The 119,673-nt window shown below is 41.7% G+C and overlaps 5 protein-coding genes and 1 pseudogene across 5 annotated transcripts; all 6 read left to right on the top strand.

Annotated features, from left to right (window-relative positions):
• Positions 1–2,278: 2,278 nt before the first annotated feature.
• On the top strand, positions 2,279–20,518 carry LOC110519879 (zinc finger protein 260). Its single transcript, XM_036948298.1, is given in 5 exon segments — positions 2,279–2,291; positions 2,825–2,872; positions 5,331–6,354; positions 19,503–20,457; positions 20,459–20,518. Coding segments are annotated over 5 exon segments (2,100 nt in total).
• Positions 20,519–28,355: 7,837 nt separating this feature from the next.
• LOC118940072 (zinc finger protein 664-like) lies at positions 28,356–30,327 on the top strand. The gene is made up of 2 exons (XM_036948296.1): positions 28,356–28,394; positions 28,813–30,327. Exons 1-2 carry the CDS (start codon positions 28,356–28,358, stop codon positions 30,202–30,204), a joined length of 1,431 nt encoding a protein of 476 aa, XP_036804191.1. The 3' UTR covers positions 30,205–30,327.
• Positions 30,328–42,412: 12,085 nt separating this feature from the next.
• Positions 42,413–60,976, top strand: LOC118940241 (annotated as a pseudogene).
• A 12,592-nt stretch (positions 60,977–73,568) lies between these two features.
• On the top strand, positions 73,569–80,269 carry LOC118940243 (gastrula zinc finger protein XlCGF49.1-like). Its single transcript, XM_036948733.1, has 2 exons — positions 73,569–73,841; positions 79,303–80,269. The coding sequence occupies exons 1-2, from the start codon at positions 73,736–73,738 to the stop codon at positions 80,016–80,018; spliced, it is 822 nt and encodes a 273-aa protein (XP_036804628.1). The 5' UTR covers positions 73,569–73,735; the 3' UTR covers positions 80,019–80,269.
• Positions 80,270–96,035: 15,766 nt separating this feature from the next.
• On the top strand, positions 96,036–97,796 carry LOC118940236 (zinc finger protein 135-like). Its single transcript, XM_036948723.1, has one exon. The coding sequence runs from the start codon at positions 96,249–96,251 to the stop codon at positions 97,542–97,544; it is 1,296 nt and encodes a 431-aa protein (XP_036804618.1). The 5' UTR covers positions 96,036–96,248; the 3' UTR covers positions 97,545–97,796.
• A 7,842-nt stretch (positions 97,797–105,638) lies between these two features.
• LOC118940071 (gastrula zinc finger protein XlCGF17.1-like) lies at positions 105,639–114,387 on the top strand. The gene is made up of 3 exons (XM_036948295.1): positions 105,639–105,687; positions 109,834–109,881; positions 112,341–114,387. The coding sequence occupies exons 1-3, from the start codon at positions 105,639–105,641 to the stop codon at positions 113,357–113,359; spliced, it is 1,116 nt and encodes a 371-aa protein (XP_036804190.1). The 3' UTR covers positions 113,360–114,387.
• The last annotated feature ends 5,286 nt before the right edge of the window (positions 114,388–119,673 follow it).

Raw genomic sequence — 119,673 nt, 5'->3', positions numbered from 1 at the left:
TCCAACCTATCAGAGCTCTTGCAGCATGAACTGACATGATGTCCAACCAATGAAAGGATCAGATAATGTATCTAGTACTGAAAGCATAAGCTACAGCTAGCTAGCACTGCAGTGCATAACATGTGGTGAGTAGTTGACTAAAAGAGAGAAAAATACAATAGTTGAACAGTTTTGAACAAATTATTTTATTCCAAAATGAAGGAGAAGCGAGAGAGAGATATTTCGTCATTTATTTTCCACTTTCAGTTTCACTTACTTAGCTAGCAAATGCAGCTATCTAGTTTAGTCTACTCAAACACTTGGCTCAAACAGAGGGATGCTATGTTAGCTAGCTGGCTATGACTATCCAACACAACACTGGAACTCTTCCAAGTCAAGGCAAGCTTTTGGTTTTACTAATTTATTGCCACTGGGACCCGCCAAGGTAAGTGTTAAACTGCTTACTGACTGTACACTGTGACGTTACTGCATAATTGTAGCAGGTTTACTAACGAGTTAGTTCTATTAGCTCTGTTGACTATGATGTTACTTTAGCTAATATGGTGACAACAATGTAAGCTGTGTGTTTCAGTTATGAAATGGTTTGGCTTGGAAAGGTTTTTTCGCCTGGTCACATACAGCTGATGTGTTGTGCATTGAAGTACAGAAACAAAGGGAGAAGGTGATAAGAGGAGAGCACATAGATGCAAGAAGGAATATAACGTGGCTGTAATGAAAGTGAACTGTGTTTATGCATGATCAGGGGTGTTTTCATTCCGCCGATTCTGTTGACAAACATTTCTTAAATGGAACAAAACGGGGATAAACATACCTGAATTTGTCCAGTGATATCTCTATTTCAGCTAGATGCAGGCGAGAGTGTGCAAGGCAGTATTGAATGTGTCACTGTCTGTTAACCTGTCTCCCCCCTTCATCTACACGGATTGAAGTGGATTTAACTAGTGACATCAGTAAGGGATCATAGCTTTAGCCTGGATTCACCTAGTCTTTCTAAGTCATGGAAGGAGCAGCTGTTCTTAATGTTTTGTCTACCCAGTGTATAGCACTACAGATAATCAAGTGCTATTTGCATGTGATGCATTTGTTCTGTTGTTTACAGGATGATTTGTATCTTATAGAGCGTGGCTTTAAGGGAATAGTATGGTCACATGTAGATAAAAAAGAATGTGAAAAATTAACAGAGAAAATGTATATCAACACACTACCTATTCATATAAGTATTTATTCATCATCTACATATTCATATTAAGCTTCTACGTCTGTGTACAGGAACGTATTATTTGGAAGAGAAAATGTATCAGCTTATTGTTAAATTATTATGACGTTCTTTCCAATACAAAAAGTGTAGTAACTATTGTTTCCAAACTGCGTTACCGACTCCAGCCAGCAGATGGCGACGAGCGTCTTTCAGTTGACTCTTCTTGCGTGACGTATAACGGACTGGACGGACGCTTCTTCAGGAACAACAAGGCGCCAACTCTTTCAACCACCTCGATAGCTTGCTAGACAACATAAAAACTGAAAGATTGACGTTTTAGACCATGTTAATGTACATTAGCTAATCTCAGTGTTTTCAACAAGTTTCGGTTGACGTATCAACTGGTTCAATTTGCAAACGTGTTAAAGATTGATACTGAGCCTAGCACTAGGCTAGACGCTAATGCTAGCTAGCTAGATAACATCCCTGACCATGAGCTCACTAAACTACTCCTCCCTTGCTAATGAAGAGGGGGTCTGCTGTTTGGAGAAAGAATCTTTCAGAATGAAAAAGGAGGAAGAGGAGGCTGTTATAGTGAAAGAAGAGAAAGAACCGTTTAGAGAGGAAGAGGATGCTGTCTCAATAAAGGTGAAGGAGGAAGACGTTTTGGGGGTGAAAGAGGAAGAGACCGAATATGAGATTAACACCAGTGAGTACTGTCTTTAACAGGGACACAAACTATGCCGTTGTTGAACTAATGTGTGGTTTTAAAGTGGCATTCTACTGAAGTTCTACACTTGAATATGTTGTTCAGTACTGTAGGAATTGTTAAAGGGTCAATCTGCCATTGGTTCATATATTTTAGGGACTTTTCAATTAGATGTATTGAATTTTCCATGTGGTCTATATTGAAGTTCCCCTCATCTAATATAACAGGCTTTTAAAATTCTATATTGGTGCATATTTTCTACTTAAAATAACAAAGGGATGCAAAAGCCACCCATTTTGTGGAACGACCCTTTTACATTTGCATCACAAACACTATTTTAGGAAATCATGATGAAAGTGGCCATTTTAGACATGCATGCCTCTTGTAACTCTATGATTGCAATAGATGGTCATAAGTTTACGATCTGTTTGATGTCCTCGTTCACACAGAAGAGAGACATGACTATGGTGGATCCTCTGGGGAGCCTCAACAACATCCTGATGCTGACGAGGAAGAGAAGAGTCTCTCCAGATCAGAACACCAGATGGTACAGCTTGGTCTGGCCAGCTTGCTCTCTCTGGGTCTGGGATGGGTTTCTGTAAAACACTTCATGTCAACAGTGGCATCAGCAGGTCTAGCATACAGCTTGGTCTGGTCTAGCATACAGCTTGGTCTGGTCTAGCATACAGCTTGATCTCTCTGGGTCTGGGCTGGGTTTCTGTAAATCACTTCATGACATCAGCATCCATAATGATGTGCGTCCGTGTCCCCTCTTTATGGTTACCAGGACAACGCTAGCCCTTCCTCCCTCCCGGAGTCCCTGTATCGTGCCTCTCCTGGTAGCACCTTACTGCTGGGTAGGAAGAGGTTGTCTGTGCTGCTGGTGGACTGCAGGAAAACAACAGGGCTGAGTGGAACTGTGAGAGGAGGAGCAGAGAAGAAAGGAGCAGATTTGACACATCAAAGTAAGTGCTGTAGTTTAGTTTGAACAAATACAATAGATCTGTTACCAGGAAGATAGACTGGTATCTGCTACCAGGATAACCAGCAGAGTTCTGTTAGTTGACAGGTATATGGATGTTATGAATATAACACTGAGAAAGGATTCTGCCAATGAAAAGAGAGAAACCAATTGACCATATAAAACCTTGATGAAAGTTAGCTTCGGAGAGAAGGTTTTAATGATCAAGAGAAAGTTTCAAGATGATCCAATGTAAGGTGCTTGTTTTACAAAAACTTTTCCTTAAAACATTATGGATGTTACATTGCCTGTCGCAGTCAACGCCCCTATCTTTACAAGACTGTAGAACAGGCAAACTAAACTCAAGACTTTGGTCATTAATTAACTAGTACTGAAGAAAAGCTGTGATCAGGCTGCCCACTCAAGCAAAAGCTTCGAACTGTAACCAGTGCCGGCAACCTTGTTCAGGTTATCAATCAACCTACCAGGGTAGTGACAAACAGTAGAGGAATGAAATCATCAACATGGTTTGATCATATCTTTACTAATGCTGCAGAAATGGGGTTTAAAGCAGCTATGAAAGTTATATACAGTATATCACAAAAGTGAGTACACCCCTCACATTTTTGTAAATATTTAGGTATATCTTTTCATGTGACAACACTGAAGAAATGACACTTTTCTACAATGTAAAGTAGTGAGTGTACAGCTTGTATAACAGTGTACATTTGCTGTCCCCTCAAAATAACTCCACACACAGCCATTAATGTCTAAACCGCTGGCAACAAAAGTGAGTACACCCCTAAGTGAAAATGTCCAAAATGGGCCCAATTAGCCATTTTCCCTCCCCGGTGTCATGTGACTCGTTAGTGTTACAAGGGCTCAGGTGTGACTGGGGAGCAGGTGTGTTAAATTTGGTGTCATCGCTCTCACACTCCCTCATACTGACTGGTCACTGGAAGTTCAACATGGCACCTCATGGCAGAGGTCTCTCTGAGGATCTGAGAAAAATTATTGTTGCTCTACATAAAGATGGCCTGGGCTATAAGAAGATTGCCAAGACCCTGAAACTGAGCTGCAGCACGGTGGCCAAGACCATACGGCGGTTTTACTGGACAGGTTCCACTCAGAACAGGCCTCGCCATGGTCGACCAAAGAAGTTGAGTGCACGTGCTCAGCGTCATATCCAGAGGTTGTGTTTGGGAAATAGACATATGAGTGCTGCCAGCATTGCTGCAGAGGTTGAAGGGGTGGTGGGTCAGCCTGTCAGTGCTCAGACCATACGCCGTACATCAATGCATCAAATTGGTCTGCATGGCTGTCGTGCCAGAAGGAAGCCTCTTCTAAAGATGATGCACAAGAAAGCCCGCAAACAGTTTGCTGAAGACAAGCAGACTAAGGACATGGATTACTGAACCATGTCCTCTGGTCTGATGAGACCAAGAAACTTATTTGGTTCAGATGGTGTCAAGCGTGTGTGGCGGCAACCAGGTGAGGAGTACAAAGACAAGTGTGTCTTGCCTACAGTCAAGCGTGGTGGTGGGAGTGTCATGGTCTGGTGCTGCATGAGTGCTGCCGGTACTGGGGAGCTACAGTTCATTGAGGGAAGCATGAATGCCAAGATGTACTGTGACATACATACAACATGATAACGACCCCAAACACACCTCCAAGACGACCACTGTCTTGCTAAAGAAGCTGAGGGTAAAGGTGATGGACTGGCCAAACATGTCTCTAGACCTAAACCCTATTGAGCATCTGTGGGGCATCCTCAAATGGAAGGTGGAGGAGTGCAAGGTCTCTAACATCCACCAGCTCCGTGATGTCGTCATGGAGGAGTGGAAGAGGACTCCAGTGGCAACCTGTGAAGCTCTGGTGAACTCCATGCCCAAGAGGGTTAAGGCAGTGATGCAGAAAATGATGGTGGGTGGCCACACAAAATATTGACACTTTGGGCCCAATTTGGACATTCTCACTTTTGTTGCCAGCAGTTTAGACATTAATGTGTGTTAAGTTATTTTGAGGGGACAGCAAATTTACACTGTTAAACAAGCTGTACACTCACTAATTTACATTGTTGCAAAGTGTCATTTCTTCAGTGTTGTCACATGAAAAGATATACTCAAATATTTACAAAAATGTGAGGGGTGTACTCACTTTTGTGATATACTGTATTTAGAACCACCTGCTTGATAGGAATCCAGCAACGTCTGTGTCTTGAGTGTCATAGAATTGTCTGTTTTTTGTGTTCTGACTTGTAAAACAGGATGAATAAAATAAGTAATGTAAACATAGCAGTAATTACCAGGAAGCTCTACATTTGTTTTAAAATCACACTAAGATTGTTAAAACTGGCCTCAGGTTATTGAGAGATCTGATTAGGATTTACTCTCGTAGCAAGGTTGTTTTATCATGTGGTTTCATTCAGGTCCCTATTTTTTTTAAACACTTGTCTTTGGCAGGAGAAAGACCAGACTCAGAGGAACCAGAGCCAGGGACGTCCAAACCAGCAAGACGACACCAGTGCTCCCACTGTGGAAAGGGTTGTAACCGGTTATGGGACGTGAAACAACATGAGAAAATACACACAGGGGAGAAGACTTACCACTGCTCCCAGTGTGGAAAGAGTTTTAACCAGAAAGCACACCTGAAAGCTCATGAGAGAATACACACAGGGGAGAAGCCTTACCACTGCTCCCAGTGTGGAAAGTGTTTCAACCGGCCAGGGCATCTGAAACTGCACGAGAGAATACACACAGGGGAGAAGCCTTATCACTGCTCCCGGTGTGGAAATAGTTTTAACGATTTAGGGAAACTGAAACGACATGAGAGAATACACACATGGAAGAAGCCTTATCACTGCTCCCAGTGTGGAAAGAGTTTTATTGGTTTAGGGAAACTGAAACGACATGAGAGAATACACACAGGGGAGAAGCCTTACCACTGCTCCCAGTGTGGAAAGGGTTTTAATGAGAAATCAAACCTGAAAGTTCACGAGAGAATACACACAGGGGAGAAGCCTTGCCACTGCTCCCAGTGTGGAAAGAGTTTTAACAATTTAGGGAACCTAAAACAACATGAGAGAATACACACAGGGGAGAGGCCTTACCACTGCTCCCAGTGTGGAAAGTGTTTCAACCGGCCAGGGCATCTGAAACTGCACGAGAGAATACACACAGGGGAGAAGCCTTATCACTGCTCCCGGTGTGGAAATAGTTTTAACGATTTAGGGAAACTGAAACGACATGAGAGAATACACACAGGGAAGAAGCCTTATCACTGCTCCCAGTGTGGAAAGAGTTTTATCGGTTTAGGGAAACTGAAACGACATGAGAGAATACACACAGGGGAGAAGCCTTACCACTGCTCCCAGTGTGGAAAGGGTTTTAATGAGAAATCAAACCTGAAAGTTCACGAGAGAATACACACAGGGGAGAAGCCTTACCACTGCTCCCAGTGTGGAAAGAGTTTTAACAATTTAGGGACCCTGAAACAACGAGAGAATACACACAGGGGAGAAGCCTTATCACTGCTCCCAGTGTGGAAAGAGTTTTAACAATTTAGGGAACCTGAAACATCATGAGAAAATACACACAGGTGAGAAGCCTTTCCACTCCTCCCAGCGTGCAAAGCTTTTGCCCATTTAGGAAGCCTGAGAGAACACATGAGACTGCACACAGAGGAGAATGCTTACAAAAGGCCAGACTGTGAGAAAACATATTACTCATAACAGTCACTTAAACGTCTTTAGAGAATCCACACAGGAGAGAGAAATGACTTCTCTTAGCGTGTATATTGATATTTCACATCACATTGACTTAAAATTCATCAGAGAACACACACAGTGCTCCCGTTGTCTTATATTGTACACTGACAATGTGTTTACCTGTTTTTACCATATTAAATTGTTTCTTCCAATTATTGATAAACATGTACCTGTTAAGAAACTGACTGTTAGAACTGTTAAGGCTCCATGGATTGATGAGGAATTTAAAAACTGTATGGTCATTGGTAAAAATAGAAAAGAGTCGAGGTCCTGGAAAGAGTTTTAACCAGAAAGGACACCTGAACCAACAGGGGAAAATACACACAGGGGAGAAGCCTTAACACTGCTTAACACTGCGATTTGGTTGGGTTGTGTATCGGAGGACGCATGACTTTGACCTTCGTCTTTCCCGAGCCCGTACGGGAGTTGTAGCGATGAGACAAGATTGTAGCTACTAACAATTAGATACCACGATATTGGGGAGAAAAAGGGAGGTAAAATTAAACATTTAAAAAATTAAAACACATGAGACTGCACACAGGGGAGAAGCTTTACCACTGCTCCCAGTGTGCAAAGTGTTTGCCCATTTAGGAAGCCTGAAAGAATACATGAGAAGGCTTACAAAATACTCAGACTGTGGGAAAACATATTACTCATCACAGTCACTTCAACGTCATAAGAGAATCCACACAAAAGAGAAGAATTACTTGTAATATTGATATTTCACATCACATTGACTTAAAATGAATCAGAGAACATACACAGTGCTCCTGTTGTCTTATATTGTTGACTAAGAATGTGTTTACTTGTTTTTACCAGATGAAAGTGAATTGTACAAAGTATACTTAAACATATAGTTGTTTGTTTCTATTAGAAAACATGAATTGAATATGGAGAATGTCAGTTTGAATATAGAGTAGATCAGATTCCATGTGTTTAAATGGTCCTTTTTTAAACTCTGATTGTGTGTTTATCTGGGTGTGTCATTCCTCCAGCACTACAGATAATCAAGTGATATTTGGATGTGATGCATTAGTTCCATTGTTGACATTTGCATTGTTGCCCACTGATGATTTAATGAAATGAAAATGTTCAGACTCTGTAATGGAAAATGTTAGTTGTTTGTGTGTCCACAAAACTGAGTATGTGACTAACCTTGTGAAATGTATTATAAGCTCCTGTTCTTGGGAGTATCATCCTGTGTTGCAAACCAATTTGCACCTGTGTCCTTGTATGAATAAAGTCCCGCCCAGGAATAGGAAACTATAAAGATATGTGCTCATCACCCAATGCTTCAGGAATTCAGACTGTCTACACTGCGCTGTGTAACTCTGTTATTCTCTCTGAGCTCAGAAATAAAGAATCTTGGTTTGACTTGGACTCCAGCAGATCCTTATTTTATAATATCCACCACAACTCTCCCACGGATTGCTGTTTCATCATTGTCTCAATGAAGAGTTCTTTGTTTTACTTTCCTGGGGGCATTTACAAACCTCCCACTGGTTGAATAAACGTTGTTACCCGATTGATGAGATTATTATTGGTGAGAGCAATTTTTTTATTTGTCAAATGGCAACCAAGCATCTGTCATCATGTCACCAGAATAAGACCCTCAAAATGTATTGGAATGGAGCATCGAGCTCATCACGTGCAGTTTCACCCACCTGTGAAGTTCATAACTTATTTCATCTGTAGCCTAATAAACGACATGGGTTCCCGAATCGTAGTGGGAGAACCACACAAGATATCATCATGTGACTCCAATTTAACTAAGATGTGATGGTTGTTATATAAATATTTGCGCATCAAAGAGTTTCCACAGCCATTTCTCCCTTAGACATTTTTACTGACACAAAAAGACAAACAAATTGTCAAATGAAGTAACAAAATGTCGCCATTTATTAAAGTGTACAGGCATATCCTGTTTCTGTCAGCCCGGTCATTACTTTTGAATTGGTTGGATCAATATCCACCTTCATGATGTGGATGAAGCCTGATTTGGAATGTCTGAGTAGTTCTATATGATGTCATAATTCACCCCTCTGATAATCAAGTGATATTTGGAATGTCTGAGTAGTTCTATCTGATGTCATAATACACCCCTCTGATTGTGATACATTTGCTCCTTTGTTTCCATGTCAGTTGGTTTCCCACTCTGATGATGTATATCTGACAGAGGGGCTTTAAATGAATAGTATGGTGACATCTTAGTGGGGCTTGAAATAAATAGGATTATTAATCATAAAATCCTATAGCAACAATACACTGCAGCTTTGACATCAAGAAGAGAATGGGCTGATGGGTGGTGGTGCTACTCTATAGGTAAGGCTGTCCAATATGAATGTTCAATACACACAATAGGTTGACTGGGGAGGTGATGTACCACAGTCAAAGTCCTGCCATAAGAGCTAAGAGACTAATATTTGTGGTTAGGTTGATCAGTAGCCAGTTATTCTCAAACCAGTTACAAAAAAAATTGACTTCTTTTTAAATTGTATATCTTAGTTGTTCCATAGAAAGTATCTGTGAGGGGGAAAATTGTGTTTATACGCTAACATCCAAGCTAAAATCGACTTATAGAATTTGACCAATTTTACTAGGATTTTATCAACATCGAAATGACATCAAAGCAAAAAATTCTAAACCACTACCAGAGTCAAATAAATACTAAGGGCATGACATTCCAAATACTGTTCTGGTTCATAATATACTTCAGATTCCAATTTATTTTAAAAGTATTATTTAGAGTATTGAAATCTAAAAGACCTCCTTGTTCTTGGGTATTAGTGAGAATATCTTTCCGTAGATAGTGCGCGCTAAGTGGCGTTTCGATTGGTGACGTCACTTGCTCTGACACCTTGAAGTAGTGGTTCCCCTTGAAGTAGTGGTTCCCGCTTTTGTGGAGCGATGGGTAACGATGTTTCGTGGGTGACTGATGTTGATGCGTGCAGAGGGTCCCTGGTTCGCGCCCGGGTATGGGCGAGGGGACAGATTAAAGTTATACATACTGTTACACAGTATCAATGTAACACATTTGCTAATTTAACAAGCAAATGACGTTTAAATGAACCAGTAGATAGCGTTTTGAATATAATTATGTTTACCTAAGAGTAAATACACAAGATTGGTCTAAAGAGCTTCAATGTTTTGGTTTTAGGTTTGCTCGCAAAGCACAGCGTGTTTCAATCAGAAGCCTTTTGTCGCTGTTGAAGAAGTCCTCCTGTCACGTCCACTAGATTATACGTCACGCAAGAAGCATCACCTGAAAAACTCATATCGCCATCTGCTGACTGGAGTGGGTAACGCAGTTTGGAAAAAAATGATTTACAATGTTCAGTCTGGCAAACAATGTCATAAGAAGTCATTACATTTTTGTTCTGACTTGCGCTGCAAACTGTGGGACCTTATATAGACAGGTGTGTGCCTTTCCAAATCATGTCCAATCAACTGAATTTACCACAGGTGGACTCCAATCAAGTTGTAGAAACATCTCAAGGATGATCAATGGAAACAAGATGCACCTGAGCTCAATTTCAATTTTCATAGCAAAGGGTCTGAATACTTATGTAAATCAGTTATTTCTGTTTAAAAATACATATACATTTGTAATAATTTCTAAAAACCTGAATACTTTCTAAAGGCACTGTATGTATAAACATATATTTTCCTTTGTTTTCCACTAACCCTGTCACCCCTTCCCTGATTGGAGGAAACTAATGCACAACAACTTTTTGGCTTCTAAGTCCAGCTTATACATACTATGTACATTTTACAGACACAGTGTATTATACAATAGTGTTTTATCATTCAGTTACCCTAAACCTCTCCCATCTATCTCTGAAGACCATCCAGTCCTATCCTTCCATTACCCTAAACCTCTCCCATCTATCTCTGAAGACCATCCAGTCCTATCCTTCAGTTACCCTAAACCTCTCCCATCTATCTCTGAAGACCATCCAGTCCTATCCTTCAGTTACCCTAAACCTCTCCCATCCATCTCTGAAGACCATCCAGTCCTATCCTTCAGTTACCCTAAACCTCTCCCATCTATCTCTGAAGACCATCCAGTCCTATCCTTCAGTTACCCTAAACCTCTCCCATATATCTCTGAAGACCATCCAGTCCTATCCTTCAGTTACCCTAAACCTCTCCCATCTATCTCTGAAGACCATCCAGTCCTATCCTTCAGTTACCCTAAACCTCTCCCATCTATCTCTGAAGACCACCCCGTTTGATTTCTATTTGCCATATATTTTTAACTGTGATGTTTCACAAAAGTTCTTGACCTTTATATTCTCATAGTTGCTGCAGATAGTAAATTAAAAATAAACATGTTTGCTAAAAGTATTATTATATTATTGATCAATTGACTATTATTTTTCAAATCCCCCAGTAGTGCTGTCTGCAGAGTTAGCTCCAGGTAAATGTTGTCATTCCTTGACATGCGACCAAAAACAAGCTACATATGGACAGAACTAAAACAAAAGATCTAATGATTCTGTCTCTTCGCAGCCCAATCTACAGAGGTTCATTGTATCCCCCATATATAGAACATTGTATTGGTTGCAATAATTTTGTATAATAATTCAAATTGAAAAGTTCCAAGTTTTGAATCTTGTGTCATTCATAATGTTCTTTAACCAATGTTGGTCTTTAATGCAGGACTGACAGACACGTTTCTTACTTTTTTCCCCTTTCCACCATTTTTGTGGTAATGCTGCAATTAGTTTGGTTGTAATTTTGGGTAGTGCAGACATTTCCATATATTTTTGTTATCTGCATGTGTGACAACTCCACCAGTCCTATTTATGATATAATTTACAACGTTTAAACCTTTTTTATGTATTACATTTTACTTTGATTTTTTTAATCAATTAGTATATTTGAGGTTAACCACAATTTTTTTTAACCTAAATTCCATTTTCTCCTTTTTGTTTTTCCAGGTTTCTGACATGTCCCTGATTTTCTGGTTAACAACAACATTGGATGTTCTAAGTTCACAACAATACTTAAACCACATCAGGAGACCACTTTTGAAGTCTGAGAAAAATCTAAGACATGTTCATTTTTATGTGTAGATACCCTTTAATTGAAGTGACACCAGCAAGAGCCTTGCTTGGTAAGTGGTGGCTGTAGCACACATGTGATTGCAGAGTTTGCTGAACAAATCACAACTGGATTGATGCTAATATTCATTATATATTCTGCCAGGTAGGAACAGACTGCTTTGTTGTTAACATTTAATTGACAAGGTTTGTGGGAAAGCTTTTTCATCAACCAGAAGATGGTTGTCATTAGCATCATCGCTAACAGCTACACATAGTGGATCATTAGCATCATCGCTAACAGCTACACATAGTGGATCATTAGCATCATCGCTAACAGCTACACATAGTGGATCATTAGCATCATCGCTAACAGCTACACATAGTGGTAGACTGCACTCAGACAGGGGCATTTCCTGGCTGATTAATCTTCAAAAAGTTGAAGGGAAATACAAATCACATAGGCACATTTAATGACAATTTTGAGGCAGAGAGTTCAGAATAACTATATTAAAAAATGAATACAAATTATACCAGGGCACTTTAGAGACTGGAAGGGTAAAGGGGCATGTGCTCTACACAGGTAGAGAGACATACCTGTCCATGTTGCCTTTTGCAAAGTGGGCACTGCTTCATGTGGCAACACCACCACTCACCTAAATAGCCCACATGCCGCTGAGTGAGAAGTTTTTTTTATTGTTTTTGGGCAGAATTATGTGAGGTGTTGTTAGTGATGAGCCTCGGTCCATTTAGCTCGGAATATGCCACCCTCGTCAATCTGTCACCTAATCCTGCCTAATGGGCAGGTCAGCCCTGGAGGAAAGTATTGGCTGTAAGAAGTAAGAGAACATAACATCTGGTTGTTTTTAAATGACTTCTTTTGACGTTGCTTTATTTTTGTTCCGATCTGTGTTGCTCACTCCAGTCAGCAGATGGCGATGTGAGTTTTTCAGGTGATGCTTCTTGCGTGACGTATAATCTAGTGGACGGAACAGGAGGCTTCTTCAACAGAGACAAAAGGCTTCCGTTTCAACCAATGCGGTGGTTTGCTAGCGAACATAGATCCGGAGCATTTAAGCTCTTTAGTCTAATCTTGTGTATATTATTCTTAGTGTTTAGAACACAATTCTGTTTACGCATCTACTTGTTAATTTAAACGTAGTTTGCTTCTTAAATTAGCGAATGTGTTAACTTGATACTGCACAAGGCTAATCGCCCGGAGCATGAGGTCACTAAACTAGACGGAGAAAGATCTGGTGAAAGGAGAGGAAGAAGCTTTCAGAATGGAAGAGGAGGCTATCACATTGAAACAAGAGGATGATATTACAGGGAAAGAGGAAGATGGGAAAGAGGTTGTCAGAGTGGAAAATGAGAAGGTAGAATCTTTCAGAATCAAAAAGGATGAAGATCCCGTAACATTGAAGAAGGAGAATATAGTGAAAGAAGAGGAAGAACCTTTCAGAATCAAAAATGAGGAAGATGCCGTAACATTGAAGGAGGAGAATGTAGCGAAAGAAGAGGAAGAACCTTTTGGAGTAAAAGAGGAAGAGGAGGATATCTCAATAAAAGAGGAGGACGACGTTTTAGGAGTGAAAAGGGAGGAGTCAGAATATCCGATTTCCATCCGTGAGTACTGTCTTAAAAACAGGGGCACAAACGATGCAATTGTTGAACTAATGTGGTTTTAAATGGGGGATTCTACTGAAGTTCTACACTTGAATATGTTGTTCAGTACTGCCATTGGTACATATATTTTTTTAAATTAGATGTATTTTATTCTCCATGTGGTCTATATTAAAGCTCACTTCATCTTGTATAACAGGATTCTACAATCCAATTCTGGTGCATCATTTCTACATAAAATATCAAAGGGATGTAAAAGCCACCCATTTCATGGAACGACCCTTTCACACTTGCATCACAAACAGTATTTTTTTTAAAGGCATAAATTTAGGCCCTTTTTAGACATATTAATGGCTCTGGTAAGACCCTGTGATCGCAATAGAAGATCATAGGTTGACTGTCTGTTTGATGTTGTCATTCACACAGGTGAGAGACATGACGATCCTGGATCCTCTGGGGAGCCTCAACAACATCCTGATGCTGACGAGGCAGAGAAGAGTCTCTCCAGATCAGAACACCAGATGGTACAGCTTGGTCTGGTCTAGCATACAGCTTGGTCTATCTGGGTCTGGGCTGGGTTTCTGTAAAGCACATAATGACATGTGTCTGTGTCCCCTCTTTATGGTTACTAGGACAATGCTAGCCCTTCCTCCCTCCCGGAGTCCCCGCGTCGTGCCTCTCCCGGTAGCACCTTACTGCTGGGTATGAAGAGTTTGTCTGTGCTGCTGGTGGACTGCAGGAAAACAATGGGGCTGAGTGGAACTGTGAGAGGAGGAGAAGAGAAGAAAGGATCAGATTTGACTCATCAAAGTAAGTGCTGTAGTTTAGTTTGAACAAATACAATAGATCTGCTTATAGGGAAGTTCATTCAACAAGCACAGCACTTACAAATGACTGACTGGCTGAGAGAAATTGATGATAAAAATGGCTTTACACCCCCTGCTATATTGTGGATAAAGAGTTTTTCTTTGAAAATGTAACCTTTATTTAACTAGGCAAGTCAGTTATAAACAAATTATTTTTTCAATGATGGCCTAGGACTGCCTTGTTCAGGGGCAGAACGACAGAGTTTTACCTTGTCAACTCGGGGATTCGATCCAGCAATCTTTCGGTTAATGGCCTACCGCTCTAACCACTAGGCTACCTGCCGCCCCAGAGCTACCTGTCTAACGGAACACAAAGAGTGTTCTTTAATGGAAGCCTGTACAACAAAATCAAGGTAGAATCAGGAATTCCCCAGGGCAGCTGTTTGGCACCTACTTTTTTCAATCTTTACCAACAACATGCCAATGACATTTGAGTAAAGCCAGTGAGTCTATGTATGCGGATGACTCAACACTGTACCCGTCAGCTACTACAGCGACTGAAATGACTGCAACACTTAACATAGAGCTGCAGTTAGTTTCAGAATGGGTGGCAAGGAATACATATTTCTGATTACCTTAAGTTACATGGCCTACTACGCTAATTCTGTAGCGGTATTGTTAGAGGGGGGTAAATATGAAGATTTTGTTGGGGCGCCAGGCAGGTATTAACCCTAGTTATTAAAGTTAGTTATTACCTATTATAACATTATTATTAAATATTATTAAAACTGAAAGGATGAGAGTAGAATAGATAGAGTAGCGCTTCCAGACACATTCTAAACATGATGGAGACTTAAAGGAGGACTGTAGCATCTAATGATGAAACATTATGCAGTCTTAAAGGAGGACTGTAGCATCTAATGATGAAACATTATGCAGTCTTAAAGGAGGACTGTAGCATCTAATGATGAAACATTATGCAGTCTTAAAGGAGGACTGTAGCATCTAATGATGAAACATTATGGAGTCTTAAAGGAGGACTGTAGCATCTAATGATGAAACATTATGGAGTCTTAAAGGAGGACTGTAGCATCTAATGATGAAACATTATGCAGTCTTAAAGGAGGACTGTAGCATCTAATGATGAAACATTATGCAGTCTTAAAGGAGGACTGTAGCATCTAATGATGAAACATTATGGAGTCTTAAAGGAGGACTGTAGCATCTAATGATGAAACATTATGGAGTCTTAAAGGAGGACTGTAGCATCATGAGGTGGTCACTGGGAATTCATTTCAATTAATTGCCTTTTTAGAAGTTAAGTTGTGGAATTTCTTTCCCTATAACCTGTTTGGGATAGGGGGCAGTATTTTCACGTCCGGATGAAAAGCGTTCCCAAAGTAAACTACCTGCTACTCAGGCCCAGAAGCTAGGATATTTATATAATTGGTAGAGTCGAATAGAGAACACTCTAAGGTTTCTAAAACTGTAAAAATAATGTCTGTGAGTTTAACATAACTTATTTGGCAGGTGAAACCCCGTGGACAAACCATCCAGGAGGAATTTTTTGTTGTTGAGGTGACTCTGTTTTCAAATGGTTTTGTGTGGCACTTGGTTGCAGTTCCTATTGCTTCCACTAGATGTCAACAGTCTTTAGAAATTGGTTGATGTTTTTCTTTAGAGAAATTAAGAAGTACGGTTATTCAGAACGAGGGTCCAGCCTAGTGCTCTCTAATGTTTTGATGCGCGCTCCAGGTCACGCGCTTCACGTTGTTTTTATCCGGTATTGAACACAGTTTATCCCGTCTTAAATTTTCTCGATTATTTATGTTTTAAAATACCTAAAGTTAGATTAGGAAAGTTGTTTGAAATGTTTGGACAGCGTTTACAGGTAACTTATTAGATATTTTGTAGTCATGCTGGGTGAGTTGGAACCAGTGTTTTTTTTAATCAAATGCACCAAATAAAAGGAAATTTTGGAGATATAACGACGGAATTAATCGAACAAAAGGACCATTTGTGATGTTTATGGGACATATTGGAGTGCCAAAAGAAGAAGCTCTTCAAAGGTAAGGCACAAATTATATCATTATTTCTGAGGTTTGTGTCGCGCCTGGCGGGTTGAAATATGATTGTCGTGTGTTTGTTTGATGGGGTGCTGTCCTCAGATAATCGCATGGTTCGCTTTTGCCGCAAAGCCTTTCTGAAATCTGACACGGTGGCTAGATTAACAAGAAGTTAAGCTTTGCAGTTGTGAATGTATGAAAGTTAAAGTTCAAATAAATAAATATTTTGCACTCTGCAATTTCACCGGATGTTGTCAACGTTCCGCTAGCAGGTTTTAATGTGTTTTAACCTTTTGGAACTACTCCTCCCGTTTCCGGGAGAATTGTCATCAACTACACTAATTAGCATAACGCAACAGACAAAAATTCTTACTAGAAAATATTCATATTCATGAAATCACAAGTGAAATGTAGTGAAACACAGCTTAGCCTTTTGTTAATCACCCTGTCATCTCAGATTTTGAAATTATGCTTTACAGCCAAAGCAAGACAAGCATTTGTGTAAGTTTATCGATAGCCTAGCATAGCATTATGTCCAGCTAGCAGCAGGGAGCTTGGTCACGAAAATCAGAAAAGCAATCCAATTAAATCGTTTACCTTTGAGCTTCGGATGTTTTCACTCGCGAGACTCCCAGTTAGACAGCAAATGTTCATTTTGTTCCATAAAGATTATTTTTTATAGCCAAAATACCTCCGTTTATTCTTCACGTTTTGTTGACAAAAAAACTCAAAATTAGATCCATAATACCGACAGAAACATGGCAAACCTTTTTTATAATCAATCCTCAAGGTGTTTTTCAAATATCTATTTGATAATATATCAACCAGGACAATTGGCTTTTCACGAGGAGCACAATGGCCGCCTTTGTCTATTACGCACAAATCAATCTGAGAGCCACCACCTGACCACTGACGCAATGTTGTCGTTCACGCTCATTTTTCAAAATAAAAACCATGTCTAGTGACTGTAGACACATTAGGGAAGCTATAGAAAAAGGAATCTGGTTGATATCCCTTTCAATGGTCAATAGGGATGCATAGGAACGCATAGCTTTCAAAATGAGAGTCACTTCCTGATTGGATATTTTTCAGGCTTTCGCCTCCAATATCAGTTATGTTATATTCACAGACAATATTTTTACAGTGTTGGAAACTTTTGTGTTTTCTATCCTAGCTGTCAATTATATGCATATTCTAGCACCTGGTCCTGAGAAATAGCCCGTTTGAACGTTATTTTTCCAAAAATGAAAATAGTGCCCCCTAGTTTCAAGAGTTAATGTGCTATAGCAGGTTTGAATGTATTTGAGCCAATCAGTTGTGTTGTGACAAGGTAGGGGGGTATACAGAAGATAGCCCTATTGGGTAAAAGACGAAGTCCATATTATGTCAAGAACAGCTCAAATAAGCAAAGAGAAGCAACAGTCCATCATTACTTTAAGGACCACCACAATAATGGAAGATCCAGAGTTACTTCTGATGCATAAGTTCATTAGAGTTTACCAGCCTTAGAAATTGCAGCCCAAATAAATGCTTCACAAAGTTCAAGTAACAGACACATCTCAACATCATCGGTTCAGAGGAGACTGCGTGAATCAGGCCTTCATGTTCGAATTGCTGCAAGGAAACCACTACTAAAGGACACCAATAAGAAGAAGAGACTTGCTTGGGCCAAGAAACACGAACAATGGACATTAGACCGGTGGATATCTGTCCTTGGGTCTGATGAGTCCAAATGTGAGATTTTTGGATCCGAGCGTCATGTCTTTGTGAGACGAGGAGTAGATTAACAGAAGTCACTCTTAACCAGCATGGCTTCCACAGCATTCTACAGCTATATGCCATCCCATCTGGTTTGGGCTTAGTCCCACTGTCATTTGTTTTTCAACAGGACAATGACCCAACACACCTCCTGGCTGTGTAAGAGCTATTTGACCAAGTAGGAGAGTGATGGAGTGCTGTATCAGATGACCTGGCCTACACAATCCCCCGACACAATCCCCCACATTTCCAGAGATGGAAGTAATTTTTACTGTACTTTTCGGTACCTTTGAATCTAATGTATTGTATCAAGATGGTTTGGGATGAGTTGGATCGCAGAGGTGAAGGGAAAGCGGCCTACAAGTTCTCAGCATATGTGGGAACGCCTACAAGACTGTTGGAAAAGGATTCCATGTGAAGCTGGTTGAGAGAAAGCAAGGGTGGCAACTTTTGAAGAATAAAATATATATTTTATTTTAACACTTGTGGTTACTACATGATTCCATGTGTTTTTTAATAATTTTGATGTCTTTATTATTCTACAATGTAGAAAATAGTCAAAATAAAGAAAAACCCTTGAATGAGTAGGTGAGTCCAACCTTTTGACTGGTACTGTACATAAAATTTCCTAACAGCTCCAGTGGACATTCCTGCAATCAGCATGCCAATTGCCCGCTCCCTCAGAGACCTGTGGCATTGTTGTGTGAACAAACTGCAAATTTTCGGGTTCTCTTTAATTATCCCCACCACAAGGTGCACCTGTGTAATAACCAAGTTGTTCAATCAGCTTCTTGATATGCCACACCTGTCAGGTGGATGGATTATCTTGGCAAAGAATAAATGTTGACTAACAGTGATGCTCATGAAACATCCAACACTTTACATGTTGCGTTTATATTTTTGTTTTTTGTTGTTAATATCAGTTTTAGGAACATTTACCCAAAATATGACATCAGCGATAATCAAAATGTTGAAAATCTGTGAATGTCTAAATAAGAAATTGGTCCATTTAAACAGCAATGTGTCGAACCCTTTCAACAACGGGGAGATGTTACTGATGTGCTTTGTATCTGCGACGTAAAAACAAGTTTTGGACTTCCACACAAAATGACTTCTTTAGTTATTTTATGATTAAGGAAGTGTGTAGGTCACATTCTGTATCATATAGCAATGAAAGTTATATATTTAGAACCACCTGTTCAATTGGAATCCAGCGACGTCTGTGTCTTCAGTGTCCTAGAAGTGTCCAGGTTTTTGTGTTCTGACTTGTAAAACAGGATGAATAAAATAAGTAATGTAAACATAGCAGTAATTACCAGGAAGCTCTACATTTGTTTTAAAATCACACTAAGATTGTTAAAACTGGCCTCGGGTTATTGAGAGATCTGATTTAGGATTTACCCTCGTAGCAAGGTTGTTTTATCATGTGGTTTCATTCGGGTCTCTATTTAAAAATAACACTGTCTTTGGCAGGAGAAAGACCAGACTCAGAGGAACCAGAGCCAGGGACGTCCAAACTAGCAAGACGACACCACTGCTCCCACTGTGGAAAAAATTGTAACCGGTTATGGGACCTGAAACAACATGAGAAAATGCACACAGGGGAGAAGCCTTACCACTGTTCCCAATGTGGAAAGTGTTTCGTCTGTTCGGGGGAGCTGAAACAACATGAGAGAATACACACAGGAGAGAAGCCTTACCACTGCTCCCAATGTGGAAAGAGTTTCAACCAGAAAGCAAACCTGAAAGCTCATGAGAGAATACACACAGGAGAGAAGCCTTACCACTGCTCCCAATGTGGAAGGTGTTTCAACCAGTCGTGGGCGCTGAAACAACACGAGAGAATACACACAGGAGAGAAGCCTTACCACTGTTCCCAATGTGGAAAGTGTTTCGTCTGTTCGGGGGAGCTGAAACAACATGAGAGAATACACACAGGAGAGAAGCCTTACCACTGCTCCCAATGTGGAAAGAGTTTCAACCAGAAAGCAAACCTGAAAGCTCATGAGAGAATACACACAGGAGAGAAGCCTTACCACTGCTCCCAATGTGGAAGGTGTTTCAACCAGTCGTGGGCGCTGAAACAACACGAGAGAATACACACAGGAGAGAAGCCTTACCACTGCTCCCAATGTGGAAAGTGTTTCAACCAGTCGAGGGAGCTGAAACAACATGAGAGAATACACACAGGAGAGAAGCCTTACCACTGCTCCCAATGTGGAAAGTGTTTCAACCAGAGAGTAAACCTGGAAGCTCATGAGAGAATACACACAGGAGAGAAGCCTTACCACTGCTCCCAGTGTGGAAAGAGTTTCAACCGGAAAGCAAACCTGAAAGCTCATGAGAGAATACACACAGGAGAGAAGCCTTACCACTGCTCCCAATGTGGAAAGTGTTTCAACCAGTCGGGGGAGCTGAAACATCATGAGAGAATACACACAGGAGAGAAGCCTTACCACTGCTCCCAATGTGGAAAGTGTCTCAACCGGTCGGGGGAGCTGAAAGAACATGCGAGAATACACACATGAGAGAAGCCTTACCACTGCTCCCAATGTGGAAAGTGTTTCATCCATTCAGGGGATCTGAAACGACATGAGAGAATACACACGGGAGAGAAGCCTTACCACTGCTCCCAATGTGGAAAGTGTTTCAACCAGAGAGGAAACCTGAAAAAGCATGAGAATACACACAGGGTAGAAGCCTTACCACTCCGCCCAGGTTGCAAAGCTTTTGCCCATTTAGGAAGCCTGAAAGAACACATTAGACTGCACACAGCGGAGAAGGCTTAGAAAAGCTCAGACTGTGGGAAAACATATTACTCATAAGTCACTTAAACGTCATTAGAGAATAGAGAAATTACTTCTCTTAGCGTGTATATTGATATTTCACATCACATTGACTTCAAATTCATCAGAGAACATACACAGTGCTCCCGTTGTCTTATATTGTTGACTGACAATATGTTTACCTGTCTTTGCCATATGAAATTAAATGGTACAGGGTATACTCAAACATATATTTGTTTGTTTCTATTAGAAGACATGAAGTGAATATGGAGGCTGTCAGTTTGAATATAAAGAAGATCAGGTTCCTTCTTTTAAACTGTCCTTTTTTTAAACTCTTTGTGTTTATCTGGGTGTGTCATTCCTCCAGCACTACAGATAATCAAGTGATATTTGGATGTGATGCATTAGTTCCATTGTTGACATTTGCATTGTTGGCCCACTGCTGATTTAATGAAATGAAAATGTTCAGACTCTGTAATGGAAAATGTTAATTGTTTGTGTGTCCACATAACTGAGTATGTGACTAACCTTGTGAAACTGTCCTATTATAAGCTCCTGTTCTTGGGAGTATCATTCTGTGTTGCAAACCAATTTGCACCTGTGTCCTTGTATGAATAAAGTCCCGCCCAGGAACAGGAAACTATAAAGATATGTGCTAATCACCCAATGCTTCAGGAATTCAGACTGTCTACACTGTGCTGTGTAACTCTGTTATTCTCTCTGAGCTCAGAAATAAAGAATCTTGGTTTGACTTGGACTCCAGCAGATCCTTATTTTATAATATCCCACAGATCTCCCACAGATTGCTGTTTATCATTGTCTCAAAGAAGAGTTCCTCGTTCCACTTTCCTGGGGGAAAGTAACAGGTAACATTTTGTGTTTCACCCAACTTGCAACCTAAATCCAATGACTGGCAACATTTTGTGTTTCACCCAACTTGCGACCAATATCCAATGACGGGTAACATTTTGTGTTTCACCCAACTTGCGACCTAAATCCAATGACGGGTAACATTTTGTGTATCACCCAACTTGCAACCAATATCCAATGACTGGTGACATTTTGTGTTGATTTCATGTTAAATTCACATTAGTTGACGAATCAAAGAAATGTAAATAGAAACTAGATGTTGAACTGACGTCTGAGCCCAGTGGGCTGGTTTGAATAAGCAGCAGGTGTTGGATTCGTGACAAGTTAACCCACTTTCATAGGCTGTCATTGTAAATAAGAATTTGTTCTGACTTACCTAGATAAAAAAAATAACAAAGGTGAGAATGCTATTCATTGACTACAGCTCCGCTTTCAACACCATAGTGCCCTCAAAGCGCATCTCTAAGCTTAGGAACCTGGTAACTGGATCCTGGACTTCCTGACGGGCCACCCCCAGGTGGTAGGAGTAAGTAACAACACATCTGCCACGCTGATCCTAATCACAGGGGGCCCCTCAGGGGTGCATGCTCAGCCCCCTCCTGTACTCCCTGTTCACTCATGACTGCATGGCCAGACACGACTCCCACACCATCATTAAGTTCGCTGATGACACAACAGTGTCATCAGGCCTGATCACTGACAACAACAAAGCATAGCCTCCACATTGACACTGTACTGGTATCTCCTATATATAGCCTTCACATTGACCCTGTACTGGTACCCCCTGTATATAGCCTCCACATTGACTCTCTACTGGTATCTCCTATATATAGCCTTCACATTGACCCTGTACTGGTACCTCCTATATATAGCCTCCACATTGACTCTACTGGTATCTCCTATATATAGCCTCCACATTGACTCTACTGGTATCTCCTGTATATAGCCTCCACATTGACTCTGTACTGGTACCCCCTGTATATAGCCTCCACATTGACTCTGTACTGGTACCCCTTGTATATAGCCTCCACATTGACTCTGTACTGGTACCCCCTGTATATAGCCTTCACATTGACTCTGTACTGGTACCTCCTGTATGTAGTCTCCACATTGACTCTGTACTGGTATGTCCTGTATATAGCCTCCACATTAACTCTGTACTGGTACCTCCTGTATATAGTCTCCACATTGACTCTGTACTGGTTTAAATAGTAGAGTAGAGAGAGAGAGTAGAGTCCGATTATGATTTTTCAACGCTGATACCGATTATTAGATTAATTGGACAATTTTTTTGTTTGTTTTTCTAATAATGACAATTACAACAATACTGAATGAACACTTATTTAACTTAATATAATACATCAATAAAAATCAATTTAGCCTCAAATAAATTATGAAACATGTTCAATTTGGTTTAAATAATGCAAAAACAAAGTGTCGGAGAAGTAAATAAATGGCAATATGTGCCATGTAAAAAAGCTAACGTTTGAGTTCCTTGCTCAGAAAATGAGAACATATGAAAGCTGGTGGTTCCTTTTAACATGAGACTTCAATATTCCCAGGTTAAGAGGTTTTCGGTTGGAGTTAATATAGTATTTATAGAACTATTTCTCTCTATACCATTTGTATTTCATATACCTTTGACTATTGGATGTTCTTATAGGCACTCTAGTATTGCCTGTGTAACAGTATAGCTTCCGTCCCTCTCCTCGCCCCTACCTGGGCTCGAACCAGGAACACATCGACAACAGCCACACTCGAAGCAGCGTTACCCATTACTCCACAAAAGCCACAGGCCCTTGCAGAGCAAGGGGAATAACTACTCCAAGTCTCAGAGAGAGTGAAGTTTGAAACGCTATTAGCGTGCGCCCGCTAACTAGCTAGCCTTTGGTCATTAATATGGTCGAATACGGAAACTATCATTTTGAAAACAAAATGTTTATTATTTCAGTGAAATACGGAACCGTTCGGTATTTTATCTAAAGGGTGGCAACCCTAAGTCTAAATATACTTGTTACATTGCACAACCTTCAATGTTATGTCATAATTACGTAAAGTCCTGGCAAATTAGTTCTCAATGAGCCAGGCGGCCCAAACTGTTGCATCTACCCTGACTCTGCGTGCAATGAACGCAAGAGAAGTGACACAATTTCACCTGGTTAATATTGCCTGCTAACCTGGATTGCTTCTAGCTAAATATGCAGGTTTAAAAATATATACTTCTGTGTATTGATTTTAAGAAAGGCATTGGTGTTTATGGTTAGGTACACATTGGAGCAACGATACGCACCGCATCGACATGACATGCTAGATAAACTAGTAATATCATCACCCATGTGTAGTTATAACTAGTGATTATGATTGATTGATTGTTTTTATAAGAAGTTTAATGCTAGCTAGCAACTTCTACTACATTCGTGTAATAGGCAGGATCCTCGTGGAGTGTAATGAGGCAGGTGGTTAGAGCGCTGGACGAGTTAACTGTAAGGTTGCAAGTTTGATTCCCCCGAGCTGACAAGGTGAAATTCTAGCGTTCTACCCCTGGACACGGCAGTTAACCCACCGTTCCTAGGCCGTCATTGAAAATAAGAATGTGTTCTTAACTGACTTGCCTAGTTAAATAAAGATTAAATAAAGGTGTAAAAAATAAATAAATTTGTATGCATTTTTTATACAAACTTGAAATCGGCTCTAATTAATCGGTCTACGTCTAATATGAAGTATGTCAGTTTCAATGTTAAGGTCTTTGATTTAATTATATTTTTGAAACTCAGGCTGTGTGTGTTTATCTGCGTCATTCCTTGATCATTCCTTGTGGTCCTGTAGCTCAGTTGGTGGAGTATAGTGCTTGTTAAACCAGGGTAGTGGGTTTGATTCCTGGGACCATCCATATGTTAATTGTTTGCAAACATGACTGCAAATCCCTTTAGATAAAAGTGTCTGCTAAATGGCAGATATATCCACTGATTATACCAAACATTTCGAACACCTTCCTAATATGAAGTTGGACCCTCCTCTTTCTCCCTCAGATTAGCCTCAATTCGTCGGGGCATGGACTCTACAAGGTGTCGAAAGCTTTCCACAGGGATGCTGGCCCATGTTGACTCCAATGCTTCCCACACAAGTTGGCTGGATGTCCTTTGGGTGCAGGGGACGCTCCTCAGAGGAGGAAGGGGACGCTCCTGAGAGGAGGAAGGGGAGCTTCCTCAGAGGAGAAAGGGGAGGCTCCTCAGAGGAGGAAGGGGAGGACCCTCCTCAGTGATTTTCATAAAAATAAAAATGATAAAACATGTAAAAAAGTTTAATCCTTTTTAGATATTAGAAATTACGGTACGTTCTTTCCAATACAAAAGTGTAGTGTAGTGTATTTTTTCCAAACTGCGTTACCCACTCCAGTCAGCAGATGGCGATGAGCGTCTTTCAGGTGATGCTTCTTTCGTGACGTATAATGGACTGGACGGACGCTTCTTCAGGAACAACAACGCGGCTACTCTTTCAACCACCTCGGTAGCTTGCTAGCAAACATAAAAGTGAAAGATTGACGATTTAGACCATCTTAATGTACATTATCTAATCTCAGTGTTTTAAACACAGTTCTGTTGACGTATTAACTGGTTAACTGTAACCTAATTTGCAAACTTGTTAAAGATTGATGCTGAGCCTAGCACTAGGCTAGTCGCTAATGCTAACTAGCTAGCTAACATCCCTTACCATGATTTCATTAAAGTACTCATCCCCTGCTATATAAGAGGAGGTCTGCTGTTTGCAGAAAGAAGCTCTGGCAATGAACATTGAAGAAGAGGATGAGGTTACAGTGAAAGAAGAGAAAGAACCTTTTAGAATGAAAAAGGAGGAAGAGGATGCTGTTATAGTGGAAGAACATTTCCGAATGAAAAAGGAGGAAGAGGAGACTGTTATAGTGAAAGAAGAAGATGCTGTTATAGTGAAAGAACCTTTTAGAATGAAAAAGGAGGAAGAGGAGACTGTTATAGTGAAGGAAGAAGATGCTGTTATAGTGAAAGAACATTTCAGAATGAAAAAGGAGGAAGAGGAGACTGTTATAGTGATAGAAGAGAATGAACCTTTTAGAGAGGAAGAGGATGCTGTCTCAATAAAGGTGAAGGAGGAAGACGTTTTGGGAGTGAAAGAGGAGGAGACAGAATATCCGATTACCATCAGTGAGTACTGTCTTAAAAACAGGGGCACAAACTATGCCGTTGTTGAACTAATGTGTGGTTTTTAAGGGGCATTCTACTGAAGTTCTACACTTGAATATGTTGTTCAGTACTGTAGGAATTGTTAAAGGGTCAATCTGCCATTGGTTCATATATTTTAGGGACTTTTCAATTAGATGTATTGAATTCTCCATGTTGTCTATATTAAAGTTCCCCTCATCTAGTATAACAGGCTTTTAAAATTCAATATTGAAGCATATGTTCTACTTAAAATATCAAAGGGAGTTTACTACTCATTTTGATGTTCTCGTTCACACAGGAGAGAGACATGACTATGGTGGATCCTCTGGGGAGCCTCAACAACATCCTGATGCTGACGAGGCAGAGAAGAGTCTCTCCAGATCAGAACACCAGATGGTACAGCTTGGTCTGGTCTAGCATACAGCTTGGTCTGGTCTAGCATACAGCTTGGTCTGGTCTAGCATACAGCTTGCTCTATCTGGGTCTGGGCTGGGTTTCTGTAAAGCACATAATGACATGTGTCTGTGACCCCTCTTTATGGTTACTAGGACAATGCTAGCCCTTCCGCCCTCCCGGAGTCCCTGTGTCGTGCCTCTCCCGGTAGCACGTTACTGCTGGGTATGAAGAGGTTGTCTGTGCTGCTGGTGGACTGCAGGAAAAAAATGGGGCTGAGTGGAACTGTGAGAGGAGGAGAAGAGAAGAAAGGATCAGATTTGACTCATCAAAGTAAGTGCTGTAGTTTAGTTTGAACAAATACAATAGATCTGCCCACCGGTATCTGTTACCAGGACAACCAGCAGAGTTGTGTTAGTTGACAGGAAGATAGAGTGGATGTTATGAATATCATAACACTGAAAAAGGATTCTGCCAATGAAAAGAGAGAAACCAATTGACCATATAAAACCTTGATGAAAGTTAGCTTTGGAGAGAAGGTTTCAATGATCAAGGTGCTTGTTTTACAAAAACTTTTCCTTAAAACATTATGGATGTTACATTGCCTGTCCCAGTCAACACCCCTCTCTTTACAAGACTGTAAAACAGGCAAACTAAACTCAGGACTTTGGTCATTAATTAACTAATACTGGAGGAAAGCTGGGATCAGGCTGCCTACTCAAGCAAAAGCTTCGAACTGTAACCAGTGCCGGCAACCTTGTTCAGGTTATCAATCAACCTACCAGGGTAGTTACAAACAGTAGAGGAATGAAATCATCAACATGGTTTGATCATATCTTTACTAATGCTGCAGAAATGGGGTTTAAAGCAGCTATGAAAGTTATATACAGTATATCACAAAAGTGAGTACACCCCTCACATTTTTGTAAATATTTAGGTATATCTTTTCATGTGACAACACTGAAGAAATGACACTTTTCTACAATGTAAAGTAGTGAGTGTACAGCTTGTATAACAGTGTACATTTGCTGTCCCCTCAAAATAACTCCACACACAGCCATTAATGTCTAAACCACTGGCAACAAAAGTGAGTACACCCCTAAGTGAAAATGTCCAAAATGGGCCCAATTAGCCATTTTCCCTCCCCGGTGTCATGTGACTCGTTAGTGTTACAAGGGCTCAGGTGTGAATGGGGAGCAGGTGTGTTAAATTTGGTGTCATCGCTCTCACACTCCCTCATACTGACTGGTCACTGGAAGTTCAACATGGCACCTCATGGCAGAGGTCTCTCTGAGGATCTGAGATAAATAATTGTTGCTCTACATAAAGATGGCCTGGGCTATAAGAAGATTGCCAAGACCCTGAAACTGAGCAGCAGCACGGTGGCCAAGACCATACGGCGGTTTTACTGGACAGGTTCCACTCAGAACAGGCCTCGCCATGGTCGACCAAAGAAGTTGAGTGCACGTGCTCAGCGTCATATCCAGAGGTTGTGTTTGGGAAATAGACATATGAGTGCTGCCAGCATTGCTGCAGAGGTTGAAGGGGTGGTGGGTCAGCCTGTCAGTGCTCCGACCATACGCCGTACACTGCATCAAATTGGTCTGCATGGCTGTCGTGCCAGAAGGAAGCCTCTTCTAAAGATGATGCACAAGAAAGCCCGCAAACAGTTTGCTGAAGACAAGCAGACTAAGGACATGGATTACTGAACCATGTCCTCTGGTCTGATAAGACCAAGAAACTTATTTGGTTCAGATGGTGTCAAGCGTGTGTGGCGGCAACCAGGTGAGGAGTACAAAGACAAGTGTTTCTTGCCTACAGTCAAGCGTGGTGGTGGGAGTGTCATGGTCTGGTGCTGCATGAGTGCTGCCGGTACTGGGGAGCTACAGTTCATTGAGGGAAGCATGAATGCCAACATGTACTGTGACATACATACAACATGATAACGACCCCAAACACACCTCCAAGACGACCACTGCCTTGCTAAAGAAGCTGAGGGTAAAGGTGATGGACTGGCCAAACATGTCTCTAGACCTAAACCCTATTGAGCATCTGTGGGGCATCCTCAAATGGAAGGTGGAGGAGTGCAAGGTCTCTAACATCCACCAGCTCCGTGATGTCGTCATGGAGGAGTGGAAGAGGACTCCAGTGGCAACCTGTGAAGCTCTGGTGAACTCCATGCCCAAGAGGGTTAAGGCAGTGATGCAGAAAATGATGGTGGGTGGCCACACAAAATATTGACACTTTGGGCCCAATTTGGACATTCTCACTTTTGTTGCCAGCAGTTTAGACATTAATGTGTGTTAAGTTATTTTGAGGGGACAGCAAATTTACACTGTTAAACAAGCTGTACACTCACTAATTTACATTGTTGCAAAGTGTCATTTCTTCAGTGTTGTCACATGAAAAGATATACTCAAATATTTACAAAAATGTGAGGGGTGTACTCACTTTTGTGATATACTGTATTTAGAACCACCTGCTTGATAGGAATCCAGCAACGTCTGTGTCTTTAGTGTCATAGAATTGTCTGTTTTTTGTGTTCTGACTTGTAAAACAGGATGAATAAAATAAGTAATGTAAACATAGCAGTAATTACCAGGAAGCTCTACATTTGTTTTAAAATCACACTAAGATTGTTAAAACTGGCCTCAGGTTATTGAGAGATCTGATTAGGATTTACTCTCGTAGCAAGGTTGTTTCATCATGTGGTTTCATTCAGGTCCCTATTTTTTTTAAACACTTGTCTTTGGCAGGAGAAAGACCAGACTCACAGGAACCAGAGCCAGGGACGTCCAAACCAGCAAGACGAGACCAGTGCTCCCACTGTGGAAAGGGTTGTAACCGGTTATGGGACGTGAAACAACATGAGAAAATACACACAGGGGAGAAGACTTACCACTGCTCCCAGTGTGGAAAGAGTTTTAACCAGAAAGCACACCTGAAAGCTCATGAGAGAATACACACAGGGGAGAAGCCTTATCACTGCTCCCGGTGTGGAAATAGTTTTAACGATTTAGGGAAACTGAAACGACATGAGAGAATACACACATGGAAGAAGCCTTATCACTGCTCCCAGTGTGGAAAGAGTTTTATTGGTTTAGGGAAACTGAAACGACATGAGAGAATACACACAGGGGAGAAGCCTTATCACTGCTCCCGGTGTGGAAATAGTTTTAACGATTTAGGGAAACTGAAACGACATGAGAGAATACACACATGGAAGAAGCCTTATCACTGCTCCCAGTGTGGAAAGAGTTTTATTGGTTTAGGGAAACTGAAACGACATGAGAGAATACACACAGGGGAGAAGCCTTACCACTGCTCCCAGTGTGGAAAGGGTTTTAATGAGAAATCAAACCTGAAAGTTCACGAGAGAATACACACAGGGGAGAAGCCTTGCCACTGCTCCCATTGTGGAAAGAGTTTTAACAATTTAGGGAACCTAAAACAACATGAGAGAATACACACAGTGGAGAGGCCTTACCACTGCTCCCAGTGTGGAAAGTGTTTCAACCGACCAGGGCATCTGAAACTGCACGAGAGAATACACACAGGGGAGAAGCCTTATCACTTCTCCCGGTGTGGAAATAGTTTTAACGATTTAGGGAAACTGAAACGACATGAGAGAATACACACAGGGAAGAAGCCTTATCACTGCTCCCAGTGTGGAAAGAGTTTTATCGGCTTAGGGAAACTGAAACGACATGAGAGCATACACACAGGGGAGAAGCCTTACCACTGCTCCCAGTGTGGAAAGGGTTTTAATGAGAAATCAAACCTGAAAGTTCACGAGAGAATACACACAGGGGAGAAGCCTTACCACTGCACCCAGTGTGGAAAGAGTTTTAACAATTTAGGGACCCTGAAACAACATGAGAGAATACACACAGGGGAGAAGCCTTATCACTGCTCCCAGTGTGGAAAGAGTTTTAACAATTTAGGGAACCTGAAACATCATGAGAAAATACACACAGGTGAGAAGCCTTTCCACTCCTCCCAGGGTGCAAAGCTTTTGCCCATTTAGGAAGCCTGAGAGAACACATGAGACTGCACACAGAGGAGAATGCTTACAAAAGGCCAGACTGAGAAAACATATTACTCATAACAGTCACTTAAACGTCTTTAGAGAATCCACACAGGAGAGAGAAATGACTTCTCTTAGCGTGTATATTGATATTTCACATCACATTGACTCAAAATTCATCAGAGAACACACACAGTGCTCCCGTTGTCTTATATTGTACACTGACAATGTGTTTACCTGTTTTTACCATATTAAATTGTTTCTTCCAATTATTGATAAACATGTACCTGTTAAGAAACTGACTGTTAGAACTGTTAAGGCTCCATGGATTGATGAGGAATTTAAAAACTGTATGGTCATTGGTAAAAATAGGAAAGAGTTTTAACCAGAAAGGACACCTGAACCAACATGGGAAAATACACACAGGGGAGAAGCCTTAACACTGCTTAACACTGCGATTTGGTTGGGTTGTGTATCGGAGGACGCATGACTTTGACCTTCGTCTTTCCCAAGCCCGTACGGGAGTTGTAGCGATGAGACAAGATTGTAGCTACTAACAATTAGATACCACGATATTGGGGAGAAAAAGGGAGGTAAAATTAAACATTTTAAAAATTAAAACACATGAGACTGCACACAGGGGAGAAGCTTTACCACTGCTCCCAGTGTGCAAAGCGTTTGCCCATTTAGGAAGCCTGAAAGAATACATGAGAAGGCTTACAAAATACTCAGACTGTGGGAAAACATATTACTCATCACAGTCACTTCAATGTCATAAGAGAATCCACACAAAAGAGAAGAATTACTTGTAATATTGATATTTCACATCACATTGACTTAAAATGAATCAGAGAACATACACAGTGCTCCTGTTGTCTTATATTGTTGACTGAGAATGTGTTTACTTGTTTTTACCAGATGAAAGTGAATTGTACAAAGTATACTTAAACATATAGTTGTTTGTTTCTATTAGAAAACATTAAGTGAATATGGAGTCTGTCAGTTTGAAAATAGAGTAAAACAGATTCCATGTGTTTAAATTGTCCTTTTTTAAACTCTGACTGTGTTTATCTGGGTGTGTCATTCCTCCAGCACTACAGATAATCAAGTGATATCTGGATGTGATGCATTAGTTCCATTGTTGACATCTGCATTGTTGGCCCACTGATGATTTAATGAAATGAAAATGTTCAGACTCTGTAATGGAAAATGTTAGTTGTTTGTGTGTCCACATAACTGAGTATGTGACTAACCTTGTGAAACTGTCCTATTATAATCTCCTGTTCTTGGGACTATCATTCTGTGTTGCAAACCAGCTGCACCTGCATCCTTGTATGAATAAAGTCCCGCCCAGGAACAGGAAACTATAAAGATATTTGCTAATCACTCAATACTTCAGGAATTCAGACTGTCTACACTGCGCTGTGTAACTCTGTTATTCTCTCTGAGCTCAGAAATAAAGAATCTTGGTTTGACTTGGACTCCAGCAGATCCTTAGTTTATAATATCCACCACAACTCTCCCAAGGATTGCTGTTTATTATTGTCTCAATGAAGAGTTCCTCTTTCCACTTTCCTGGGGGCATTTACAAGCCTCCCACTGGTTGAATAAACGCTGTTACCCGAATGATGAGATTATTATTTTATTTGTCAAATGGCAACCAAGCATCGATCATCATGTCACCAGAATAAGAACCTCAAAATGTATTGGAAAGGAGCATCAAGCTCATCACGTGCACTTTCACCACCCTGTGAAGTTCATAACTTATTTCATCTGTAGCCTAATAAACTACATGGTTTTTCAAGTCATAGTGGGAGGACCACACAACATATCATGTGACTCCAAGTTAACTAAGATGTGGTTGTTATCATTAAGGAGTTTCCACAGCCATTTCTCGCTTAGACATTTTTACTGACACAAATATACAAACAAATTGTCAAACGGAGTAACAAATAGTCTGCCGGCATTTATAAAAGTGTACAGGCATATCCTGTTTCCATCAGCCCGGTCATTACTTTTGAGATGGTTGGATCAATATCCACCTTCATGATGTGGATGAAGCCTGATTTGGAATGTCTGAGTAGTTCTATATGATGTCATAATACACACCTCTGATAATCAAGTGATATTTGGAATGTCTGAGTAGTTCTATCTGATGTCATAATACACCCCTCTGATAGTGATACATTTGTTCCATTGTTTCCATGTCAGTTGGTTTCCCACTCTGATGATTTATATCTGACAGAGGGGCTTTAAATGAATAGTATGGTGACATCTTAGTGTGTCTTGAAATAGGATTATTAATCATAAACTCCTATAGCAACAATACACTGCAGCTTTGACATCAAGAAGAGAATGGGCAGATGGGTGGTGGTGCTACTCTATAGGTAAGGCTGTTCAATATGAATGTTCAATACACACAATAGGTTGACTGGGGAGGTGATGTACCACAGTCAAACTCCTGCAATAAGAGCTAAGATGCTAATATTTGTGGTTAGGTTGATCAGTAGCCAGTTATTCTCAAACCAGTTACGAAAAAAATAGACTTATTTTTAAATCGTATATCTTAGTTGTTCCATAGAAAGTATCTGTGAGGGGAAAATTGTGTTTATACGCTAACATCCAAGCTAAAATCGCCTGCTTATGGAATTTAGCCAATTTTACTAGGATTTTATCAACATTAAAATTACATCAAAGCAAAAATTCTAAACCAGTTATATTTATTGTTCAGTTACCCTAAACCTCTCCCATCTATCTCTGAAGACCATCCAGTCCTATCCTTCAGTTACCCTAAACCTCTCCCATCTATCTCTGAAGACCATCCAGTCCTATCCTTCAGTTACCCTAAACCTCTCGCATCGATCTCTGAAGACCATCCAGTCATATCCTTCAGTTACCCTAAACCTCTCCCATCTATCTCTGAAGACCATCCAGTCCTATCCTTCAGTTACCCTAAACCTCTCCCATCTATCTCTGAAGACCATCCAGTCCTATCCTTCAGTTACCCTAAACCTCTCGCATCGATCTCTGAAGACCATCCAGTCCTATCCTTCAGTTACCCTAAACCTCTCTCATCTATCTCTGAAGACCACCCCGTTTGATTTCTATTTGCCATATATTTTTAACTGTGCTGTTTCACAAAAGTTCTTGACCTTTATATTCTCATAGTTGCTGCAGATAGTAAATTAAAAATAAACATGTTTGCTAAAAGTATTATTATATTATTGATCAATTGACTATGACTTTTCAAATCCCCCAGTAGTGCTGTCTGCAGAGTTAGCTCCAGGTAAATGTTGCCATTCCTTGACATGCGACCAAAAACAAGCTACATAATTACAGAACTAAAACAAATGATCTAATGATTCTGTCTCTTCGCAGCCCAATCTACAGAGGTTCATTGTATCCCCCATATATAGAACATTGTATTGGTTGCAATAATTTTGTATAATAATTCAAATTGAAAAGTTCCAAGTTTTGAATCTTGCGTCATTCATAATGTTCTTTAACCAATGTTGGTCTTTAATGCAGGACTGACAGACACGTTTCTTACTTTTTTCCCCTTTCCACCATTTTTGTGGTAATGCTGCAATTAGTTTGGTTGTAATTTTGGGTAGTGCAGACATTTCCATATATTTTTGTTATCTGCATGTGTGACAACTCCACCAGTCCTATTTATGATATAATTTACAACGTTTAAACCTTTTTTATGTATTACATTTTACTTTGATTTTTTTAATCAATTAGTATATTTGAGGTTAACCACAATTTTTTTTAACCTAAATTCCATTTTCTCCTTTTTGTTTTTCCAGGTTTCTGACATGTCCCTGATTTTCTGGTTAACAACAACATTGGATGTTCTAAGTTCACAACAATACTTAAACCACATCAGGAGACCACTTTTGAAGTCTGAGAAAAATCTAAGACATGTTCATTTTTATGTGTAGATACCCTTTAATTGAAGTGACACCAGCAAGAGCCTTGCTTGGTAAGTGGTGGCTGTAGCACACATGTGATTGCAGAGTTTGCTGAACAAATCACAACTGGATTGATGCTAATATTCATTATATATTCTGCCAGGTAGGAACAGACTGCTTTGTTGTTAACATTTAATTGACAAGGTTTGTGGGAAAGCTTTTTCATCAACCAGAAGATGGTTGTCATTAGCATCATCGCTAACAGCTACACATAGTGGATCATTAGCATCATCGCTAACAGCTACACATAGTGGATCATTAGCATCATCGCTAACAGCTACACATAGTGGATCATTAGCATCATCGCTAACAGCTACACATAGTGGTAGACTGCACTCAGACAGGGGCATTTCCTGGCTGATTAATCTTCAAAAAGTTGAAGGGAAATACAAATCACATAGGCACATTTAATGACAATTTTGAGGCAGAGAGTTCAGAATAACTATATTAAAAAATGAATACAAATTATACCAGGGCACTTTAGAGACTGGAAGGGTAAAGGGGCATGTGCTCTACACAGGTAGAGAGACATACCTGTCCATGTTGCCTTTTGCAAAGTGGGCACTGCTTCATGTGGCAACACCACCACTCACCTAAATAGCCCACATGCCGCTGAGTGAGAAGTTTTTTTTATTGTTTTTGGGCAGAATTATGTGAGGTGTTGTTAGTGATGAGCCTCGGTCCATTTAGCTCGGAATATGCCACCCTCGTCAATCTGTCACCTAATCCTGCCTAATGGGCAGGTCAGCCCTGGAGGAAAGTATTGGCTGTAAGAAGTAAGAGAACATAACATCTGGTTGTTTTTAAATGACTTCTTTTGACGTTGCTTTATTTTTGTTCCGATCTGTGTTGCTCACTCCAGTCAGCAGATGGCGATGTGAGTTTTTCAGGTGATGCTTCTTGCGTGACGTATAATCTAGTGGACGGAACAGGAGGCTTCTTCAACAGAGACAAAAGGCTTCCGTTTCAACCAATGCGGTGGTTTGCTAGCGAACATAGATCCGGAGCATTTAAGCTCTTTAGTCTAATCTTGTGTATATTATTCTTAGTGTTTAGAACACAATTCTGTTTACGCATCTACTTGTTAATTTAAACGTAGTTTGCTTCTTAAATTAGCGAATGTGTTAACTTGATACTGCACAAGGCTAATCGCCCGGAGCATGAGGTCACTAAACTAGACGGAGAAAGATCTGGTGAAAGGAGAGGAAGAAGCTTTCAGAATGGAAGAGGAGGCTATCACATTGAAACAAGAGGATGATATTACAGGGAAAGAGGAAGATGGGAAAGAGGTTGTCAGAGTGGAAAATGAGGAGGTAGAAGCTTTCAGAATCAAAAAGGATGAAGATCCCGTAACATTGAAGAAAGAGAATATAGTGAAAGAAGAGGAAGAACCTTTCAGAATCAAAAATGAGGAAGATTCCGTAACATTGAAGGAGGAGAATGTAGCGAAAGAAGAGGAAGAACCTTTTGGAGTAAAAGAGGAAGAGGAGGATATCTCAATAAAAGAGGAGGAAGATGTTTTAGGAGTGAAAAAGGAGGAGGAGTCAGAATATCCGATTACCATCCGTGAGTACTGTCTTAAAAACAGGGGCACAAACGATGCAATTGTTGAACTAATGTGGTTTTAAATGGGGGATTCTACTGAAGTTCTACACTTGAATATGTTGTTCAGTACTGCCATTGGTACATATATATTTTTTAAATGAGATGTATTTTATTCTCCATGTGGTCTATATTAAAGCTCACTTCATCTTGTATAACAGGATTCTACAATCCAATTCTGGTGCATAATTTCTACTTAAAATATCAAAGGGATGTAAAAGCCACCCATTTCATGGAACGACCCTTTCACACTTGCATCACAAACAGTATTTTTTTTAAAGGCATAAATTTAGGCCCTTTTTAGACATATTAATGGCTCTGGTAAGACCCTGTGATCGCAATAGAAGATCATAGGTTGACTGTCTGTTTGATGTTGTCATTCACACAGGTGAGAGACATGACGATCCTGGATCCTCTGGGGAGCCTCAACAACATCCTGATGCTGACGAGGCAGAGAAGAGTCTCTCCAGATCAGAACACCAGATGGTACAGCTTGGTCTGGTCTAGCATACAGCTTGGTCTATCTGGGTCTGGGCTGGGTTTCTGTAAAGCACATAATGACATGTGTCTGTGTCCCCTCTTTATGGTTACTAGGACAATGCTAGCCCTTCCTCCCTCCCGGAGTCCCCGCGTCGTGCCTCTCCCGGTAGCACCTTACTGCTGGGTATGAAGAGTTTGTCTGTGCTGCTGGTGGACTGCAGGAAAACAATGGGGCTGAGTGGAACTGTGAGAGGAGGAGAAGAGAAGAAAGGATCAGATTTGACTCATCAAAGTAAGTGCTGTAGTTTAGTTTGAACAAATACAATAGATCTGCCCACCGGTATCTGTTACCAGGATAACCAGCAGAGTTCTGTTAGTTGACAGGAAGATAGACTGGTGTATATGGATATAATGAATATCATAACACTGAAAAAGGATTCTGCCAATGAAAAGAGAGAAACCAATAGACCATATAAAACCTTGATGAAAGGTAGCTTTGGAGAGAAAGTTTCAAGATGATCCAATGTAAGGTGCTTGTTTTACAAAAACTTTTCCTTAAAACATTATGGATGTTACATTGCCTGTCGCAGTCAAACCCCCTATCTTTACTAGACTGTAGAACAGGCAAACTAAACTCAAGACACTGTTAATTAATTAACTAATACTGGAGGAAAGCTGTGATCAGGCTGCCCACTCAAGAGAAAGCTTCAAACTGTAACCAGTGCCGGCAACCTTCAGGTTGTTCAGGTTATCAATCAACCTACCAGGGTAGTTACAAACAGTAGAGGAATGAAATCATCAACATGGTTTGATCATATCTTTACTAATGCTGCAGAAATGGGTTTTAAAGCAGTATCCAGATCCACCAGATGTAGTGATCACAATATAGGAGCCATGTCTAGGAAAACCACAGTTCCAAAGGCTGGGACTAATATTGTGTTTAAGAGGTCATACATTTTTGCTATGTTGTTGATGTAAATAATATTTGTTGGTCCGTGGTGTGTAATGAGGAGCAACCAGACACTGCCCGTGACACATTTGAAACTGCTTATACCAGTTACTAATAAGCATGCACCCATTAAGAAAATGACTGTAAAAACTGTTAAATCCACGTGGATTGATGAGGAATTTTAAAAATGATATGATGAAGAGGGAGGCAAAAGAGATGGCATATAGGTCTGGCTGAATAACTGATTGGCAAACCTATTGCAAATTGAGACATCATTTGACTAAACTGAATAAAAATAAGAAAGTACACAATGAAACAAAGATAAATTACATGAAGAATGATAGTAAAAATCTTTGGAGCATCTTCAATGAAATTTTGGGCAAATAAAATCTACAATGACAAGTCACTGGTGTCTGACAACGTGGATGGAAAATTGAAGATAATAGCGGCCGATATTGCCATTCCTATTTGCCTTGTCTTTATTTTAAGCCTACTAGAAAGTGTGTACCCTCAGGCCTGGAGGGAAGCTAAAGTCATTCCACTACCCAAGAATAGTAAAGCTCCCTTTACTGGCTTAAATAGCTGACCAATCAGCCTGTTACCAACCCTTACAATTTTGGGAAAAAAATATTTGACCAGATACAATGCTGTTTTACATTAAACAAATATAGACTTTTAGCTTATAGGGAAGTTCATTCAACAAGCACAGCACTTGCAAATGACTGTTTGGCTGAGAGAAATTGATGATAAAAATGGCTTTACACCCCCTGCTATATTGTGGATAAAGAGTTTTTCTTTGAAAATGTAACCTTTATTTAACTAGGCAAGTCAGTTATAAACAAATTATTTTTTCAATGATGGCCTAGGACTGCCTTGTTCAGGGGCAGAACGACAGAGTTTTACCTTGTCAACTCGGGGATTCGATCCAGCAATCTTTCGGTTAATGGCCTACCGCTCTAACCACTAGGCTACCTGCCGCCCCAGAGCTACCTGTCTAACGGAACACAAAGAGTGTTCTTTAATGGAAGCCTGTACAACAAAATCAAGGTAGAATCAGGAATTCCCCAGGGCAGCTGTTTGGCACCTACTTTTTTCAATCTTTACCAACAACATGCCAATGACATTTGAGTAAAGCCAGTGAGTCTATGTATGCGGATGACTCAACACTGTACCCGTCAGCTACTACAGCGACTGAAATGACTGCAACACTTAACATAGAGCTGCAGTTAGTTTCAGAATGGGTGGCAAGGAATACATATTTCTGATTACCTTAAGTTACATGGCCTACTACGCTAATTCTGTAGCGGTATTGTTAGAGGGGGGTAAATATGAAGATTTTGTTGGGGCGCCAGGCAGGTATTAACCCTAGTTATTAAAGTTAGTTATTACCTATTATAACATTATTATTAAATATTATTAAAACTGAAAGGATGAGAGTAGAATAGATAGAGTAGCGCTTCCAGACACATTCTAAACATGATGGAGACTTAAAGGAGGACTGTAGCATCTAATGATGAAACATTATGCAGTCTTAAAGGAGGACTGTAGCATCTAATGATGAAACATTATGCAGTCTTAAAGGAGGACTGTAGCATCTAATGATGAAACATTATGCAGTCTTAAAGGAGGACTGTAGCATCTAATGATGAAACATTATGGAGTCTTAAAGGAGGACTGTAGCATCTAATGATGAAACATTATGGAGTCTTAAAGGAGGACTGTAGCATCATGAGGTGGTCACTGGGAATTCATTTCAATTAATTGCCTTTTTAGAAGTTAAGTTGTGGAATTTCTTTCCCTATAACCTGTTTGGGATAGGGGGCAGTATTTTCACGTCCGGATGAAAAGCGTTCCCAAAGTAAACTACCTGCTACTCAGGCCCAGAAGCTAGGATATTTATATAATTGGTAGAGTCGAATAGAGAACACTCTAAGGTTTCTAAAACTGTAAAAATAATGTCTGTGAGTTTAACATAACTTATTTGGCAGGTGAAACCCCGTGGACAAACCATCCAGGAGGAATTTTTTGTTGTTGAGTTGACTCTGTTTTCAAATGGTTTTGTGTGGCACTTGGTTGCAGTTCCTATTGCTTCCACTAGATGTCAACAGTCTTTAGAAATTGGTTGATGTTTTTCTTTAGAGAAATTAAGAAGTACGGTTATTCAGAACGAGGGTCCAGCCTAGTGCTCTCTAATGTTTTGATGCGCGCTCCAGGTCACGCGCTTCACGTTGTTTTTATCCGGTATTGAACACAGTTTATCCCGTCTTAAATTTTCTCGATTATTTATGTTTTAAAATACCTAAAGTTAGATTAGGAAAGTTGTTTGAAATGTTTGGACAGCGTTTACAGGTAACTTATTAGATATTTTGTAGTCATGCTGGGTGAGTTGGAACCAGTGTTTTTTTTAATCAAATGCACCAAATAAAAGGAAATTTTGGAGATATAACGACGGAATTAATCGAACAAAAGGACCATTTGTGATGTTTATGGGACATATTGGAGTGCCAAAAGAAGAAGCTCTTCAAAGGTAAGGCACAAATTATATCATTATTTCTGAGGTTTGTGTCGCGCCTGGCGGGTTGAAATATGATTGTCATGTGTTTGTTTGATGGGGTGCTGTCCTCAGATAATCGCATGGTTCGCTTTTGCCGCAAAGCCTTTCTGAAATCTGACACGGTGGCTAGATTAACAAGAAGTTAAGCTTTGCACTTGTGAATGTATGAAAGTTAAAGTTCAAATAAATAAATATTTTGCACTCTGCAATTTCACCGGATGTTGTCAACGTTCCGCTAGCAGGTTTTAATGTGTTTTAACCTTTTGGAACTACTCCTCCCGTTTCCGGGAGAATTGTCATCAACTACACTAATTAGCATAACGCAACAGACAAAAATTCTTACTAGAAAATATTCATATTCATGAAATCACAAGTGAAATGTAGTGAAACACAGCTTAGCCTTTTGTTAATCACCCTGTCATCTCAGATTTTGAAATTATGCTTTACAGCCAAAGCAAGACAAGCATTTGTGTAAGTTTATCGATAGCCTAGCATAGCATTATGTCCAGCTAGCAGCAGGGAGCTTGGTCACGAAAATCAGAAAAGCAATCCAATTAAATCGTTTACCTTTGAGCTTCGGATGTTTTCACTCGCGAGACTCCCAGTTAGACAGCAAATGTTCATTTTGTTCCATAAAGATTATTTTTTATAGCCAAAATACCTCCGTTTATTCTTCACGTTTTGTTGACAAAAAAACTCAAAATTAGATCCATAATACCGACAGAAACATGGCAAACCTTTTTTATAATCAATCCTCAAGGTGTTTTTCAAATATCTATTTGATAATATATCAACCAGGACAATTGGCTTTTCACGAGGAGCGAGAGGCACAATGGCCGCCTTTGTCTATTACGCACAAATCAATCTGAGAGCCACCACCTGACCACTGACACAATGTTGTCGTTCACGCTCATTTTTCAAAATAAAAACCATGTCTAGTGACTGTAGACACATTAGGGAAGCTATAGAAAAAGGAATCTGGTTGATATCCCTTTCAATGGTCAATAGGGATGCATAGGAACGCAGAGGTTTCAAAATGAGAGTCACTTCCTGATTGGATATTTTTCAGGCTTTCGCCTCCAATATCAGTTATGTTATATTCACAGACAATATTTTTACAGTGTTGGAAACTTTTGTGTTTTCTATCCTAGCTGTCAATTATATGCATATTCTAGCACCTGGTCCTGAGAAATAGCCCGTTTGAACGTTATTTTTCCAAAAATGAAAATAGTGCCCCCTAGTTTCAAGAGTTAATGTGCTATAGCAGGTTTGAATGTATTTGAGCCAATCAGTTGTGTTGTGACAAGGTAGGGGGGTATACAGAAGATAGCCCTATTGGGTAAAAGACGAAGTCCATATTATGTCAAGAACAGCTCAAATAAGCAAAGAGAAGCAACAGTCCATCATTACTTTAAGGACCACCACAATAATGGAAGATCCAGAGTTACTTCTGATGCATAAGTTCATTAGAGTTTACCAGCCTTAGAAATTGCAGCCCAAATAAATGCTTCACAAAGTTCAAGTAACAGACACATCTCAACATCATCGGTTCAGAGGAGACTGCGTGAATCAGGCCTTCATGTTCGAATTGCTGCAAGGAAACCACTACTAAAGGACACCAATAAGAAGAAGAGACTTGCTTGGGCCAAGAAACACGAACAATGGACATTAGACCGGTGGATATCTGTCCTTGGGTCTGATGAGTCCAAATGTGAGATTTTTGGATCCGAGCGTCATGTCTTTGTGAGACGAGGAGTAGATTAACAGAAGTCACTCTTAACCAGCATGGCTTCCACAGCATTCTACAGCTATATGCCATCCCATCTGGTTTGGGCTTAGTCCCACTGTCATTTGTTTTTCAACAGGACAATGACCCAACACACCTCCTGGCTGTGTAAGAGCTATTTGACCAAGTAGGAGAGTGATGGAGTGCTGTATCAGATGACCTGGCCTACACAATCCCCCGACACAATCCCCCACATTTCCAGAGATGGAAGTAATTTTTACTGTACTTTTCGGTACCTTTGAATCTAATGTATTGTATCAAGATGGTTTGGGATGAGTTGGATCGCAGAGGTGAAGGGAAAGCGGCCTACAAGTTCTCAGCATATGTGGGAACGCCTACAAGACTGTTGGAAAAGGATTCCATGTGAAGCTGGTTGAGAGAAAGCAAGGGTGGCAACTTTTGAAGAATAAAATATATATTTTATTTTAACACTTGTGGTTACTACATGATTCCATGTGTTTTTTAATAATTTTGATGTCTTTATTATTCTACAATGTAGAAAATAGTCAAAATAAAGAAAAACCCTTGAATGAGTAGGTGAGTCCAACCTTTTGACTGGTACTGTACATAAAATTTCCTAACAGCTCCAGTGGACATTCCTGCAATCAGCATGCCAATTGCCCTCTCCCTCAGAGACCTGTGGCATTGTTGTGTGAACAAACTGCACATTTTCGGGTTCTCTTTAATTATCCCCACCACAAGGTGCACCTGTGTAATAACCAAGTTGTTCAATCAGCTTCTTGATATGCCACACCTGTCAGGTGGATGGATTATCTTGGCAAAGAATAAATGTTGACTAACAGGGATGCTCATGAAACATCCAACACTTTACATGTTGCGTTTATATTTTTGTTTTTTGTTGTTAATATCAGTTTTAGGAACATTTACCCAAAATATGACATCAGCGATAATCAAAATGTTGAAAATCTGTGAATGTCTAAATAAGAAATTGGTCCATTTAAACAGCAATGTGTCGAACCCTTTCAACAACGGGGAGATGTTACTGATGTGCTTTGTATCTGCGACGTAAAAACAAGTTTTGGACTTCCACACAAAATGACTTCTTTAGTTATTTTATGATTAAGGAAGTGTGTAGGTCACATTCTGTATCATATAGCTATGAAAGTTATATATTTAGAACCACCTGTTCAATTGGAATCCAGCGACGTCTGTGTCTTCAGTGTCCTAGAAGTGTCCAGGTTTTTGTGTTCTGACTTGTAAAACAGGATGAATAAAATAAGTAATGTAAACATAGCAGTAATTACCAGGGAGCTCTACATTTGTTTTAAAATCACACTAAGATTGTTAAAACTGGCCTCGGGTTATTGAGAGATCTGATTTAGGATTTACCCTCGTAGCAAGGTTGTTTTATCATGTGGTTTCATTCGGGTCTCTATTTAAAAATAACACTGTCTTTGGCAGGAGAAAGACCAGACTCAGAGGAGCCAGAGCCAGGGACGTCCAAACTAGCAAGACGACACCACTGCTCCCACTGTGGAAAAAATTGTAACCGGTTATGGGACCTGAAACAACATGAGAAAATGCACACAGGGGAGAAGCCTTACCACTGTTCCCAATGTGGAAAGTGTTTCGTCTGTTCGGGGGAGCTGAAACAACATGAGAGAATACACACAGGAGAGAAGCCTTACCACTGCTCCCAATGTGGAAAGAGTTTCAACCAGAAAGCAAACCTGAAAGTTCATGAGAGAATACACACAGGAGAGAAGCCTTACCACTGCTCCCAATGTGGAAAGAGTTTCAACCAGAAAGCAAACCTGAAAGCTCATGAGAGAATACACACAGGAGAGAAGCCTTACCACTGCTCCCAATGTGGAAAGTGTTTCAACCAGTCGAGGGAGCTGAAACAACATGAGAGAATACACACAGGAGAGAAGCCTTACCACTGCTCCCAATGTGGAAAGTGTTTCAACCAGAGAGTAAACCTGGAAGCTCATGAGAGAATACACACAGGAGAGAAGCCTTACCACTGCTCCCAGTGTGGAAAGAGTTTCAACCGGAAAGCAAACCTGAAAGCTCATGAGAGAATACACACAGGAGAGAAGCCTTACCACTGCTCCCAATGTGGAAAGTGTTTCAACCAGTCGAGGGAGCTGAAACAACATGAGAGAATACACACAGGAGAGAAGCCTTACCACTGCTCCCAATGTGGAAAGTGTTTCAACCAGAGAGTAAACCTGGAAGCTCATGAGAGAATACACACAGGAGAGAAGCCTTACCACTGCTCCCAGTGTGGAAAGAGTTTCAACCGGAAAGCAAACCTGAAAGCTCATGAGAGAATACACACAGGAGAGAAGCCTTACCACTGCTCCCAATGTGGAAAGTGTTTCAACCAGTCGGGGGAGCTGAAACATCATGAGAGAATACACACAGGAGAGAAGCCTTACCACTGCTCCCAATGTGGAAAGTGTTTCAACCGGTCGGGGGAGCTGAAAGAACATGCGAGAATACACACAGGAGAGAAGCCTTACCACTGCTCCCAATGTGGAAAGTGTTTCATCCATTCAGGGGATCTGAAACGACATGAGAGAATACACACGGGAGAGAAGCCTTACCACTGCTCCCAATGTGGAAAGTGTTTCAACCAGAGAGGAAACCTGAAAAAGCATGAGAATACACACAGGGTAGAAGCCTTACCACTCCGCCCAGGTTGCAAAGCTTTTGCCCATTTAGGAAGCCTGAAAGAACACATTAGACTGCACACAGCGGAGAAGGCTTAGAAAAGCTCAGACTGTGGGAAAACATATTACTCATAAGTCACTTAAACGTCATTAGAGAATAGAGAAATTACTTCTCTTAGCGTGTATATTGATATTTCACATCACATTGACTTCAAATTCATCAGAGAACATACACAGTGCTCCCGTTGTCTTATATTGTTGACTGACAATATGTTTACCTGTCTTTGCCATATGAAATTAAATGGTACAGGGTATACTCAAACATATATTTGTTTGTTTTTATTAGAAAACATGAAGTGAATATGGAGTCTGTCAGTTTGAATATAAAGAAGATCAGGTTCCTTCTTTTAAACAGTCCTTTTTTTAAACTCTTTGTGTTTATCTGGGTGTGTCATTCCTCCAGCACTACAGATAATACAGTGATATTTGGATGTGATGCATTAGTTCCATTGTTGACATTTGCATTGTTGGCCCACTGCTGATTTAATGAAATGAAAATGTTCAGACTCTGTAATGGAAAATGTTAATTGTTTGTGTGTCCACATAACTGAGTATGTGACTAACCTTGTGAAACTGTCCTATTATAAGCTCCTGTTCTTGGGAGTATCATTCTGTGTTGCAAACCAATTTGCACCTGTGTCCTTGTATGAATAAAGTCCCGCCCAGGAACAGGAAACTATAAAGATATGTGCTAATCACCCAATGCTTCAGGAATTCAGACTGTCTACACTGTGCTGTGTAACTCTGTTATTCTCTCTGAGCTCAGAAATAAAGAATCTTGGTTTGACTTGGACTCCAGCAGATCCTTATTTTATAATATCCCACAGATCTCCCACAGATTGCTGTTTATCATTGTCTCAAAGAAGAGTTCCTCGTTCCACTTTCCTGGGGGAAAGTAACAGGTAACATTTTGTGTTTCACCCAACTTGCAACCTAAATCCAATGACTGGCAACATTTTGTGTTTCACCCAACTTGCGACCTAAATCCAATGACGGGTAACATTTTGTGTTTCACCCAACTTGCAACCTAAATCCAATGACTGGCAACATTTTGTGTTTCACCCAACTGGCAACCAATATCCAATGACTGGTGACATTTTGTGTTGATTTCATGTTAAATTCACATTAGTTGACGAATCAAAGAAATGTAAATAGAAACTAGATGTTGAACTGACGTCTGAGCCCAGTGGGCTGGTTTGAATAAGCAGCAGGTGTTGGATTCGTGACAAGTTAACCCACTTTCATAGGCTGTCATTGTAAATAAGAATTTGTTCTGACTTACCTAGATAAAAAAAATAACAAAGGTGAGAATGTTATTCATTGACTACAGCTCCGCTTTCAACACCATAGTGCCCTCAAAGCACATCTCTACGCTTAGGAACCTGGTAACTGGATCCTGGACTTCCTGACGGGCCACCCCCAGGTGGTAGGAGTAAGTAACAACACATCTGCCACGCTGATCCTAATCACAGGGGGCCCCTCAGGGGTGCATGCTCAGCCCCCTCCTGTACTCCCTGTTCACTCATGACTGCATGGCCAGACACGACTCCCACACCATCATTAAGTTCGCTGATGACACAACAGTGTCATCAGGCCTGATCACTGACAACAACAAAGCATAGCCTCCACATTGACACTGTACTGGTATCTCCTATATATAGCCTTCACATTGACCCTGTACTGGTACCCCCTGTATATAGCCTCCACATTGACTCTCTACTGGTATCTCCTATATATAGCCTTCACATTGACCCTGTACTGGTACCTCCTATATATAGCCTCCACATTGACTCTACTGGTATCTCCTGTACATAGCCTCCACATTGACTCTGTACTGGTACCTCCTGTATGTAGTCTCCACATTGACTCTGTACTGGTACCTCCTGTATATAGCCTCCACATTGACTCTGTACTGGTATGTCCTGTATATAGCCTCCACATTGACTCTGTACTGGTACCTCCTGTATATAGTCTCCACATTGACTCTGTACTGGTACCTCCTGTATATAGTCTCCACATTGACTCTGTACTGGTACCTCCTGTATATAACCTCCACATTGACTCTGTACTGGTACCTCCTGTATATAGTCTCCACATTGACTCTGTACTGGTACCCCCTGTATATTGCCTCCACATTAACTCTGTACTGGTTTAAATAGTAGAGTAGAGAGAGAGAGTAGAGTTCGACCGATTATGATTTTTCAACGCTGATACCGATTATTAGAGCGATTAATTGGACTATTTTTTTTTTTTTTTCTAATAATGACAATTACAACAATACTGAATGAACACTTATTTAACTTAATATAATACATCAATAAAAATCAATTTAGCCTCAAATAAATTATGAAACGTGTTCAATTTGGTTTAAATAATGCAAAAACAAAGTGTCGGAGAAGTAAATAAATGGCAATATGTGCCATGTAAGAAAGCTAACGTTTGAGTTCCTTGCTCAGAACATGAGAACATATGAAAGCTGGTGGTTCCTTTTAACATGAGACTTCAATATTCCCAGGTTAAGAGGTTTTCGGTTGGAGTTAATATAGTATTTATAGAACTATTTCTCTCTATACCATTTGTATTTCATATACCTTTGACTATTGGATGTTCTTATAGGCACTCTAGTATTGCCTGTGTAACAGTATAGCTTCCGTCCCTCTCCTCGCCCCTACCTGGGCTCGAACCAGGAACACATCGACAACAGCCACACTCGAAGCAGCGTTACCCATTACTCCACAAAAGCCGCAGGCCCTTGCAGAGCAAGGGGAATAACTACTCCAAGTCTCAGAGAGAGTGAAGTTTGAAACACTATTAGCATGCGCCCGCTAACTAGCTAGCCTTTGGTCATTAATATGGTCGAATACGGAAACTATCATTTTGAAAACAAAATGTTTATTATTTCAGTGAAATACGGAACCGTTCGGTATTTTATCTAAAGGGTGGCATCCCTAAGTCTAAATATACTTGTTACATTGCACAACCTTCAATGTTATGTCATAATTACGTGAAGTCCTGGCAAATTAGTTCGCAATGAGCCAGGCGGCCCAAACTGTTGCATCTACCCTGACTCTGCGTGCAATGAACGCAAGAGAAGTGACACAATTTCACCTGGTTAATATCGCCTGCTAACCTGGATTGCTTCTAGCTAAATATGCAGGTTTAAAAATATATACTTCTGTGTATTGATTTTAAGAAAGGCATTGGTGTTTATGGTTAGGTACACATTGGAGCAACGATACGCACCGCATCGACAGGACATGCTAGATAAACTAGTAATATCATCACCCATGTGTAGTTATAACTAGTGATTATGATTGATTGATTGTTTTTATAAGAAGTTTAATGCTAGCTAGCAACTTCTACATTCGTGTAACAGGCAGGATCCTCGTGGAGTGTAATGAGGCAGGTGGTTAGAGCGCTGGACGAGTTAACTGTAAGGTGGCAAGTTTGGATCCCCCGAGCTGACAAGGTGAAATTCTAGCGTTCTACCCCTGGACACGGCAGTTAACCCACCGTTCCTAGGCCGTCATTGAAAATAAGAATGTGTTCTTAACTGACTTGCCTAGTTAAATAAAGATTAAATAAAGGTGTAAAAAAAATTACATTTTGTATACATTTTTTATACAAACTTGAAATCGGCCCTAATTAATCGGTCTACGTCTAATATGAAGTATGTCAGTTTCAATGTTACGGTCTAATGATTTAATTATATTTCTGAAACTCAGGCTGTGTGTTTATCTGCGTCATTCCTTGATCATTCCTTGTGGTCCTGTAGCTCAGTTGGTGGAGTATAGTGCTTGTTAAACCAGGGTAGTGGGTTTGATTCCTGGGACCACCCATATGTAAAGTGTTTGCACACATGACTGCAAATCCCTTTGGATAAAAGTGTCTGCTAAATGGCAGATACATATATCCACTGATTATACCAAACATTTCGAACACCTTCCTAATATGAAGTTGGACCCTCCTCTTTCTCCCTCAGATAAGCCTCAATTCGTCGGGGCATGGACTCTACAAGGTGTCGAAAGCTTTCCACAGGGATGCTGGCCCATGTTGACTCCAATGCTTCCCACACAAGTTGGCTGGATGTCCTTTGGGTGCAGGGGAGGCTCCTCAGAGGAGGAAGGGGACGCTCCTGAGAGGACGAAGGGGAGCTTCCTCAGAGGAGAAATGGGAGGCTCCTCAGAGGAGGAAGTGGAGGCTCCTGAGAGGAGGAAGGGGAGGACCCTCCTCAGTGATTTTCATAAAAATAAAAATGATAAAACATGTAAAAAAGTTTAATCCTTTTTAGATATCTTTCCAATACAAAAGTGTAGTGTAGTGTATTGTTTCCAAACTGCGTTACCCACTCCAGACAGCAGACGGCGATGAGCGTCTTTCAGGTGATGATTCTTCCGTGACGTATAATGGACTGGACGGACGCTTCTTCAGGAACAACAACGCGGCTACTCTTTCAACCACCTCGGTAGCTTGCTAGCCAACATAAAAGTGAAAGATTGACGATTTAGACCATCTTAATGTACATTATCTAATCTCAGTGTTTTAAACACAGTTCTGTTGACGTATTAACTGGTTAACTGTAACCTAATTTGCAAACTTGTTAAAGATTGATGCTGAGCCTAGCACTAGGCTATTCGCTAATGCTAACGAGCTAGCGAACATCCCTGACCATGAGTTCATTAAAGTACTCATCCCCTGCTATAGAAGAGGAGGTCTGCTGTTTGCAGAAAGAAGCTCTGGCAATGAACATTGAAGAAGAGGTTACAGTGAAAGAAGAGAAAGAACCTTTTAGAATGAAAAAGGAGGAAGAGGAGACTGTTATAGTGAAAGAAGAAGATGCTGTTATAGTGAAAGAACCTTTTAGAATGAAAAAGGAGGAAGAGGAGACTGTTATAGTGAAGGAAGAAGATGCTGTTATAGTGAAAGAACATTTCAGAATGAAAAAGGAGGAAGAGGAGGCTGTTATAGTGATAGAAGAGAATGAACCTTTTAGAGAGGAAGAGGATGCTGTCTCAATAACGGTGAAGGAGGAAGACGTTTTGGGAGTGAAAGAGGAGGAGACAGAATATCCGATTACCATCAGTGAGTACTGTCTTAAAAACAGGAGCACAAACTATGCAGTTGTTGAACTAATGTGTGGTTTTAAAGGGGCATTCTACTGAAGTTCTACACTTGAATATGTTGTTCAGTACTGTAGGAATTGTTAAAGGGTCAATCTGCCATTGGTTCATATATTTTAGGGACTTTTCAATTAGATGTATTGCATTCTCCATGTTGTCTATATTAAAGTTCCCCTCATCTAGTATAACAGGCTTTTAAAATTCAATATTGAAGCATATGTTCTACTTAAAATATCAAAGGGAGTTTACTACTCATTTTGATGTTCTCGTTCACACAGGAGAGAGACATGACTATGGTGGATCCTCTGGGGAGCCTCAAGAACATCCTGATGCTGACGAGGCAGAGAAGAGTCTCTCCAGATCAGAACACCAGATGGTACAGCTTGGTCTGGTCTAGCATACAGCTTGGTCTGGTCTAGCATACAGCTTGCTCTATCTGGGTCTGGGCTGGGTTTCTGTAAAGCACATAATGACATGTGTCTGTGTCCCCTCTTTATGGTTACTAGGACAACGCTAGCCCTTCCTCCCTCCCGGAGTCCCCGCGTCGTGCCTCTCCCGGTAGCACCTTACTGCTGGGTATGAAGAGGTTGTCTGTGCTGCTGGTGGACTGCAGGAAAAAAATGGGGCTGAGTGGAACTGTGAGAGGAGGAGAAGAGAAGAAAGGATCAGATTTGACTCATCAAAGTAAGTGCTGTAGTTTAGTTTGAACAAATACAATAGATCTGCCCACTGGTATCTGTTACCAGGATAACCAGCAGAGTTCTGTTAGTTGACAGGAAGATAGACTGGTGTATATGGATGTTATGAATATCATAACACTGAAAAAGGATTCTGCCAATGAAAAGAGAGAAACCAATAGACCATATAAAACCTTGATGAAAGGTAGCTTTGGAGAGAAAGTTTCAAGATGATCCATTGTAAGGTGCTTGTTTTACAAAAACTTTTTCTCAAAACATTATGGATGTTACATTGCCTGTCGCAGTCAACGCCCCTATCTTTAAAAGACTGTAGAACAGGCAAACTAAACTCAAGACACTGTTAATTAATTAACTAATACTGGAGGAAAGCTGTGATCAGGCTGCCCACTCAAACGAAAGCTTCAAACTGTAACCAGTGCCGGCAACCTTGTTCAGGTTATCAATCAACCTACCAGGGTAGTTACAAACAGTAGAGGAATGAAATCATCAACATGGTTTGATCATATCTTTACTAATGCTGCAGAAATGGGTTTTAAAGCACTATCCAGATCCATCAGATGTAGTGATCACAATATAGTAGCCATGTCTAGGAAAACCACCGTTCCAAAGGCTGGGACTAATATTGTGTACCGTAATTTCCGGACTATAAGCCGCTACATTATTCCCAACCTTTGAACCTCGCGGTTTATACAATGACGCGGCTAATTTATGGATTTTTCCCGCTTTCACAAGATTCATGCCGCCAAAAAACTGAGCACCGTCACATAATGTGACGTAAATCGAGCGCGCTCAAACTTCCCATCATTCTGATTACGGTAGTAATTTTTGTCACCCTCATCATGGCAAAGACACAGAGAAATGCATATGATGCAGCTTTCAAGTTGAAGGCGATCGATCTGGCTGTTGGAAAAGGAAATAGAGCTGCTGCACGGGAGCTTGGCCTTAATGAGTCGATGATAAGACGTTGGAAACAGCAGCGTGAGGAACTGACTCAGTGCAAAAAGACAACAAAAGCTTTCAGAGGGAAGAAAAGCAGATGGCCCAAAGTATTTGCAGCCACTCGACATCAGTGTAAATCGTGCATTTAAGGTGGCGCTCCTTGTTCAGTGGGAGGCTTGGATGACAAGTGGGGAGAAATCCTTCACTAAAACGGGCCGCATGCGAAGAGCAACTTATGGTCAAGTCTGCCAGTGGGTCCTGACAGCGTGGAGCATTGTCAAAAAATCCACTATCATCAACGGGTTTCGAAAGGCTGGACTGCTGCGTGTTGAAGGGGCAGCATGAGCTCAGCGGGGTATTTGCCTCCGGATGAAAGTGACGAGAGCGACAATGAAAACGATCCAACATCGGATGAAGAAATTCTGAGGCTATTCATCTCCGACACCGAAGGAGATGACTTCAGTGGTTTCAGTGCACAGGAGGAGGAAGATAGTGACCAAGTTAATTTGTTTCAATGTACCGGTAAGCACCTGCAGCTTATAGACATGTGCGGCTTATTTATGTACAAAATATATTTTTTAATAATTCAGTGGGTGCGGTTTATATTCAAGTGCGCTTAATAGTCCAGCAATTACGGTATAAGAGGTCATACATTTTTTTGTAGTGATTCCTATGTTGTTGATGTAAATAATATTTGTTGGTCCGTGGTGTGTAATGATGAGCAACCAGACACTGCCCTTGACACGTTTGAAACTGCTTATACCAGCTACTAATAAGCAGCACCCATTAACAAAATGACTGTAAAAACTGTTAAATCCACGTGGATTGATGATGAATTTAAAAATGGTATGATGAAGAGGGAGGCAAAAGAGATGGCATATACAGTGCCTTGCGAAAGTATTCGGCCCCCTTGAACTTTGCGACCTTTTGCCACATTTCAGTCTTCAAACATAAAGATATAAAACTGTATTTTTTTGTGAAGAATCAACAACAAGTGGGACACAATCATGAAGTGGAAAAACATTTATTGGATATTTCAAACTTTTTTAACAAATCAAAAACTGAAAAATTGGGCGTGCAAAATTATTCAGCCCCCTTTAGTTAATACTTTGTAGCGCCACCTTTTGCTGCGATTACAGCTGTAAGTCGCTTGGGTTTTGTCTCTATCAGTTTTGCACATCGAGAGACTGAACATTTTTCCCATTCCTCCTTGCAAAACAGCTCGAGCTCAGTGAGGTTGGATGGAGAGCATTTGTGAACAGCAGTTTTCAGTTCTTTCCACAGATTCTCGATTGGATTCAGGTCTGGACTTTGACTTGGCCATTCTAACACCTGGATATGTTTATTTTTGAACCATTCCGTTGTAGATTTTGCTTTATGTTTTGGATCATTGTCTTGTTGGAAGACAAATCTCCGTCCCAGTCTCAGGTCTTTTGCAGACTCCATCAGGTTTTCTTCCAGAATGGTCCTGTATTTGGCTCCATCCATCTTCCCATCAATTTTAACCATCTTCCCTGTCCCTGCTGAAGAAAAGCAGGCCCAAACCATGATGCTGCCACCACCATGTTTGACAGTGGTGATGGTGTGTTCAGCTGTGTTGCTTTTACGCCAAACATAACGTTTTGCATTGTTGCCAAAAAGTTCAATTTTGGTTTCATCTGACCAGAGCACCTTCTTCCACATGTTTGGTGTGTCTCCCAAGTGGCTTGTGGCAAACTTTAAACGACACTTTTTATGGATATCTTTAAGAAATGGCTTTCTTCTTGCCACTCTTCCATAAAGGCCAGATTTGTGCAATATACGACTGATTGTTGTCCTATGGACAGAGTCTCCCACCTCAGCTGTAGATCTCTGCAGTTCATCCAGAGTGATCATGGGCCTCTTGGCTGCATCTCTGATCAGTCTTCTCCTTGTATGAGCTGAAAGTTTAGAGGGACGGCCAGGTCTTGGTAGATTTGCAGTGGTCTGATACTCCTTCCATTTCAATATTATTGCTTGCACAGTGCTCCTTGGGATGTTTAAAGCTTGGGAAATCTTTTTGTATCCAAATCCGGCTTTAAACTTCTTCACAACAATATCTCGGACCTGCCTGGTGTGTTCCTTGTTCTTCATGATGCTCTCTGCGCTTTTAACGGACCTCTGAGACTATCACAGTGCAGGTGCATTTATACAGAGACTTGATTACACACAGGTGGATTGTATTTATCATAATTAGTCATTTAGGTCAACATTGGATCATTCAGAGATCCTCACTGAACTTCTGGAGAGAGTTTGCTGCACTGAAAGTATAGGGGCTGAATAATTTTGCACGCCCAATTTTTCAGTTTTTGATTTGTTAAAAAAGTTTGAAATATCCAATAAATGTCGTTCCACTTCATGATTGTGTCCCACTTGTCATTGATTCTTCACAAAAAAATACAGTTTTATATCTTTATGTTTGAAGCCTGAAATGTGGCAAAAGGTCGCAAAGTTCAAGGGGGCCGAATACTTTCGCAAGGCACTGTAGGTCTGGCTGAATAACTGATTGGCAAACCTATTGCACATTGAGACATCATTTGACTAAACTGAATAAAAAGAAGAAAGTACACAATGAAACAAAGATAAATGACATGAAGAATGATAGTAAAAATCTTTGGAGCATCTTCAATGAAATTTTGCGCAAATAAAATCTACAATGACAAGTCACTGGTGTCTGACAACGTGGATGGAAAATTGAGGATAATAGCGGCCGATATTGCCATTCCTATTTGCCTTGTCTTTATTTTAAGCCTACTAGAAAGTGTGTGCCCTCAGGCCTGGAGGGAAGCTAAAGTCATTCCACTACCCAAGAATAGTAAAGCTCCCTTTACTGGCTTAAATAGCTGACCAATCAGCCTGTTACCAACTCTTACAATTTTGGGAAAAAAATATTTGACCAGATACAATGCTGTTTTACATTAAACAAATATAGACTTTTAGCTTATAGGGAAGTTCATTCAACAAGCACAGCACTTGCAAATGACTGTTTGGCTGAGAGAAATTCATGATAAAAATATTGTTGGGGCTGTTTTGTTAGACTTCGGTTCGGCATTTGACATTATCGATCATAGTCTGCTGCTGAAAAAACGTATGGCTTTACACCCCCTGCTATATTGTGGATAAAGAGTTTTCCTTTTAAAATGTAACCTTTATTTAACTAGGCAAGTCAGTTAAGAACAAATGATTTTTTTCAATGACGGCCTAAGACTGCCTTGTTCAGGGGCAGAACGACAGAGTTTTACCATGTCAGCTCAGTGATTCGATCCAGCAATCTCTCGGTTACTGGCCTACCGCTCTAACCACTAGGCTACCTGCCGCACCAGAGCTACAAAATCAAGTTTGAATCAGGAATTCCCCAGGGCAGCTGTTTGGCACCTACTTTTTTCAATCTTTACCAACAACATGCCAATGACATTTGAGTAAAGCCAGTGAGTCTATGTATGCGGATGACTCAACACCGTACACGTCAGCTACTACAGCGACTGAAATGACTGCAACCCTTAACATAGAGCTGCAGTTAGTTTCAGAATGGGTGTCAAGGAATAAGTTAGTTCTAAATACTTCTGATTACCTTAAAACCTCTTGGTGTTAGGGGGCAGTATTTTCATTTTTGGGAAAAAAACTGTTAGTGGAATTTCTAAATTCCTGTATGTTTTGTAGCCAAAACCAAATTCGCACTCTTTCTATTTCATTAATGAGTTGTAAGTTCATTAATTATGCATGAAGTAGATCGAGACCAGTCTTAAAAGCCAGGTAACAGCGTTTATTTCAAGAGAGTACTAACCACATACACATATTTCCACAGGTTATAAAGTGAAAATGACGTCAGCGTTTTCTAAACGTTCTATCTATTTCACAAGTAGAGGGCCCTCTAGCTCTCGAGCCTTCGCGTTATCAGCACAAAGTCAAGGCCAGTCAGTATAAATCAACATTCTAGACAGTCTGGAGATGGGCCGTTCCTGCCACCTGGAGATTGTACAACTGAATGAACTAAGGAACAGACCTTCATTGTTACTAAACTCCTGACTACATTATATACAATTGGGAATGGGAGCAAAAGAGAAAATTCACATGTACAGTACATTACAGCATTTGGACTAGTCAGTTCTGATTGGAATGTATACATAATTAGTCATTTCAACCATAATTTCCTCTAACAAAAACGTCCCCGTTTTAAACTGGAAATTTTGTCAGGAAAAGATGCTAGAATATGCATATAATTGACAGCTTTGGATAGAAAACACTCTAACGTTTCCAAAACTGGAAGGATATTGTCTGTGAGTATAACAGAACTGATGTTGCAGGCGAAAGCCTGAGAAAAATCCAATCCGGAAGTGCCCCAGGTTTTGAAAGCGCTGCGTTCCAATGACTCCCTATATGGCTTTGAATGTACCATCAACGAGCTTAAGCTTTCTACGTATTCCCCAAGGTGTCTACAGCATTGTGACGTAGTTTTACGTATTTCTGTTGAAGAATAGCCGTATGGGGGCACATTGCGTAAGTGGTCACATGGTGGCTCCGAGAGAGATTCTCGCGTAAAGTGCAGAGGTAGCCATTACTCCAATTGGTCCTAGAGAAAAAGGAATTGTCCCGATGGATATATTATCAAATAGATCTTAGAAAAACACCTTGAGGATTGATTCTAAACAACGTTTGCCATGTTTTTGTCAATATTATGGAGCTAATTTGGAATATTTTTTTGGATTTGTGACCGCAATTTCCGGACGATTTCTCAGACAAACGTGAAGAACAAACGGAGCTATTTCGCCTACAAAAATAATATTTTGGGAAAAAATGAACTTTGGCTGTCTACCTGGGAGTCTCGTGAGTGAAAACATTTGAAGTTCATCAAAGGTAAACGATTTAATTTGATTGCTTTTCTGATTTCCGTGACAAGTTTGCCTGCTGCTAGCAAGGCATAATGCTATGCTAGGCTATGATAAACTTACACAGATGCTTGTCTAGCGTTGGCTGTAAAGCATATTTTGAAAATCTGAGATGACAGGGTGATTAACAAAAGGCTAAGCTGTGTTCCAATATATTTCACTTTTGATTTTCATGAATAGGAAGATTTTCTAGGAAGATTTATGTCCGTTGCGTTATGCTAATTAGTGTCAGATGATGATAACTGTCCCGTTCACGGGCTGGGTGTCACTACAGGTTAAGTTACATGACCTACTATGCTAATTCTGTAGCGGTATTGTTAGAGGGGGCTAAATAAATATTTAGTTGGTGCGCCAGGCAGGTATTAACCCTAGTTATTAAAGTTAGTTATTACCTATTATAACATTATTATTTTTAAAATATTATTAAAACTGAAAGGATGAGAGTAGAATAGATAGAGTAGCGCTTCCAGACACATTCTAAACATGATGGAGACTTAAAGGAGGACTGTAGCATCTAATTATGAAACATTATGGAGTCTTAAAGGAGGACTGTAGCATCTAATGATGAAACATTATGGAGTCTTAAAGGAGGACTGTAGCATCTAATGATGAAACATTATGGAGTCTTAAAGGAGGACTGTAGCATCTAATGATGAAACATTATGGAGTCTTAAAGGAGGGCTGTAGCACCTAATGATGAAACATTATGGAGTCTTAAAGGAGGACTGTAGCATCTAATGATGAAACATTATGGAGTCTTAAAGGAGGACTGTAGCACCTAATGATGAAACATTATGGAGTCTTAAAGGAGGACTGTAGCATCTAATGATGAAACATTATGGAGTCTTAAAGGAGGGCTGTAGCACCTAATGATGAAACATTATGGAGTCTTAAAGGAGGACTGTAAACATCTAATGATGAAACATTATGGAGTCTTAAAGGAGGACTGTAGCATCTAATGATGAAACATTAGGGAGTCTTAAAGGAGGGCTGTAGCACCTAATGATGAAACATTATGGAGTCTTAAAGGAGGACTGTAGCATCTAATGATGAAACATTATGGAGTCTTAAAGGAGGACTGTAAACATCTAATGATGAAACATTATGGAGTCTTAAAGGAGGACTGTAGCATCTAATTTTGAAACATTATGGAGTCTTAAAGGAGGACTGTAGCATCTAATGATGAAACATTATGGAGTCTTAAAGGAGGACTGTAGCATCTAATGATGAAACATTATGGAGTCTTAAAGGAGGACTGTAGCATCTAATGATGAAACATTATGGAGTCTTAAAGGAGGACTGTAGCATCTAATGATGAAACATTATGGAGTCTTAAAGGAGGACTGTAGCATCTAATGATGAAACATTATGGAGTCTTAAAGGAGGGCTGTAGCACCTAATGATGAAACATTATGGAGTCTTAAAGGAGGACTGTAGCATCTAATGATGAAACATTATGGAGTCTTAAAGGAGGACTGTAGCATCTAATGATGAAACATTATGGAGTCTTAAGCTTTAATTTGTGGTATTGCACTTATGAAAGTTAAATATTTCTAATAAAAAATCTGTATTTTGCACTCTGCAATTTTACCGGATGTTGTCGAAATGTTCCACTAGCGGAATCCCTAGCCATAACAGGTTTTAATGTGTTTGAGCCAATCAGTTGTGTTGTGACAAGGTAGGGGTGGTATACAGAAGATAGCCCTATTGGGTAAAAGACAAAGTCCATATTATGTCAAGAACAGCTCAAATAAGCAAAGAGAAACAACAGTCCATCATTACTTTAAGGACCACCACAAGAATGGAAGATCCAGAGTTACTTCTGATGCATAAGTTCATTAGAGTTACCAGCCGTAGAAATTGCAGCCCAAATAAATGCTTCACAAAGTTCAAGTAACAGACACATCTCAACATCATCGGTTCAGAGGAGACTGCGTGAATCAGGCCTTCATGGTAAAATTTCTGCAAGGAAACCACTACTAAAGGACACCAATAAGAAGAAGAGACTTGCTTGGGCCAAGAAACATGAGCAATGGACATTAGACCGGTGGATATCTGTCCTTGGGTCTGATGAGTCCAAATGTGAGATTTTTGGTTCCGAGCGTCATGTCTTTGTGAGACGAGGAGTAGATGAACAGTTTATCTCCGCATGTGTGGTTCCCACCGTGAAGCATGGAGGAGGAGATGTGATGGTGTGCGGGTGCTTTGCTATTGACAATGTCAGTGATTTATTTATTCAAGTCACACTTAACCAGCATGACTACCACAGCATTCTGCAGCGATATGCCATCCCATCTGGTTTGGGATTAGTCCCACTGTCATTTGTTTTTCAACAGGACAATGACCCAACACACCTCCAGGTTGTGTAAGAGCTATTTGATTAAGTAGGAGAGTGATGGAGTGCTGCATCAGATGACCTGGCCTACACAATCCCCCGACCTCAACCAAATCAAGATGGTTTGGGATGAGTTGGATCGCAGAGGTGAAGGGAAAGCGGCCTACAAGTTCTCAACATATGTGGGAATGCCTACAAGACTGTTGGAAAAGGATTCCAGGTGAAGCTGGTTGAGAGAAAGCAAGGGTGGCAACTTTTGAAGAATAAAATATATATTTTGATTTAATACTTGTGGTTACTACATGATTCCATGTGTTTTTTAATCATTTTGATGTCTTTATTATTCTACAATGTAGAAAATAGTAAAAATAAAGAAAAACCCTTGAATGAGTAGGTAAGTCCAACCTTTTGACTGGTACTGTACATTACATTTCCTAACAGCTCCAGTGGACATTCCTGCAATCAGCATGCCAATTGCCCGCTCCCTCAGAGACCTGTGGCATTGTTGTGTGAACAAACTGCACATTTTCGAGTAGCCTTTTATTATCCCCAGCACAAGGTGCACCTGTGTAATAAGCAAGCTGTTCAATCAGCTTCTTGATATGCCACACCTGTCAGGTGGATGGATTATCTTGGCAAAGAATAAATGTTGACTAACAGTGATGCTCATGAAACATCCAACACTTTACATGTTGCGTTTATATTTTTGTTTTTTGTTGTTACTATCAGTTTTAGGAACATTTACCCAAAATATGACATCAGCGATAATCAAAATGTTGAAAATCTGTGAATGTCTAACTAAGAAATTGGTCCATTTAAACAGCATGTGTCGAACCCTTTCAACAACGGGGAGATGTTACTGATGTGCTTTGTATCTTCGACGTAAAAACAAGTTTTGGACCTCCACACAAAATTACTTCTTTAGTTATTTTATGTTTAAGGAAGTGTGTAGGTCACATTCTGTATCATACAGCTATGAATGTTATATATTTAGAACCACCTGTTCAATTGGAATCCAGTGACGTCTGTGTCTTCGGTGTCCTAGAACTGTCCAGGTTTTTGTGTTCTGACTTTTAAAACAGGATGAATAAAATAAGTAATTTAAACATATCAGTAATTACCAGGAAGCTCTACATTTGTTTTAAAATCACACTAAGATTTTTTAAAACTGGCCTCGGGTTATTGAGAGATCTGATTTAGGATTTACCCTCGTAGCAAGGTTGTTTTATCATGTGGTTTCATTCGGGTCTCTATTTAAAAATAACACTGTCTTTGGCAGGAGAAAGGCCAGACTCGGAGGAACCAGAGCCAGGGACGTCCAAACTAGCAAGACGACACCACTGCTCCCACTGTGGAAAGAGTTGTAACCGGTTATGGGACCTGAAACAACATGAGAAAATGCACACAGGGGAGAAGCCTTACCACTGCTCCCAGTGTGGAAAGAGTTTTCACCAGAAAGCACACCTGAAAGCTCATGAGAGAATACACACAGGAGAGAAGCCTTACCACTGCTCCCAATGTGGAAAGTGTTTCAACCAGTCGGGGGAGCTGAAACAACATGAGAGAATACACACAGGAGAGAAGCCTTACCACTGCTCCCAATGTGGAAAGTGTTTCAACCAGAGTAAACCTGAAACAACATGAGAGAATACACACAGGAGAGAAGCCTTACCACTGCTCCCAGTGTGGAAAGAGTTTCAATCGGAAAGCAAACCTGAAAGCTCATGAGAGAATACACACAGGAGAGAAGCCTTACCACTGCTCCCAATGTGGAAAGTGTTTCGACCAGTCGGGGGAGCTGAAACTACATGAGAGAATACACACAGGAGAGAAGCCTTACCACTGCTCCCATTGTGGAAAGTGTTTCGTCCATTTGGAGGTGCTGAAACAGCATGAGAGAATACACACAGGGGAGAAGCCTTACCACTGCTACCAGTGTGGAAAGGGTTTCAACCAGAGAGGAAACCTGAAACTGCATGAGAGAATACACACAGGAGAGAAGCCTTACCACTGCTCCCAATGTGGAAAGCGTTTCGTCCGTTCGGTGGAGCTGAAACAACACGAGAGAATACACACAGGAGAGAAGCCTTACCACTGCTCCCAGTGTGGAAAGAGTTTCAGCCGGAAAGCATTCCTGAACCAACACGAGAGAATACACACAGGGGAGAAGCCTTACCACTGCTCCCAGTGTGGAAAGCGTTTCAACCATTCAGGGAAGCTGAATCGGCATGAGAGAATACACACAGGAGAGAAGCCTTACCACTGCTCCCAATGTGGAAAGTTCTTCAGCCAGATAGGATACCTGAAACAACATGAGAGAATACACACAGGGGAAAAGCCTTACCACTGCTCCCAGTGTGGAAAGTGTTTCAACAATTCAGGGACGCTGAAACGACATGAGAGAATACACACAGGGCAGAAGCCTTACCACTCCTCCCAGGGTGCAAAGCTTTTGCCCATTTAGGAAGCCTGAAAGAACACATTAGACTGCACACAGAGGAGAAGGCTTAGAAAAGCTCAGACTGTGGGAAAACATAGTACTCATAACAGTCATTTAAACGTCATTAGAGAATCCACACCGGAGAGAGAAATTACTTCTCTTAGCGTGTATATTGATATTTCACATCACATTGACTTAAAATTCATCAGAGAACATACACAGTGCTCCCATTGTCTTATATTGTTGACTGACAATGTGTTTACCTGTCTTTACCATATGAAATTAAATGGTACAGGGTATACTCAAACATATATTTGACCTACAAAACTAAGGAGATGATTGTGGACTTCAGGAAACAGCAGGGGGAACACCCCCCTATCCACATCGATGGAACAGTAGTGGAGAGGGTAGTAAGTTTTATGTTCCTCGGCATACACATCACAGACAAACTGAATTGGTCCACCCACACAGACAGCATCATGAAGAAGGCGCAACAGCGCCTCTTCAACCTCAGGAGGCTGAAGAAATTCGGCCTGTCACCAAAAGCACTCACAAACTTCTATAGATGCACAATCGAGAGCATCCTGTCGGGCTGTATCACCGCCTGGTACGGCAACTGCTCTGCCCACAACCGTAAGGCTCTCCAGAGGGTAGTGAGGTCTGCACAACGCATCACCGGGGGCAAACTACCTGCCCTCCAAGACACCTACACCACCCGATGTCACAGGAAGGCCATAAAGATCATCAAGGACAACAACCACCCGAGCCACTGCCTGTTCACCCCGCTATCATCCAGAAGGCGAGGTCAGTACAGGTGCATCAAAGCTGGGACCGAGAGACTGAAAAACAGCTTCTATCTCAAGGCCATCAGACTGTTAAACAGCCACCACTAACATTGAGTGGCTGCTGCCAACACACTGACTCAACTCCAGCCACTTTAATAATGGGAATTGATGGGAAATTATGTAAAATATATCACTAGCCACTTTAAACAAGGCTACCTAATATAAGGTTTACATACCCTACATTATTCATCTCATATATATACGTATATACTGTACTCTATATCATCTACTGCATCTTTATGTAATACATGTATCACTAGCCACTAACTATGCCACTTTGTTTACATACTCATCTCATATGTATATACTGCACTCAATACCATCTACTGTATCTTGCCTATGCCGCTCTGTACCATCACTCATTCATATATCTTTATGTACATATCCCCTTACACTTGTGTCTATAAGGTAGTAGTTTTGGAATTGTTAGCTAGATTACTTGTTGGTTATTACTGCATTGTCGGAACTAGAAGCACAAGCATTTCGCTACACTCGCACTAACATCTGCTAACCATGTGTATGTGACAAATAAAATGTCATTTGATTTGACCTCAGAAATAAAGAATCTTGGTTTGACTTGGACTCCAGCACATCCTTATTTTATAATATCCACCACAACTCTCCCACAGATTGCTGTTTATCATTGTCTCAATGAAGAGTTCCTCTTTCGACTTTCCTGGGGGCAATTACAAACCTCCCACTGGTTGAATAAACGTGGTTACCCGATTGATGAGATTATCATGGGTGAGAGCAATTATTTTATTTGTCAAATGGCAACCAAGCATCGGTCATCATGTCACCAGATTAAGACCCTCAAAATGTATTGGAAAGGAGCATCAAGCTCATCACATGTAGTTTCACCACCCTGTGAAGTTCATAACTTATTTCATCTGTAGCCTAATAAACGACATGGTTTTCCAAGTCATAGTGGGAGGACCACACAACATATCATCACGTGACTCCAAGTTAACTAAGACATGAGGGTTATTTGTTGAAGGAATTAAATTGCTCTCTGTTTTAATACCCAATTAAAATTAAACACTCTGTCAATTCATAAGGAATTGTAATTCCCTTATTCTATAATGATAGACAGAGCCCAGTCTTAAAATCAGACAGCAGAGTTTATTCAAGAGAGTACTGAGTACACATTTTACCACAGGTTATAAACGGAAAATGACGTCAGCGTTTTCTAAATGTTCCGTCTCTTCTTGACACTGGTAGAAAGGCTCTATAGTTCTCAAGCTTTCCCTCCTCGCCTTGAGCCAAGGCCTTGAGCCAAGGTCAGCTAGTGTAGATAAGCATTCTAGTCAGTTTGGAGATATAGTTCATTCATTTGTACCAAGGAACAGACCGTCATTGTTCTAAACTCTTGACCACATTCACACACACATTATTTTCAGTACTGGGATCAAGAAAGAAAACTCATACATATACAGAATAGTATTCTGATTAGTACATATACAGTAACATAATAGTATTCGGGTTAGTACATATACAGTAACACGCTAGTATTCTGATTAGTCAGTCCTGATTGAAATGTATACATAATTAGTCATCATTGATATATAAATATTTGTACATAAAGGAGTTTCCATCGCCATTTCTCACTAAAACGTTTATACTGGCACAAAAAGACCCAACCATGTCAGACAAACTAACATATCGTCTGTCAGCATTTATAAAAATATTCAGGCATATCCTGTTTTCGTCAGCCCGGTCATTACTTTTGAAATGGTTGGATCAATATCCACCTTCATGATGTGGATGAAGCCTGATTTGGAATGTCTGAGTAGTTCTATATGATGTCATAATTCACCCCTCGATAATCAAGTGATATTTGGAATGTCTGAGTAGTTCTATCTGATGTCATAATTCACCCCTCTGATAGTGATACATTTGCTCCATTGTTTCCATGTCAGTTGGTTTCCCACTCTGATGATGTATATCTGACAGAGGGGCTTTAAATGAATAGTATGGTGACATCTTAGTGGGGCTTGAAGTAAATAGGATTATTAATCATAAACTCCTATAGCAGCAATACAATGCAGCTTTGACATCAAGAAGAGAATGGGCTGATGGGTGGTGGTGCTACTTTATAGGTAAGGCTGTTCAATATGAATGTTCAATACACACAATAGGTTGGTTATGGAGGGTGATGTATCACAGTCAAAGTCCTGCAAAAAGAGCTAAGAGACTCATATTTGTGTAAACTATACATAGTTGTGTTCTGTGGTTGTCACTGAGTTGGCTGATATCCCATTTTATGGGGTCACTCCACAGTTAAGGCTGTACAGTGCCTATACAAAGTCTACACTTTGCTCCTTTCATATTTATTTTGATCCTGATAAACTCTCCAGTCCCTGCCAGTGACAAGCATACCCATAACATGATGCTGCCACCACAATACTTAATGTGTGGTCTATCTCCAGGTCATCAGACTGTTAAATAGTCACCTCTAGCCGGCCTCCGCCCAGTATCATCCTATATAACTACTGCTGTACACACCTTTTATATTAGTTTCCGGTTCTACCATTTCTATATTTCTAAATCCTTAAAATAAATTGTAGGGAAAATCAGTAGGTCACACAAATGACTATTTCTAAACAAAGATAATAGACAAGTAGAATGGGAGAGGTTTCTTATACTATCTTCACTTACTCTGTGCAGAGACTCCAGGGGTGGTGATGAAGGCTGTGGGAATGAAGATCAGACAGTGAAGAGACTTCAGGGGTGGTGATGAGGGCGGTAGGAATGAAGATCAGTCAGCAATACTGGTCCTGTGGTCAGGTGGGGGAGTGGTCGAGGCAGCCAATGATTGTGAGGAAGCAATGTGGGGAACAGGCTCCTTTCTACTACCATTCTGGGGTCTGGATACATGCCAACAAAGACTGCAACTGCTTCAAACAATGAGAGTGGCTACCATTGACCATCACACTTTCTTTCATAACCAGGAAGCCCATGTTGAGCCAGCAGTGTTCCCACTATGGAAGAGGGAGCAGGATGCCTTCATCCAGTCTCTCAGAAAACCATGTTGAGCCATCAGTGTTCTCACTATGGAAGAGGGAGCAGGAAGACGTCATCCAGGGACAAGGACAAAGGTGCAGCACTGGTGTTAGTAGCTGATGACAGAAGTGACAGCCTGGACACACAGCAAAGTTTGACGCGATCAGTGTTGTTGAGCAGAGAATCAACCAGATTGATTCACAGTCAGTGTTGTTGAGCAGAGAATCAACCAGAGAATCAACCAGATTGATTCACAGTCAGTGTTGTTGAGCAGAGAATCAACCAGATTGATTCACAGTCCATGTTGTTGAGCAGAGAATCAACCAGAGAATCAACCAGATTGATTCACAGTCAGTGTTGTTGAGCAAAGAATCAACCAGATTGATTCACAGTCAGTGTTGTTGAGCAGAGAGAGAGATTAAAGTAGAGGCACGCGGCAAAGTGATTGATTGATGACCTGTGCATGTCCGAATATGTGCCCCCGCCCCGTCCCCCCTGTTCCAGTGGTCACGTGTTAGGGGGTGTGTGTTATTTCATAGCTATATGTCATCCTTTGAAGTAGTCCTGGTGATTGATGTCTAGGGGCCTGGTTGAACTGGGGGGGTTGTGTTTGAAGTTGTGGACAGGGTATGACCCCCCCACCCCCCAGTTTTATCGCCCTTATGTTTGTTATCTGATGAAGCAGGAATGTCCTGGGCTGTGGCATATGCCTTATAAATGTCCAGAACAAGCATTTTTTAAAATAAAGACCTGAATATTAAACATCTAAAATATGTCTACAAGGGCAATTATCGGAGTGCTTTGCAGCTCATGTCATGAATCCAACGACAAAAGCCTGGATGATGTTTTGCGTGAGGCTCCCGAATGTTTTAAAGGATTTTTGTGTACAAGCGAGGGTCATATGTCTTACATATTCAGCCCGGAGGAATCTACGGTTAAGATATTCACAGACAGCGTGTCCCAACCCTTTTATCGGGCAGAACCCGAGAGTTTTTCTCCAGCGCTAAGGATGAGAGAATGGCTTAAAATAAGACTAGCGCTGTGTCAAATGGAACGCTCCCTGAGTGCTTCAAGGTTGCCCGGATATGCGTTGGAAGAACAGGTCTGTGGCCGAAGTGATCTAATGGCCCTTCAATGGCGTATACCCCGGACTCCAGAGTGACGATTTTAGCATGTGAACAATTTGATAGTGCAAATGCTTCGAAAACGGTCAGTTCATATGTATCTTCCAAAGCATGCAAGGATGTACATTTTTTTCAAATAATGTTCAGTTTTAAATGGCGCGATTACCATATTTTCAGAACACTGATGAATAAGCTGGACAGTCTTTTCGAAAATCGGGAACAATTACGGCGATGGCCGCGGTTATCGTTGAGACATACCCAGGAACAACAAAGTCGAAGGCGGATCTTTCCCTGGATGGAAAGTGGACAGAGCTTTGACGGAGCGCGGAAAAGACTTTGCGATGGGGAATTGGAAACGGATAATGTTCAGGGCTAACAGGACACCTATATCTGGAAGAAATAGTAAAAAAAATGTTGAATTATAACGTGTGTTAAAATGTAGGTGTTAATTTTGAAAATGTATAGCCCCCATTTAACTAAGGGGAAGCGCTCTTTTCTCTCACGCTAGGGTCTGGCGCAGACAACTGTAAGATCTGAAAAACTTTCATAGGCTGTCATTGTAAATAAGAATTTGTTCTTTAACTGACTTGCCTAGATGAAAAAAAGTGAGAATGCTATTCATTGACTACAGCTCCGCTTTCAACACCATAGTGCCTTCAAAGCTCATCTTTAAGCTTAGGAACCTGGGACTAAACATCTCCCTCTGCAACTGGATCCTGGACTTCTTGATCCCCAGGTGGTAAGAGTAAGTAACAACACATCTGCCACGCTGATCCTCATCACGGGGAGCCCCTCAGGGGTGCATGCTCAGCCCCTTCCTGTACTCCCTGTTCACTCATGACTGCATGGCCAGACACGACTCCAACGCCATCATTGAACAGTGTCATCAGGCCTGATCACTGACAACAACAACAAAGCCTACAGGGAGGAGGTCAGAGACCTGGTCGTGTGGTGCCAGGACAGCAACCATTCCCTCAATGTGATCAAGATAAAGGAGATGATTGTGGACTACAGGAAAAGGAGGACCAAGCACGCCCCATTCTCATTGACAGAGCTGTAGTGGAGCAGGTTGAGAGTTTCAAGTTCCTTGGTGTCCGCATCACCAACAAACTATCATGGTCCAAGCACACCAAGACAGTCGTGAAGAGGGCATGACAAAACCTATTCCCCCTCAGGATACTGAAAAGATTTGTCATGGGTCCTCAGATCCTCAAAACGTTCTACAGCTGCACCATCGAGAGCATCCTGACTGATTGCATCACTGCCTGGTTTGGCAACTGCTCGGCCTCTGACCGCAAGGCACTACAGAGGGCAGTGCGTACGGCCCAGTACATCACTAGGGCCAAGCTTCCTGCCACTCAGGACTTCTATACCAGGCGGTGTCAGAGGGACTTTTTTTGTACTTTACAAGTATTTTTCTTAACTGCATTGTTGGTGAAGGGCTTGTAAGTAAGCATTTCACCAAGGTCTACACCGGTTGTATTCGGCACATGAATAATAATATTTAATTTGATTTTCATACTTTTCTAATAAAACACTTTTCAACCCATATGATCTATTACATAATAAAAGTTTTTAAAAAAACGTATACAAATATCATGTCATAGTGAATTCATGACATGTGAACGAACAAGCCTTTTCATACTTTATAATATGGCTATACAGTGGGGAGAACAAGTATTTGATAGCCTGCCAAATCGCCAGTGTTTCCTACTTACAAAGCATGTAGAAATCTGTCATTTTTTATCATAGATACACTTTTTTTAAATTTATTTATTTCACCTTTATTTAACCAGGTAGGCAAGTTGAGAACACCTTTATTTAACCAGGTAGGTAAGTTGAGAACAAGTTCTCATTTACAATTGTGACCTGGCCAAGATAAAGCAAAGCAGTTCGACACATACAACGACACAGAGTTACACATGGAGTAAAACAAACATACAGTCAATAATACAGTATAAACAAGTCTATATACGATGTGAGCAAATGAGGTGAGATAAGGGAGGTGAAGGCAAAAAAAAGGCCATGGTGGCGAAGTAAATACAATATAGCAAGTAAAACACTGGAATGGTAGATTTGCAGTGGAAGAATGTGCAAAGTAGAAATAAAAATAATGGGGTGCAAAGGAGCAAAATAAATAAAATAAATACAGTAGGGAAAGAGGTTGTTGTTTGGGCTTAAATTATAGGTGGGCTATGTACAGGTGCAGTAATCTGTGAGCTGCTCTGACAGTTGGTGCTTAAAGCTAGTGAGGGAGATAAGTGTTTCCAGTTTCAGAGATTTTTGTAGTTCGTTCCAGTCATTGGTAGCAGAGAACTGGAAGGAGAGGCAGCCAAAGAAAGAATTGGTTTTGGGGGTGACCAGAGAGATATACCTGCTGGAGGGCATGCTACAGTTGGGTGATGCTATGGTGACCAGCGAGCTGAGATAAGGGGGGACTTTACCTAGCAGGGTCTTGTAGATGACATGGAGCCAGTGGGTTTGGCGACGAGTATGAAGCGAGGGCCAGCCAACGAGAGCGTACAGGTCGCAATGGTGGGTAGTATATGGGGCTTTGGTGACAAAACGGATTGCACTGTGATAGACTGCATCCAATTAGTTGAGTAGGGTATTGGAGGCTATTTTGTAAATGACATCACCGAAGTCGAGGATTGGTAGGATGGTCAGTTTTACAAGGGTATGTTTGGCAGCATGAGTGAAGGATGCTTTGTTGCGAAATAGGAAGCCAATTCTAGATTTAACTCTGGATTGGAGATGTTTGATGTGGGTCTGGAAGGAGAGTTTACAGTCTAACCAGACACCTAGGTATTTGTAATTGTCCACGTATTCTAAGTCAGAGCCGTCCAGAGTAGTGATGTTGGACAGGCGGGCAGGTGCAGGCAGCGATCGGTTGAAGAGCATGCATTTAGTTTTACTTGTATTTAAGAGCAATTGGAGGCCACGGAAGGAGAGTTGTATGGCATTGAAGCTTGCCTGGAGGGTTGTTAACACAGTGTCCTAAGAAGGGCCAGAAGTATACAGAATGATGTTGTCTGCGTAGAGGTGGATCAGAGACTCACCAGCAGCAAGAGCGACATCATTGATGTATACAGAGAAGAGAGTCGGTCCAACAATTGAACCCTGTGGCACCCCCATAGAGACTGCCAGAGGTCCGGACAGCAGACCCTCAGATTTTACACATTGAACTCTATCAGAGAATTAGTTGGTGAACCAGGCGAGGCAATCATTTGAGAAACCAAGGCTGTTGAGTCTGCCGATGAGGATGTGGTGATTGACAGAGTTGAAAGCCTTGGCCAGATCAATGAATACGGCTGCACAGTAATGTTTCTTATCGATGGCGGTTAAGATATCGTTTAGGATCTTGAGCGTGGCTGAGGTGCACCCATGACCAGCTCTGAAACCAGATTGCATAGCAGAGAAGGTATGGTGAGATTCGAAATGGTCGGTAATCTGTTGGTTGACTTTGCTTTCAAAGACCTTAGAAAGGCAAGGTAGAATAGATATAGGTCTGTAGCAGTTTGGGTCAAGAGTGTCCCCCCCTTTGAAGAGGGGGATGACCGCAGCTACTTTCCAATCTTTGGGAATGTCAGACGACACGAAAGAGAGGTTGAACAGGCTAGTAATAGGGGTGGCAACAATTTCGGCAGATCATTTTAGAAAGAAAGGGTCCAGATTGTCTAGCCCGGGTTGATTTGTAGGGGTCCAGATTTTGCCGCTCTGTCAGAACATCAGCTGACTGGATTTGGGAGAAAGAGAAATGGGGAAGGCTTGGGCGAGTTGCTGTGGGGGGTGCAGTGCTGTTGACCGGGGTAGGAGTAGCCAGGTGGAAAGCATGGCCAGCCATAGAAAAATGCTTATTGAAATTCTCAATTATGGTGGATTTATCAGTGGTGACAGTGTTTCCTATCTTCAGTGCAGTGGGCAGCAGGGAGGAGGTGTTCTTATTCTCCATGGACTTTACAGTGTTCCAGAACTTTTTTGAGTTAGTGTTGCAGGAAGCAAATTTCTGCTTGAAAAAGCTAACCTTGGCTTTTCTAACTGCCTGTGTATAATGGTTTCTAGCTTCCCTGAACAGCTGCATATCACGGGGGCTGTTCGATGCTAATGCAGAACGCCATAGGATGTTTTTGTGTTGGTTAAGGGCAGTCAGGTCTGGGGAGAACCAAGGGCTATATCTGTTCCTGGTTCTAAATTTCTTGAATGGGGCATGCTTATTTAAGATGGTTAGGAAGGCATTTAAAAAAAAATACCCAGGCATCCTCTACTGACGGGATGAGATCAATATCCTTCCAGGATACCCCGGCCAGGTCGATTAGAAAGGCCTGCTCGCTGAAGTGTTTCAGGGAGCGTTGGACAGTGATGAGTGGAGGTCGTTTGACCGCTGACCCATTACGGATGCAGGCAATGAGGCAGTGATCGCTGAGATCTTGGTTGATAACAGCAGAGGTGTATTTAGAGGGCAAGTTGGTTAGGATGATATCTATGAGGGTGCCCGTGTTTCCGGCTTTGGGGAGGTACCTGGTAGGTTCATTGATAATTTGTGTGAGATTGAGGGCATCAAGTTTAGATTGTAGGGTGGCTGGGGTGTTAAGCATGTTCCAGTTTAGGTCGCCTAGCAGCACGAGCTCTGAAGATAGATGGGGGGCAATCAGTTCACATATGGTGTCCAGAGCACAGCTGGGGGCAGAGGGTGGTCTATAGCAGGCTTCAACCATGAGAGACGGAATCTAAAACAAAAATCCAGAAAATCACATTGAATGATTTTTAAGTAATTAATTAGCATTTTATTGAGACCCAGAGTTACTTCTGCTGCAGAGGATAAGTTCATTAGAGTTACCAGCCTCAGAAATTGCTGCCCAAATAAATGCTTCACAGAGTTGAATGAACAGACACATCTCAATATCAACTGTTCAGAGGAGACTGTGTGAATCAGGCCTTCATGGTCGAATTGCTGCAAAGAAACCACTACTCAAGGACAGCAAAAAGAAGAAGAGACTAGCTTGGGCCAAGAAACACGAGCAAACCTTCACATTGACCCTGTACTGGTAATCCTGTATATAGCCTCCACATTGACTCTGTACTGGTACCCCCTATATATAGCCTTCACATTGACCCTGTACTGGTACCTCCTATATATAGCCTCCACATTGACTCTGTACTGGTACCTCCTGTATATAGCCTTCACATTGACCCTGTACTGGTACCTCCTATATATAGCCTCCACATTGACTCTGTACTGGTACCTCCTGTATATAGCCTTCACATTGACCCTGTACTGGTACCTCCTGTATATAGCCTCCACATTGACTCTGTACTGGTACCCCCTGTATATAGCCTTCACATTAACTCTGTACTGGTACATCCTGTATATAGCCCCCACATTGACTCTGTACTAGTACCCCCTGTGTATAGCCTCCACATTGACTCTGTACTGGTACCCCCTGTATATAGCCTCCACATTGACTCTGTACTGGTACCCCCTGTATATAACCTCCACATTGACTCTGGACCGGTACCCCCTGTATACAGCCTCCACATTGACTCTGTACTGGTACCCCCTGTATATAGCCTCCACATTGACTCTGTACTGGTACCCCCTGTATATAGCCTCCACATTGACTCTGTACTGGTACCTCCTGTATGTGGCCTCCACATTGACTCTGTACTGGTACATCCTGTATATAGCCCCCACATTGACTCTGTACTAGTACCTCCTGAATATAGCCTCCACATTGACTCTGTACCGGTACCCCCTGTATATAGCCTTCACATTATCTCTGTACTGGTACCTCCTGTATATAGCCTCCACATTGACTCTGTACTGGTACCCCCTGTATATAGCCTCCACATTGACTCTGTACCGGTACCCCCTGTATATAGCCTCCACATTGACTCTGTACTGGTACCTCCTGTATATAGCCTCCACATTGAATCTGTACCGGTACCCCCTGTATATAGCCTCCACATTGACTCTGTACTGGTACCTCCTGTATGTGGCCTCCACATTGACTCTGTACTGGTACCTCCTGTATGTGGCCTCCACATTGACTCTATACTGGTACCCCCTGTACATAGCCTCCACATTGACTCTGTACCGGTACCCCCTGTATATAGCCTCCACATTGACTCTGTACTGGTACCCCCTGTATATAGCCTCCACATTGACTCTGTACTGGTACCCCCTGTATATAGCCTCCACATTGACTCTGTACTGGTACCCCCTGTATATAGCCTCCACATTGACTCTGTACTGGTACCTCCTGTATGTGGCCTCCACATTGACTCTGTACTGGTACCCCCTGTATATAGCCTCCACATTGACTCTGTACTGGTACCCCCTGTATATAGCCTCCACATTGACTCTGTACTGGTACCTTCTGTATGTGGCCTCCACATTGACTCTGTACTGGTACCTCCTGTATATAGCCTCCACATTGACTCTGTACCGGTACCCCCTGTATATAGCCTCCACATTGACACTGTACCGGTACCCCCTGTATACAGCCTCCACATTGTCTCTGTACTGGTACCCCCTGTATACAACCTCCACATTGACTCTGTACTGGTACCCCCTGTATACAGCCTCCACATTGACTCTGTAGCCACGGTATATTTTTTTATTGTGTAACTTATTTTCTTACCTCTAATTTTTTTAACTACATTGTTGGTTAAGGGCTTGTCAGTAAGAATTTCACGGTAATGTCTACTACACCTGTTGTAGCTCTTTCCAATACAAAAAGTGTAGTAACTATTGTTTCCAAACTGCGTTACCCACTCCAGCCAGCAGATGGCGATGAGCGTCTTTCAGGTGATGCTTCTTGCGTGACGTATAATGGACTCTTTCAACCACCTCGATAGCTTGCTAGACAACATAAAACTGAAAGATTGACGTTTTAGGCCATGTTAATGTGCATTAGCTAATCGCAGTGTTTAAAACACATTTCAGTTGACGTTAACTTGAACCTAATGTGTTTGTTCAATTTGCAAATTTGTTAAAGATTGATACTGAGCCTAGCACTAGGCTATTCGCTAATGCTAACTAGCTAGCTAACATCCCTGACCATGAGCTCATTTAACTACTCATCCCCTGCTAAAGAAGTGGATGTCTGCTGTACGGAGAAAGAAGCTCTGGCGCTGAACATTGTCGCGAAAGACGAAGAGGAGGATAGTACAGTGAAAGGAGAGAAAGATGCTCTGCCGCTGAACATTGTCGTGAAAGACGAAGAGGAGGATATTACAGTGAAAGGAGAGAAAGAACCTTTCAGAATGAAAAAGGAGGAAGAGGAGGCTGTTATAGGGAAAGAAGAGAAAGCATCCTCTTCCTCTCTAAAAGGTTATATCTCAGTAAAGGTGAAGGAGGAAGACGTTTTGGGAGTGAAAGAGGAGGAGACAGAATATCTCATTAACACCAGTGAGTACTGTCTTAAAAACAGGGGCACAAACTATGCAGTTGTTGAACTAATGTGTGGTTTTAAGGGGCATTCTACTTAAGTTCTTCACTTCAATGTGATGTTCAGTACTATTTAAATTGTTAAAGCGTCAATCTGCCATTGCTACAGATATTTTGGGGACTTTTAAATGAGATTTAATTATATATAACAGGCTTTTAAAATGTAATAATGGAGCATAATGTATACTTAAAATATCAAAGGGACACAAAAGGCACCCAATTAATTTAGAGATATTAATGCCTCTGATAAGACCCTATGACTGTAATAGACAGTAATAATTGATGATGGTAATAAGTTCACCATCTGTTTGATGTTCTCGTTCAAACAGGAGAGAGACATGACTATCGTGGATCCTCTGGGGAGCCTCAACAACATCCTGATGCTGACGAGACAGAGAAGAGTCTCTCCAGATCAGAACACCAGATGGTACAGCTTGGTCTGGTCTAGCATACAGCTTGCTCTATCTGGGTCTGGGTTTCTGTAAGGCACTTTATGACAACAGTGACATCAGCATCCATAATGATATGTGTCTGTGTCCCCTCTTTATGGTTACCAGGACAATGCTAGCCCTTCCGCCCTCCCGGAGTCCCTCTATCGTGCCTCTCCCGGTAGCACCTTACTACTGGGTATGAAGAGGTTGTCTGTGCTGCTGGTGGACTGCAGGAAAACAACAGGGCTGAGTGGAACTGTGAGAGGAGGAGAAGAGAAGAAAGGATCAGATTTGACTCATCAAAGTAAGTGCTGTAGTTCAGTTTGAACAAATAAATAGATCTGTCCACTGGTATCTGTTACCAGGACAACCAGCAGAGTTGTGTTAGTTGACAGGAAGATAGACTGGTGTATATGGATGTTATGAAGGAGTTCCCACATGCTGGGCACGTGTTGGCTACTTTTCCGTCACTCTGCGGTCCAACTCATCCCAAACCATCTCAATTTGAGTTGAGGTCGGGTGATTGTGGAGGCCAGGTCATCTGATGCAGCACTCCATCACTCTCCTTCTTGGTCAAATAGCACTTACACAGCCTGGTTGTGGTTGGGTCATTGTCCTGTTGAAAAACAAATGATAGTCCCACTAAGCACAAACCAGATGGGATTGTGTATCGCTGCAGAATGCTGTGGTAGCGATGCTGGTTAAGTGTGACTTGAATTCTAAATAAATCACAAACAGTGTCACCAGCAAAGCACCATCACTCATGAATGCTCATCAATGCTTCACGGTGGGAAACACACATGTGGAGATCATCCGTTCACCTACTCTGCGTCTCACAGACATGTCGGTTGGAACCGGAAATCTCAAATTTGGACTCATCAGACCAAAGGACAGATTTCCACCGGTCCATTGCTCATGCTTCTTGATTCACACAGTCTCCTCTGAACAGTTGATGTTGAGTTGTGTCTCTTAATTGAACTCTGTAAATCAGTTTCATCGTAGCAGAGGTAACTCTGGGTCTTCCTTTCCTGTGGAGGTCCTCATGAGAGCCAGTTTCATCATAGCAGAGGTAACTCTGGGTCTTCCTTTCCTGTGGAGGTCCTCATGAGGGCCAGTTTCATCATAGCAGAGGTAACTCTGGGTCTTCCTTTCCTGTGAAGGTCCTCATGAGAGCCAGTTTCATCATAGCAGAGGTAACTCTGGGTCTTCCTTCCCTGTGGAGGTCCTCATGAGAGCCAGTTTCATCATAGCAGAGGTAACTCTGGGTCTTCCTTTCCTGTGGAGGCCCTCATGAGAGCCAGTTCCATCATAGCAGAGGTAACTCTGGGTCTTCCTTTCCTGTGGAGGTCCTCATGAGAGCCAGTTTCATCATAGCAGAGGTAACTCTGGGTCTTCCTTTCCTGTGGAGGTCCTCATGAGAGCCAGTTTCATCATAGCAGAGGTAACTCTGGGTCTTCCTTTCCTGTGGAGGTCCTCATGAGAGCCAGTTTCATCATAGCAGAGGTAACTCTGGGTCTTCCTTTCCTGTGGAGGTCCTCATGAGAGCCAGTTTCATCATAGCAGAGGTAACTCTGGGTCTTCCTTTCCTGTGGAGGTCCTCATGAGAGCCAGTTTCCTCATAGCAGAGGTAACTCTGGGTCTTCCTTTCCTGTGGAGGTCCTCATGAGAGCCAGTTTTATCATAGCAGAGGTAACTCTGGGTCTTCCTTTCCTGTGGAGGTCCTCATGAGAGCCAGTTTCATCATAGCAGAGGTAACTCTGGGTCTTCCTTTCCTGTGGAGGTCCTCATGAGAGCCAGTTCCATCATAGCAGAGGTAACTCTGGGTCTTCCTTTCCTGTGGAGGTCCTCATGAGAGCCAGTTTCATCATAGCAGAGGTAACTCTGGGTCTTCCTTTCCTGTGGAGGTCCTCATGAGAGCCAGTTTCATCGTAGCAGAGGTAACTCTGGGTCTTCCTTTCCTGTGGAGGTCCTCATGAGAGCCAGTTTCATCATAGCAGAGGTAACTCTGGGTCTTCCTTTCCTGTGGAGGTCCTCATGAGAGCCAGTTTCATCATAGCAGAGGTAACTCTGGGTCTTCCTTTCCTGTGGAGGTCCTCATGAGAGCCAGTTTCATCATAGCAGAGGTAACTCTGGGTCTTCCTTTCCTGTGGAGGTCCTCATGAGAGCCAGTTTCATCGTAGCAGAGGTAACTCTGGGTCTTCCTTTCCTGTGGAGGTCCTCATGAGAGCCAGTTTCATCGTAGCAGAGGTAACTCTGGGTCTTCCTTTCCTGTGGAGGTCCTCATGAGAGCCAGTTTCATCATAGCAGAGGTAACTCTGGGTCTTCCTTTCCTGTGGAGGTCCTCATGAGAGCCAGTTTCATCGTAGCAGAGGTAACTCTTGGTCTTCCTTTCCTGTGGAGGTCCTCATGAGAGCCAGTTTCATCGTAGCAGAGGTAACTCTGGGTCTTCCTTTCCTGTGGAGGTCCTCATGAGAGCCAGTTTCATCGTAGCAGAGGTAACTCTGGGTCTTCCTTTCCTGTGGAGGTCCTCATGAGAGCCAGTTTCATCGTAGCAGAGGTAACTCTGGGTCTTCCTTTCCTGTGGAGGTCCTCATGAGAGCCAGTTTCATCATAGCAGAGGTAACTCTGGGTCTTCCTTTCCTGTGGAGGTCCTCATGAGAGCCAGTTTCATCATAGCAGAGGTAACTCTGGGTCTTCCTTTCCTGTGGAGGTCCTCATGAGAGCCAGTTTCATCGTAGCAGAGGTAACTCTGGGTCTTCCTTTCCTGTGGAGGTCCTCATGAGAGCCAGTTTTATCATGGCAGAGGTAACTCTGGGTCTTCCTTTCCTGTGGAGGTCCTCATGAGAGCCAGTTTCATCATAGCAGAGGTAACTCTGGGTCTTCCTTTCCTGTGGAGGTCCTCATGAGAGCCAGTTTCATCATAGCAGAGGTAACTCTGGGTCTTCCTTTCCTGTGGAGGTCCTCATGAGAGCCAGTTTCATCGTAGCAGAGGTAACTCTGGGTCTTCCTTTCCTGTGGAGGTCCTCATGAGAGCCAGTTTCATCATAGCAGAGGTAACTCTGGGTCTTCCTTTCCTGTGGAGGTCCTCATGAGAGCCAGTTTCATCGTAGCAGAGGTAACTCTGGGTCTTCCTTTCCTGTGGAGGTCCTCATGAGAGCCAGTTTCATCGTAGCTTTTGATGTTTTTTGCGACTGTGCTTAAAGAAACTTTCAATGTTCTTGAAATATTCGGTATTGACTGACCATGTCTTCAAGTAATGATGGGCTGTTGTTTCTCTTTGCTTATTTGAGCCATTTGGACCTGGTCTTTTACCAAATAGGGCTGTCTTCTGTATACCCCTTTAACTTGTCACAACGCAACTGATTGGCTCAAACTCACTAAGAAGGAAAAACACAAATTAATATTTAAACAAGGCACACCTGTTAATTGAAATGCTTTCCAGATGACTACCTCATGAAGCTGGTTGAGAGAATGCCAAGAGTGTGCAAAGCTGTCATCAAGACAAAGGGTGGCTACTTTGAAGAATCTCAAATATAAAATTTATTTTGATTTGTTTAACACATGATTCCATATGTGTTATTTCATAGTTGTGATGTCTTCACTATTATTCTATAATGTAGAAAATAGTTTTGAAAAATAAAGAAAACCCCTTGAATGAGTAGGTGTGTCCACCTTTGACTGGTTCTCTATATACAGTGGGGAGAACAAGTATTTGACACACTGCCGATTTTGCAGGTTTTCCTACTTACAAAGCATGTAGAGGTCTGTAATTTTTTATCATAGGTACACTTCAACTGTGAGAGACGGAATCTAAAACAAAAATCAAGGAAATCACATTGGATTATTTGTAAGTAATTAATTTGCATTTTATTGCATGGCATAAGTATTTGATACATCAGAAAAGCAGAATTTAATATTTGGTACAGAAACCTTTGTTTGCAATTACAGAGATCATATGTTTCCTGTAGTTCTTGACCAGGTTTGCACACACTGCAGCAGGGATTTTGGCCCACTCCTCCATACAGACCTTCTCCAGATCCTTCAGGTTTCGGGGCTCTCGCTGGGCAATACAGACTTTCAGCTCGCTCCAACGATTTTCTATTGGGTTCAGGTCTGGAGACTGGCTAGGCCACTCCTGGACCTTGAGTTGCTTCTTACGGAGCCACTCCTTAGTTGCCCTGGCTGTGTGTTTCGGGTCGTTGTCATGCTGGAAGACCCAGCCACGACCCATCTTCAATACTCTTACTGAGGGAAGGAGGTTGTTGGCCAAGATCTCGCGATACATGGCCCCATCCATCCATCCCCAAAGAATGATGTTTCCACCTCCATGCTTCACAGTTGTGATGGTGTTCTTGGGGTTGTACTCATCCTTCTTTTCCTCCAAACACGGCGAGTGGAGTTTAGACCAAAAAGCTCTATTTTTGTCTCATCATACCACAGGACCTTCTCCCATTCCTCCTCTGGATCATCCAGATGGTCATTGGCAAACTTGAGACGGGCCTGGACATGCGCTGGCTTGAGCAGGGAGTACCTTGCGTGCGCTGCAGGATTTTAATCCATGACGGCATAGTGTGTTACTAATTATTTTCTAATAATTGCTCCAACAGTTGTTGCCTTCTCACCAAGCTGCTTGCCTATTGTCCTGTAGCCCATCCCAGCCTTTTGCAGGTCTACAATTTTATCCATGATGTCCTTACACCCTCTCTGGTCTTGGCCATTGTGGAGAGGTTGGAGTCTGTGTGATTGAGTGTGTGGACAGGTGTCTTTTATACAGGTAACGAGTTCAAACAGCTGCAGTTAATACAGGTAATGAGTGGAGAACAGGAGGGATTCTTAAAGAAAAACTAACAGGTCTGTGAGAGCTGGAATTCTTACTGGTTGGTAGGTGATCAAGTACTTATGTCATGCAATAAAATGCAAATTAATTACTTAAAAATCATACAATGTGATTTTCTGGATTTTTTTTATTTTTAGATTCCGTCTCTCACAGTTGAAGTGTACCTATGATAAAAATGACTGACCTCTACGTGCTTTGTAAGTAGGAAAACCTGCAAAATCGGCAGTGTATCAAATACTTGTTCTCCCCACTGTATGTATATACTGAACAGATATGAAAACAACAATTTCAATGATTTACAGTTCAAATTAGGAAAGTAGTCAACGTAAATACATTTATTAGGTCCTAATCTATGGACTTCACATGACTGGGCAGGGGCGCAGCCATTGGTGGGTCTGTTGGGGCGTAAGCCCACCCACTTGGGAGCCATGCCCAGCGAATCAGAATTAGTTTTCTCCACAAAAGGGCTTTGTTACAGAGATAAACACTCCTCCGTTTCATCAGTTGTCCGGGTGGCTGATCTCAGACAATGTGGAGGGCCTTGATCTGCGGTTGTGTGGCCTGTTGGACGGACTTCCAAATTCTCTAAAAAGACATTGGAGGCGGCTGATGGTAGAGAATGCAACATTAAATTCTCTGGTAGCAGCTCCACTGGATATTCCTGCAGTCCCCAATCCATTTGCACACTCCCTCAAAACTTGAGACATCTGTGGCATTGTGTTGTGTGACAACTGTACATTTTAGAGTGGCTTTTTATTGTGCCCAGTACAAGGTACACCTGTGTAATGCTGTTTAATCAGCTTTTTGATATGCTACACCTGTCACGTGGATGGATTGTCTTGGCAAAGCAATGTAAACAAATTTACACAAAATTGGAGAGTGGAGGTTTCATTCTGGTCTCTTTTTATATAAACACTGTCTTTGGCAGGAGGAAAACCAAACTTGGAGGAACCAAAGACCTCCACAACATCAAGACAACACCTCTGCTCCCAGATCAAGTTAGGAAGCCTGAAAAGACCTGAGAGGACACACACAGGAGAGAAGCCATACCATTGCGGCCAGTGTGGAAAGAGTTTTAGCCTGTTAGGAAGCCTGAAAGCTCATGAGCGAATACACTCAGGAGAGAAGCTATACCATTGTGGCCAGTGTGGAAATAGTTTTAGCCAGTTAGGAAACATGAAAAGACATGGGAGGATACACACAGGGGAGAAGCCATACCACTGCTCCCATTGCGGAAAGAGTTTTAACCATTTACTTAACATGAAAAGACATGAGAGGATACACACAGGAGTGAAGCCTCACCATTGCTCCCAGTGTGGAAAGAGTTTTACGCAGTTAGGTATCCTCAAAGATCATTTGCGAATACACACAGGGGAGAAGCCTTACTACTGCTCCCATTGTGGAAAGAGTTTTAACCATTTACTTAACATGAAAAGACATGAGAGGATACACACAGGAGTGAAGCCTCACCATTGCTCCCAGTGTGGAAAGAGTTTTATGCGGTTTGGTATCCTCAAAGATCATTTGCGAATACACACAGGGGAGAAGCCTTTCCTTTGCGCTCAGTGTGGAAAGAGTTTTAGCCAGTCAGGAAACCTGAAAGTGCATGAGCGAATTCACACAGGGAAGAAATCTTACCACTGATCCCAGCGTGCAATGCGTTTTTACCCAATTAGGACACCTGAAAGAAGACATGAGACCGCACATGGGGGAGAAGCCTTACAAATGTTCAGACTGGGGGGAAGGCATTTTACTCATCAGTAGCGTAAAAAAAATGTGAGAATCCACACAGGAGAGAATGTTTACTTGTTTATATATAAATATTTCTGGATTTTTGACTTCTCATTTTGTCTGTCATAGTTGTAGTGTACCTATGATGAAAATTACAGGCCTCTCTCATCTTTTTAAGTGGGAGAACTTGCACAATTGGTGGCTGACTAAATACTTTTTTTGCCCCACTAAGTGTATGTAAACTTCCAACTTCAACTGTATGTTATTTTAAATGCTAATCCTTTGCACACGAATGCTCACTCATTCAGGAATAATTGCAGTCAATATATATTTACGCCGTTGTGATCTGTTGGAATCCAGTCCGTCTGCTGGAGAGTTCATCTGAGTCTCTCTCCTTCTGTTTCCCTGAAGTTCAAAGTCTTTCTTGGTTAGAATGGATACCTCAGATTACCATTCAGAAATGTTCTCATAGAATAGATGTTTCGGCGGTTGTCGTCATTCACATCCCAGGTTTACATCATTTCTAGCTGCCCCCACAGACCTACCAATGCTCTTACTCTGTTGGGATTGATAGTCTCAGAGTTGAACCATTTCCAGCCGTGTAGCCAATGCTCCACGTGGGATGGTTTTCTAGTCTTGGAACTCAAATGTGCCACCTCAGCTTACACCAAGGTATGCGTTGTCTAAACTATTCGCAATCACAGCTCATGCTGTGATTGGTTTGCTCAGTCTGAAGAGGATTTTTTTTAGGAGGGGCTTTTATTCGAAACAATAGGATAGGCGGTTCCATGACACCAGATCATGTCTGTGCCCTCGGGGACGGACCAATGACTTAGTTAAACCAATAGGATAGGCGGTTCCATGACACCAGATCATGTCTGTGCCCTCGGGGACGGACCAATGACTTAGTTAAACCAATAGGATAGGCGGTTCCATGACACCAGATCATGTCTGTGCCCTCGGGGACGGACCAATGACTTAGTTAAACCAATAGGATAGGCGGTTCCATGACACCAGATCATGTCTGTGCCCTCGGGGACGGACCAATGACTTAGTTAAACCAATAGGATAGGCGGTTCCATGACACCAGATCATGTCTGTGCCCTCGGGGACGGACCAATGACTTAGTTAAACCAATAGGATAGGCGGTTCCATGACACCAGATCATGTCTGTGCCCTCGGGGACGGACCAATGACTTAGTTAAACCAATAGGATAGGCGGTTCCATGACACCAGATCATGTCTGTGCCCTCGGGGACGGACCAATGACTTAGTTAAACCAATAGGATAGGCGGTTCCATGACACCAGATCATGTCTGTGCCCTCGGGGACGGACCAATGACTTAGTTAAACCAATAGGATAGGCGGTTCCATGACACCAGATCATGTCTGTGCCCTCGGGGACGGACCAATGACTTAGTTAAACCAATAGGATAGGCGGTTCCATGACACCAGATCATGTCTGTGCCCTCGGGGACGGACCAATGACTTAGTTAAACCAATAGGATAGGCGGTTCCATGACACCAGATCATGTCTGTGCCCTCGGGGACGGACCAATGACTTAGTTAAACCAATAGGATAGGCGGTTCCATGACACCAGATCATGTCTGTGCCCTCGGGGACGGACCAATGACTTAGTTAAACCAATAGGATAGGCGGTTCCATGACACCAGATCATGTCTGTGCCCTCGGGGACGGACCAATGACTTAGTTAAACTTTTAAAGGAATACAATTCTCTCACATTAAAGGTTTAACATAATTTAACATCATTTCATATATAGTTACATCTTTACTCATTCATTTCATACAATAATTAGATGCAAACCCCATAATTGAGAAATGTACACATTCAGAGACATAGTTATGAGTGTTTCCTGTCCTCTCTGAGGTCACCAAATGAAACACACTCAACATAACTGTCCCTTAAGTGTCCACAGTCCCTTCCCACACTCTCAAAGGTGGACATATAGTTTAATTTTGCCATTTTGGGGATTTAGGAGTTCGGCCATGTGAATTCCTTTGTTCACTCTGTGGTCTCTCTCTGTATGAAAAGGGTGAGAGAGTCTCTGCCAGGTATTTACGACCTGAGATAACAGAACCTGGGTGTAGGAGAGGGGGAAGCCACAATCTATACCCAGAAAAGGCCACATCATGACAATATGGAGTATTTCAGTTTGAATATAATGTAAATCAGTTTCCTTGTGTTCAAATGTAGGATAGATCAGATTCCATGTGTTTAAATTGTCCTTTTTTAAACTCTGACTGTGTGTGTTTATCTGGGTGTGTCATTCCTCCAGCACTACAGATAATCAAGTGATATTTGGATGTGATGCATTAGTTCCATTGTTGACATTTGCATTGTTGGCCCACTGATGATTTAATGAAATGAAAATGTTCAGACTCTGTAATGGAAAATGTTTGTGTGTCCACATAACTGAGTATGTGACTAACCTTGTGAAACTGTCCAATTATAATCTCCTGTTCTTGGGAGTATCATTCTGTGTTGCAAACCAGCTGCACCTGCATCCTTGTATGAATAAAGTCCCTCCCAGGAACAGGAAACTATGAAGATATGTGCTCATCACCCAATGCTTCAGGAATTCAGACTGTCTACACTGCGCTGTGTAACTCTGTTATTCTCTCTGAGCTCAGAAATAAAGAATCTTGGTTTGACTTGGACTCCAGCAGATCCTTATTTTATAATATCCACCACAACTCTCCCACAGATTGCTGTGTATTATTGTCTCAATGAAGAGTTCCTCTTTCGACTTTCCTGGGGGCATTTACAAACCTCCCACTGGTTCAATAAACGTTGTTACCTGAATGATGAGATTATTATGGGTGAGAGCAATTATTTTAATTGTCAAATTGCAACCAAGCATCGGTCATCATGTCACCAGATTAAGACCCTCAAAGTGTATTGGAAAGGAGCATCAAGCTCATCACATGTAGTTTCACCACCCTGTGAAGTTCATAACTTATTTCATCTGTAGCCTAATAAACTACATGGTTTTCCAAGTTTTAGAGGGAGGACCACACAACATATCATCACGTGACTCCAAGTTAACTAAGACATGATGGTTATTATATAAATATTTGTACATAAAGGAGTTTCCATCGCCATTTCTCACTAAAACGTTTTTACTGACACAACCCACCATGTCAAACGAACTAACACATCGTCTGTCAGCATTTATAAAAGTGTACAGGCATATCCTGTTTCCATCAGCCTGGTCATTACTTTTGAAATGGTTGGATCAATATCCACCTTCATGATGTGGATGAAGCCTGATTTGGAATGTCTGAGTAGTTCTATATGATGTCATAATTCACCCCTCTGATAATCAAGTGATATTTGGAATGTCTGAGTAGTTCTATATGATGTCATAATAAACCCCTCTGATAGTGATACATTTGCTCCATTGTTTCCATGTCAGTTGGTTTCCCACTCTGATGGTTTATATCTGACAGAGGGGCTTTAAATGAATAGTATGGTGACATATTAGTGTGTCTTGAAATAGGATTATTAATCATAAACTCCTATAGCAACAATACACTGCAGCTTTGACATCAAGAAGAGAATGGGCAGATGGGTGGTGGTGCTACTCTATAGGTAAGGCTGTCCAATATCAATGTTCAAATAGTCACTTCTAGCCGGCCTCCGCCCAGTATCCTGCCCTGAATTTAGTCACTGTTACTAGCCGTCTACCACCCAGTACTCCACCCTGTATTCTAGTCAAGGCTCATCCTATATACAGTGCCTTGCGAAAGTATTCAGCCCCCTTGAACTTTGCGACCTTTTGCCACATTTCAGTCTTCAAACATAAAGATAGAAAGATATAAAACTGAACAACAAGTGGGACACAATCATGAAGTGGAACGGCATTTATTGGATATTTCAAACTTTTTTAACAAATCAAAAACTGAAAAATTGGGCGTGCAAAATTATTCAGCCCCAGCAAACTCTCTCCAGAAGTTCAGTGAGGATCTCTGAATGATCCAATGTTGACCTAAATGAATAATGATGATAAATACAATCCACCTGTGTGTAATCAAGTCTCTGTATAAATGCACCTGCACTGTGATAGTCTCAGAGGTCCGTTAAAAGCGCAGAGAGCATCATGAAGAACAAGGAACACACCAGGCAGGTCCGAGATACTGTTGTGAAGAAGTTTAAAGCCGGATTTGGATACAAAAAGATTTCCCAAGCTTTAAACATCCCAAGGAGCACTGTGCAAGTGATAATATTGAAATGGAATGAGTATCAGACCACTGCAAATCTACCAAGACCTGGCCGTCCCTCTAAACTTTCAGCTCATACAAGGAGAAGACTGATCAGAGATGCAGCCAAGAGGCCCATGATCACTCTGGATGAACTGCAGAGATCTACAGCTGAGGTGGGAGACTCTGTCCATAGGACAACAATCAGTCGTATATTGCACAAATCTGGCCTTTATGGAAGTGGCAAGAAGAAAGCCATTTCTTAAAGATATCCATAGAAAGTGTTGTTTAAAGTTTGCCACAAGCCACCTGGGAGACACACCAAACATGTGGAAGAAGGTGCTCTGGTCAGATGAAATCAAAATTGAACTTTTTGGCAACAATGCAAAACGTTATGTTTGGCGTAAAAGCAACACAGCTCATCACCCTGAACACACCATCCCCACTGTCAAACATGGTGGTGGCAGCATCATGGTTTGGGCCTGCTTTTCTTCACCAGGGACAGGGAAGATGGTTAAAATTGATGGGAAGATGGATGGAGCCAAATACAGGACCATTCTGGAAGAAAACCTGATGGAGTCTGCAAAAGACCTGAGACTGGGACGGAGATTTGTCTTCCAACAAGACAATGATCCAAAACATAAAGCAAAATCTACAATGGAATGGTTCAAAAATAAACATATCCAGGTGTTAGAATGGCCAAGTCAACGTCCAGACCTGAATCCAATCGAGAATCTGTGGAAAAAACTGAAAACTGCTGTTCACAATTGCTCTCCATCCAACCTCACTGAGCTCGAGCTGTTTTACAAGGAGGAATGGGAAAAAATGTCAGTCTCTCGATGTGCAAAACTGATAGAGACATACCCCAAACGACTTACAGCTGTAATCGCAGCAAAAGGTGGCGCTACAAAGTATTAACTTAAGGGGGCTGAATAATTTTGCACGCCCAATTTTTCAGTTTTTGATTTGTTAAAAAAGTTTGAAATATCCAATAAATGTCGTTCCACTTCATGATTGTGTCCCACTTGTTGTTGATTCTTCACAAAAAAATACAGTTTTATATCTTTATGTTTGAAGCCTGAAATGTGGCAAAAGGACGCAAAGTTCAAGGGGGCCGAATACTTTCGCAAGGCACTCTAACTACTGCTGTACACACCTTTTATATTCATATACGGTCCATAATGTCTAGACACACCATCATATACATTTTAAACAAATTGTATATATTTATATTCCAGACTCTGACATTCCTCGTTCTACCATTTCTATATTTCTAAATCCTTAAAATGAATTGTAGGGAAAATCAGTAGGTCACACAAATGACTATTTCTAAACAAAGATAATAGACAAGTAGAATGGGAGAGGTTTCTTATACTATCTATACTTACTCAGTGAAGAGACTCCAGGGATGGTGATGAAGGCTGTAGGAATGAAGATCAGACAGTGAAGAGACTCCAGGGATGGAGATGAAGGCTGTAGGAATGAAGATCAGACAGTGAAGAGACTCCAGGGATGGAGATGAAGGCTGTGGGAATGAAGATCAGACAGTGAAGAGACTCCAGGGACAGAGATGAAGGCTGTAGGAATGAAGATCAGACAGTGAAGAGACTCCAGGGATGGAGATGAAGGCTGTGGGAATGAAGATCAGACAGTGAAGAGACTCCAGGGATGGAGATGAAGGCTGTAGGAATGAAGATCAGACAGTGAAGAGACTCCAGGGATGGAGATGAAGGCTGTGGGAATGAAGATCAGACAGTGAAGAGACTCCAGGGACGGAGATGAAGGCTGTAGGAATGAAGATCAGACAGTGAAGAGACTCCAGGGATGGCGATGAAGGCTGTGGGAATGAAGATCAGACAGTGAAGAGACTCCAGGGACGGAGATGAAGGCTGTAGGAATGAAGATCAGACAGTGAAGAGACTCCAGGGATGGAGATGAAGGATGTAGGAATGAAGATCAGACAGTGAAGAGACTCCAGGGACGGAGATGAAGGCTGTAGGAATGAAGATCAGACAGTGAAGAGACTCCAGGGACGATGATGAAGGCTGTAGGAATGAAGATCAGACAGTGAAGAGACTCCAGTGACGGTGATGAAGGCTATAGGAATGAAGATCAGACAGTGAAGAGACTCCAGGGATGGAGATGAAGGCTGTAGGAATGAAGATCAGACAGTGAAGAGACTCCAGGGACGGTGATGAAGGCTGTAGGAATGAATATCAGACAGTGAAGAGACTCCAGGGATGGAGATGAAGGCTGTGGGAATGAAGATCAGACAGTGAAGAGACTCCAGTGACGGTGATGAAGAATCAACCAGAGAATCAACCAGATTGATTCACAGTCAGTGTTGTTGAGCAGAGAATCAACCAGATTGATTCACAGTCAGTGTTGTTGAGCAGAGAATCAACCAGATTGATTCACAGTCAGTGTTGTTGAGCAGAGAATCAACCAGATTGATTCACAATCAGTGTTGTTGAGCAGAGAATCAACCAGATTGATTCACAGTCAGTGTTGTTCAGCAGAGAATCAACCAGATTGATTCACAATCAGTGTTGTTGAGCAGAGAATCAACCAGATTGATTCACAATCAGTGTTGTTGATTAGAGAATCAACCAGATTGATTCACAGTCAGTGTTGTTGAGCAGAGAATCAACCAGGTTGTCCATGTCCAAGTTATTCAGGTGCATAATAAAATGTTTTTCTTGTTTTCTTGTTATTCAACTAAAAAATGTTCTCTGAATGAGAACAAGCACATCTGTGAGCGTTATGCATTATTACATCGATTGACTGAATGATGAAGCTGACAGCTTTGTAGTAAAACCAGGTTTGGAGTCAATTCCAATTCAATTCCAATTCAATTCCAGTCAATTCAGGAAGTAAATCAAATTCCAATTCCACCTCTTCATAATTGAAAACCATAGAAGGGAATTGGCATTTTCAGTTTACTTCCTGAATGCTGAATGGCAGTGAGATGCCACACTCCTTCTCACATCCAGCCTGTTCCTGATATTCTGGTCTACATACAACGCATTCGGGAGGTATTCAGACCTCTTGACTTGTTCCACATTTTGTTATGTTCGTCTTAATCTAAAATGGATTCAATTGGGATGTTTTCCTCATCAATCTACACACAACACCCCATAATGACAAAGCAAAGACAGGGTTTTAGAAATGTTTGCAAATGTATTTTATAATTAAAAACTGAAATATAACATTTACATAAGTATTCAGACCCTTAACTCAGTACTTTGTTGAAGCACCTTTGGCAGCGATTACAGCCTCAAGTATTCTTGGGTATGACGCTAAAAGCTTGGCACACCTGTATTTTTCTCCCATTCTTCTCTGCAGATCCTCTCAACCTCTGTCAGGTTGGATGGGGAGCGTCGCTGCACAGCTATTTTCAGGTCTCTCCAGAGATGTTCGATCGGGTTCAAGTCCAGGCTCTGGCTGGGCCACACAAGGACATTCAGAGACTTGTCCCGAAGCCACTTCTGTGTTGTCTTGTCAGTGTGCTTAGGGTCGTTGTTCTGTTGGAAGGTGAACCTTTGCCCCAGTCTGAGGTCCTGAGTGCTCTGGAGCAGGTTTTCATCAATTATCTCTCTGTACTTTATTTGTATTTGATTTATTTATTATTGAACCTTTATTTAACTTGGCAAGTCAGTTAAGAACAAATTCTTATTTACAACGGCGGCCTACCAAAAGGCAAAAGGCCTCCTATGGTGGCTGGGATTCAAAACAAGGATACATCCCTAGCCAAGGTCCTTCTTCAGTGGCTTCTTCCTTGCTGAGTGGCCTTTCAGGTTATGTTGATATAGGACTAATTTTACTATGGATATAGATATTTTTGTACCTGTTTCCTCCAGCATCTTCACAAGGTCTTTTGCTGTTGTTCTGGGATTGATTTGCACTAATGAAAGATGAACATGGTACCTTCAGGCGTTTGGAAATTTCTCCGAAGGATGAACCAGACATGTGGAGGTCTACAATTATATTTCCTTGGTCTTGGCTGATTTCTTTTGATTTTCACATGATGTCAAGCAAAGAGGTACTGAGTTTGATGGTAGACCTTGAAATACATCCACAGGTACACCTCCAATTGACTCCAATTATTTCAATTAGCCTATCAGAGGCTTCGAACGCCATGTCATAATTTTCTGGCATTTTCCAAGCTGTTTAAAGGCAAAGTCAACATAGTGTATGTAAACTTCTGACCCAATGGAATTGTGATACAGTGAATTATAAGTGAAATAATCTGTCTGTAAACAATTGTTGGAAAAATGACTTGTGCCATGCACAAAGTAGATGTCCTAACTGACTTGCCAAAACTATAGTTTGTTAACAAGCCATTTGTGGAGTGGTTGAAAACCACTTTAATGACTCCAACCTAAGTGTATGTAAACATCCCTTGTGTAGCCTCCACTCTGTACTGGTACCCCCTGTATATAGCCTCCACATTAACTCTGTACTGGTATCTCCTGTATATAGTCTCCACATTGACTCTGTACTGGTATCTCCTGTATATAGCCTCCACATTGACTCTGTACTGGTACCTCATGTATATAGCCTCCACATTGACTCTGTACTGGTATCCCCTGTATATAGCCTCCACATTGACTCTGTACTGGTATCCCCTGTATATAGCCTCCACATTGACTCTATACTGGTACCTCCTGTATATAGCCTCCACATTGACTCTATACTGGTACCTCATGTATATAGCCTCCACATTGACTCTATACTGGTACCTCCTGTATATAGCCTCCACATTGACTCTATACTGGTACCTCCTGTATATAGCCTCCACATTGACTCTATACTGGTACCTCCTGTATATAGCCTCCACATTGACTCTATACTGGTACCTCCTGTATATAGCCTCCACATTGACTCTATACTGGTACCTCCTGTATATAGTCTCCACATTGACTCTATACTGGTACCTCCTGTATATAGCCTCCACATTGACTCTGTACTGGTACCTCATGTATATAGCCTCCACATTGACTCTGTACTGGTACCTCCTGTATATAGCCTCCACATTGACTCTGTACTGGTACCCCCTGTATATAGCCTCCATATTGACTCTGTACTGGTACCTCCTGTATATAGCCTCCACATTGACTCTGTACTGGTATCTCCTGTATATAGCCTCCACATTGACTCTGTACTGGTACCCCCTGTATATAGCCTCCATATTGACTCTGTACTGGTACCTCCTGTATATAGCCTCCTCATTGACTATGTACTGGTATCTCCTGTATATAGCCTCCACATTGACTCTGTACTGGTACCTCATGTATATAGCCTCCACATTGACTCTGTACTGGTACCTCCTGTATATAGCCTCGTTATTGTTTTGTTATTATTAATTTTTTTTAATTTAGGAAATATTTTCTTAACCCTTATTTTTCTTAACTACATTGTTGGTTAAGGGCTTGTCAGTAAGCATTACACCTGTTGTATTCAGCGCATGTGACAAATAATATTTTATTTGAACTAAATATGGAGTAGAGTTCGACCGATTATGATTTTTCAACGCTGATACCGATTATTAGAGCGATTAATTAATTAATTGGACAATTTTTTTATTTGTTTTTCTAATAATGACAATTACAACAATACTGAATGAACACTTATTTAACTTAATATAATACATCAATAAAAATCAATTTAGCCTCAAATAAATTATGAAACATGTTCAATTTGGTTTAAATAATGCAAAAACAAAGTGTCGGAGAAGTAAATAAATGGCAATATGTGCCATGTAAGAAAGCTAACGTTTGAGTTCCTTGCTCAGAACATGAGAACATATGAAAGCTGGTGGTTCCTTTTAACATGAGACTTCAATATTCCCAGGTTAAGAGGTTTTAGGTTGTAGTTAATATATTATTTATAGAACTATTTCTCTCTATACCATTTGTATTTCATATACCTTTGACTATTGGATGTTCTTATAGGCACTCTAGTATTGCCAGTGTAACAGTATAGCTTCCGTCCCTCTCCTCGCCCCTACCTGGGCTCGAACCAGGAACACATCGACAACAGCCACACTCGAAGCAGCGTTACCCATCGCTCCACAAAAGCCGCAGGCCCTTGCAGAGCAAGGGGAATAACTACTCCAAGTCTCAGAGAGAGTGACGTTTGAAACGCTATTAGCGTGCGCCCGCTAACTAGCTAGCCTTTGGTCATTAATATGGTCGAATACGGAAACTATCATTTTGAAAACAAAACGTTTATTATTTCAGTGAAATACGGAACCGTTCGGTATTTTATCTAAAGAGTGGCATCCCTAAGTCTAAATATACTTGTTACATTGCACAACCAAAAGTCCTGGCAAATTAGTTTGCAATGAGCCAGGCTGCCCAAACTGTTGCATCTACCCTGACTCTGCGTGCAATGAACGCAAGAGAAGTGACACAATTTCACCTGGTTAATATTGCCTGCTAACCTGGATTGCTTCTAGCTAAATATGCAGGTTTAAAAATATATACTTCTGTGTATTGATTTTAAGAAAGGCATTGGTGTTTATGGTTAGGTACACATTGGAGCAACGATACGCACCGCATCGACAGGACATGCTAGATAAACTAGTAATATCATCACCCATGTGTAGTTATAACTAGTGATTATGATTGATTGATTGTTTTTCTAAGAAGTCTAATGCTAGCTAGCAACTTCTACTACATTCGTGTAACAGGCAGGATCCTCGTGGAGTGTAATGAGAGGCAGGTGGTTAGAGCGTTGGACGAGTTAACTGTAAGGTTGCAAGTTTGATTCCCCCGAGCTGACAATGTTCAAATCTAGCGTTCTACCCCTGGACAAGGCAGTTAACCCACCGTTCCAAGGCCGTCATTGAAAATAAGAATGTGTTCTTAACTGACTTGCCGAGTTAAATAAAGATTAAATAAAGGTGTAAAAAAAATGTTTATACAAACTTGAAATGCGCCCAAATTAATCGGTCTACGTCTAATATGAAGTATGTCAGTTTCAATGTTACGGTCTAATGATTTAATTATATTTTTGAAACTCAGGCTGTGTGTGTTTATCTGTGTCATTCCTTGATCATTCCTTGTGGTCCTGTTGCTCAGTTGGTGGAGTATTCCTGGGACCATCCATATGTTAATTGTTTGCAAACATGACTGCAAATCCCTTTAGATAAAAGTGTCTGCTAAATGGCAGATATATCCACTGATTATACCAAACATTTCGAACACCTTCCTAATATGAAGTTGGACCCTCCTCTTTCTCCCTCAGATTAGCCTCAATTCGTCGGGGCATGGACTCTACAAGGTGTCGAAAGCTTTCCACAGGGATGCTGGCCCATGTTGACTCCAATGCTTCCCACACAAGTTGGCTGGATGTCCTTTGCGTGCAGGGGAGGCTCCTCAGAGGAGGAAGGGGATGCTCCTCAGAGGAGGAAGGGGACGCTCCTGAGAGGAGGAAGGGGAGGCTCCTCAGAGGAGGAAGTGGAGGCTCCTGAGAGGAGGAAGGGGAGGACCCTCCTCAGTGATTTTCATAAAAAAAAAAAAAATGATAAAACATGTAAAAAAGTTTAATCCTTTTTAGATATTAGAAATTACGGTACGTTCTTTCCAATACAAAAGTGTAGTGTAGTGTATTGTTTCCAAACTGCGTTACCCACTCCAGACAGCAGATGGCGATAAGCGTCTTTCAGGTGATGATTCTTCCGTGACGTATAATGGACTGGACGGACGCTTCTTCAGGAACAACGACGCGGCTACTCTTTCAACCACCTCGGTAGCTTGCTAGCCAACATAAAAGTGAAAGATTGACGATTTAGGCCATCTTAATGTACATGATCTAATCTCAGTGTTTTAAACACAGTTCTGTTGACGTATTAACTGGTTAACTGTAACCTAATTTGCAAACTTGTTAAAGATTGATGCTGAGCCTAGCACTAGGCTAGTCGCTAATGCTAACGAGCTAGCTAACATCCCTTACCATGAGTTCATTAAAGTACTCATCCCCTGCTATAGAAGAGGAGGTCTGCTGTTTGCAGAAAGAAGCTCTGGCAATGAACATTGAAGAAGAGGATGAGGTTACAGTGAAAGAAGAGAAAGAACCTTTTAGAATAAAAAAGGAGGAAGAGGAGACTGTTATAGTGAAGGAAGAAGATGCTGTTATAGTGAAAGAACATTTCAGAATGAAAAAGGAGGAAGAGGAGGCTGTTATAGTGATAGAAGAGAATGAACCTTTTAGAGAGGAAGAGGATGCTGTCTCAATAAAGGTGAAGGAGGAAGACGTTTTGGGAGTGAAAGAGGAGGAGACAGAATATCCGATTACCATCAGTGAGTACTGTCTTAAAAACAGGGGCACAAACTATGCAGTTGTTGAACTAATGTGTGGTTTTTAAGGGGCATTCTACTGAAGTTCTACACTTGAATATGTTGTTCAGTACTGTAGGATTTGTTAAAGGGTCAATCTGCCATTGGTTCATATATTTTAGGGACTTTTCAATTAGATGTATTGAATTCTCCATGTTGTCTATATTAAAGTTCCCCTCATCTAATATAACAGGCTGTTAAAATTCAATATTGAAGCATATGTTCTACTTAAAATATCAAAGGGAGTTTACTACTCATTTTGATGTTCTCGTTCACACAGGAGAGAGACATGACTATGGTGGATCCTCTGGGGAGCCTCAACAACATCCTGATGCTGACGAGGCAGAGAAGAGTCTCTCCAGATCAGAACACCAGATGGTACAGCTTGGTCTGGTCTAGCATACAGCTTGGTTTGGTCTAGCATACAGCTTGATCTGGTCTAGCATACAGCTTGGTCTGGTCTAGCATACAGCTTGCTCTATCTGGGTCTGGGCTGGGTTTCTGTAAAGCACATAATGACATGTGTCTGTGTCCCCTCTTTATGGTTACTAGGACAATGCTAGCCCTTCCTCCCTCCCGGAGTCCCCGCGTCGTGCCTCTCCCGGTAGCACCTTACTGCTGGGTATGAAGAGGTTGTCTGTGCTGCTGGTGGACTGCAGGAAAAAAATGGGGCTGAGTGGAACTGTGAGAGGAGGAAAAGAGAAGAAAGGATCAGATTTGACTCATCAAAGTAAGTGCTGTAGTTTAGTTTGAACAAATACATTAGATCTGCCCACCGGTATCTGTTACCAGGACAACCAGCAGAGTTCTGTTAGTTGACAGGAAGATAGAGTGGATGTTATGAATATCATAACACTGAAAAAGGATTCTGCCAATGAAAAGAGAGAAACCAATAGACCATATAAAACCTTGATGAAAGGTAGCTTTGGAGAGAAAGTTTCTAGATGATCCAATGTAAGGTGCTTGTTTTACAAAAACTTTTCCTTAAAACATTATGGATGTTACATTGCCTGTCGCAGTCAACACCCCTATCTTTAAAAGACTGTAGAACAGGCAAACTAAACTCAAGACTTTGTTATTAATTAACTAATACTGGAGGAAAACTGTGATCAGGCTGCCCTCTCAAACGAAAGCTTCAAACTGTAACCAGTGCCGGCAACCTTGTTCAGGTTATCAATCAACCTACCAGGGTAGTGACAAACAGTAGAGGAATGAAATCATCAACATGGTTTGATCATATCTTTACTAATGCTGCAGAAATGGGTTTTAAAGCAGTGTCCAGATCCATCAGATGTAGTGATCACAATATAGTAGCCATGTCTAGGAAAACCACCGTTCCAAAGGCTGGGACTAATATTGTGTATAAGAGGTCATACATTTTTTTGTAGTGATTCCTATGTTGTTGATGTAAATAATATTTGTTGGTCCGTGGTGTGTAATGATGAGCAACCAAACACTGCCCTTGACACATTTGAAACTGCTTATCCCAGTTACTAATAAGCAGCACCCATTAAGAAAATGACTGTAAAAACTGTTAAATCCACGTGAATTGATGAGGAATTTTAAAAATGGTATGATGAAGTGGGAGGCAAAAGAGATGGCATATAGGTCTGGCTGTATAACTGATTGGCAAACCTATTGCAAATTGAGACATCATTTGACTAAACTGAATAAAAAGAAGAAAGTACACAATGAAACAAAGATAAATTACATGAAGAATGATAGTAAAAATCTTTGGAGCATCTTCAATGAAATTTTGGGCAAATAAAATCTACAATGACAAGTCACTGGTGTCTGACAACGTGGATGGAAAATTGAGGATAATAGCGGCCGATATTGCCATTCCTATTTGCCTTGTCTTTAATTTAAGCCTACTAGAAAGTGTGTGCCCTCAGGCCTGGAGGGAAGCTAAAGTCATTCCACTACCCAAGAATAGTAAAGCCCCCTTTACTGGCTTAAATAGCTGACCAATCAGCCTGTTACCAACCCTTACATTTTTGGGAAAAAAATATTTGACCAGATACAATGCTATTTTACAGTAAACAAATATAGACTTTCAGCTTATAGGGAAGTTCATTCAACAAGCACAGCACTTACAAATGACTGACTGGCTGAGAGAAATTGATGATAAAATATTGTTGGGGCTGTTTTGTTTGACTCAGTGCGGCTTTTGACATTATCGATCGTAGTCTGCTGCTGAAAAAAACGTATGGCTTTACACCCCCTGCTATATTGTGGATAAAGAGTTTTTATTTTAAAATATAACCTTTATTTAACTAGGCAAGTCAGTTAAGAACAAATTATTATTTTCAATGACGGCCTAGGACTGCCTTGTTCAGGGGCAGAACGACAGAGTTTTACCTTGTCAACTCGGGGATAAGATCCAGCAATCTCTCGGTTACTGGCCTACCGCTCTAACCACTAGGCTACCTGCCGCACCAGAGCTACCTGTCTAACAGAACACAGAGAATGTTCTTTAATGGAAGCCTGTACAACAAATCGAGATGGTTTGGGATTAGTTGGATCGCAGAGTGAAGGAAAACAAGTTCTCAGCATATGTGGGAACGCCTACAAGACTGTTGGAAAAGGATTCCAGGTGAAGCTGGTTGAGAGAAAGCAAGGGTGGCAACTTTTGAAGAATAAAATATATATTTTATTTTAACACCTGTGGGGAGCTACATGATTCCATGTGTTTTTTAATAATTTTGATGTCTTCTCCATTATTTTACAATGTAGAAAATAGTAAAAATAAAGAAAAACCCTTGAATGAGTAGGTGAGTCCAAACTTTTGACTGGTACTGTACATTCAATTCCGTAACAGCTCCAGTGGACATTCCTGCAGTCAGCATGCCAATTGCCCGCTCCCTCAGAGACCTGTGGCATTGTTGTGTGACCAAACTGCACATTTTCGAGTAGCCTTTTATTACCCTTTTATTACCCCCTTTTATTAAGCTGTTCCATCAGCTTCTTGATATGCCACACCTGTCAGGTGGATGGATTATCTTGGCAAAGAATAAATGTTGACTAACAGTGATGCTCATGAAACATCCAACACTTTACATGTTGCGTTTATATTTTTGTTTATTGTAGTTACTATCAGTTTTAGGAACATTTACCCAAATATTTCACCTTATTTTTTACTTTACCCAAAATATGTCATCGGCGATAATCAAAATGTTGAAAATCTGTGAATGTCTAAATTAGAAATTGGTTTTAACAGCAATGTGTCGAACCCTTTCAACAACGGGGAGATGTTACTGATGTGCTTTGTATCTTCGATGTAAAAACAAGTTTTGGATTTCCACACAAAATGACTTCTTTAGTTATTTGATGTTTAAGGAAGTTTGTAGGTCACATTCTGTATCATACAGCTATGAAAGTTATATATTTAGAACCACCTGTTCAATTGGAATCCAGCGACGTCTGTGTCTTCAGTGTCCTAGAACTGTCTAGGTTTTTGTGTTCTGACTTGTAAAATAGGATGAATGAAATAAGTTTGTAATAAGATTGTTAAAACTGGCCTCAGGTTATTGAGAGATCTGATTTAGGATTTACCTTCGTAGCAAGGTTGTTTTATCATGTGGTTTCATCTGGGTCTCTATTTAAAAATAACACTGTCTTTGGCAGGAGAAAGACCAGACTCAGAGGAACCAGAGCCAGGGACGTCCAAACCAGCAAGACGACACCAGTGCTCCCACTGTGGAAAGAGTTTTAACCAGAAAGCACACCTGAAAGCTCATGAGAGAATACACACAGGGGAGAAGCCTTACCACTGCTCCCAGTGTGGACAGTGTTTCAACCAAAAAGCACACCTGAAACAACACCAGATAATACACACAGGGGAGAAGCCTTACCACTGCTCCCAGTGTGGAAAGTGTTTCAAACGGCCTTTTCATCTGAAACAGCATGAGAGAATACACACAGGAGAGAAGCCTTGCCACTGCTCCCAATGTGGAAAGGGTTGTAACGGGTTATGGGACCTGAAACAACATGAGATAATACACACAGGGGAGAAGCCTTACCACTGCTCCCAATGTGGAAAGGGATGTAACGGGTTATGGGGTCTGAAACAACATGAGATAATACACACAGGGGAGAAGCCTTACCACTGCTCCCAGTGTGGAAAGTGTTTCAACAAGAGAGGACTCCTGAAACAGCACGAGAGAGAACACACGGGGGAGAAGCCTCACCACTGCTCCCAGTGTGGAAAGTGTTTCAACCATTCAGGGGAGCTGAAACGACATGAGAGAGTACACACAGGAGAGAAGCCTTACCACTGCTCCCAGTGTGGAAAGTGTTTCAACCATTCAGGGGAGCTGAAACGACATGAGAGAGTACACACAGGAGAGAAGCCCTACCACTGCTCCCTATGTGGAAAGCGTTTCAACCAGTCGGGGGAGCTGAAACAGCACGAGAGAATACACACAGGGGAGAAGCCATACCATTGCTCCCAGTGTGGAAGGAGTTTTACCGGTTTAGGGACCCTGAGACACCATGAGAGAATACACACAGGAGAGAAGCCTTACCACTGCTCCCAATGTGGAAAGCGCTTCAACCATTTGGGGGAGCTGAAACAGCATGAGAGAATACACACAGGGGAAAAGCCTTTCCACTGCTCCCAGTGTGGAAAGTGTTTCGGCCTTTCAGGGACACTGAAACGACATGAGAGAATACACACAGGAGAGAAGCCTTACTACTGCTCCCAATGTGGACAGGGTTGTAGTGCGTTATGGCACCTGAAACAACACGAGAGAACACACACGGGGGAGAAGCTTTACCACTGCTCCCAGTGTGGAAAGTGTTTCAGCCAATCAGGGACGTTGAAACGACATGAGAGAATACACACAGGGCAGAAGCCTTACCACTCCTCCTAGGGTGCAAAGCTTTTGCCCATTTAGGAAGCCTGAAAGAACACATTAAACTGCACACAGAGGAGAAGACTTAGAAAAGCTCAGACTGTGGGAAAACATATTACTCATAACAATCACTTAAACGTCATATGAGAATCCACACAGGAGAGAGAAATTACTTCTCTTAGCGTGTATATTGATATTTCACATCACATTGGCTTAAAATTTATCAGAGAACATACACAGTGCTCCCGTTGTCTTATATTGTTGACTGACAATGTGTTTACCTGTCTTTACCATATGAAATTAAATGGTACAGGGTATACTCAAACATATATTTGACCTACAAAACTAAGGAGATGATACCATCGCTCTGTACCATCACTCATTCATATATCTTTATGTACATATTCTTTATCCCCTTACACTTGTGTCTATAATTAAGGTAGTAGTTTTGGAATTGTTAGCTAGATTACTTGTTGGTTATTACTGCATTGTCGGAACTAGAAGCACAAGCATTTCGCTACACTCGCATTAACATCTGCTAACCATGTGTATGTGACAAATAAAATTGTGCTCATCACCCAATGCTTCAGGAATTCAGACTGTCTACACTGCGCTGTGTAACTCTGTTATTCTCTCTGAGCTCAGAAATAAAGAATCTTGGTTTGACTTGGACTCCTTATTTTATAATATCCACCACAACTCTCCCACAGATTGCTGTTTATCATTGTCTCAATGAAGAGTTCCTCTTTCGACTTTCCTGGGGGCAATTACAAACCTCCCACTGGTTGAATAAACGTGGTTACCCGATTGATGAGATTATTATGGGTGAGAGCAATTATTTTATTTGTCAAATGGCAACTAGGCATCGGTCATCATGTCACCAGATTAAGACCCTCAAAATGTATTGGAAAGGAGCATCAAGCTCATCACATGTAGTTTCACCACCCTGTGAAGTTCATAACTTATTTCATCTGTAGCCTAATAAACTACGTGGTTTTCCAAGTTTTAGAGGGAGGACCACACAACATATCATCACGTGACTCCAAGTTAACTCAGATATGAGGGTTATTTGTTGAAGGAATTAAATTGCTCTCTGTTTTAATACCCAATTAAAATTAAACACTCTGTCAATTCATAAGGAATAATAATTCCCTTATTCTATAATGATAGACAGAGCCCAGTCTTAAAATCAGACAGCAGAGTTTATTCAAGAGAGTACTGAGTACACATTTTACCACAGGTTATAAACGGAAAATGACGTCAGCGTTTTCTAATTGTTCCGTCTCTTCTTGACACTGGTAGAAAGGCTCTATAGTTCTCAAGCCTTCCCTCCTCGCCTTGAGCCAAGGTCAGCTAGTGTAGATAAGCATTCTAGTCAGTTTGGAGATATAGTTCATTCATTTGTACCAAGGAACAGACCGTCATTGTTCTAAACTCTTGACCACATTCACACACACATTATTTTCAGTACTGGGATCAAGAAAGAAAACTCATACATATACAGAATAGTATTCTGATTAGTACATATACAGTAACATAATAGTATTTGGGTTAGTACATATACAGTAACACGCTAGTATTCTGATTAGTCAGTCCTGATTGAAATGTATACATAATTAGTCATCATTGATATATAAATATTTGTACATAAAGGAGTTTCCATCGCCATTTCTCACTAAAACGTTTATACTGGCACAAAAAGACCCAACCATGTCAGACAAACTAACATATCGTCTGTCAGCATTTATAAAAATATTCAGGCATAACCTGTTTCCGTCAGCCCGGTCATTACTTTTGAAATGGTTGGATCAATATCCACCTTCATGATGTGGATGAAGCCTGATTTGGAATGTCTGAGTAGTTCTATATGATGTCATAATTCACCCCTCTGATAATCAAGTGATATTTGGAATGTCTGAGTAGTTCTATCTGATGTCATATAACACCCCTCTGATAGTGATACATTTACTCCATTGTTTCCATGTCAGTTGGTTTCCCACTCTGATGATGTATATCTGACAGAGGGGCTTTAAATGAATAGTATGGTGACATCTTAGTGGGGCTTGAAGTAAATCGGATTATTAATCATAAAATCCTATAGCAGCAATACAATGCAGCTTTGACATCAAGAAGAGAACGGGCTGATGGGTGGTGGTGCTACTCTATAGGTAAGGCTGTCCAATATGAATGTTCAATACACACAATAGGTTGGTTATGGAGGGTGATGTATCACAGTCAAAGTCCTGCAAAAAGAGCTAAGAGACTCATATTTGTGTAAACTATACATAGTTGTGTTCTGTGGTTGTCACTGAGTTGGCTGATATCCCATTTTATGGGGTCACTCCACAGTTAAGGCTGTACAGTGCCTATACAAAGTCTACACTTTGCTCCTTTCATATTTATTTTGATCCTGATAAACTCCCTGCCAGTGACAAGCATACCCATAACATGATGCTGCCACCACAATACTTAATGTGTGGTCTATCTCCAGGTCATCAGACTGTTAAATAGTCACCTCTAGCCGGCCTCCGCCCAGTATCATCCTATATAACTACTGCTGTACACACCTTTTATATTAGTTTCCGGTTCTACCATTTCTATATTTCTAAATCTTTAAAATAAATTGTAGGGAAAATCAGTAGGTCACACAAATGACTATTTCTAAACAAAGATAGTAGAATGGGAGAGGTTTCTTATACTATCTTCACTTACTCGGTGCAGAGACTCCAGGGGTGGTGATGAAGGCTGTAGGAATGAAGATCAGACAGTGAAGAGACTTCAGGGGTGGTGATGAAGGCGGTAGGAATGAAGATCAGTCAGCAATACTGGCCCTGTGGTCAGGTGGGGGAGTGGTCGAGGCAGCCAATGATTGTGAGGAAGCAATGTGGGGAACAGGCTCCTTTCTACTACCATTCTGGGGTCTGGATACATGCCAACAAAGACTACAACTGCTTCAAACAATGAGAGTGGCTACCATTGACCATCACACTTTCTTTCATAACCAGGAAGCCCATGTTGAGCCAGCAGTGTTCCCACTATGGAAGAGGGAGCAGGATGCCTTCATCCAGTCTCTCAGAAAACCATGTTGAGCCATCAGTGTTCTCACTATGGAAGAGGGAGCAGGAAGACGTCATCCAGGGACAAGGACAAAGGTGCAGCACTGGTGTTAGTAGCTGATGACAGAAGTGACAGCCTGGACACACAGCAAAGTTTGACGCGATCAGTGTTGTTGAGCAGAGAATCAACCAGATTGATTCACAGTCAGTGTTGTTGAGCAGAGAATCAACCAGAGAATCAACCAGAGAATCAACCAGATTGATTCACAGTCAGTGTTGTTGAGCAGAGAATCAACCAGAGAATCAACCAGAGAATCAACCAGAGAATCAACCAGATTGATTCACAGTCAGTGTTGTTGAGCAGAGAATCAACCAGAGAATCAACCAGGTTGTTGAAGTTATTCAGGTACATAATACATTTGATTTGTTTAATTCTGTTTTATTCAATTAGAATAATTTACTCTGAATGAGAACGATCACATCTGTGAGCTTTATGCATTATAACATCGATTGACTAAATGATGACGTTGACAGATTTGTAGTAAAACCAGGGTTGGAGTCAAATCCATTTCATTTCCAGTCAATTCAGAAAGTAAACCAAATTCCACATTTTCCTCATTGAAAACCATAGAAGAGAATTGGGAATTTTCAGTTTACTTCCTGAATTTACTGGAATATTCTAAAATTGATTAAATTGGGAGGTTTTCTTCAAGAATGTCACGTTCTGACCTTTATTTCCTTTATTTCCTTCGGTGGTTCTCAATCAGGTGTCATTAGTTGTCTCTGATTGAGAATCATCCTTAGGTAGCCTGGGTTTCACTGTGCGTTGGTGGGTGTTTGTTTCCGTGTCTGTGTTTTTCACCACACGGTACTGTTTTGGGTTTCGTTCGTTCCACGGTTATTGTTTTTTGTATTCAGTTGTTCATGTGTACTATTTCTTATTAAAAGAACCATGGACACTTACCACGCCGCATATTGGTCCTCCGATCCTTCTCGCCTCTCCTCTTCGGAAGAAGAGGAGGAAATCCCTTACAATGAATCTGCACAACAACGCCCTATAATGACGAAGCAAAAACAGGATTTTAGAAATGTTTGCAAATGCATTTTAAAATTAAAACTGAAATATCACATTTAAATAAGTATTCAGAACCTTAACTCAGTGCTTTGTTGAAGCACTTTTGGCAGTGATTATAGACTCAAGCCGCCTTGGGTATAACACTACAATCTTGGCACCCCTGTATTTGTGGTGTTTTCTCCCATTCTTCTCTGCAGATCCTCTCAAGATCTGTCAGGTTGGATGGAGAGCGTCACTGCGAAGCTATTTTCAGGATTTCTTCACAGTTGTTCGATCAGGTTCAAATCCGGGATCTGGCTGGGCCACTCAAGGACATTCAGAGACTTGTCCCAAAGCCACTTCTATGTTGTCTTCGCTGTGTGCTTAGGGTCGTTGTCCTGTTGGAAGGTGAACCTTTGCCCCAGTCTGAGGTCCTGAGTGCTCTTGAGCAGGTTTTCATCAATTATCTCTCTGTACTTTGCTCCGTACATCTTTCCCTTGATCCTGACTAGTCTCCCAGTCCCTGCCGCTGAAAAAATATCCCAACACCATGATATTGCCACCACCACGATTCACTGTAGGGATGATGCCAGGTTTCCTCCAGACCTGACACTTGGCATTCAGGCCAAAGAGTTCAATCTTGGTTTCATCAGATCAGAGAATCTTGTATCTGATGGTCTGAGTCCTTTAGGTGCCTTTTGGCAAACTCCAAACAGACTTTCATGTGCCTTTTACTGAGAAGTGGCTTCCGTCTGGCCACTCTACCAAAAAGGCCAAATTGGTGGAGTGCTGCAGAGATGGTTGTCCTTCTGGAAGGTTCTCCCATCTCCACAGAGGAAGTCTTGAGCTCTGTCAGAGTGACCATCGGGTTCTCAGTAACGTCCCTGACCAAGGCCCTTCTCCCCCAATTGTTCAGTTTGGCTGGGCGGCCAGCACTAGGAAGTCTTGGTGGTTCCAAACTTTCCATTTAAGAATGATGGCGGCCACTGTGTTCTTTAAGACCTTCAATGCTGCATATTTTCTTAACACTTATTTTTCTTATCTACGTTGTTGGTTAAGGGCTTGTCAGTAAGCATTTCACGTTAAGATCTACACCTGTTGTATTCAGAGCATGTGACAAATAATATTTGATTGTAACTAAATATGCAGTTTCAATGTTACGGTCTTTGATACAATTATATTTCTGAAACTCAGGCTGTGTGTTTATCTGCGTCATTCCTTGATCATTCCTTGTGGTCCTGTAGCTCAGTTGGTGGAGTATAGTGCTTGTTAAACCAGGGTAGTGGGTTTGATTCCTGGGACCACCCATATGTAAAGTGTTTGCACACATGACTGCAAATCCCTTTGGATAAAAGTGTCTGCTAAATTGCAGATGTATCCACTGATTATACCAAACATCTGGAACACCTTCCTAATATGGAGTTGGACCCTCCCCTTTTCCCCTCTAAACCGCCTCAATTCGTCGGGGCATGGACTCTACAAGGTGTCGAAAGCATTCCACAGGGATGCTGGCCCATGTTGACTCCAATGCTTCCCACAATTGTGTCAAGTTGGCTGGGTGTCCTTTGGGTGCAGTGGGGTCTCCTCAGAGGAGGAAGGGGAGAACAATCGTCCTCAGTTATTTTCAGAAAAATTAAAATGGTAAAATATTTAAAAGTGGTCCTTTTTAGATAAAACTATACTAAATATAATCACGTCACCAAATACTTTATTAAAACATACTATTTTGCATCCTCCTCTAGGTACATTGACTTCAATACAAAACCTTGGAGGCTCATGGTTCTCAAGCCCTTCCATAGACTTACACAGTAATTATGACAACTTCCGGAGGACGTCCTCCAACCTATCAGAGCTCTTGCAGCATGAACTGACATGATGTCCAACCAATGAAAGGATCAGATAATGTATCTAGTACTGAAAGCATAAGCTACAGCTAGCTAGCACTGCAGTGCATAACATGTGGTGAGTAGTTGACTAAAAGAGAGAAAAATACAATAGTTGAACAGTTTTGAACAAATTATTTTATTCCAAAATGAAGGAGAAGCGAGAGAGAGATATTTCGTCATTTATTTCCACTTTCATTTTCACTTACTTAGCTAGCAAATGCAGCTATCTAGTTTAGCCTACTCAAACACTTGGCTCAAACAAAGGGATGCTATGTTAGCTAGCTGGCTATGACTATCCAACACAACACTAGAACTCTTCCAAGTCAAGGCTAGCCTTTGGTTTTACTAATTTATTGCCACTGGGACCCGCCAAGGTAAGTGCTAAACTGCTTACTGACTGTACACTGTAACGTTACTGCATGATTGTAGCAGGTTTACTCACGAGTTAGTTATTTTAGCTCTGTTGACTATGATGTTGTTTTAGCTAATATGTTGACAACAATGTAAGCTGTGTGTAGCAGTTATGAAATGGTTTGGCTTGGAAAGGTTTTTTCTCCTGGTGACATACAGCTGATGTGTTGTGCATTGAAGTACAGAAACAAAGGGAGAAGGTGATAAGAGGAGAGCACATAGATGCAAGAAGGAATACAACGTGTCTGTAATGAAAGTGAACTGTGTTTATGCATGATCAGGGGTGTATTCATTCCGCCGATTCTGTTGACAAACGTTTAAATGGAACAAAACGGGGATAAACATACCTGAATTTGTCCAGTGATATCTCTATTTCAGCTAGATGCAGGCGAGAGTGTGCAAGGCAGTATTGAATGTGTCACTGTCTGTCTATGTGTCACTGTCTGTCATCGCAAAATGTTCTCTCGACCTGTGTGAACCTACATTCTAAACTTTCATTCATAGGCTAGGTTGCTACCTCATGATGGGTATAGGGACAATTAGAGTATCATGTAGTAGCCTAAACCTATTGCTGTTACATTGAACAGGGTGAGTGAAATATGAATGACAGTCATCCAATATGCTGTAATAGAATTAAGGCCATGCTCATGAAAAAACAAATCGTCCTGCCTCATCTTAAACGGCACTGACCACCACTGTTTGGGTGGTGGACCACTCTTGGTACACATGGGAAACTGTTGAGCTGAAAAACCCAGCAGCGTTGCAGTTCTTGACACAAACCGGTGCGCCTGGCACCCACTACCATACCCCGTGCAAAGTAACTTAAATATTTTGTCTTCCCCATTAACTCTCCAAATGGCACACATGCACAATCCATGTCTCATGTCTCAAGGCTTAAAAATCCTTATTTAACCTGTCTCCCCCCTTCATCTACACGGATTGAAGTGGATTTAACTAGTGACATCAGTAAAGGATCATAGCTTTAGCCTGGATTCACCTAGTCTTTCTAAGTCATGGAAGGAGCAGCTGTTCTTAATGTTTTGTCTACCCAGTGTAAAGCACTACAGATAATCAAGTGCTATTTGCATGTGATGCATTTGTTCTGTTGTTTACAGGATGATTTGTATCTTATAGAGCGTGGCTTTAAGGGAATAGTATGGTCACATGTAGATAAAAACGAATGTGAAAAATTAACAGAGAAAATGTATATCTACACACTACCTATTCATAGATGTATTTATTCATCATCTACATATTCATATTGAGCTTCTAAGTCTGTGTACAGGAACGTATTATTTGGAAGAGAAAATGTATCAGCTTATTGTTAAATAATTATGACGTTCTTTCCAATACAAAAAGTGTAGTAACTATTGTTTCCAAACTGCGTTACCCACTCCAGTCAGCAGATGGCGATGAGCGTCTTTCAGTTGACTCTTCTTTCGTGACGTATAATGGACTGGACGGACGCTTCTTCAGGAACAACAAGGCGCCAACTCTTTCAACCACGTCGGTAGCTTGCTAGCCAACATAAAACTGAAAGATTGACGTTTTAGACCATGTTAATGTACATTAGCTAATCTCAGTGTTTTAAACAAGTTTCGGTTGACGTATCAACTGGTTCAATTTGCAAACGTGTTAAAGATTGATACTGAGCCTAGCACTAGGCTAGACGCTAATGCTAGCTAGCTAGCTAACATCCCTGACCATGAGCTCACTAAACTACTCCTCCCTTGCTAATGAAGAGGTGGTCGGCTGTATGGAGAAAGAATCTTTCAGAATGAAAAAGGAGGAAGAGGAGGCTGTTATAGTGAAAGAAGAGAAAGAACCGTTTAGAGAGGAAGAGGATGCTGTCTCAATAAAGGTGAAGAAGGAAGACGTTTTGGGGGTGAAAGAGGAAGAGACCGAATATGAGATTAACACCAGTGAGTACTGTCTTTAACAGGGACACAAACTATGCCGTTGTTGAACTAATGTGTGGTTTTAAAGTGGCATTCTACTGAAGTTCTACACTTGAATATGTTGTTCAGTGCTGTAGGAATTGTTAAAGGGTCGATCTGCAATTTGTACATATTTTAGGGACTTTTCAATTAGATGTATTGAATTCTCCATGTGGTCTATATTGAAGTTCCCCTCATCTAATATAACAGGTTGTTAAAATTCAATATTGGTGCATATTTTCTACTTAAAATAACAAAGGGATGCAAAAGCCACCCATTTCGTGGAACGACCCTTTTACATTTGCATCACAAACAATATTTTACAAAATCATGATGAAAGTGGCCATTTTAGACATATGCATGCCTCTTGTAACTCTATGATTGCAATAGATGGTCATAAGTTTACCATCTGTTTGATGTCCTCGTTCACACAGGAGAGAGACATGACTATGGTGGATCCTCTGGGGAGCCTCAACATCCTGATGCTGACGAGGAAGAGAAGAGTCTCTCCAGATCAGAACACCAGATGGTACAGCTTGGTCTGGCCTAGCATACAGCTTGGTCTGGCCTAGCATACAGTTTGCTCTCTCTGGGTCTGGGATTGGTTTCTGTAAAACACTTCATGTCAACAGTGGCATCAACAGGTCTAGCATACAGCTTGGACTGGTCTAGCATAAATCAAAATCAAATTTATTTATATAGCCCTTCGTACATCAGCTGATATCTCAAAGTGCTGTACAGAAACCCAGCCTAAAACCCCAAACAGCAAGCAATGCAGGTGTAGAAGCACGGTGGCTAGGAAAAACTCCCTAGAAAGGCCAAAACCTAGGAAGAAACCTAGAGAGGAACCAGGCTATGTGGGGTGGCCAGTCCTCTTCTGGCTGTGCCGGGTGGAGATTATAACACAACATGGTCAAGATGTTCAAATGTTCATAAATGACCAGCATGGTCGAATAATAATAAGGCAGAATAGTTGAAACTGGAGCAGCAGCACAGTCAGGTGGACTGGGGACAGCAAGGAGTCATCATGTCAGGTATTCCTGGGGCATGGTCCTAGGGCTCAGGTCTTCCGAGAGAGAGAAAGAAAGAGAGAATTAGAGAGAGCATATGTGGGATGGCCAGTCCTCTTCTGGCTGTGCCGGGTGGAGATTATAACAGAACATGGCCAAGATGTTCAAATGTTCATAAATGACCAGCATGGTCGAATAATAATAAGGCAGAACAGTTGAAACTGGAGCAGCAGCAAAGCCAGGTGGACTGGGGACAGCAAGGAGTCATCATGTCAGGTAGTCCTGGGGCATGGTCCTAGGGCTCAGGTCCTCCGAGAGAGAGAAGGAGAGAATTAGAGAACGCACACTTAGATTCACACAGGACACCGAATAGGACAGGAGAAGTACTCCAGATATAACAAACTGACCCTAGCCCCCCGACACATAAACTACTGCAGCATAAATACTGGAGGCTGAGACAGGAGGGGTCAGGAGACACTGTGGCCCACTCCGAGGACACCCCCGGACAGGGCCAAACAGGAAGGATATAACCCCACCCACTTTGCCAAAGCACAGCCCCCACACCACATCAGTGACTCAACCCACTCAGGTGACGCACCCCCTCCAGGGACGGCATGAGAGAGCCCCAGTAAAGCCAGTGACTCAGCCCCTGTAATAGGGTTAGAGGCGGAGAATCCCAGTGGAAAGAGGGGAACCGGCCAGGCAGAGACAGCAAGGGCGGTTCGTTGCTCCAGAGCCTTTCCGTTCACCCTCCCACTCCTGGGCCAGACTACACTCAATCATATGACCCACTGAAGAGATGAGTCTTCAGTAGAGACTTAAAGGTTGAGACCGAGTTTGTGTCTCTGACATGGGTAGGCAGACCGTTCCATAAAAATGGAGCTCTATAGGAAAAAGCCCTGCCTCCAGCTGTTTGCTTAAAAATTCTAGGGACAATTAGGAGGCCTGCGTCTTGTGACCGTAGCGTACGTGTAGGTATGTACGGCAGGACCAAATCAGAGAGATAGGTAGGAGCAAGCCCATGTAATGCTTTGTAGGTTAGCAGTAAAACCTTGAAATCAGCCCTTGCTTTGACAGGAAGCCAGTGTAGAGAGGCTAGCACTGGAGTAATATGATCAAATGTTTTGGTTCTAGTCAGGATTCTAGCAGCCGTATTTAGCACTAACTGAAGTTTATTTAGTGCTTTATCCGGGTAGCCGGAAAGTAGAGCATTGCAGTAGTCTAACCTGGAAGTGACAAAAGCATGGATTAATTTTTCTGCATCATTTTTGGACAGAAAGTTTCTGATTTTTGCAATGTTACGTAGATGGAAAAAAGCTGTCCTTGAAATGGTCTTGATATGTTCTTCAAAAGAGAGATCAGGGTCCAGAGTAACGCCGAGGTCCTTCACAGTTTTATTTGAGACGACTGTACAACCATTAAGATTAATTGTCAGATTCAACAGAAGATCTCTTTGTTTCTTGGGACCTAGAACAAGCATCTCTGTTTTGTCCGAGTTTAAAAGTAGAAAGTTTGCAGCCATCCACTTCCTTATGTCTGAAACACATTCTTCTAGCAAGGGCAATTTTGGGGCTTCACCATGTTTAATTGAAATGTACAGCTGTGTGTCATCCGCATAGCAGTGAAAGTTAACATTATGTTTTCGAATAACATCCCCAAGAGGTAAAATATATAGTGAAAACAATAGTGGTCCTAAAACGGAACCTTGAGGAACACCGAAATTTACAGTTGATTTGTCAGAGGACAAACCATTCACAGAGACAAACTGATATCTTTCCGACAGATAAGATCTAAATCAGGCCAGAACTTGTCCGTGTAGACCAATTTGGGTTTCCAATCTCTCCAAAAGAATGTGGTGATCGATGGTATCAAAAGCAGCACTAAGGTCTAGGAGCACGAGGACAGATGCAGAGCCTCGGTCCGATGCCATTAAAATGTCATTTACCACCTTCACAAGTGCCGTCTCAGTGCTATGATGGGGTCTAAAACCAGACTGAAGCATTTCGTATACATTGTTTGTCTTCAGGAAGGCAGTGAGTTGTTGCGCAACAGCCTTTTCTAAAATTTTTGAGAGGAATGGAAGATTCGATATAGGCCGATAGTTTTTTATATTTTCTGGGTCAAGGTTTGGCTTTTTCAAGAGAGGCTTTATTACTGCCACTTTTAGTGAGTTTGGTACACATCCGGTGGATAGAGAGCCGTTTATTATGTTCAACATAGGAGGGCCAAGCACAGGAAGCAGCTCTTTCAGTAGTTTAGTTGGAATAGGGTCCAGTATGCAGCTTGAAGGTTTAGAGGCCATGATTATTTTCATCATTGTGTCAAGAGATATAGTACTAAAACACTTGAGCGTCTCTCTTGATCCTAGGTCCTGGCAGAGTTGTGCAGACTCAGGACAACTGAGCTTTGAAGGAATACGCAGATTTAAGGAGGAGTCCGTAATTTGCTTTCTAATAATCATAATCTTTTCCTCAAAGAAGTTCATGAATTTATCACTGCTAAAGTGAAAGTCATCCTCTCTTGGGGAATGCTGCATACAGCTTGGTCTGGTCTAGCATACAGCTTGGTCTGGCCTAGCATACAGCTTGGTCTGGTCTAGCATACAGCTTGGTCTGGTCTAGCATACAGCTTGGTCTGGTCTAGCATACAGCTTGGTCTGGTCTAGCATACAGCTTGGTCTGGTCTAGCATACAGCTTGGTCTGGTCTAGCATACAGCTTGATCTCTCTGGGTCTGGGCTGGGTTTCTGTAAATCACTTCATGACAACAGTGACATCAGCATCCATAATGATGTGCGTCCGTGTCCCCTCTTTATGGTTACCAGGACAACGCTAGCCCTTCCTCCCTCCCGGAGTCCCTGTATCATGCCTCTCCTGGTAGCACCTTACTGCTGGGTATGAAGAGGTTGTCTGTGCAGCTGGATGACTGCAGGAAAACAATGGGGCTGAGTGGAACTGTGAGAGGAGGAGCAGAGAAGAAAGGAGCAGATTTGACACATCAAAGTAAGTGCTGTAGTTTAGTTTGAACAAATACAATAGATCTGTTACCAGGAAGATAGACTGGTATCTGCTACCAGGATAACCAGCAGAGTTCTGTTAGTTGACAGGAAGATAGACTGGTGTATATGGATGTCATGAATATCATAACACTGAGAAAGGATTCTGCCGATGAAAAGAGAGAAACCAATTGACCATATAAAACCTTGATGAAAGTTAGCTTCGGAGAGGTTTCAATGATCAAGGTGCTTGTTTTACAAAAACTTTTCCTTAAAACATTATGGATGTTACATTGCCTGTCCCAGTCAACGCCCCTATCTTTACAAGACTGTAGAACAGGCAAACTAAACTCAAGACTTTGGTCATTAATTAACTAGTACTGAAGAAAAACTGTGATCAGGCTGCCCACTCAAGCAAAAGCTTCGAACTGTAACCAGTGCCGGCAACCTTGTTCAGGTTATCAATCGACCTACCAGGGTAGTTACAAACAGTAGAGGAATGAAATCATCAACATGGTTTGATCATATCTTTACTAATGCTGCAGAAATGGGGTTTAAAGCAGCTATGAAAGTTATATACAGTATATCACAAAAGTGAGTACACCCCTCACATTTTTGTAAATATTTAGGTATATCTTTTCATGTGACAACACTGAAGAAATGACACTTTTCTACAATGTAAAGTAGTGAGTGTACAGCTTGTATAACAGTGTACATTTGCTGTCCCCTCAAAATAACTCCACACACAGCCATTAATGTCTAAACCGCTGGCAACAAAAGTGAGTACACCCCTAAGTGAAAATGTCCAAAATGGGCCCAATTAGCCATTTTCCCTCCCCGGTGTCATGTGACTCGTTAGTGTTACAAGGGCTCAGGTGTGAATGGGGAGCAGGTGTGTTAAATTTGGTGTCATCGCTCTCACACTCCCTCATACTGACTGGTCACTGGAAGTTCAACATGGCACCTCATGGCAGAGGTCTCTCTGAGGATCTGAGAAAAATAATTGTTGCTCTACATAAAGATGGCCTGGGCTATAAGAAGATTGCCAAGACCCTGAAACTGAGCTGCAGCACGGTGGCCAAGACCATACAGCGGTTTAACTGGACAGGTTCCACTCAGAACAGGCCTCGCCATGGTCGACCAAAGAAGTTGAGTGCACGTGCTCAGCGTCATATCCAGAGGTTGTCTTTGGGAAATAGACGTATGAGTGCTGCCAGCATTGCTGCAGAGGTTGAAGGGGTGGGGGGTCAGCCTGTCAGTGCTCCGACCATACGCCGTACACTGCATCAAATTGGTCTGCATGGCTGTCGTGCCAGAAGGAAGCCTCTTCTAAAGATGATGCATAAGAAAAACAGTTTGCTGAAGACAAGCAGACTAAGGACATGGATTACTGGACCATGTCCTCTGGTCTGATGAGACCAAGAAACTTATTTGGTTCAGATGGTGTCAAGTGTGTGTGGCGGCAACCAGGTGAGGAGTACAAAGACAAGCGTGTCTTGCCTACAGTCAAGCATGGTGGTGGGAGTGTCATGGTCTGGGGCTGCATGAGTGCTGCCGGTACTGGGGAGCTACAGTTCATTGAGGGAAGCATGAATGCCAACATGTACTGTGACATACTGAAGCAGAGCATGATCCCCTCCGAAGGGCAGTATTCCAACATGATAACGACCCCAAACACACCTCCAAGATGACCACTGCCTTGCTAAAGAAGCTGAGGGTAAAGGTGATGGACTGGCCAAACATGTCTCTAGACCTAAACCCTATTGAGCATCTGTGGGGCATCCTCAAATGGAAGGTGGAGGAGTCTCTAACATCCACCAGCTCCGTGATGTCGTCATGGAGGAGTGGAAGAGGACTCCAGTGGCAACCTGTGAAGCTCTGGTGAACTCCATGCCCAAGAGGGTTAAGGCAGTGCTGGAAAATGATGGTGGGTGGCCACACAAAATATTGACACTTTGGGCCCAATTTGGACATTCTCACTTTTGTTGCCAGCAGTTTAGACATTAATGTGTGTTGAGTTATTTTGAGGGGACAGCAAATTTACACTGTTAAACAAGCTGTACACTCACTAATTTACATTGTTGCAAAGTGTCATTTTTTCAGTGTTGTCACATGAAAAGATATACTCAAATATTTACAAAAATGTGAGGGGTGTACTCACTTTTGTGATATACTGTATTTAGAACCACCTGCTTGATAGGAATCCAGCAACGTCTGTGTCTTGAGTGTCATAGAATTGTCTGTTTTTTGTGTTCTGACTTGTAAAACAGGATGAATAAAATAAGTAATGTAAACATAGCAGTAATTACCAGGAAGCTCTACATTTGTTTTAATATCACACTAAGATTGTTAAAACTGGCCTCGGGTTATTGAGAGATCTGATTAGGATTTACTCTCGTAGCAAGGTTGTTTTATCATGTGGTTTCATTCGGGTCCCTATTTTTTTTAAACACTTGTCTTTGGCAGGAGAAAGACCAGACTCAGAGGAACCAGAGCCAGGGACGTCCAAACCAGCAAGACGACACCAGTGCTCCCACTGTGGAAAGGGTTGTAACCGGTTATGGGACGTGAAACAACATGAGAAAATACACACAGGGGAGAAGACTTACCACTGCTCCCAGTGTGGAAAGAGTTTTAACCAGAAAGCACACCTGAAAGCTCATGAGAGAATACACACAGGGGAGAAGCCTTACCACTGCTCCCAGTGTGGAAAGTGTTTCAACCGGCCAGGGCATCTGAAACTGCACGAGAGAATACACACAGGGGAGAAGCCTTATCACTGCTCCCGGTGTGGAAATAGTTTTAACAATTTAGGGAAACTGAAACGGCATGAGAGAATACACACAGGGAAGAAGCCTTATCACTGCTCCCAGTGTGGAAAGAGTTTTATCGGTTTAGGGAAGCTGAAACGACATGAGAGAATACACACAGGGGAGAAGCCTTACCACTTCTCCCAGTGTGGAAAGTGTTTTAATGAGAACTCAAACCTGAAAGTTCATGAGAGAATACACACAGGGGAGAAGCCTTACCACTGCTCCCAGTGTGGAAAGAGTTTTAACAATTTAGGGACCCTGAAACAACATGAGAGAATACACACAGGGGAGAAGCCTTGCCATTGCTCCCAGTGTGGAAAGAGTTTTAACAATTTAGGGAACCTAAAACAACATGAGAGAATACACACAGGGGAGAGGCCTTACCACTGCTCCCAGTGTGGAAAGTGTTTCATCCGGTCAAAGGAGCTGAAAAGACATGAGAGAATACACACAGGAGAGAAGCCTTATCACTGCTCCCAGTGTGGAAAGAGTTTTAACAATTTAGGGAACCTGAAACATCATGAGAAAATACACACAGGTGAGAAGCCTTACCACTGCTCCCAGTGTGGAAAGTGTTTCAACCGGTCAGGGGGGCTGAAACGACACGAGAGAATACACACAGGGGAGAAGCCTTTCCACTCCTCCCAGGGTGCAAAGCTTTTGCCCATTTAGGAAGCCTGAAAGAACACATGAGACTGCACACAGAGGAGAATGCTTACAAAAGGCCAGACTGTGAGAAAACATATTACTCAGAACAGTCACTTAAACGTCTTTAGAGAATCCACACAGGAGAGAGAAATGACTTCTCTTAGCGTGTATATTGATATTTCACATCACATTGACTTAAAATTCATCAGAGAACACACACAGTGCTCCCGTTGTCTTATATTGTACACTGACAATGTGTTTACCTGTTTTTACCATATTAAATTGTTTCTTCCAATTATTGATAAACATATACCTGTTAAGAAACTGACTGTTAGAACTGTTAAGGCTCCATGGATTGATGAGGAATTTAAAAACTGTATGGTCATTGGTAAAAATAGGAAAGAGTTTTAACCAGAAAGGACACCTGAACCAACATGGGAAAATACACACAGGGGAGAAGCCTTAACACTGCTTAACACTGCGATTTGGTTGGGTTGTGTATCGGAGGACGCATGACTTTGACCTTCGTCTCTCCCGAGCCCGTACGGGAGTTGTAGCGATGAGACAAGATTGTAGCTACTAACAATTAGATACCACGATATTGGGGAGAAAAAGGGAGGTAAAATTAAACATTTTAAAAATTAAAACACATGAGACTCCACACAGGGGAGAAGCTTTACCACTGCTCCCAGTGTGCAAAGCGTTTGCCCATTTAGGAAGCCTGAAAGAATACATGAGAAGGCTTACTAAATACTCAGACTGTGGGAAAACATATTACTCATCACAGTCACTTCAACGTCATAAGAGAATCCACACAAAAGAGAAGAATTACTTGTAATATTGATATTTCACATCACATTGACTTAAAATGAATCAGAGAACATACACAGTGCTCCTGTTGTCTTATATTGTTGACTAAGAATGTGTTTACTTGTTTTTACCAGATGGAAGTGAATTGTACAAAGTATACTTAAACATATAGTTGTTTGTTTCTATTAGAAAACATGAATTGAATATGGAGTCTGTCAGTTTGAATATAGAGTAGATCAGATTCCAAAAATGGTCCTTTTTTAAACTCTGACTGTGTGTTTATCTGGGTGTGTCATTCCTCCAGCACTACAGATAATCAAGTGATATTTGGATGTGATGCATTAGTTCCATTGTTGACATTTGCATTGTAGCCCACTGATGATTTAATGAAATTAAAATGTTCAGACTCTGTAATGGAAAATGTTAGTTGTTTGTGTGTCCACATAACTGAGTATGTGACTAACCTTGTGAAACTGTCCTATTATAATCTCCTGTTCTTGGGACTATCATTATGTGTTGCAAACCAATTTACACCTGTGTCCTTGTATGAATAAAGTCCCGCCCAGGAATAGGAAACTATAAAGATATGTGCTCATCACCCAATGCTTCAGGAATTCAGACTGTCTACACTGCGCTGTGTAACTCTGTTTGTTATTCTCTCTGAGCTCAGAAATAAAGAATCTTGGTTTGACTTGGACTCCAGCAGATCCTTATTTTATAATAGACCCTCAAAGTGTATTGGAATGGAGCATCAAGCTCATCACATGTAGTTTCACCACCCTGTGAAGTTCATAACTTATTTCATCTGTAGCCTAATAAACTACATGGGTTCCCGAATCGTAGTGGGAGGACCACACAAGATATCATCACGTGACTCCAAGTTAACTAAGATGTGATGGTTGTTATATAAATATTTGCGCATCAAAGAGTTTCCACTGCCATTTCTCGCTTAAACATTTTTACTGACACAAAAAGACAAACAAATTGTCAAACGAAGTAACAAAATGTCACCATTTATTAAAATATTCAGGCATATCCTGTTTCCATCAGCCCGGTCATTACTTATGAAATGGTTGGATCAATATCCACCTTCATGATGTGGATGAAGCCTGATTTGGAATGTCTGAGTAGTTCTATATGATGTCATAATAGACCCCTCTGATAGTGATACATTTGTTCCATTGTTTCCATGTCAGTTGGTTTCCCACTCTGATGATTTATATCTGACAGAGGGGCTTTAAATGAATAGTATGGTGACATCTTAGTGTGTCTTGAAATAGGATTATTAATCATAAACTCCTACAGCAACAATACACTGCAGCTTTGACATCAACATGAGAATGGTCTGATGGGTGGTGGTGCTACTCTATAGGTAAGGCTGTTCAATATGAATGTTCAAATAGTCACTTCTAGCCGGCCTCCGCCCAGTATCCTGTCCTGAACTTAGTCACTGTTACTAGCCGTCTACCACCCAGTACTCCACCCTGTATTCTAGTCAAGGCTCATCCTATATAACTACTGCTGTACACACCTTTTATATTCATATACGGTCCATAATGTCTAGACACACCATCATATACATTTTAAACCAACTGTATATATTTATATTCCAGACTCTGACATTCCTCGTTCTACCATTTCTATATTTCTAAATCCTTAAAATAAATTGTAGGGAAAATCAGTAGGTCACACAAATGACTATTTCTAAACAAAGATAATAGACAAGTAGAATGGGACAGGTTTCTTATACTATCTTCACTTACTCGGTGCAGAGACTCCAGGGGTGGTGATGAAGGCTGTAGGAATGAAGATCAGACAGTGAAGAGACTCCAGGGACGGAGATGAAGGCTGTAGGAATGAAGATCAGACAGTGAAGAGACTCCAGGGATGGAGATGAAGGCTGTAGGAATGAAGATCAGACAGTGAAGAGACTCCAGGGACGGTGATGAAGGCTGTAGGAATGAAGATCAGTCAGTGAAGAGACTCTAGGGGCGGTGATGAAGGCTGTAGGAATGAAGATCAGTCAGTGAAGAGACTCTAGGGGCGGTGATGAAGGCTGTAGGAATGAAGATCAGACAGTGAAGAGACTCCAGGGACGGAGATGAAGGCTGTAGGAATGAAGATCAGACAGTGAAGAGACTCCAGGGATGGAGATGAAGGCTGTAGGAATGAAGATCAGACAGTGAAGAGACTCCAGGGACGGTGATGAAGGCTGTAGGAATGAAGATCAGACAGTGAAGAGACTCCAGGGATGGTGATGAAGGCTGTAGGAATGAAGATCAGACAGTGAAGAGACTCCAGGGATGGTGATGAAGGCTGTAGGAATGAAGATCAGACAGTGAAGAGACTCCAGGGGCGGTGATGAAGGCTGTAGGAATGAAGATCAGTCAGCAATACTGGTCCTGTGGTCAGGTGGGGGAGTGGTCGATCCAGACAATGATTGTGAGGAAGCATGCGGGGAACAGGCTCCTTTCTACTACCATTCTGGGGTCTGGATGCATGCCAACAAAGACTACAACTGCTTCAAACAATGGGAGAGGCTACCATTGACCACCACACTTTCTTTCATAACCAGGAAGCCCATGTTGAGCCAGCAGTGTTCCCACTATGGAAGAGGGAGCAGGATGCCTTCATCCAGTCTCTCAGAAAACCATGTTGAGCCATCAGTGTTCTCACTATGGAAGAGGGAGCAGGAAGCCGTCATCCAGGGACAAGGACAAAGGTGCAGCACTGGTGTTAGTAGCTGATGACAGAAGTGACAGCCTGGACACACAGAAAAGTTTGACGCGATCAGTGTTGTTGAGCAGAGAATCAACCAGAGAATCAACCAGATTGATTCACAGTCAGTGTTGTTGAGCAGAGAATCAACCAGAGAATCAACCAGATTGATTCACAGTCAGTGTTGTTGAGCAGAGAGTGCTTTGTTGAAGCACTTTTGGCAGTGATTATAGCCTCAAGCCGCCTTGGGTATAACACTACAATCTTGGCACCCCTGTATTTGTGGTGTTTTCTCCCATTCTTCTCTGCAGATCCTCTCAAGATCTGTCAGGTTGGATGGAGAGCGTCAATGCGCAGCTATTTTCAGGATTTCTTCAGAGTTGTTTGATCAGATTCAAATCCGGGCTCTGGCTGGGCCTCTCAAGGACATTCAGAGACTTGTCCCAAAGCCACTTCTATGTTGTCTTTGCTGTGTGCTTAGGGTCGTTGTCCTGTGGAAAGGGAACCTTTGCCCCAGTCTGAGGTCCTGAGTGCTCTTGAGCAGGTTTTCATCAATTATCTCTCTGTACTTTGCTCCGTACATCTTTCCCTCGATCCTGACTAGTCTCCCAGTCCCTGCCACTGAAAAATATCCCCAATAACACCATGATATTGCCATCATCACGATTCACCGTAGGGATGGTGCCAGGTTTCCTCCAGACCTGACGCTTGGCATTCAGGTCAAAGAGTTCAATCTTGGTTTCACCAGATCAGAGAATCTTGTTTCTCATGGTCTGAGAGTCCTTTAGGTGCCTTTTGGCAAACTCCAAACAGACTTTCATGTGCCTTTTACTGAGAAGTGGCTTCCGTCTGGCCACTCTACCAAAAAGGCCAAATTGGTGGAGTGCTGCAGAGATGGTTGTCCTTCTGGAAGGTTCTCCCATCTCCACAGAGGAACTCTGGAGCTCTGTCAGAGTGACCATCGGGTTCTCAGTAACGTCCCTGACCAAGGCCCTTCTCCCCCAATTGTTCAGTTTGGCTGGGCGGCCAGCACTAGGAAGTCTTGGTGGTTCCAAACTTCCAAACTTTCCATTTAAGAATGATGGCGGCCACTGTGTTCTTTAGGACCTTCAATGCTGCAGAAATGCTTTGGTCCACTTCCCCAGATCCGTGACACAATCCTGTCTCGAAAGGATTATATCACAACAAATAAAGGCTACTTAAAGTTCATGAGACACGCATCTCCTCGTAGACTTGTCTCATGTTTACAAAATAGAATTGTGCTTTTGGTCATTAAGCCTCATTAAATCAAACTGTATAAAGCTGTATGTATTTTATTTCAACACCTGCTCCTGATATGTAACTCTGTACTGGTACCTCCTGTATATAGCCTCCACATTGTCTCTGTACTGGTACCTCCTGTATATAGCCTCCACATTGACTCTGTACTGGTACCCCCTGTATATAGCCTCCACATTGACTCTGTACTGGTACCTCCTGTATATAGCCTCCACATTGACTCTGTACTGGTACCCCCTGTATATAGCCTCCACATTGTCTCTGTACTGGTACCTCCTGTATATAGCCTCCACATTGTCTCTGTACTGGTACCTCCTGTATATAGCCTCCACATTGTCTCTGTACTGGTACCTCCTGTATATAGCCTCCACATTGTCTCTGTACTGGTACCCCCTGTATATAGCCTCCACATTGACTCTGTACTGGTACCCCCTGTATATAGCCTCCACATTGTCTCTGTACTGGTACCTCCTGTATATAGCCTCCACATTGACTCTGTACTGGTACCCCCTGAAAATAGCCTCCACATTGACTCTGTACTGGTACCTCCTGTATATAGCCTCCACATTGACTCTGTACTGGTACCTCCTGTATATAGCCTCCACATTAACTCTGTACTGGTACCTCCTGTATATAGCCTCCACATTGACTCTGTACTGGTACCCCCTGTATATAGCCTCCACATTGTCTCTGTACTGGTACCCCCTGTATATAGCCTCCACATTGACTCTGTACTGGTACCCCCTGTATATAGCCTCCACATTGTCTCTGTTCTAGTACCCCCTGTATATAGCCTCCACATTGACTCTGTACAGGTACCTCCTGTATATAGGCTCCACATTGACTCTGTACTGGTACCTCCTGTATATAGCCTCCACATTGACTCTGTACTGGTACCTCCTGTATACAGCCTCCACATTGACTCTGTACTGGTACCTCCTGTATATAGCCTCCACATTGACTCTGTACCAGTACCTCCTGTATATAGCCTCCACATTGACTCTGTACTGGTACCTCCTGTATACAGCCTCCACATTGACTCTGTACTGGTACCTCCTGTATATAGCCTCCACATTGACTCTGTACTGGTACCTCCTGTATATAGCCTCCACATTGACTCTGTACCAGTACCCCCTGTATATAGCCTCCACATTGACTCTGTACTGGTACCTCCTGTATATAGTCTCCACATTGACTCTGTACTGGTACCTCCTGTATATAGCCTCCACATTGACTCTGTACCGGTACCCCCTGTATATAGCCTCCACATTGACTCTGTACTGGTACCTCCTGTATATAGCCTCCACATTGACTCTGTACCGGTACCCCCTGTATATAGCCTCCACATTGACTCTGTACCGGTACCCCCTGTATATAGCCTCCACATTGACTCTGTACTGGTACCCCCTGTATATAGCCTCCACATTGACTCTGTACTGGTACCCCCTGTATATAGCCTCCACATTGACTCTGTACTGGTACCCCCTGTATACAGCCTCCACATTAACTCTGTAAACACTGTATATTTTTTT

This window comes from Oncorhynchus mykiss, chromosome 17 (assembly GCF_013265735.2).
Source record: "Oncorhynchus mykiss isolate Arlee chromosome 17, USDA_OmykA_1.1, whole genome shotgun sequence".
Taxonomy (NCBI): Eukaryota; Metazoa; Chordata; class Actinopteri; order Salmoniformes; family Salmonidae; genus Oncorhynchus; species Oncorhynchus mykiss.
This window is presented reverse-complemented; position numbering and strand designations above follow the sequence as displayed.

Excerpts from the sequence above, each read along its gene's own strand:
- LOC118940072 (XM_036948296.1), top strand. The coding sequence starts at position 28,356 with ATGCCCAAGAGGGTTAAGGCAGTGATGCAGAAAATGATG. Across the intron at positions 28,395-28,812 it reads CAGTGATGCAGAAAATGATG|ATTGTTAAAACTGGCCTCAG; the intron begins GTGGGTGGCCAC and ends AATCACACTAAG.
- LOC118940243 (XM_036948733.1), top strand. The coding sequence starts at position 73,736 with ATGAAGAGGTTGTCTGTGCTGCTGGTGGACTGCAGGAAAACAACAGGG. Across the intron at positions 73,842-79,302 it reads ATCAGATTTGACTCATCAAA|GAGGAAAACCAAACTTGGAG; the intron begins GTAAGTGCTGTA and ends TGTCTTTGGCAG.
- LOC118940236 (XM_036948723.1), top strand. The coding sequence starts at position 96,249 with ATGTGGTTTCATCTGGGTCTCTATTTAAAAATAACACTGTCTTTGGCA.
- LOC118940071 (XM_036948295.1), top strand. The coding sequence starts at position 105,639 with ATGAGCTCACTAAACTACTCCTCCCTTGCTAATGAAGAGGTGGTCGGC. Across the intron at positions 105,688-109,833 it reads TAATGAAGAGGTGGTCGGCT|CTGTGAGAGGAGGAGCAGAG; the intron begins GTATGGAGAAAG and ends GGCTGAGTGGAA. Across the intron at positions 109,882-112,340 it reads AGCAGATTTGACACATCAAA|GAGAAAGACCAGACTCAGAG; the intron begins GTAAGTGCTGTA and ends TGTCTTTGGCAG.